The sequence below is a fragment of the Gymnodraco acuticeps genome, unplaced genomic scaffold, assembly GCF_902827175.1.
Source record: "Gymnodraco acuticeps unplaced genomic scaffold, fGymAcu1.1, whole genome shotgun sequence".
Lineage (NCBI taxonomy): Eukaryota > Metazoa > Chordata > Actinopteri > Perciformes > Bathydraconidae > Gymnodraco > Gymnodraco acuticeps.
Genome location: NW_022990705.1, coordinates 1 through 114053, shown reverse-complemented (window position 1 = coordinate 114053; position 114053 = coordinate 1). Strand labels below are relative to the sequence as shown.

Genomic DNA, 114053 nt, shown 5'->3' with positions numbered 1-114053 from the left:
AATCATTTTCTGTTGACTATATGCAACAGGGATTTATTCATTTTTATTTAATAATCATTGGGGATATCTCCATAAGAAACACATTTATTTTGATGCATTTTTATTTTTGACCCAGGAAAATGTGTATCTATTAGGGATGTAACGATACCAAAAACTCACGGTATAATAATATCGCGATAACAAGTCCACGGTACGGTATTATCGCGATATTGAAAAAAGAAAAGAAAATAATTTTTTTTAAATTTTTAAATTAATTAATTTTTTACTTGAAAAAATGTTCTTTATTAAATAATACATCTGATTTTGAACAGGCATTTTTGTAGGGATAGTTAGTATTTTAAAGTGTCAAAAACAAAGTGACAGTAACAGACTGGAACACATGAGGAGACATGTGTAAATATGTATATATATTTAGTTTAATTAGAGGCGAGGGTGCTTTATTGACAGGATTTTATTATTATTAGTTTAAATGCAGTTTTTTAACTAAGGCACTAATCTGCTTCCATATAAAGGAAATAACATTTAAGTGCAAAGCAAATACAAATCTGATAGGTGATATTTTTCAGCACAAATGATGGGCTACAGTCTTTAAGAGATACATGGTTCTATGAATATTAAATATATATTTAAAGATAAGATGCCAGGTTAAAACCTTTATGGATAATGTACAGCAGGGGTTTCCAAACTACGGCCCGCAGACCTTTTTGAATCGGCCTTCAGCAAATTAAAAAAGTATAATGACTTAAGTATAATAAACTTCTGCTTGTGTTATATTGTACTTCTTAAATATATATGTTCAAATATATTAGGCAGTAGTCATGTGTTAATAAGAGCCCAATTTTCTAATAAATTCAGTCAATTAGATTTGTTAGATCATGTTTTCAACTTTAAGTTGAAAAAACCCCCCCCCAATAACACATGTCCACAACAAGCTTGAAAATCTACCCTCATATTTTCTTCCAGACCTTCGTATATCTTTCTGTATGTAGCCCTCGGTGAAAAAAGTTTGGACACCCCTGATGTACAGGGTTTAAGGAATATTAGGGTTGAATACAGATTAAATAAATATGAATACAGTGTCATAAGAATACTTGATAAATCCTGAATGTCCTCTTCCAGTATGAGAGTAACATGATAACAAAGGTATCAACTGTAGCTGTGAACATGACAGGATGTGTGATGACCCTAGAAGAGCATCAGGACTGTTTGAGGCAGATGATAGCTATGTGATTAACATGATGATTCAGCCTCTATGGAGAGAGACATCAAGCATGCTCATTTCTGACGTGGAGCTAATCTGAAGTAAACATTGAATACTGCTTTCTATTCCTCCACCTTGTGACTGTGTAACTCCCTCTCTTGGATATCAGCATGTGAAGGACACTGTTCAGGAACTAGTTGATGCTCTGTATGTGATGACTACTTCCATTCTGAAGAGGATCACAGATACATGGATCCTGAGGTTGAAGCTCAAGCCGGGGACCAGGGAGATTTTTCCTAAGAAATATTATGTAAATATATCTGCTTCAGATTTGCCGAGGCCCAGGAAGCGTCTGACGGAGCTCATGCTGAAGACGGCCATGGAGACCCCGGGAGAAAAGGAGCATGAGAGGCGGGAAAAGGCCTCCCGCGTCTGGGGCCTTCGCTTCTACCGGAGCCCAGTGGAAATCCTGGCCGACCCTGAACGCAGCAGCAGGATGGCTGGCATCCGGTTGGCGGTCAACAATCTGGAGGTAAACCGTTTCAAAAAGGAAAATGGTGCAGGAGTAAGTCCTAAAACCAGGAAATGAGTCAGTCTTTACCAAGTGTCTAAATGAGTCATGTGACCTTGCTGTAGTTCCTTTATAGCCCAACATTAGCCACCTTTAGCTTAGCGGTGGTGATGTGAAGTCATGTGACCGTGCTGTAGTTCCTTTATAGCCCAACATTAGCCACCTTTAGCTTAGTGGTGGAGACGTGAAGTCATGTGACTGTGCTGTAGTTCCTTTATAGCTCAACATTAGCCGTCTTTAACTTAGCGGTGGTGACGTGAAGTCATGTGACCGTGCTGTAGTTCCTTTATAGCCCAACATTAGCCACCTTTAGCTTAGCGGTGGAGACGTGAAGTCATGTGACCGTGCTGTAGTTCCTTTATTGCCTAATGTAAGCTTTTTACATAAAAAAGTCATAAAGTGGTGTTAATACAACACAGTCTCACGGCATTTCGTGTTATAGTCAAGAAATTAATTTAATCTATTGATTCGTGTTCACCAACACGATTTCGCCATTTTTTCCGTGTCACACAGAATGATTTTAAAAGCAATGTAAATAATAACAAATTAGAAGGAAAAACTGATTTGAAAAAATACAGATTTCAGTATTCTGACATAGAACGATTTTAGAAGCAATGTATTTCTATTGGTCAGTGGCGAGCCGTGACTTTTATACCTAGGCCCTCTGACCCCCCTTCCCTCGAAAAAAAGAAGAGATATTACGTCTCAACGTATACTTCAGCGGAATATCAAAACAGCGGCCCGGGGTGCAAAACGCATCAATGACAGCGACCCTCTACCACACAAAACAACACCATTTATATAAACACCTATCATGACAGGGCACCCACAGCCAAGTAACAATTACAAATGAATGAAGTCGGCACGGCGGCCCACATTGAAAATGACTTAGGCCTACCTTTGATGATCAAATCACTGAAACACAAAGTCCATCCTCCTGTCCTTTTGGATGAAGCACTTGATGGCGGGTCATGCAGCTGATCCTTTGCCACTCCAGTTTATCATTGTAACTCAATCTTGAAAATGACTCGGTTAATAATTTCACAACGATGTCATCACTATCACTGAAGTGAGCCATCATGAACAAACGTATGCTAATCATAAATCTATCGATCATAAATCTATCGATTACATTTATGATTCGAAAATAATAAAAGTAGGGTAGACATGTGGATATTATCCGGCTGAACAAAACGTGCATTTATCTAACAGGTTCGTTTTCCACAGACCTTATTTCGAGTTATCTTCCAAAACCCTATGGAGAAATCCCGTTGCTTTCTGTCGAGGGAATCCGAGCGCAGCTTACTTCCGGGTTTTAGGATGCGTCACTGCACCACTTGCATAGACCTCACAGCGGGCGGAACTTGTCATAAAGTCCGCGAAAATAAAGCCCACCCATTTAGAGGGAAGATATGATTGGTCAATTGTACTGTCATTTGACATTACTCTCTCGTTGAGTTACTATAGCTGGCCCTCTGTGAATGTAGAGAGGGACCAACAAGCTCTCTCGTCTTCACATAACTCACAGAGACGGCTAAAGGAGCTTCTTTAATTTAACGAATTATTAATGGGTTTTCTCCGGAAGTTTTTCCTTGTACGATGTGAGGATCTAAGGACAGAGGATCTAAGGACAGAGGGTCTAAGGACAGAGAGTCTAAGGACAGAGGGTGTCGTATTGTCATACTGATATTATGTACACACTGTGAAGTCCACTGAGACAAATCTAACATTTGTGATATTGGGCTATATAAATAAACATTGATTGATTGATTGATTTAACCCTTCACATTCAAACAGAAACTGAACAGGCAGATTCGAAGGATTTATTTCTTTGGAAATGTTATTTCAAATAATTTCAAATAATTTCCAATTAAATCAAGTTATTTTTGTAAAACTAATGAAAAATGTGACAACAACAAAATATAAAAAAAAATATTTAAAAAAAAATGTTGTTTTTTTAATGTTTTCAAATATTATTTTTTGGAATATCTTAGGCCCTCACAGAGGGCCTGGAGGGCCCTGACGGCTCGCCACTGCTATTGGTAGTATGTTTCGTGCCTGCACCAAATAATAACAAATTTGTATTCTGAGGCTCTGAGCCCCATTTATTTTCCTCGTGGACGGCAAAAAAACTCCGACATTATACAATTTAAAATAAAAGGGTTAGGATAAGATATTGAGTAAGAAAATGTTTTTATGAACCACACAGCTTTTGGTATTCCAAGACCTGACCGGACATAAATACGTGGTGTAGGCACAAAACATACTACCAATAGAAATACATTGCTTTTAAAATCGTAAAAAATGCGAGAATCGTGTTGTTGAACACGAATCAATAGATTAAATACATTTCGTGACTATAACACGAAATGCATTGAGACTGGGTTGGTTAATATGTGGAGATTATCCTGCTAAACTAAACGTGTAAGTATTATAAATATTAAATGGTAAAACACATTGGATTTTTGTGGAGGGAACCAGGGAGATGCTGCGTTCAGGGTCCACAACAGAAATACCACATCCCTGCAGCTCTGTATGGTCCTGGTTAAAGATAGTAAAAGTGGTTTCTATGAGCAGGGATCAGGCGAGGAAGCCCGGGCGGTGTTGACCGGAGAGATGGAGGATGTGAGCTGTGGACTGATTATCAGCAGCATCGGATATAAGAGCCTCTCCATCGACCCCTCGGTGCCGTTTGACTCCCACAGAGCCATCGTGCCCAACAACATGGGCCGGATTCAAGAAGCTCCAGGTACTCAGGCCTTGTTCAGACTGCCTTAATCCATGTTTTAGCATTTTCTGATAGTTTTTTCTGAATTTGGACAGTAAAAAACACATTAACTGCAGATTTTGCAAATATATGGTGCTTTAAAATGCATTTTGTCTTAATTCAGACACTCAAATCGGATTTCTTTGAACACAGAAACTAGTTTTTTAGCCTACTTTTGTCATTTTATTTAGCTTTTGTAATGACTCATTTTTAAGACGTAACAATAATGATGCTACGAAGAAACTAAAAATAAAATGCATAAAAATAATTCTTTATGAATTATTTTTCATTTTTTATGGGTATTTTTGCCTGTAGAGACACTTAGTGGTATAAATGAAATGGTGTGATTGTAGTGTTCCACAGACATGAAGTGAAAAATAAATGTCCTTTATCTTTCTTTCTAGGTCTCTACTGTAGTGGCTGGCTGAAAACAGGCCCCACTGGTGTGATAGCGACCACTTTGAACAATAGTTTTGACACGGTTCGATCCATGCTGGAGGACATGGACTCTGGAACGTTGAACACATCGGCTGCGAAGCCGGGATCACAAAGCATCAACGCTCTGCTGGAAAACAGAGGTTCCTGCTGTCCCTTTAATTAATTTACACTGTGCTTCGATTAAAGTGGCCCTATTCTCCTCATTTTCAGGAGAAAAAATGAGAGAATCTGATGGATAAAGTCAGATGTTATGCACTTAAGGACATTTTAGTCCTTAAAGGTCTTACTCTGTGTGTTTGGGCTACACACTATATACTGATATTTAGAAATAAAAAAATGTGCTATATGCCTTAAAACATAATTTAAGATCTAATTCGATTCCGAGGCTCAGGGTCAATTTAGTAAATGCATGTTACTGACTCTGATTTCGTGTCCTGCAGGAGTGAAACCAGTGACTTTCTCCGAGTGGGAGAAGATTGACAGTGAGGAAGTTCGGAGGGGGGCGGCGATCGGGAAACCCCGAGAAAAACTGCTGACTGTGGAGGAAATGCTACAGGTGGCTGGAAAATAACCTGAAGACGACAACATTTCATACCGTCCTGTCTGGGATCAATGACAGAAATTACATTAAATGATACGTAATAAAAGCTATTAGGTACTGCAGTTTACCCGTTAAAGCTTTTAGTTTTCGTTCAACTTCCAATCAATCCAAAGCACTGAAAAACTAAGTTTCCTGACGTGCCAACATTAAAGACAATTCTCTATTAGATGCTATACATAATGAACTCCACTCTAATATAATGTATGTATTTTAAAACGGGAAACTTCATTATTTGTCAACCCCAAATGTATAATTGGTTCGGTATTGAGTGAGAGTTACCGTTCACATGTTTATTTCAGGGTATCTTTGCTCTCAAGAGCCCCTATTATGCTTTTTGTTGCTTACATAATACTGGACTCATTTCAAAAACTGTTTCCCCAATAGACATGGGACACTGTTCAGGAAAAATACTGAAGTTTCTCTTTAGAAGAGCAATGACTGCTTGGGGACCAAATTATATTTTGCAAGTGTTTGCACTGAAACAGATATTTTATAAATAAATCATGATTTATATCCTTCCCGTCTTGAAGGAGCATTTCTTCCCGTTGCATTTTAAATATTTAGGTCTACGGACATTTTGTAAAAGAAAACCCTAAATACAGATTCTATAAGTTCCTTCCACTGGTCTAAAAGATGACATGTTATTGAACAAAAAGAATCCAAGTTTGACTAATGGATTAAAAAAACTGATGTTTTACCAGCAGTTCTATCACATTTGAATATTAAGGACATTTTAAAGCAGAAATACAATAATAATAGTATAAGATACTCTAAAAATAAAGTTTTGATATTTGGAAAAGAAAACCGATTTATTAATGAAAGTTTTATTTTATGGCAAAGATAAAAGCTCGATAATCGGCGTCTCGTTGACCCCGTCGTGGCGAACGTTATCCGTCTCGTTGACCTAGTCGTGGCGAACGCTATCCGTCCCGTTGATCCCGTCGTGGCGAACGTTATCCGTCCCGTTGATCCCGTCGTTATCCGTCCCGTTGACCCCGTCGTGGCGAACGTTATCCGTCCCGTTGATCCCGTCGTGGCGAACGTTTTCCGTCCCGTTGACCAAGTCGTGGCGAACGTTATCCGTCCCGTTGACCAAGTCGTGGCGAACGTTATCCGTCCCGTTGACCAAGTCGTTTCCAACGTTATCCGTCTCGTTGACCCAGTCGTGGCGAACGTTATCCGTCTCGTTGATCCCGTCGTGGCGAACGTTATTCGTCTCGTTGATCCCGTCGTGGCGAACGTTATCCGTCTCGTTGATCCCGTCGTGGCGAACGTTATCCGTCTGGTTGACCCAGTCGTGGCGAACGTTATCCGTCTCGTTGACCCCGTCGTGGCGAACGTTATCCGTCTCGTTGATTCCGTCGTGGCGAACGTTATCCGTCTCGTTGATTCCGTCGTGGCGAACGTTATCCGTCTCGTTGATCCCGTCGTGGCGAACGTTATCCGTCTCGTTGATCCCGTAGTGGCGAACGTTATCCGTCTCGTTGACCCAGTCTTGCTGAACGTTATCCGTCTCGTTGACCCAGTCGTGGCGAACGTTATCCGTCTCGTTGATCCCGTCGTGGCGAACGTTATCCGTCTCGTTGATCCCGTCGTGACGAACGTTATCCGTCTCGTTGATCCCGTCGTGGCGAACGTTATCCGTCTCGTTGATCCCGTGGTGGTGAACGTTATCCGTCTCGTTGAACCCGTCGTGGCGAACGTTATCCGTCTCGTTGATCCCGTCGTGGCGAACGTTATCCGTCTCGTTGATCCCGTCGTGGCGAACGTTATTCGTCTCGTTGATCCCGTCGTGGCGAACGTTATCCGTCTCGTTGATCCCGTCGTGGCGAACGTTATCCGTCTGGTTGACCCAGTCGTGGCGAACGTTATCCGTCTCGTTGACCCCGTCGTGGCGAACGTTATCCGTCTCGTTGATTCCGTCGTGGCGAACGTTATCCGTCTCGTTGATTCCGTCGTGGCGAACGTTATCCGTCTCATTGATCCCGTCGTGGCGAACGTTATCCGTCTCGTTGATCCCGTAGTGGCGAACGTTATCCGTCTCGTTGACCCAGTCTTGCTGAACGTTATCCGTCTCGTTGACCCAGTCGTGGCGAACGTTATCCGTCTCGTTGATCCCGTCGTGACGAACGTTATCCGTCTCGTTGATCCCGTCGTGACGAACGTTATCCGTCTCGTTGATCCCGTCGTGACGAACGTTATCCGTCTCGTTGATCCCGTCGTGGCGAACGTTATCCGTCTCGTTGATCCCGTCGTGGTGAACGTTATCCGTCTCGTTGAACCCGTCGTGGCGAACGTTATCCGTCTCGTTGATCCCATCGTGGCGAACGTTATCCGTCTCGTTGATCCCGTCGTGGCGAACGTTATCCGTCTCATTCATCCCGTCGTGGCAAACGTTATCCATCTCGTTGATCCAGTCGTGGACCACTTTCTGGTGACGTGACGCCTCAGCTTCCACTTCGTTGGTCTCCAGTTGAACTGAAACAAATACCTTTCATTAAAAACTTTATAGAAATGTAATTAATTTTTGCTTCAAGACTCTGATCCTGTATTTTTTTTTTTATGAAAAAAGGCCATTTCATCGTGACGTCTGTAGTCAACAGATTATAAAAGACTACAATTACCACGGCACCTTCCTCTAAAAGTCTAAAGTGACAGAGATGGGCAACCTTTTTTGAACCGCTCAATTACCCTTTAAGTTATCAAGTTATACAAGCCTTAACAAAACAGCTTTTGGTAATCTGTTGTAGTTTAATTTTAAATAAATCATTTTGAAAATGTTTTTAAAGTTACTAAAACTGTGAGGTAAATTAAGTTAGGTGGCAATATTTCCCCTTTATACTTGTACTCTATTACAATTGTTTTTAAAATGGCAAAGTACCTCAAAAGTGTTTTTAATATAGCATCTGTTGACTTTATCTTATCCCATGAAGATCAGTAAAAGAGAAAATACATGACTCACCATGGCCAGCGTCTCGCTCCAACATGGACTCCATCGACTGGAAAAGTTGAAAGGCTTTCTTTAAGGAGATCTCATTGGGAGACAGATCTGTAGGACACAGTACAATTAAAGGTTAGTGTCAGACAGAGAGAAGAAACACTGCATACAATCAAATGTTTCAACTCTCAGTCTCCTCTGCAGCTTATATTCACCAGCTGGAAAACCAGAGACTGGACACGAAACATGCTGTTAAATCAAACATTATTCCTTCATCTTCAACACAATTATCAAACAGGTAAATACCTCTGGCCAGACAAACAGTCAGCACACAGACGAGCATCCAAACAGCTGCCATCTCTGCAGTTTTCCAAGAGAGTGTTGCCTGAGCACCAGGCAGCTTTAAAGGAGGGAAACCTCCAGCAGCTGCTACTGATCAGCACTGATTGTATCTGCACAGAGGAAAACACCATTTATCTGAGATTAAACTCTGAGAATGAGGAGTTTTTCATGGAGCTTGTTGTGCATTTATGATTAGTAGAGACCATCATTTTAAATTCACATTAAATATTCATATATTGTTTTTTTACTTTTCTCCCTTTTACAGACATGCCAACTTTATATCAATCCCACCCATTACAAATCGTATATATTATATTTAAACATGTCTGCATGATTAAGGCCAAACCTTTCTAGACATACATATATATATAATATATATACAATCTGACACTATTTAAAAACTCTGAAAAAGCTCCATAAAAACTTCCTTCCTCTTCAGAAAAGAAAAAATGCAATACAAAATAAAATAAAATTAACAACTCTCTCCTGTAATACTTTATTCTGATTGGTCGATTTGAAAAGTCGTCAGCAGGATATGGTTATTTTAGAAATGTAAGTTTCTATCTGGCAAATACAGATTGAAAATAAATGCAGAAAATAAACTTTCTATTTTGAGTGACAGGTTTAGAAGATTGTGAAACCCTGAATTGGGTATACCAAGTTTATATTCCTGATTTTTCTTTTGAGGCTAAATTGTTATTAGAGTCCACCTTTTTACCATCTTGTTATAGTCCAGCACATAGAAGTGCATACGGACTTCAGACTAACCTGCAATAAAGCCTGCATTTGGAAGGAGGGCAAGGTTTTCTAATGAACATTTCTCAAAATATTGCACGTTTAATCTTCTCCCTTTTACTGACATGACCAATGTCTGCTAATCCTATGTAGTATGAGAGTTTTTAAAAGACTGTTCTAGTCCAGCTGAGCTTTTATTGGACTGTTAAGGGAAGATGTATGCATGATAAGAGCCAAGCATTGCAATACAAACATTGGATTGACACACTGTTATTTAAGAAATGTATACACGTTTTATTATATTGCTAAGATAACGTCTCAGATATCAAGCTCTCCAAGGCAGTCGAAATATACGAGATGAATCTATGCAGTATTGAATATCTCCTCGCTCATCGTCCCGTTGAACTTTTACTTTTCCTCGTCCCATTGAATTTTCCTCGTCGCTCATCGTCCCGTTCAACAACTGCTCGTTGCTCATCGTCCCGTTCAACTTTTCCTCGTCGCTCATCGTCCCGTTCAACATCTGGTCGTCTACTTTATGGGTATCCAGGAGTACTGAAAAAACATTTGCGTCATAAATGATGGACGTCAAGATAATACATGATGTTCTCTAGACTGAAATCACAGCATGAATTCTGTAATAGTTCCTCAAGGGCTTGGTTACTTCATAAATCCTGTTTTTGTAAAAAAATGAGCGATGTTGGAAGTGAATTCAGAAACCAAACATTGCTGCATTAACTTATAAGACATGCAAGTGGTTTGTTTTAGCTCGTATACACACGATTAGCTTGACATTGCTGTGTTTCAAATGAATCATACATATCACAGATTTCAGATCTTTTACACCACTTTTATGCGACACATACTGTTGTCTTTTTGGCCTTTAGAGCTCACCTTTGTGCTCATGCTGGACGCCCCCCGTCGTGCCGTTGTTCTGCTGGACGCCCCCCGTCGTGCCGTTGTTCTGCTGGACGCCCCCCGTCGTGCCGTTGTCTCTGGGAACCAGGTTCTGCTGGACGCCCCGCGTCGTGCCGTTGTTCTGCTGGACGCCCCGCGTCGTGCCGTTGTTCTGCTGGACGCCCCCCGTCGTGCCGTTGTTCTGCTGGACGCCCCCCGTCGTGCCGTTGTTCTGCTGGACGCCCCCCGTCGTGCCGTTGTTCTGCTGGACGCCCCCCGTCGTGCCGTTGTTCTGCTGGACGCCCCCCGTCGTGCCGTGGTTCTGCTGGACGCCCCCCGTCGTGCCGTTGTTCTGCTGGACGCCCCCCGTCGTGCCGGTGTCTCTGGGAACCAGGTTCTGCTGGACGCCCCGCGTCGTGCCGTTGTTCTGCTGGACGCCCCCCGTCGTGCCGTTGTTCTGCTGGACGCCCCCCGTCGTGCCGTTGTTCTGCTGGACGCCCCCCGTCGTGCCGTTGTTCTGCTGGACGCCCCCCGTCGTGCCGTTGTTCTGCTGGACGCCCCCCGTCGTGCCGTTGTCCATGGGAACCAGGTTCTGCTGGACACCCCCAGTCGTTGCTTCGCCCCAAATGACAAACCGGTTCTGGACGTCCCCAGTCGTGGAGTCTACCCCAATGACGACCCATTTTTGGACGTCCCCCTCCTTGGCCACTCCCCTAACGACGATCCGGTTTCTGGACAGCCTCTGCTGTCGGGTTCGCTAATGACGATCAGGTTCTGGACGCCCCCCGTCTTGGCTTTGTCCTTAATGATGACCAAGTTCTGGACGCTCCCCGCCGTGGCGTTTCCCCTAATGACGACCCGGTTCTGGACGTCCTCAGTTGTGGAGTCGCCTCCTATGATGACCCATTTTAGGTCACGCCCCGCAGTGGAATTTCCCCTAATGACGACCCGGTTCTGGACGCCCCCCTCCGTGCCGTTGTCCCTTGTTACGACCTGGTTCTGGACATTTGTTGTCTCGTTGACGCTCTGGGGCTTTTGTTCAGGATTCTGGTGACCAGACGCATCAGCTTCCACGTCATTGGTTTCCAGTTGTACTGAAAGAAAGAAGGATTGATTAACGAAATAAGAACCAAAATAAATCACGTGATGTTATACATCGACTGAAATCACAACGTGAATTGTTCTGTAGTTTTCTTTTAATTCTTGCTTTTTCTAATGTGGCATTTGTTCGATTGAAGACCGTTTTTAAGATCAATTCTCAAAGTTGTTCAATTTGGCACGACATTTCTCAAACGCATGGCATCAACATGCACAATATATCATGGGATGGCCATCAAATACAAAAATCTTCCCAATTTCAAGTCTTTAAAACCAGTTTAAAGCATTATCACCCCATAGTGTTCCTCAAGGGCTGGGTGTCTTAACTTGGTATAAGACATACAGATATCATAATGTTTTAAACCCTTTTCTACACGGTTTAAATATCTTGAGTTCATCTCATTTCCTAGCTTTCAGATCATTTTCACCACTTTAATGCGGCACATACTGTTGACCTTTTAGTCTTTAGGGCTCACCTTCTCGAGCATCTTGGTCTAACATGGACTCCATCGACTGGAAAGGTGCAAAGGCTTTCTTTAAGGAGATCTCATTGGGAGACAGATCTGTAGGACACAGTATAATTAAAGGTTAGTGTCAGACAGAGAGAAGAAACACTGCATACAATCAAATGTTTTCAACTCTCAGTCTCCTCTGCAGCTTATATTCACCAGCTGGAAAACCAGAGACTGTGGACAGGAAACATGCTGTTAAATCAAACATTATTCCTTCATCTTTAACACAATTATCAAACAGGTAAATACCTCTGGCCAGACAAACAGTCAGCACACAGATGTAGTGATGTTACGTATTGCGCCGAGGCTTCGGAGCGTGTGTCGAGTAATCCCCGAAGCTTTTTGTGAAGCATGTATCGAGGCTTGTATCGTTTTGGGCCAGTGACGACATCGATGACAAACGAAGCCTCGCTGCCTGTCGATACCACGTGACTGCTTCAGGAAGCGATTCAGATCGGTTGAACCGTTGAACCACAACGCTCATAATACCAATGGATGTATAATAAGAACCATATTACCCCTCCTGTACCCGGGTCCGGTGACACGATGGAATCAAGAGAGCTCAGACCCTCACCCATATAGAGGTCGGAACATGTCATAAGTATAAATAGATACAAGCATAAATAAATGTAGGAAAAAAAACATGAATTAATAAATACAGGAATAAATATGTTACAGTATTTTCAGGGAGATTCAACGTGTGTGCTGTGGCTCAGCTGGAAAGCAGTTGACTCACGATCGCAGGGTCTCTGGTTCAACGACTCGTCAATACGTCTTTTTTGTTGTTTATAAAAGCTACAGCTAAATGAGATAATGTAGTTAATAAATGTATTCTTTGATATGGTTTAGCCTTTCTCAGGCTACAACATGGTTACGTTTATGAATATTATTAAGGAATACAAATCCCTATTTGTAATGTTTACCAGCCTCCTTAGGCTTCTCAATCACAATCATTCAACTGGAATAAAAACAATATTGTTAACATGAAAATATGATTTAATGTTCGTTGTTTAGAGTTATTCTAAGGCTTTACTCATTGGGAACTCGGTATGAGAGAGCACACTGTTGAGATGTCCAATCTGCCTGTTTTACACACTTTGACCAACAGGGGGTTTGTGTTCAAATGAAGCCCATGATGAAGCCTCATGAGATGAACCCTTTTGCGAACCAATTGGCTGGAAGGCTGGAAAGCTTCAAAGCTTCATAAGGCTTCATCTCGCCATCACTACACAGACGTACATCCAAACAGCTGCCATCTCTGCAGTTTTCCAAGAGAGTGTTGCCTGAGTACCAGGCAGCTTTAAAGGAGGGAAACCTCCAGCTGCTACTGATCAGCACTAATTGTCTCTCTGCACAGAGGAAAACACCATTTATCTGAGATTAAACTCTGGGAATGAGGAGTTTTTCATGGAGCTTGTTGTGCATTTATGATTAGTAGAGACCATCATTTTAAATTCACATTATGTTCAAATCAATAAAATAATATTGCATTTGAGAGGGTATAGCAACTACAACAAATAACAAGACCTCCCCCTGAAAATCAAAGATCTGTATTAACATTTTATATTGTTGCCTAAAAACAATTTCACACAAGGTAAGAACTCTGAAAAAGTTATAGTAAATATCCAAAATATCCCTCCTCTTCAGAAAACAAAAAATGCAATTACAACATTTTACAACCCCCTTCCCTAAACACATATTTTGTAGAAGAGAAGAAAACAGGGTTATTTTAAAGCCTTCTTCCTGTCATGCCTCACCTAAAATACCTGATTGCTCATGAAACTTGCATTTTTAAGACGTAACTGTGAGGAAAACTTCTGTACAGTAATATTGAGGTGAAATGATGGAGACTGGATCGTCGTTAGCCAAAACACTGAGAGTTTATTAAAGAGTACGAAAATACAGCCGGAGAGATTACATGGTTTCACACTGTCCGTGCAGCCACCAAGCCATCTCTGAAGACAAAGCCAGAAACACAGGACCTTACATGAGAAAGGGAGGGGCCTTAGAAACGCGGGCTTTCCTTTAATGAATGCCAGATGTCGGGACAAAAGGCCTGTTTGTCTCACAAGTAGAGAGAAAAGGAAACCCTCCCCCACAGGAAGAGCAGAGAAGCTTCTTGACCTGTGACCTCAATTTACAGAGAGGATCATATGACTTTAACGAAAAGCATGTTTGCAATAAGACAGATTCTCAGAAAAGCTGAGAAAATCTATTCAATCAAGATCGGATTAAAATATTCTCTCACAGTCCATTCTTTTTATCAATTTATGATAACCAATTAACATTAGTCTACGAATATTTCAGACAATACTTAAATCAATAAGCATCTTCAGAATTGGGTGGACTCACATACATCAATTATCAAAAGTAAACAAGATTGAACACATTCCAATCACCATGATTGAATACAGTCAATCATAATAGAAAAATCATCTCTCTTCAGTGTTTGGCATCATTTGTCAAAAAGCACAATAATAAACACACATGAAATACAAAAATATAATAACAAAATATATGTTTCAAAAATAAGATCTTTTATCATTTATCACTCAGTTAATCTCATTCATTAAACACAAATTCTAAATCAGTTTACATCTCAAAGATTTAGGATTATATTAGGATTATAAGAAATCCAATTGAGGTATAAAATCAGAATCATGAGAGATCCAGCTAAGATTCCCAGTTAAGGTATAAATTCACAGTGATGAATCGATCAATCTGTAATCTGTAACGTTACAGTGTCCTCAATCTTTAACATTAATTACGTTTACTTCATTACGTTTTATTCAAGAGTAAGGCACTTAGTAGTACATATATTTCATTCAAATACATTTGTTCAAAATCTGAAAAGGAAGAATCAGACATTTTATTGTATAACAACCTGAAAGGAAAAATCAGACATTTGTTCTTTAATTCAGAGTATCAACTGTAATCAATATCAAAACATCTGTTCTTTATTCAGAGTATCAACTGTAATCAATTTGTCAATCGCTGAATGGAGGTACCCATGGTACAGAAACCGCGATGGAGACCCAGGGATCTGGGAGCTCAGCGTCATACATCAACATTGTGTCATCTACAGTTGAATACCCCACTAGCCTCTGTGGGGCCTGGAGGGCAGTCTTGGCAACCCTTTGTATGGCTAATTTAACTACAGTGATCAAACAGATCACTAGGATTAGCACAACCAAGATAAACACTGAAACAGTAACAACAAATTTAACCAACCCCGCTCCCCAGGATCCAAAGGTTCCACTTAAATCCCCAAATGTAAACCCATGAGTTTCATGCAATTCGTTTATTCCCCTAGCAGTATCATGAGCCATATCCATAACTTCAGGTGTAGCATCAGAAATGAAAGAACAGCACTCAGTTCCAATCACAGGGAAAATCGGCCAGGACAGAATCCCCATTTGACACCGATTCCCCAGGTTATCATAAAAAAAATACCACAGATGTAAATAGAGATACCCAAAAAAATTGCATCTGCTCAGTTTCACAGGTAATTTATGATACCGTCAATCACAGAGTCTGGTAAGGCAATGTCCAAATATAGATTTGAAATTACACTTACCAGTTCTGAAGATCTTTTGGTATCCTGTTCGTGACGCAAATCTGTGAGGAAAACTTCTGTACAGCAATATTGAGGTGAAATTATGGAGACTGGATCGTCGTTAGCCAAAACACTGAGAGTTTATTAAAGAGTACGAAAATACAGCCGGAGAGATTACATGGTTTCACATTGTCCGTGCAGCCACCAAGCCATCTCTAAAGACAAAGCCAGAAACACAGGACCTTACATGAGAAAGGGAGGGGCCTTAGAAACGCGGGCTTTCCTTTAATGAATGCCAGATGTCGGGACAAAAGGCCTGTTTGTCTCACAAGTAGAGATAAAAGGAAACCCTCCCCCACAGGAAGAGCAGAGAAGCTTCTTGACCTGTGACCTCAACTTACAGAGAGGATCATATGACTTTAACGAAAAGCATGTTTGCAATAAGGCAGATTCTCAGAAAAGCTGAGAAATTCTATACAATCAAGATCGGATTAAAATATTCTCTCACAGTAACAATAATGATGCTACGAAGAAACTAAAAATAAAATGCATAAAAATAATTCTTTATGAATTATTTTTCATTTTTTATGGGTATTTTTGCCTGTAGAGACACTTAGTGGTATAAATGAAATGGTGTGATTGTAGTGTTCCACAGGCATGAAGTGAAAAATAAATGTCCTTTATCTTTCTTTCTAGGTCTCTACTGTAGTGGCTGGCTGATAACAGACCCCACTGGTGTGATCGCGACCACTTTGAACAATAGTTTTGACACGGTTCGATCCGTGCTGGAGGACATGGACTCTGGAACGTTGAACACATCGGCTGCGAAGCCGGGATCACAAAGCATCAACGCTCTGCTGGAAAACAGAGGTTCCTGCTGTCCCTTTAATTAATTTACACTGTGCTTCGATTAAAGTGGCCCTAATCTCCTCATTTTCAGGTGTTTATCGGTATGTAGTTTCTCTTCTTTAAAGAGTCCTCTCCTGCTGATGTTCAGGTGTTTATCAGTATGTAGTTTCTCTTCTTTAAAGAGTCCTCTCCTGCTGATGTTCAGGTGTTTATCAGTATGTAGTTTCTCTTCTTTAAAGAGTCCTCTCCTGCTGATGTTCAGGTGTATATCAGTATGTAGTGTCTCTACTTTAAAGAGTCCTCTCCTGCTGATGTTCAGGTGTATATCAGTATGTAGTGTCTCTACTTTAAAGAGTCCTCTCCCGCTGATGTTCAGGTGTATATCAGTATGTAGTGTCTCTACTTTAAAGAGTCCTCTCCTGCTGATGTTCAGGTGTATATCAGTAGTGTCTCTACTTTAAAGAGTCCTCTCCTGCTGATGTTCAGGTGTATAGAGCTGTCCTGCCCCTTAGCCTAACACGTACAATGTGTTGGAGCTCTAGCCAATAGGAGCGTGAGTGTTTCGTAGTGATGTGACTATGTTCTGGAAGTAAACAAAGGAGTCCAATGTTTTTGGGAACCAGGAACATAGCATGTATTTATCCCATAGGGCAAAAATGAGAGAATCTGATGGATAAAGTCAGATGTTATGCACTTAAGGACATTTTAGTCCTTAAAGGTCTTACTCTGTGTGTTTGGGCTACACACTATATACTGATATTTAGAAATAAATAAATATGCTATATGCCTTAAAACACAATTTAAGATCTAATTCGATTCCGAGGCTCAGGGTTAATTTAGTAAATGCATGTTACTGACTCTGATTTCGTGTCCTGCAGGAGTGAAACCAGTGACTTTCTCCGAGTGGGAGACAATTGACAGTGAGGAAGTTCGGAGGGGGGCGGCGATCGGGAAACCCCGAGAAACTGCTGACTGTGGAGGAAATGCTACAGGTGGCTGGAAAATAACCTGAAGATGACAACATTTCATATCGTCCTGTCTGGGATCAATGACAGAAATGACATTAAATGATACGTAATAAAAGCTATTAGGTACTGCAGTTTACCCGTTAAAGCTTTTAGTTTTCGTTCAACTTCCAATCAATCCAAAGCACTGAAAAACTAAGTTTCCTGACATGCCAACATTAAAGACAATTCTCTATTAGATGCTATACATAATGAACTCCACTCTAATATAATGTATGTATTTTAAAACGGGAAACTTCATTATTTGTCAACCCCAAATGTATAATTGGTTCGGTATTGAGTGAGAGTTACCGTTCACATGTTTATTTCAGGGTATCTTTGCTCTCAAGAGCCCCTATTATGCTTTTTGTTGCTTAGATAATACTGGACTCATTTCAAAAACTGTTTCCCCAATAGACATGGGACACTGTTCAGGAAAAATACTGAAGTTTCTCTTTAGAAGAGTAATGACTGCTTGGCGACCAAATTATATTTTGCAAGTGTTTGCACTGAAACAGATATTTTATAAATAAATCATGATTTATATCCTTCCCGTCTTGAAGGAGCATTTCTTCCCATTGCATTTTAAATATTTAGGTCTACGGACATTTTGTAAAAGAAAACCCTAAATACAGATTCTATAAGTTCCTTCCACTGGTCTAAAAGATGACATGTTATTGAACAAAAAGAATCCAAGTTTGACTAATGGATTAAAAAAACTGATGTTTTACCAGCAGTTCTATCACATTTGAATATTAAGGACATTTTAAAGCAGAAATACACTAATAATAGTATAAGATACTCTAAAAATAAAGTTTTGATATTTGGCAAAGAAAACCGATTTATTAATGAAAGTTTTATTTTATGGCAAAGATAAAAGCTCGATAATCGGCGTCTCGTTGACCCCGTCGTGGCGAACGTTATCCGTCTCGTTGACCTAGTCGTGGCGAACGCTATCCGTCCCGTTGATCCCGTCGTGGCGAACGTTATCCGTCCCGTTGATCCCGTCGTGGCGAACGTTATCCGTCCCGTTGACCCCGTCGTGGCGAACGTTATCCGTCCCGTTGATCCCGTCGTGGCGAACGTTTTCCGTCCCGTTGACCAAGTCGTGGCGAACGTTATCCGTCCCGTTGACCAAGTCGTGGCGAACGTTATCCGTCCCGTTGACCAAGTCTTTTCCAATGTTATCCGTCTCGTTGACCCTGTCGTTTCGAACGTTATCCGTCTCGTTGACCCAGTCGTGGCGAACGTTATCCGTCTCGTTGACCCAGTCGTGGCGAACGTTATCCGTCTCGTTGATCCCGTCGTGGCGAACGTTATTCGTCTCGTTGATCCCGTCGTGGCGAACGTTATCCGTCTCGTTGATCCCGTCGTGGCGAACGTTATCCGTCTGGTTGACCCAGTCGTGGCGAACGTTATCCGTCTCGTTGACCCAGTCGTGGCGAACGTTATCCGTCTCGTTGATTCCGTCGTGGCGAACGTTATCCGTCTCGTTGATTCTGTCGTGGCGAACGTTATCCGTCTCGTTGATCCCGTCGTGGCGAACGTTATCCGTCTCGTTGATCCCGTAGTGGCGAACGTTATCCGTCTCGTTGACCCAGTCTTGCTGAACGTTATCCGTCTCGTTGACCCAGTCGTGGCGAACGTTATCAGTCTCGTTGATCCCGTCGTGACGAACGTTATCCGTCTCGTTGATCCCGTCGTGACGAACGTTATCCGTCTCGTTGATCCCGTTGTGGCGAACGTTATCCGTCTCGTTGATCCCGTCGTGGTGAACGTTATCCGTCTCGTTGAACCCGTCGTGGCGAACGTTATCCGTCTCGTTGATCCCATCGTGGCGAACGTTATCCGTCTCGTTGATCCCGTCGTGGCGAACGTTATCCGTCTCATTCATCCCGTCGTGGCGAACGTTATCCATCTCGTTGATCCAGTCGTGGACCACTTTCTGGTGACGTGACGCCTCAGCTTCCACTTCGTTGGTCTCCAGTTGAACTGAAACAAATACCTTTCATTAAAAACTTTATAGAAATGTAATTAATTTTTGCTTCAAGACTCTGATCCTGTATTTTTTTTTTTTATGAAAAAAGGCCATTTCATCGTGACGTCTGTAGTCAACAGATTATAAAAGACTACAATTACCACGGCACCTTCCTCTAAAAGTCTAAAGTGACAGAGATGGGCAACCTTTTTTGAACCGCTCAATTACCCTTTAAGTTATCAAGTTATACAAGCCTTAACAAAACAGTTTTTGGTAATCTGTTGTAGTTTAATTTTAAATAAATCATTTTGAAAATGTTTTTAAAGTTACTAAAACTGTGAGGTAAATTAAGTTAGGTGGCAATATTTCCCCTTTATACCTGTACTCTATTACAATTGTTTTTAAAATGGCAAAGTACCTCAAAAGTGTTTTTAATATAGCATCTGTTGACTTTATCTTATCCCATGAAGATCAGTAAAAGAGAAAATACATGACTCACCATGGCCAGCGTCTCGCTCCAACATGGACTCCATCGACTGGAAAAGTTGAAAGGCTTTCTTTAAGGAGATCTCATTGGGAGACAGATCTGTAGGACACAGTACAATTAAAGGTTAGTGTCAGACAGAGAGAAGAAACACTGCATACAATCAAATGTTTCAACTCTCAGTCTCCTCTGCAGCTTCTCCTCACCAGCTGGAAAACCAGAGACTGTGGACACGAAACATGCTGTTAAATCAAACATTATTCCTTCATCTTCAACTCTGAGAATGAGGAGTTTTTCATGGAGCTTGTTGTGCATTTATGATTAGTAGAGACCATCATTTTAAATTCACATTAAATATTCATATATTGTTTTTTTACTTTTCTCCCTTTTACAGACATGCCAACTTTATATCAATCCCACCCATTACAAATCGTATATATTATATTTAAACATGTCTGCATGATTAGGGCCAAACCTTTCTAGACATACATATATATAATATATATATATACAATCTGACACTATGTAAAAACTCTGAAAAAGCTCCATAAAAACTTCCTTCCTCTTCAGAAAAGAAAAAATGCAATACAAAATAAAATAAAATTAACAACTCTCTCCTGTAATACTTTATTCTGATTGGTCGATTCGAAAAGTTCAGAGGTTGTTTATACCTGTTAACACACTGCTGTAAACCACAACATGCCCATTTGCTTATTCCTTGCAACATTGTTTTAAATAAAATGTGCAAAAATATAATTTATAGTGCACAGGATAAACATTTAAAGTGCTGTAAAGCAGAAGTACTTCAAATAAAACAGTTTTTCCATCAGTAAAAGAATATGTGGGGATTGTCCACAGTACTGAATGTATGTAAGTTGCTTTGGATAAAAGCGTCTAACAAATGACATGTAACGTAATAAAGCAATTTTCAATCGTGCCGATTTCTAGTTGTAGGGGTTTTTCTCCACTAATTGGATCTGTTTTCTTTGTAGAAACCAGGCAGCTGGATATGGTTATAAAAACAAGGCAAATACAGAACATTTCCTAAAGCTGTAGAGACAGGTTTAAATGATTGTGCATCCTTGATAGGAAAACCATGTTTTTATTCTCGAGTCTTTGTTAATTTTTATTGCAATAGTTGTACATTATTTATGTCAAAGTAGACGGCATATTCCTCTTATTGGATGTGATTTTAAGTAGAAAACCTGCAGGAGGATATGGTTATTTCTAAGATGTGAGATTTATCTCTGCAAAATACAGACGAGAATATTTCTGAAGAACTACTTAAAACTTTGTATATTATACGTTTCTCAAAATAAGAAACTTTAAAATAAACATTGTTAAAATCCCTTTAAATGAGGAAAACATTTTTGAATTAACTCTCAAAATAAGAATCTTTAAAATAACATTAAACTCAATAAAAAAAAACTGTTTTTAAAATGCTACTTGGACCAATACAGGAATGGGAAGAAGCACACCTTCGATTCACAAACTATGAGACTTCAGAAAACATTCGAAGGTCCTCGCAAATGTGTCGTCATGTTTGGCAAATTTATGTTATTAATAAAACATTTTTTAACGGTGCCGATTTCAGTCGTCAGCAGGATATGGTTATTTTAGAAATTTAAGTTTCTATCTGGCAAATACAGATTGAAAATAAATGCAGAAAAGAAACTTTCTATTTTGAGTGACAGGTTTAGAAGATTGTGAAACCCTGAATTGGGTATACCAAGTTTATATTCTTGACTTTTCTTTTGAGGCTAAATTGTTATTATAGACCACCTTTTTACCAGCTTGTTATAGTCCAGCACATAGAAGTGCATAGGGACTTCAGACTAACCTGCAATAAAGCCTGCATTTTGAAGGAGGGCAAGGTTTTCTAATGAACATTTCTCAAAATATTGCACGTTTAATCTTCTCCCTTTTACTGACATGACCAATGTCTGCTAATCCTATGTAGTATGAGAGTTTTTTAAAGACTGTTCTAGTCCAGATGAGCTTTTATTGGACTGTTAAGGGAAGATGTATGCATGATAAGAGCCAAGCATTGCAATACAAACATTGGATTGACACGCTGTTATTTAAGAAATGTATACACGTTTTATTATATTGCTAAGATAACGTCTCCGATATCAAGCTCTCCAAGGCAGTCGAAATATACGAGATGAATCTATGCAGTATTGAATATCTCCTCGCTCATCGTCCCGTTGAACTTTTACTTTTCCTCGTCCCATTGAACTTTTCCTCGTCGCTCATCGTCCCGTTCAACAACTGCTCATCGCACCGTTCAACTTTTCCTCATCGCTCATCGTCCCGTTCAACATCTGGTCGTCTACTTCATGGGTATCCAGGAGTACTGAAAAAACATTTGCGTCATAAATGATGGACGTCAAGATAATACATGATGTTCTCTAGACTGAAATCACAGCATGAATTCTGTAATAGTTCCTCAAGGGCTTGGTTACTTAATAAATCCTGTTTTTGTAAAAAAATGAGCGATTTTGGAAGTGAATTCAGCAACCAAACATTGCTGCATTAACTTATAAGACATGCAAGTGGTTTGTTTTAGCTCGTATACACACGATTAGCTTGACATTGCTGTGTTTCAAATGAATCATACATATCACAGATTTCAGATCTTTTACACCACTTTTATGCGACACATACTGTTGTCTTTTTGGCCTTTAGAGCTCACCTTTGTGCTCATGCTGGACGCCCCCCGTCGTGCCGTTGTTCTGCTGGACGCCCCCCGTCGTGCCGTTGTTCTGCTGGACGCTCCCCGTCGTGCCGTTGTTCTGCTGGATGCCCCCCGTCGTGCCGTTGTCTCTGGGAACCAGGTTCTGCTGGACGCCCCGCGTTTTGCCGTTGTTCTGCTGGACGCCCCCCGTCGTGCCGTTGTTCTGCTGGACGCCCCCCGTCGTGCCGTTGTTCTGCTGGACGCCCCCCGTCGTGCCGTTGTTCTGCTGGACGCCCCCCCGTCGTGCCGTTGTTCTGCTGGACGCCCCCCGTCGTGCCGTTGTTCTGCTGGACGCCCCCCGTCGTGCCGTTGTCCATGGGAACAAGGTTCTGCTGGACGCCCCCCGTCGTGCCGTTGTTCTGCTGGACGCCCCCCGTCGTGCCGTTGTTCTGCTGGACGCCCCCCGTCGTGCCATTGTCCATGGGAACTAGGTTTTGCTGGACACCCCCAGTCGTTGCTTCGCCCCAAATGACAAACCGGTTCTGGACGTCCCCAGTCGTGGAGTCTACCCCAATGACGACCCATTTTTGGACGTCCCCCTCCTTGGCCACTCCCCTAACGACGACCCGGTTCTGGACAGCCTCTGCTGTGGCGGGTTCGCTAATGACGATCAGGTTCTGGACGCCCCCCGTCTTGGCTTTGTCCTTAATGATGACCAAGTTCTGGACGCCCCCCGCCGTGGCGTTTCCCCTAATGACGACCCGGTTCTGGACGTCCTCAGTTGTGGAGTCACCTCCTATGATGACCCATTTTAGGTCATGCCCCGCAGTGGAATTTCCCCTAATGACGACCCGGTTCTGGACGTCCCCCTCCGTGCCGTTGTCCCTCGTTACGACCTGGTTCTGGACATTTGTTGTCTCGTTGACGCTCTGGGGCTTTTGTTCAGGATTCTGGTGACCAGACGCATCAGCTTCCACGTCATTGGTTTCCAGTTGTACTGAAAGAAAGAAGGATTGATTAACAAAATAAGAACCAAAATAAATCACATGATGTTATACGTCGACTGAAATCACAACGTGAATTGGATCGTCGTTAGCCAAAACACTGAGAGTTTATTAAAGAGTACGAAAATACAGCCGGAGAGATTACATGGTTTCACATTGTCCGTGCAGCCACCAAGCCATCTCTGAAGACAAAGCCAGAAACACAGGACCTTACATGAGAAAGGGAGGGGCCTTAGAAACGCGGGCTTTCCTTTAATGAATGCCAGATGTCGGGACAAAAGGCCTGTTTGTCTCACAAGTAGAGAGAAAAGGAAACCCTCCCCCACAGGAAGAGCAGAGAAGCTTCTTGACCTGTGACCTCAACTTACAGAGAGGATCATATGACTTTAACGAAAAGCATGTTTGCAATAAGACAGATTCTCAGAAAAACTGAGAAACTCTATTCAATCAAGATCGGATTAAAATATTCTCTCACAGTCCATTCTTTTTATCAATTTATGATAACCAATTAACATTAGTCTAAGAATATTTCAGACAATACTTAAATCAATAAGCATCTTCAGAATTGGGTGGACTCACATACATCAATTATCAAAAGTAAACAAGATTGCACACATTCCAATCACCATGATTGAATACAGTCAATCATAATAGAAAAATCATCTCTCTTCAGTGTTTGGCATCATTTGTCAAAAAGCACAATAATAAACACACATGAAATACAAAAATATAATAACAAAATATATGTTTCAAAAATAAGATATTTTATCATTTATCACTCAGTTAATCTCATTCATTAAACACAAATTCTAAATCAGTTTACATCTCAAAGATTTAGGATTATATTAGGATTATAAGAAATCCAATTGAGGTATAAAATCAGAATCATGAGAGATCCAGCTAAGATTCCCAGTTAAGGTATAAATTCACAGTGATGAATCGATCAATCTGTAATCTGTAACGTTACAGTGTCCTCAATCTTTAACATTAATTACGTTTACTTCATTACGTTTTATTCAAGAGTAAGGCACTTAGTAGTACATATATTTCATTCAAATATATTTGTTCAAAATCTGAAAAGGAAGAATCAGACATTTTATTGTATAACAACCTGAAAGGAAAAATCTGACATTTGTTCTTTAATTCAGAGTATCAACTGTAATCAATATCAAAACATCTGTTCTTTATTCAGAGTATCAACTGTAATCAATTTGTCAATCGCTGAATGGAGGTACCCATGGTACAGAAACCGCGATGGAGACCCAGGGATCTGGGAGCTCAGCGTCATACATCAACATTGTGTCATCTACAGTTGAATACCCCACTAGCCTCTGTGGGGCCTGGAGGGCAGTCTTGGCAACCCTTTGTATGGCTAATTTAACTACAGTGATCAAACAGATCACTAGGATTAGCACAACCAAGATAAACACTGAAACAGTAACAACAAATTTAATCAACCCCGCTCCCCAGGATCCAAAGGTTCCACTTAAATCCCCAAATGTAAACCCATGAGTTTTATGCAATTCGTTTATTCCCCTAGCAGTATCATGAGCCATATCCATAACTTCAGGTGTAGCATCACTAATGAAAGAACAGCACTCAGTTCCAATCACAGGGAAAATCGGCCAGGACGGAATCCCCATTTGACACCGATTCCCCAGGTTATCATAAAAAAAATACCACAGATGTAAATAGAGATACCCAAAAAAATTGCATCTGCTCGGTTTCACAGGTAATTTATGATTCCGTCAATCACAGAGTCTGGTAAGGCAATGTCCAAATATAGATTTGAAATTACACTTACCAGTTCTGAAGATCTTTTGGTATCCTGTTCGTGACGCAAATCTGTGAGGAAAACTTCTGTACAGCAATATTGAGGTGAAATTATGGAGACTGGATCGTCGTTAGCCAAAACACTGAGAGTTTATTAAAGAGTACGAAAATACAGCCGGAGAGATTACATGGTTTCACATTGTCCGTGCAGCCACCAAGCCATCTCTAAAGACAAAGCCAGAAACACAGGACCTTACATGAGAAAGGGAGGGGCCTTAGAAACGCGGGCTTTCCTTTAATGAATGCCAGATGTCGGGACAAAAGGCCTGTTTGTCTCACAAGTAGAGAGAAAAGGAAACCCTCCCCCACAGGAAGAGCAGAGAAGCTTCTTGACCTGTGACCTCAACTTACAGAGAGGATCATATGACTTTAACGAAAAGCATGTTTGCAATAAGGCAGATTCTCAGAAAAGCTGAGAAATTCTATACAATCAAGATCGGATTAAAATATTCTCTCACAGTAACAATAATGATGCTACGAAGAAACTAAAAATAAAATGCATAAAAATAATTCTTTATGAATTATAAAAATAATTCTTTATGAATTATTTTTCATTTTTTATGGGTATTTTTGCCTGTAGAGACACTTAGTGGTATAAATGAAATGGTGTGATTGTAGTGTTCCACAGGCATGAAGTGAATAATAAATGTCCTTTATCTTTCTTTCTAGGTCTCTACTGTAGTGGCTGGCTGATAACAGACCCCACTGGTGTGATCGCGACCACTTTGAACAATAGTTTTGACACGGTTCGATCCGTGCTGGAGGACATGGACTCTGGAACGTTGAACACATCGGCTGCGAAGCCGGGATCACAAAGCATCAACGCTCTGCTGGAAAACAGAGGTTCCTGCTGTCCCTTTAATTAATTTACACTGTGCTTCGATTAAAGTGGCCCTATTCTCCTCATTTTCAGGTGTTTATCGGTATGTAGTTTCTCTTCTTTAAAGAGTCCTCTCCTGCTGATGTTCAGGTGTTTATCAGTATGTAGTTTCTCTTCTTTAAAGAGTCCTCTCCTGCTGATGTTCAGGTGTATATCATTATGTAGTGTCTCTACTTTAAAGAGTCCTCTCCTGCTGATGTTCAGGTGTATATCAGTATGTAGTGTCTCTACTTTAAAGAGTCCTCTCCCGCTGATGTTCAGGTGTATATCAGTATGTAATGTCTCTAAAGAGTCCTCTCCCGCTGATGTTCAGGTGTATATCAGTATGTCGTGTCTCTACTTTAAAGAGTCCTCTCCTGCTGATGTTCAGGTGTATATCAGTAGTGTCTCTACTTTAAAGAGTCCTCTCCTGCTGATGTTCAGGTGTATAGAGCTGTCCTGCCCCTTAGCCTAACACGTACAATGTGTTGGAGCTCTAGCCAATAGGAGCGTGAGTGTTTCGTAGTGATGTGACTATGTTCTGGAAGTAAACAAAGGAGTCCAATGTTTTTGGGAACCAGGAACATAGCATGTATTTATCCCATAGGGCAAAAATGAGAGAATCTGATGGATAAAGTCAGATGTTATGCACTTAAGGACATTTTAGTCCTTAAAGGTCTTACTCTGTGTGTTTGGGCTACACACTATATACTGATATTTAGAAATAAATAAATATGCTATATGCCTTAAAACACAATTTAAGATCTAATTCGATTCCGAGGCTCAGGGTTAATTTAGTAAATGCATGTTACTGACTCTGATTTCGTGTCCTGCAGGAGTGAAACCAGTGACTTTCTCCGAGTGGGAGACAATTGACAGTGAGGAAGTTCGGAGGGGGGCGGCGATCGGGAAACCCCGAGAAACTGCTGACTGTGGAGGAAATGCTACAGGTGGCTGGAAAATAACCTGAAGACGACAACATTTCATACCGTCCTGTCTGGGATCAATGACAGAAATTACATTAAATGATACGTAATAAAAGCTATTAGGTACTGCAGTTTACCCGTTAAAGCTTTTAGTTTTCGTTCAACTTCCAATCAATCCAAAGCACTGAAAAACTAAGTTTCCTGACGTGCCAACATTAAAGACAATTCTCTATTAGATGCTATACATAATGAACTCCACTCTAATATAATGTATGTATTTTAAAACGGGAAACTTCATTATTTGTCAACCCCAAATGTATAATTGGTTCGGTATTGAGTGAGAGTTACCGTTCACATGTTTATTTCAGGGTATCTTTGCTCTGAAGAGCCCCTATTATGCTTTTTGTTGCTTACATAATACTGGACTCATTTCAAAAACTGTTTCCCCAATAGACATGGGACACTGTTCAGGAAAAATACTGAAGTTTCTCTTTAGAAGAGTAATGACTGCTTGGGGACCAAATTATATTTTGCAAGTGTTTGCACTGAAACAGATATTTTATAAATAAATCATGATTTATATCCTTCCCGTCTTGAAGGAGCATTTCTTCCCGTTGCATTTTAAATATTTAGGTCTACGGACATTTTGTAAAAGAAAACCCTAAATACAGATTCTATAAGTTCCTTCCACTGGTCTAAAAGATGACATGTTATTGAACAAAAAGAATCCAAGTTTGACTAATGGATTAAAAAAACTGATGTTTTACCAGCAGTTCTATCACATTTGAATATTAAGGACATTTTAAAGCAGAAATACACTAATAATAGTATAAGACACTCTAAAAATAAAGTTTTGATATTTGGCAAAGAAAACAGATTTATTAATGAAAGTTTTATTTTATGGCAAAGATAAAAGCTCGATAATCGCCGTCTCGTTGACCCCGTCGTGGCGAACGTTATCCGTCTCGTTGACCCAGTCGTGGCGAACGTTATCCGTCTCGTTGACCCAGTCGTGGCGAACGTTATCCGTCTCGTTGATCCCGTCGTGGCGAACGTTATTCGTCTCGTTGATCCCGTCGTGGCGAACGTTATCCGTCTCGTTGATCCCGTCGTGGCGAACGTTATCCGTCTCGTTGATTCCGTCGTGGCGAACGTTATCCATCTCGTTGATCCAGTCGTGGACCACTTTCTGGTGAAGTGACGCCTCAGCTTCAACTTCGTTGGTCTCCAGTTGAACTGAAACAAATACCTTTCATTAAAAACTTTACAGAAATGCAATGAATTTTTGCTTCAAGACTCTGATCCTGTATTTTTTTTTTTTTATGAAAAAAGGCCATTTCATCGTGACGTCTGTAGTCAACAGATTATAAAAGACCACAATTACCACGGCACCTTCCTCTAAAAGTCTAAAGTGACAGAGATGGGCAACCTTTTTTGAACCGCTCAATTACCCTTTAAGTTATCAAGTTATACAAGCCTTAACAAAACAGTTTTTGGTAATCTGTTGTAGTTTAATTTTAAATAAATCATTTTGAAAATGTTTTTAAAGTTACTAAAACTGTGAGGTAAATTAAGCTAGGTGGCAATATTTCCCCTTTATACCTGTACTCTATTACAATTGTTTTTAAAATGGCAAAGTATCTCAAAAGTGTTTTTAATATAGCATCCGTTGACTTTATCTTATCCCATGAAGATCAGTAAAAGAGAAAAGACATGACTCACCTTGGCCAGCGTCTCGCTCCAACATGGACTCCATCGACTGGAAAAGTTGAAAGGCTTTCTTTAAGGAGATCTCATTGGGAGACAGATCTGTAGGACACAGTACAATTAAAGGTTAGTGTCAGACAGAGAGAAGAATCACTGCATACAATAAAATGTTTCAACTCTCAGTCTCCTCTGCAGCTTATATTCACCAGCTGGAAAACCAGAGACTGTGGACAGGAAACATGCTGTTAAATCAAACATTATTCCTTCATCTTCAACACAATTATCAAACAGGTAAATACCTCTGGCCAGACAAACAGTCAGCACACAGACGAGCATCCAAACAGCTGCCATCTCTGCAGTTTTCCAAGAGAGTGTTGCCTGAGCACCAGCCAGCTTTAAAGGAGGGAAACCTCCAGCAGCTGCTACTGATCAGCACTGATTGTCTCTCTGCACAGAGGAAAACACCATTTATCTGAGATTAAACTCTGAGAATGAGGAGTTTTTCATGGAGCTTATTGTGCATTAATGATTAGTAGAGACCATCATTTTAAATTCACATTAAATATTCATATATTGTTTTTTTACTTTTCTCCCTTTTACAGACATGCCAACTTTATATCAATCCCACCCATTACAAATCGTATATATTATATTTAAACATGTCTGCATGATTAGGGCCAAACCTTTCTAGACATACATATATATTATATATGAATATATACACATATATATACACAATCTGACACTATGTAAAAACTCTGAAAAAGCTCCATAAAAACTTCCTTCCTCTTCAGAAAAGAAAAAATGCAATACAAAATAAAATAAAATTAACAACTCTCTCCTGTAATACTTTATTCTGATTGGTCGATTTGAAAAGTTCAGAGGTTGTTAATACCTGTTAACACACTGCTGTAAAACACAACATGCCCATTTGCTTATTCCTTGCAACATTGTTTTAAATAAAATGTGCAAAAATATAATTTATAGTGCACAGGATAAACATTTAAAGTGCTGTAAAGCAGAAGTACTTCAAATAAAACAGTTTTTCCATCAGTAAAATAATATGTGGGGATTGTCCACAGTACTGAATGTATGTAAGTTGCTTTGGATAAAAGCGTCTAACAAATGACATGTAACGTAATAAAGCAATTTTCAATCGTGCTGATTTCCAGTTGTAGGGGTTTTTCTCCACTAATTGGATCTGTTTTCTTTGTAGAAACCAGGCAGCTGGATATGGTTATAAAAACAAGGCAAATACAGAACATTTCCTAAAGCTGTAGAGACAGGTTTAAATGATTGTGCATCCTTGATGGGAAAACCATATTTTTATTCTCGAGTCTTTGTTAATTTTTATTGCAATAGTTGTACATTATTTATGTCAAAGTAGACGGCATATTCCACTTATTGGATGTGATTTTAAGTAGAAAACCTGCAGGAGGATATGGTTATTTCTAAGATGTGAGATTTATCTCTGGAAAATACAGACGAGAATATTTCTGAACAACTACTTAAAACTTTGTATATTATACGTTTCTCAAAATTAGAATCTTTAAAATAACATTAAACTTAATAAAAAACTGTTTTTAAAATGCTACTTGGACCAATACAGGAATGGGAAGAAACACACCTTCGATTTACAAACTATGAGACTTCAGAAAACATTCAAAGGTCCTCGCAAATGTGTCGTCATGTTTGGCAAATTTATGTTATTAATAAAGCATTTTTTAACGGTGCCGATTTCAGTCGTCAGCAGGATATGGTTATTTTAGAAATGTAAGTTTCTATCTGGCAAATACAGATTGAAAATAAATGCAGAAAAGAAACTTTCTATTTTGAGTGACAGGTTTAGAAGATTGTGAAACCCTGAATTGGGTATACCAAGTTTATATTCCTGATTTTTCTTTTGAGGCTAAATTGTTATTAGAGTCCACCTTTTTACCATCTTGTTATAGTCCAGCACATAGAAGTGCATACGGACTTCAGACTAACCTGCAATAAAGCCTGCATTTGGAAGGAGGGCAAGGTTTTCTAATGAACATTTCTCAAAATATTGCACGTTTAATCTTCTCCCTTTTACTGACATGACCAATGTCTGCTAATCCTATGTAGTATGAGAGTTTTTTAAAAGACTGTTCTCGTCCAGATGAGCTTTTATTGGACTGTTAAGGGAAGATGTATGCATGATTAGAGCCAAGCATTGCAATACAAACATTGGATTGACACGCTGTTATTTAAGAAATGTATACACGTTTTATTATATTGCTAAGATAACGTCTCCGATATCAAGCTCTCCAAGGCAGTCGAAATATACGAGATTAATCTATGCAGTATTGAATATCTCCTCGCTCATCGTCCCGTTGAACTTTTACTTTTCATCGTCCCATTGAACTTTTCCTCGTCGCTCATCGTCCCGTTCAACTTTTCCTCGTCCCGTTCAACATCTGGTCGTCTACTTCATGGGTATTCAGGAGTAATGAAAAAACATTTGCGTCATAAATGATGGACGTCAAGATAATACATGATGTTCTCTAGACTGAAATCACAGCATGAATTCTGTAATAGTTCCTCAAGGGCTTGGTTACTTCATAAATCCTGTTTTTGTAAAAAAATGAGCGATGTTGGAAGTGAATTCAGAAACCAAACATTGATGTATTAACTTATAAGACATGCAAGTGGTTTGTTTTAGATCGTATACACACGATTAGCTTGACATTGCTGTGTTTCAAATGAATCATACATATCACAGATTTCAGATCTTTTACACCACTTTTATGCGACACATACTGTTGTCTTTTTGGCCTTTAGAGCTCACCTTTGTGCTCATAATGGACGCCCCCCGTCGTGCTGTTGTTCTGCTGGACGCCCCCCGTTGTGCCGTTGTTCTGCTGGACGCCCCCCGTCGTGCCGTTGTCTCTGGGAACCAGGTTCTGCTGGACGCCCCCCGTCGTGCCGTTGTTCTGCTGGACGCCCCCCTTCGTGCCGGTGTTCTGCTGAAAGCCCCCCTTCGTGCCGTTGTCTCTGCGAACCAGGTTCTGCTGGACGCCCCCCGTCGTGCCGTTGTTCTGCTGGACACCCCCCGTCGTGCCGTTGTTCGGCTGGACGCCCCCCGTCGTGCCGTTGTTCGGCTGGACGCCCCCCGTCGTGCCGTTGTTCTGCTGGACGCCCCCCGTCGTGCCGTTGTCCATGGGAACAAGGTTCTGCTGGACGCCCCCTTTCGTGCCGTTGTTCTGCTGGACGCCCCCCGTCGTGCCGTTGTTCTGCTGGACGCCCCCCGTCGTGCCGTTGTCTCTGGGAACCAGGTTCTGCTGGACGCCCCCCGTCGTGCCGTTGTTCTGCTGGACGCCCCCCGTCGTGCCGTTGTTCTGCTGGACGCCCCCCGTCGTGCCGTTGTCCATGGGAACAAGGTTCTGCTGGACGCCCCCCGTCGTGCCGTTGTTCTGCTGGACGCCCCCCCGTCGTGCCGTTTGTTCTGCTGGACGCCCCCCGTCGTGCCGTTGTTCTGCTGGACGCCCCCCGTCGTGCCGTTGTTCTGCTGGACGCCCCCCGTCGTGCCGTTGTTCTGCTGGACTCCCCCCGTCGTACCGTTGTTCTGCTGGACTCCCCCCGTCGTACCGTTGTTCTGCTGAAAGCCCCCCTTCGTGCCTTTGTCTCTGGGAACCAGGTTCTGCTGGACACCCCCAGTCGTTGCTTCGCCCCAAGTGACAAACCGGTTCTGGAGGTCCCCAGTCGTGGAGTCTACCCAAATGACGACCCTTTTTTGGACGTCCCCCTCCTTGGCCACTCCCCTAACGACGACCCGTTTCTGGACAGCCTCTGCTGTGGCGGTTTCGCTAATGACGATCAGGTTCTGGACGCCCCCCGTCTTGGCTTTGTCCTTAATGATGACCAAGTTCTGGACGCTCCCCGCCGTGGCGTTTCCCCTAATGACGACCCGGTTCTGGACGTCCTCAGTTATGGAGTCGCCTCCTATGATGACCCATTTTAGGTCATGACCCGCAGTGGAATTTCCCCTAATGACGACCCGGTTCTGGACGCCCCCCTCCGTGCCGTTGTCCCTCGTTACGACCTGGTTCTGGACATTTGTTGTCTCGTTGACGCTCTGGGGCTTTTGTTCAGGATTCTGGTGACCAGACGCATCAGCTTCCACGTCATTGGTTTCCAGTTGTACTGAAAGAAAGAAGGATAGATTAACAAAATAAGAACCAAAATAAATCACGTGATGTTATACGTCGACTGAAATCACAGCGTGAATTGTTCTGTAGTTTTCTTTTAATTCTTGCTTTTTTTAATGTGGCATTTGTTCGATTGAAGACCGTTTTTAAGATCAATTCTCAAAGTTGTTCAATTTGGCACGACATTTCTCAAACGGATGGCATCAACATGCACAATACATCATGGGATGGCCATCAAATACAAAAATCTTCCCAATTTCAAGTCTTTAAAACCAGTTTAAAGCATTATCACCCCATAGTGTTCCTCAAGGGCTGGGTGTCTTAACTTGGTATAAGACATACAGATATCATAATGTTTTAAACCCTTTACTACACGGTTTAAATATCTTGAGTTCATCTCATTTCCTAGTTTTCAGATCACCACTTTCATGCGGCACATACTGTTGACCTTTTAGTCTTTAGGGCTCACCTTCTCTAGCGTCTCGCTCCAACATGGACTCCATCGACTGGAAAAGTTGAAAGGCTTTCTTTAAGGAGATCTCATTGGGAGACAGATCTGTAGGACACAGTATAATTAAAGGTTAGTGTCAGACAGAGAGAAGAAACACTGCATACAATCAAATGTTTTCAACTCTCAGTCTCCTCTGCAGCTTATATTCACCAGCTGGAAAACCAGAGACTGTGGACAGGAAACATGCTATTAAATCAAACATTATTCCTTCATCTTCAACACAATTATCAAACAGGTAAATACCTCTGGCCAGACAAACAGTCAGCACACAGACGAGCATCCAAACAGCTGCCATCTCTGCAGTTTTCCAAGAGAGTGTTGCCTGAGCACCAGCCAGCTTTAAAGGAGGGAAACCTCCAGCAGCTGCTACTGATCAGCACTGATTGTCTCTCTGCACAGAGGAAAACACCATTTATCTGAGATTAAACTCTGAGAATGAGGAGTTTTTCATGGAGCTTGTTGTGCATTTATGATTAGTAGAGACCATCATTTTAAATTCACATTAAATATTCATAAATTGTTTTTTTACTTTTCTCCCTTTTACAGACATGCCAACTTTATATCAATCCCACCCATTACAAATCGTATATATTATATTTAAACATGTCTGCATGATTAGGGCCAAACCTTTCTAGACATACATATATATATATATAATATATATATATATATATATACAATCTGACACTATGTAAAAACTCTGAAAAAGCTCCATAAAAACATCCTTCCTCTTCAGAAAAGAAAAAATGCAATACAAAATAAAATAAAATTAACAACTCCCTCCTGTAATACTTTACAGTCGATTCGAAAAGTTCAGAGGTTGTTTATACCTGTTAAAACACTGCTGTAAAACACAACATGCCCATTTGCTTATTCCTTGCAACATTTTTTAAAATAAAATGTGCAAAAATGTAACTTATAGTGCACAGGATAAACATTTAAAGTGCTGTAAAGCAGAAGTACTTTAAAGAAAACAGTTTTTCCATCAGTAAAATAATATGTGGGGATTGTCCACAGTACTGAATGTATGTAAGTTGCTTTGGATAAAAGCGTCTAACAAATGACATGTAACTTAATAAAGCAAATTTTGAAATGTGCCGATTTACAGTTGTAGGGGTTTTTCTCCACTAATTGGATCCGTTTTCTTTGTAGAAACCAGGCAGCTGGATATGGTTATAAAAACAAGGCAAATACAGAACATTTCCTAAAGCTGTAGAGACAGGTTTAAATGATTGTGCATCCTTGATGGGAAAACCATGTTTTTATTCTCGAGTCTTTGTTAATTTTTATTGCAATAGTTGTACATTATTTATGTCAAAGTAGACGGCATATTCCACTTATTGGATGTGATTTTAAGTAGAAAACCTGCAGGAGGATATGGTTATTTCTAAGATATGAGATTTATCTCTGCAAAATACAGACGAGAATATTTCTGAAGAACTACTTAAAACTTTGTATATTATAAGTTTCTCAAAATAAGAATCTTTAAAATAACATTAAACTTAATAAAAAACTTTTTTTAAAATGCTACTTGGACCAATACAGGAATGGGAAGAATCACACCTTCGATTTACAAACTATGAGACTTCAGAAGACATTCAAAGGTCCTCGCAAATGTGTCGTCATGTTTGGAACATTTGTTATTAATAAAGCATTTTTTAACGGTACCGATTTCAGTCGTCAGCAGGATATGGTTATTTTAGAAATGTACGTTTCTATCTGGCAAATACAGATTGAAAATAAATGCAGAAAATAAACTTTCTATTTTGAGTGACAGGTTTAGAAGATTGTGAAACCCTGAATTGGGTATACCAAGTTTATATTCTTGACTTTTCTTTTGAGGCTAAATTGTTATTAGAGTCCACCTTTTTACCATCTTGTTATAGTCCAGCACATAGAAGTGCATATGGACTTCAGACTAACCTGCAATAAAGCCTGCATTTGGAAGGAGGGCAAGGTTTTCTAATGAACATTTCTCAAAATATTGCACGTTTAATCTTCTCCCTTTTACTGACATGACCAATGTCTGCTAATCCTATGTAGTATGAGAGTTTTTTAAAGACTGTTCTCGTCCAGATGAGCTTTTTTTGGACTGTTAAGGGAAGATGTATGCATGATAAGAGCCAAGCATTGCAATACAAACATTGGATTGACACGCTGTTATTTAAGAAATGTATACACGTTTTATTATATTGCTAAGATAACGTCTCCGATATCAAGCTCTCCAAGGCAGTCGAAATATACGAGATGAATCTATGCAGTATTGAATATCTCCTCGCTCATCGTCCCGTTGAACTTTTACTTTTCCTCGTCCCATTGAACTTTTCCTCGTCGCTCATCGTCCCGTTCAACTTTTCCTCGTCGCTCATCGTCCCGTTCAACTTTTCCTCGTCGCTCATCGTCCCGTTCAACATCTGGTCGTCTACTTTATGGGTATCCAGGAGTACTGAAAAAATATTTGCGTCATAAATGATGGACGTCAAGATAATACATGATGTTCTCTAGACTGAAATCACAGCATGAATTCTGTAATAGTTCCTCAAGGGCTTGGTTACTTAATAAATCCTGTTTTTGTAAAAAAATGAGCGATGTTGGAAGTGAATTCAGCAACCAAACATTGATGTATTAACTTATAAGACATGCAAGTGGTTTGTTTTAGCTCGTATACACAAGATTAGCTTGACATTGCTGTGTTTCAAATGAATCATACATATCACAGATTTCAGATCTTTTACACCACTTTTATGCGACACATACTGTTGTCTTTTTGGCCTTTAGAGCTCACCTTTGTGCTCATGCTGGACGCACCCCGTCGTGCCGTTTTTCTGCTGGACGCCCCCCGTCGTGCCGTTGTTCTGCTGGATGTCCCCCCGTCGTGCCGTTGTTCTGCTGGACGCCCCCCGTCGTGCCGTTGTTCTGCTGGACGCCCCCCGTCGTGCCGTTGTTCTGCTGGACGACCCCCGTCGTGCCGTTGTTCTGCTGGACGACCCCCGTCGTGCCGTTGTCTCTGGGAACCAGGTTCTGCTGGACGCCCCCCGTCGTGCCGTTGTTCTGCTGGACGCCCCCCGTCGTGCCGTTGTTCTGCTGGACGCCCCCCGTCGTGCCGCTGTTCTGCTGGCCGCCCCCCGTCGTGCCGTTGTTCTGCTGGACGCCCCCCGTCGTGCCGTTGTTCTGCTGGACGCCCCCCGTCGTGCCGTTGTTCTGCTGGACTTCCCCCGGCGTGCCGTTGTTCTGCTGGACGCCCCCCGGCGTGCCGTTGTTCTGCTGGACGCGCCCCGTCGTGCCATTGTCCATGGGAACCAGGTTCTGCTGGACACCCCCAGTCGTTGCTTCGCCCCAAATGACAAACCGGTTCTGGACGTCCCCAGTCGTGGAGTCTACCCCAATGACGACCCATTTTTGGACGTCCCCCTCCTTGGCCACTCCCCTAACGACGATCCGGTTCTGGACAGCCTCTGCTGTGGCGGGTTCGCTAATGACGATCAGGTTCTGGACGCCCCCCGTCTTGGCTTTGTCCTTAATGATGACCAAGTTCTGGACGCCCCCCGCCGTGGCGTTTCCCCTAATGACGACCCGGTTCTGGACGTCCTCAGTTGTGGAGTCGCCTCCTATGATGACCCATTTTAGGTCATGACCCGCAGTGGAATTTCCCCTAATGACGACCCGGTTCTGGACTCCCCCCTCCGTGCCGTTGTCCCTTGTTACGACCTGGTTCTGGACATTTGTTGTCTCGTTGACGCTCTGGGGCTTTTGTTCAGGATTCTGGTGACCAGACGCATCAGCTTCCACATCATTGGTTTCCAGTTGTACTGAAAGAAAGAAGGATTGATTAACAAAATAAGAACCAAAATAAATCACGTGACGTTATACGTCGACTGAAATCACAGCGTGAATTGTTCTGTAGTTTTCTTTTAATTCTTGCTTTTTTTAATGTGGCATTTAATAATATTGGGAGGGATGAAACCCTCTGTAATCGTCACACATGCAGAGCACACAGTGAAATGTGTTCTCTGCTTTTAACCCTTCCTAGCACCAGGAGTCTAGTACTAGGAGCAGTGGGCAGCAATTGCACAGCGCCCGGGGAGCAATGGGAGTAAGGGGGGGGGAAGGGGGTTTTCCGGTGCCTTGCTCAAGGGCACCCCGGCAGGAGGTGAACTAGGACCTCTCCAAGTATCAGTCCACACTCCATCTTAGATCTGGTTAGGGACTTGAACCGGCGACCCTACGGCTCACAGTCCAATCCCATACTGACTGAGCCACTGCCAGATTGAGGACCGTTTTTAAGATCATTTCTCAAAGTTATTCAATTTGGCACGACATTTCTCAAACGCATGGCATCAACATGCACACTACATCATGGGATGGCCATCAAATACAAAAATCTTCCCAATTTCAAGTTTTTAAAACCAGTTTAAAGCATTATCACCCCATAGTGTTCCTCAAGGGCTGGGTGTCAACTTGGTATAAGACATACAGATATCATAATGTTTTAAACCCTTTTCTACACGGTTTAAATATCTTTAGTTCATCTTATATTTCCCAGCTTTCAGATCATTTTCACCACTTTAACACTGTTGACCTTTTAGTCTTTAGGGCTCACCTTCTCGAGCATCTTGGTCCAACATGGACTCCATCGACTGGAAAGGTGCAAAGGCTTTCTTTAAGGAGATCTCATTGGCAGACAGATCTGTAGGACACAGTATAATTAAAGGTTAGCATCAGACAGAGAGAAGAAACGCTGCATAAAATCAAATGTTTTCAACTCTCAGTCTCCTCTGCAGCTTATATTCACCAGCTGGAAAACCAGAGACTGTGGACAGGAAACATGCTGTTAAATCAAACATTACTCCATCTTCAACACAATTATCAAACAGGTAAATACCTCTGGCCAGACAAACAGTCAGCATACAGACGAGCATCCAAACAGCTGCCATCTCTGCAGTTTTCCAATAGAGTGTTGCCTGAGCACCAGGCAGCTTTAAAGGAGGGAAACCTCCAGCAGCTGCTACTGATCAGCACTGATTGTCTCTCTGCACAGAGGAAAACACCATTTATCTGAGATTAAACTCTGGGAATGAGGAGTTTTTCATGGAGCTTGTTGTGCATTTATGATTAGTAGAGACCATCGTTTTAAATTCACATTAAATATTCATATAATGTTTTTTTTTACTTTTCTCCCTTTTACAGACATGCCAACTTTATATCAATCCCACCCATTACAAATCGTATATATTATATTTAAATATGTCTTTAGTGATGGCGAGATTAAGCCTTATGAAGCTTTGAAGCTTTCCAGCCAATTGGTTCGCAAAAGGCTTCATCTCATGAGGCTTCATCATGGGCTTCATTTGAACACAAACCCCCCTGTTGGTCAAAGTGTGTAAAACAGGCAGATTGGACATCTCAACAGTGTGCTCTATCTCATACCGAGTTCCCAATGAGTAAAGCCTTAGAATAACTCTAAACAACGAACATTAAATCATATTTTCATGTTAACAATATTGTATTTATTCCAGTTTAATGATTGTGATTGAAAAGCCTAAGGATGCTGGTAAACATTGCAAAGAGGGATTTGTATTCCTTAATAATATTCATAAACGTAACCATGTTGTAGCCTGAGAAAGGCTAAACCATATCAAAGAATACATTTATTAACTACATTATCTAATTTAGTTGTAGCTTTTATAAACAACAAAAAATACGTATTGTTCAGTCTTTGAACCAGGGACCCTGCGGTCATGAGTCAACTGTTTTCCAGCTGAGCCACAGCACACACACTAAAGCTCCCTGAAAACACTGCAAGATATGTATTCCTGTATTTATTCATGTTTTTATTGATTTTTTTATTCCTACATTTATTTATGCTTGTATCTATTTATACTTATGACATGTTCCGACCTCTATATAAGTGAGGGTCTGAGCTCTCTTGATTCCATCGTGTCACCGGACCCGGGTACAGGAGGGGTAATATGGTTGTTGTTATACATCCATGGGTATTATGAGCGTTGTGGTTCAACGGTTCAACCGATCTGAATGGCTTCCTGAAGCAGTCACGTGGTATCGACAGGCAGCGAGGCTTCGTTTGTCATCGATGACGTCACTGGCCCAAAACGATACAAGCCTCGATACAAGGTTCACAAAAAGCTTCGGGGATTACTCGACACACGCTCCGAAGCCTCGGCGCAATACGTAACATCATTACATGTCTGCATGATTAGCGCCAAACCTTTCTAGACATACACATACAGTGGTGCAAAAAAGTATTTAGTCAGCCACCAATTATGCAAGTTCTCCAACTTAAAAAGTTGAGAGAGGCCTGTAATTTTCATCCTAGGTACACCTTAACTATGAGAGACAGAATGAGGAAAAAAATCCAGAAAATCACATTGTCTGATTTTTAAAGAATTTATTTGCACATTATGGTGGAAAAATTTGGTCAATAACAAAAGTTAATCTCAATACTTTGTTATATACCCTTTGATGGCAATGACAGAGGTCAAACATTTTCTGTAAGTCTTCACAAGGTTTTCACACACTGTTGCTGGTATTTTGGCCCATTCCTCCATGCAGATCTCCTCTAGAGCAGTGATGTTTTGGGGCTGTCGCTGGGCAACATGGACTTTCAACTCCCTCCAAAGATTTTCTATGGGGTTGAGATCTGGAGACTGGCTAGGCCACTCCAGGACCTTGAAATGCTTCTTATGAAGCCACTCCTTCGTTGCCTGGACGTTGTGTTTGGGATCATTGTCATGCTGAAAGACCCAGCCACATCTCATCTTCAATGCCCTTGCTGATGGAAGGAGGTTGTCACTCAAAATCTCACGATACATGGCCCCATTCATTCTTTCCTTTACACGGATCAGTGGTCCTGGTCCCTTTGCATAAAAACAGCCCCAAAGCATGATGTTTCCACCCCCATGTTTCACAGTAGGTGTTCTTTGGATGCAACTCAGCATTCTTTCTCCTCCAAACACGTCTAGTTGAGTTTTTACCAAAAAGTTCTATTTTGGTTTCATCTGACCATATGACATTCTCCCAATCCTCTTCTGGATCATCTAAATGCTCTCTAGCAAACTTCAGACGGGCCTGGACATGTACTGGCTTAAGCAGGGGGACACGTCTGGCACTGTAGGATTTGCGTAGTGTGTTACTGATGGTAGCCTTTGTTACTTTGGTCCCAGCTCTCTGCAGGTCATTGACTAGGTCCCCCCGTGTGGTTCTGGGATTTTTGCTCACCGTTCTTGTGAGGGGGGTGTATTCTACCCAATATGGGTTTCCACTTACCAAATATTTGTCACGTGGGGGGGTGTCCGTCAACCAAATACGGGGTCCCACTTTTCGCGTATATGTATTGATGTACTTATGGGGGGGGGGGGGGGTGTCCGTCAACCCACATCTCAGGGGAGGCGCTCTCCGTGGTGCTGAACCCAGGCCACTTGCAGATATACCTATGGGGATTGTGGCGATGTCCCACATCTCAATATGGAAGCCCACTTGTAGATCCCACATCTCAATATCGATACCCACTTGCCTGGGGGCCCCACAAGTCAATATGAGAGCCCACTTCAGGGCTCCCACATCTCAATATGGAAGCCCACTTGCAGTAATACCTATGGGGATTGGGGCGATGTCCCACATCTCAATATGGAAGCCCACTTGTAGATCCCACATCTCAGGGGAGGCACTCTCCGTGGTGCTGAACCCCGGCCACTTGCAGATATACCTATGGGGATTGTGGCGAAGTCCCACATCTCAATATGGAAGCCCACGTGTAGATCCCACATCTCAATATGGAAGCCCACTTGCAGATATACCTATGGGGATTGGGGTGATGTCCCACATCTCAATATGGAAGCCCACTTCTTAATATTATTAATAATTCCAAAATAAAAATATTAGTTTTTATAACTATTACATATGCAGTAATGGGCCCCCATATTGACTTGTGGACAGTTAGTGTCCACATATAAAAATGAATTCAAGGGAACTTAAGATTGAGTGCCAAGGGTGAGAGTCGAACCCCGCTCTACCACACCAAGGACACAAGGAGCGACTCCCATTCCATTGCCCCACAAGTGGCGCTGAAGCTTATTGAACAAAAGTATTATATATAGACTCCACTATAAAGTAAAAATACATTTCTCTATCGTTTTGGCGATCAAATTTAACAAAAAAACACATCAAATCACATCTACAAATCAATACGAAGCTAATGAAACAACTCTCAGACTACTAGCGTGTTTACAAGTTTGAAAACGTAGCAATGGCTTTTCACATCACACCATTGTGTGATATATGATTAATATGATGAAATGAATGTGTATAATGTTCTTAAATGTTCCCAATGATTGTTCTTATAATGTTTCTTAAATGTTTTTGTATAAATGTATTTGTTCTGCTATATAATATGGAGAGTCTGACAGGAGTTTCGAACCCGGGTCTCCCGTAGCAAGGGGCGACACCCGGTCGCCTAAAGCTTATAGCTGTATAGTCTATTATAAAAATTCTGAACGGCACATTTACCTGTGTTTTCCACCATCAAAATGTACAAACGACACATCAAATCAAATCTACAGATGAAGAAAAAAACCTGAAGTATATATATCTCTCTATAGTCCCAATATATTTGAACTATCTGAACTCTATCTATGGAGCTAATTTCCTGCCATAATTCCACAAACAAACTAAACAGGTTTTACAAATGCCTCATGATTCACTAACAAACACAATGTGGTTTGCAAATACAAAACACCATCTACAAACTAATGCATTTAGTTTTGCAAAGAAAAAACGTATCTATCAAACAAACACATAACATTTTTCTAATAAATCATGTTTCAGAGACAAATTCAGCATAGGTTTTACAAGTACACAACTTTTTTTTACAACTACAACACTTTTTTTTACAAGTACAAAACTTGTTTTTACAACTACAAAACGTTTTCTTCTCACGGCGGAATATTACTGCCAAAAGTCACGTGACTTTTGGCAGTAATATTCCGCCGTGGCTGGCACATGCTCCACGGCAGCAGGGGGCGCTACTGAGTCCATTGGGGAAGGCGGGAGCCTCCCGCCGGGAGGTTGAGCAGAGCATGGAACAGCCCTTGCCAGCCTGATGACAGTGGTGATTCTAGCGATCCAGCAATCTGGGTCAGTGTTTGAACAAGGTGAATTTAGCGATCACAACGAAAACAGCCAAGACACATATTGAGCCCAGAAAATGAATGTTATTAAGGCTGTACATATAATAAGCCTTTGTCTAAAATGGACAACATTGTAACTAAGGAGATTTAAACCACACAGCGATTCTGCACTCTTCATTTTCTTTCCTGCTATATTCAAAAGGAAGTACTTTACTGTGTACTTTGTGAGTAATCCTCTGTCAGAGTCCCTTCCGTAGGCTATAATGCATGTTTTATGCTATCTTTGATGAATGATAAAAAGACAATTTTACCATAAGTTCTTAATGATATTGAGACTGCTGGACTCAGTATTCTTATATCTACTATCACAATACATTGAAGTACTTCTAGTGTGTGTGTTTTTTTTAAAAATCCTCTGTCAAAGTCACTTCCTGAGAACCTAATCAAGCCACTTCTGCTAAGTTTGATGAGGGAAAAACAATTTGTTTTGCCATTAATTCTTCGTGAGATTGACACTGTTGGACTCAGTACTAGTCCCACAAGTACTATGAAGTACTTTTACTGTGTACTTTTTGAGTAATCCTCTGTCAATGTCCCCTCCTGACTCCTGAGTACAATAATGCATGTTTCTCTGCTATTTTGAATAAGCGTTAAAACACCTTTCTTATGAGACTGATATTGTTGGACAGAGTACTTTAAGAGGATGGTACATGGCAGACATGATATCAGCAATACTTCCAGTCAGTACTCTGGCAGCAGCATGTTTACCCCTTGGAAAGTCTTTAGAGTCTGGCCTGGATATAGCTGGTCACAAATATCCTTCAGCAAAGTGACAAACCCTTGTGACTCTTGTTGGCCTCTTATGGGGCTGCTGTCTTTTAAATAGGATTATTTTTCTGCTCCTAGTTCATTCCTCTCAGATTCTTCCATCAGTCCCAGTCATTGCATGTCTGTCAATAGAGCTTCGAAAAATGTGTCCAATTCAACAAAATGTTTTTGTGAAGGTGAGAGCTAAATTATAGATTGTTTGATTGTGTAATTACAAGGTGAGAGAAAATCAATCCATATCCTATTAAACTTATTTTATTTACTTTTCCATGTTGTACATATACTTACTTGTATTACATGTTGAACCACATGCTGGATATCTTCACCAGCCTCAAGGAAATAAAATACATGGATTCATAATTAAAATGTTTTAGAAACATTTATAATTTAATAATGTTGTGTGCAAACATTTAAAATTGAAATATAAAATGAAAAATAAGTTTACTTTTGAAATGATTTCTCACAAAAACCTTTCTAAATTATAGTAAATTATTAAAAAAGGTTTCGTCAATATACGTTTTACTGCCTAAAATAGTTGAAATTGAACGTAAACTATATCAAACACCACATCCATGGCAATTAACCCACTTTTGCCCGCTATTTAAATTGACTTTGGTTGAAGTTGATAACAATATTGATATTATATATATCATATAATTGATGCAGTCTTTTTGAACACTTTTAAAAATACTGCAAATGAATAATATTTGTAATGTTCTGCACAGATAGTAGCTTAACTTGAATTTGAAAACATGTGGCAACTTTATTAATACAGCAGTTGAAAATATTTGTGGAAAAAAAAAATTCTTCATGGGCTTCAATGGCTCTCTAGATAAAGGGCGTTTTATGGTTGTTCAGAGGTTGTTTATACCTGTTAACACACTGCTGTAAAACACAACAAGCCCATTTGCTTATTCCTTGCAACATTGTTTTAAATAAAATGTGCAAAAATATAACTTATAGTGCACAGGATAAACATTTAAAGTGCTGTAAAGCAGAAGTACTTCAAATAAAACAGTTTTTCCATCAGTAAAAGAATATGTGGGGATTGTCCACAGTACTGAATGTATGTAAGTTGCTTTGGATAAAAGCGTCTAACAAATGACATGTAACGTAATAAAGCAATTTTCAATCGTGCCGATTTCCAGTTGTAGGGGTTTAACTCCACTAATTGGATCCGTTTTCTTTGTAGAAACCAGGCAGCTGGATATGGTTATAAAAACAAGGCAAATACAGAACATTTCCTAAAGCTATAGAGACAGGTTTAAATGATTGTGCATCCTTGATGGGAAAACCATGTTTTTATTCTCGAGTCTTTGTTAATTTTTATTGCAATAGTTGTACATTATTTATGTTAAAGTAGACGGCATATTCCTCTTATTGGATGTGATTTTAAGTAGAAAACCTGCAGGAGGATATGGTTATTTCTAAGATGTGAGATTTATCTCTGCAAAATACAGACGAGAATATTTCTGAAGAACTACTTAAAACTTTGTATATTATACGTTTCTCAAAATAAGAAACTTCAAAATAAACATTGTTAAAATCCCTTTAAATGAGAAAAACATTTTTGAATTAACTCTCAAAATAAGAATCTTTAAAATAACATTAAACTTAATAAAAAACTGTTTTTAAAATGCTACTTGGACCAATACAGGAATGGGAAGAATCACACCTTCGATTTACAAACTATGAGACTTCAGAAAACATTCAAAGGTCCTCGCAAATGTGTCGTCATGTTTGGCACATTTGTTATTAATAAAGCATTTTTTAACGGTGCAGATTTCAGTCGTCAGCAGGATATGGTTATTTTAGAAATGTACGTTTCTCCATCCATCCATCCATCTTCTCCCGCTTATCCGTGGTCGGGTCGCGGGGGTAGCAGTTCCAGCAGAGAGCCCCAAACTTTCTTTTCCCTGGCGACATCAACCAGCTCTGACTGGGGGATCCCAAGGCGCTCCCAGGCCAGCGAAGAGATATAATCCCTCCACCTGGTCCTAGGTCTACCCCTTGGTCTCTTCCCAGCTGGACGTGCCTGGAACACCTCCCTAGGGAGGCGCCCAGGTGGCATCCTAACTAGGTGCCCGAACCACCTCAACTGGCTCCTTTCAACGCGAAGGAGGAGCGGCTCAACTCCGAGTCCCTCCCTGATGACCGAACTTCTCACCTTATCCCTAAGGGAGACACCAGCCACCCTGCGGAGAAAACCCATCTCGGCCACTTGTATCCGCGATCTCGTTCTTTCGGTCATGACCCATCCTTCATGACCATAGGTGAGGGTAGGAACGAAAATGGCCCGGAAGACCGAGAGCTTTGCCTTCTGGCTCAGCTCCCTTTTCGTCACAACGGTGCGGTAAAGCGACTGCAGTACCGCTCCCGCTGCTCCGATTCTCCGGCCCATCTCACGCTCCATTGTTCCCTCACTCGAGAACAAGACCCCGAGATACTTGAACTCCTTCACTTGGGGGTAAGGACTCATTCCCTACCTGGAGTGGACAGTCCATCGGTTTCCTGCTGAGAACCATGGCCTCAGATTTGGAGGTGCTGATCCTCATCCCAGCCGCTTCACACTCGGTTGCGAACCGATCCAGTGAGTGCTGAAGGTCGCAGACCGATGAAGCCATTAGAACCACATCATCTGCAAAAAGCAGTGGTGCAATCCTTAGTCCACCGAACTGCAGACCCCCTCCCCCATGACTACGCCTCGAAATCCGATCCATGTATATTACAAACAGGATTGGTGACAAAGCGCAGCCCTGGTGGAGGCCAACCCTCACCGGAAATGGGTCCTACTTACTGCCGAGGACCCGGACACAGCTCTCGCTTTGGGAGTACAGAGATTGGATGGCCCTGAGTAGAGACCCCTCACCCCATACTCCCGCAGCACCTCCCACAGTAACTCCCTGGGAACTCGGTCATACGCCTTCTCCAAGTCTACAAAACACATGTAGACCGGATAAGCGTACTCCCAGGCCCCCTCCAGGATCCTTGCGAGAGTAAAAAGCTGATCCGTCGTTCCACGACCAGGACGGAATCCGCATTGTTCCTCCTCAATCTGAGGTTCGACAATCGGCCTGACCCTCCTTTCGAGTACCTTAGAGTAAACTTTCCCGGGGAGGCTGAGTAGTGTGATGCCTCTGTAATTGGCACACACCCTCTGATCCCCCTTTTTAAAAAGGGGAACCACCACCCCGGTCTGCCACTCCTTCGGACTTCCACGCAACGTTGATGAGACGTGTCAACCATGACAGTCCCTCAACACCCAGAGCCTTCAGCATTTCCGGGCGGATCTCATTGACCCCCGGGGCTTTGCCACTGTGGAGTTGTTTGACGACCTCAGTGACCTCCCCCCGGGAGATTGGTGTTGATCCCCCGTCATACTCCAGCTCTGCCTCTAACATAGAGGGCGGAGTTGTCGGGTTCAGGAGTTCCTCAAAGTGTTCCTTCCAACGCCCTAACACTCCATCAGTTGAGGTCAACAACGTCCCATCCTTACTGTACACAGCTTGGATGGTTCCCTGCTTCCCCCTCCTGAGGTGTCGGACAGTTTTCCAGAACAACTTTGGTGCCGCCCGAAAGTCCTTCTCCATGTCTTCTCCGAACTTCTCCCACACCCGCTGCTTTGCCTCGGCCACGGATGAGGCTGCTGCCCTTCGGGCCTGTCGGTACCTTGCAACTGCCTCGGGAGTCCTCCGGGATAACAAATCCCTGAAGGCCTCCTTCTTCAGTCGGACGGCTTCCCTGACCACCGGTGTCCACCAGGAGGTTCGAGGGTTACCGCCCCTTGAGGCACCTTGAGACCACAGCTCCCCGCCGCGGCTTCGGCAATAGAGGCTTTGAACACCGACCACTCTGGTTCAATGTCCCCAACCTCCACAGGAATGCCCGAAAAGCTCCGCCGGAGGTGTGAGTTGAAGGCCTCCTGAACTTGGGCCTCCTCCGGACGTTCCCAGTTCACCCGAACTACACGTTTGGGCTTACCAGGTCTATCCAGAGGCTTCCCCCGCCACTCGACCCAACTCACCACCAGATGGTGATCAGTTGACAACTCCGCCCCTCTCTTTACCCGAGTGTCCAAAACATACGGCCTCAGGTCCGATGATACGATAACGAAATCGATCATGGACCTTCTGCCTAGGGTGCTCTGGTACCACGTACACTTATGAGCATCCTTATGTTCGAACATGGTGTTTGTTATGGCCAATCCATGACTAGCACAGAAGTCCAGTAACAAACCACCACTCCGGTTCAGATCAGGGGGGCCGTTCCTCCCAATCACGCCCCTCCAAGTGTCTCCATCATTGCCCACATGTGCGTTGAAGTCTCCCAGCAAGATTAAAGAGTCCCCTTCAGGAGCCCCATACAGGACTCTTTCCAGGGTCTCCAAGAAGGCCGTATACTCTGAACTGCTGTTGGGTGCATAAGCACACACAACAGTCAGAGTTTTCCCCCCCATAACCCGCAGGCGTAGGGAGGCGACCCTCTCGTCCACTGGGGTAAACTCCAACAACGAAGCACCTAACCGGGGACTTGTGAGTATCTCCACACCCGCCCGGCGCCTCACACCTTGAGCAACTCCGGAGAAGAATAGAGTCCAACCCCTATCCAGAAGTAAGGTTCCAGAGCCGACGCTGTGCGTAGAGGTGAGCCCAACCAGATCCAACTGGTAACGCTCCACCTCCCGCACAAGCTCCGGCTCCTTCCCCCCCAGAGAGGTGACGTTCCACGTCCCCAAAGCCAGCTTCTGTCGCCCGGGTCTGGTCCGTCGAGAACCTCCGCTTTCACTGCCACCCTTCTGGCAGCGCACCCGACCCCATCAATGTTTCCCGTAGGTGGTGGGCCCGCGGGACGGAGAAGTGGAGGTGTTGCCCACGTTGCCTTTTCGGGCTGGGCCCGGCCGGGCTCCGTGGCAAGCCCGGCCACCAGACGCTCGCCGACGAGTCCTCCTTCTGGGCCTGGCTCCAGAAGGGGACCCCGGGCTTCCTCCGGGCCGGGTATCCTCACTTCTTGTGTCGTCTTTCATGAGGTCTTTTGAACCAATCTTAGTCTGGCCCCTTGCCTGAGACCAATTTGCCATGGGAAACCCTACCAGGAACACAAGGTTCCAGACAACACAGCCCCCAGGTTCATCAGGGCACACAAACCTCTCTACCACGGTAAGGTGCTGGTTCTTCAAAGAGGTACGTTTCTATCTGGCAAATACAGATTGAAAATAAATGCAGAAAATAAACTTTCTATTTTGAGTGACAGGTTTAGAAGATTGTGAAACCCTGAATTGGGTATACCAAGTTTATATTCTTGACTTTTCTTTTGAAGCTAAATTGTTATTAGAGTCCACCTTTTTACCATCTTGTTATAGTCCAGCACATAGAAGTGCATACGGACTTCAGACTAACCTGCAATAAAGCCTGCATTTGGAAGGAGGGCAAGGTTTTCTAATGAACATTTCTCAAAATATTGCACGTTTAATCTTCTCCCTTTTACTGACATGACCAATGTCTGCTAATCCTATGTAGTATGAGAGTTTTTTAAAAGACTGTTCTCGTCCAGATGAGCTTTTATTGGACTGTTAAGGGAAGATGTATGCATGATAAGAGCCAAGCATTGCAATACAAACATTGGATTGACACGCTGTTATTTAAGAAATGTATACACGTTTTATTATATTGCTAAGATAACGTCTCCGATATCAAGCTCTCCAAGGCAGTCGAAATATACGAGATGAATCTATGCAGTATTGAATATCTCCTCGCTCATCGTCCCGTTGAACTTTTACTTTTCATCGTCCCATTGAACTTTTCCTCGTCGCTCATCGTCCCGTTCAACTTTTCCTCGTCCCGTTCAACATCTGGTCGTCTACTTCATGGGTATCCAGGAGTACTGAAAAAACATTTGCGTCATAAATTATGGACGTCAAGATAATACATGATGTTCTCTAGACTGAAATCACAGCATGAATTCTGTAATAGTTCCTCAAGGGCTTGGTTACTTCATAAATCCTGTTTTTGTAAAAAAATGAGCGATGTTGGAAGTGAATTCAGAAACCAAACATTGATGTATTAACTTATAAGACATGCAAGTGGTTTGTTTTAGCTCGTATACACACGATTAGCTTGACATTGCTGTGTTTCAAATGAATCATACATATCACAGATTTCAGATCTTTTACACCACTTTTATGCGACACATACTGTTGTCTTTTTGGCCTTTAGAGCTCACCTTTGTGCTCATAATGGACGCCCCCCGTCGTGCCGTTGTTCTGCTGGACGCCCCCCGTCGTGCCGTTGTTCTGCTGGACGCCCCCCGTCGTGCCGTTGTTCTGCTGGACGCCCCCCGTCGTGCCGTTGTTCTGCTGAAAGCCCCCCTTCGTGCCGTTGTCTCTGGGAACCAGGTTCTGCTGGACGCCCCCCGTCGTGCCGTTGTTCTGCTGGACGCCCCCCCGTCGTGCCGTTGTTCTGCTGGACGCCCCCCGTCGTGCCGTTGTTCGGCTGGACGCCCCCCGTCGTGCCGTTGTTCGGCTGGACGCCCCCCGTCGTGCCGTTGTCTCTGGGAACCAGGTTCTGCTGGACGCCCCCCTTCGTGCCGTTGTTCTGCTGGACGCCCCCCGTCGTGCCGTTGTTCTGCTGGACGCCCCCCGTCGTGCCGTTGTTCTGCTGGACGCCCCCCGTCGTGCCGTTGTCCATGGGAACAAGGTTCTGCTGGACGCCCCCTTTCGTGCCGTTGTTCTGCTGGACGCCCCCCGTCGTGCCGTTGTTCTGCTGGACGCCCCCCGTCGTACCGTTGTTCTGCTGGACTCCCCCCGTCGTGCCGTTGTTCTGCTGAAAGCCCCCCTTCGTGCCTTTGTCTCTGGGAACCAGGTTCTGCTGGACACCCCCAGTCGTTGCTTCGCCCCAAGTGACAAACCGGTTCTGGAGGTCCCCAGTCGTGGAGTCTACCCAAATGACGACCCTTTTTTGGACGTCCCCCTCCTTGGCCACTCCCCTAACGACGACCCGGTTCTGGACAGCCTCTGCTGTGGCGGTTTCGCTATTGACGATCAGGTTCTGGACGCCCCCCGTCTTGGCTTTGTCCTTAATGATGACCAAGTTCTGGACGCTCCCCGCCGTGGCGTTTCCCCTAATGACGACCCGGTTCTGGACGTCCTCAGTTGTGGAGTCGCCTCCTATGATGACCCATTTTAGGTCACGCCCCGCAGTGGAATTTCCCCTAATGACGACCCGGTTCTGGACGCCCCCCTCCGTGCCGTTGTCCCTCGTTACGACCTGGTTCTGGACATTTGTTGTCTCGTTGACGCTCTCGGGCTTTTGTTCAGGATTCTGGTGACCAGACGCATCAGCTTCCACGGCATTGGTTTCCAGTTGTACTGAAAGAAAGAAGGATTGATTAACAAAATAAGAACCAAAATAAATCACATGATGTTATACGTCGACTGAAATCACAGCGTGAATTGTTCTGTAGTTTTCTTTTAATTCTTGCTTTTTTTAATGTGGCATTTGTTCGATTGAAGACCGTTTTTAAGATCAATTCTCAAAGTTATTCAATTTGGCACGACATTTCTCAAACGCATGGCATCAACATGCACACTACATCATGGGATGGCCATCAAATACAAAAATCTTCCCAATTTCAAGTCTTTAAAACCAGTTTAAAGCATTATCACCCCATAGTGTTCCTCAAGGGCTGGGTGTCAACTTGGTATAAGACATACAGATATCATAATGTTTTAAACCCTTTTCTACACGGTTTAAATATCTTTAGTTCATCTTATATTTCCCAGCTTTCAGATCATTTTCACCACTTTAACACTGTTGACCTTTTAGTCTTTAGGGCTCACCTTCTCGAGCATCTTGGTCCAACATGGACTCCATCGACTGGAAAGGTGCAAAGGCTTTCTTTAAGGAGATCTCATTGGCAGACAGATCTGTAGGACACAGTATAATTAAAGGTTAGCGTCAGACAGAGAGAATAAACGCTGCATAAAATCAAATGTTTTTAACTCTCAGTCTCCTCTGCAGCTTATATTCACCAGCTGGAAAACCAGAGACTGTGGACAGGAAACATGCTGTTAAATCAAACATTACTCCTTCATCTTCAACACAATTATCAAACAGGTAAATACCTCTGGCCAGACAAACAGTCAGCACACAGACGAGCATCCAAACAGCTGCCATCTCTGCAGTTTTCCAATAGAGTGTTGCCTGAGCACCAGGCAGCTTTAAAGGAGGGAAACCTCCAGCAGCTGCTACTGATCAGCACTGATTGTCTCTCTGCACAGAGGAAAACACCATTTATCTGAGATTAAACTCTGAGAATGAGGAGTTTTTCATGGAGCTTGTTGTGCATTTATGGTTAGTAGAGACCATCATTTTAAATTCACATTAAATATTCATATATTGTTTTTTTACTTTTCTCCCTTTTACAGACATGCCAACTTTATATCAATCCCACCCATTACAAATCGTATATATTATATTTAAATATGTCTTTAGTGATGGTGAGATGAAGCCTTATGAAGCTTTGAAGCTTTCCAGCCAATTGGTTCGCAAAAGGCTTCATCTCATGAGGCTTCATCATGGGCTTCATTTGAACACAAACCCCCCTGTTGGTCAAAGTGTGTAAAACAGGCAGATTGGACATCTCAACAGTGTGCTCTATCTCATACCGAGTTCCCAATGAGTAAAGCCTTAGAATAACTCTAAACAACGAACATTAAATCATATTTTCATGTTAACAATATTGTATTTATTCCAGTTTAATGATTGTGATTGAAAAGCCTAAGGAGGCTGGTAAACATTGCAAAGAGGGATTTGTATTCCTTAATAATATTCATAAACGTAACCATGTTGTAGCCTGAGAAAGGCTAAACCATATCAAAGAATACATTTATTAACTACATTATCTAATTTAGTTGTAGCTTTTATAAACAACAAAAAATACGTATTGTTCAGTCTTTGAACCAGGGACCCTGCGGTCATGAGTCAACTGTTTTCCAGCTGAGCCACAGCACACACACTAAAGCTCCCTGAAAACACTGCAAGATATGTATTCCTGTATTTATTCATGTTTTTATTGATTTTTTTATTCCTACATTTATTTATGCTTGTATCTATTTATACTTATGACATGTTCCGACCTCTATATAAGTGAGGGTCTGAGCTCTCTTGATTCCATCGTGTCACCGGACCCGGGTACAGGAGGGGTAATATGGTTGTTGTTATACATCCATGGGTATTATGAGCGTTGTGGTTCAACGGTTCAACCGATCTGAATGGCTTCCTGAAGCAGTCACGTGGTATCGACAGGCAGCGAGGCTTCGTTTGTCATCGATGACGTCACTGGCCCAAAACGATACAAGCCTCGATACAAGGTTCACAAAAAGCTTCGGGGATTACTCGACACACGCTCCGAAGCCTCGGCGCAATACGTAACATCATTACATGTCTGCATGATTAGCGCCAAACCTTTCTAGACATACACATACAGTGGTGCAAAAAAGTATTTAGTCAGCCACCAATTATGCAAGTTCTCCAACTTAAAAAGTTGAGAGAGGCCTGTAATTTTCATCCTAGGTACACCTTAACTATGAGAGACAGAATGAGGAAAAAAATCCAGAAAATCACATTGTCTGATTTTTAAAGAATTTATTTGCACATTATGGTGGAAAATAAGTATTTGGTCAATAACAAAAGTTAATCTCAATACTTTGTTATATACCCTTTGATGGCAATGACAGAGGTCAAACATTTTCTGTAAGTCTTCACAAGGTTTTCACACACTGTTGCTGGTATTTTGGCCCATTCCTCCATGCAGATCTCCTCTAGAGCAGTGATGTTTTGGGGCTGTCGCTGGGCAACATGGACTTTCAACTCCCTCCAAAGATGTTCTATGGGGTTGAGATCTGGAGACTGGCTAGGCCACTCCAGGACCTTGAAATGCTTCTTATGAAGCCACTCCTTCGTTGCCTGGACGTTGTGTTTGGGATCATTGTCATGCTGAAAGACCCAGCCACATCTCATCTTCAATGCCCTTGCTGATGGAAGGAGATTGTCACTCAAAATCTCACGATACATGGCCCCATTCATTCTTTCCTTTACACGGATCAGTCGTCCTGGTCCCTTTGCAGAAAAACAGCCCCAAAGCATGATGTTTCCATCCCCATGTTTCACAGTAGGTGTTCTTTGGATGCAACTCAGCATTCTTTCTCCTCCAAACACGTCTAGTTGAGGTTTTACCAAAAAGTTCTATTTTGGTTTCATCTGACCATATGACATTCTCCCAATCCTCTTCTGGATCATCTAAATGCTCTCTAGCAAACTTCAGACGGGCCTGGACATGTACTGGCTTAAGCAGGGGGACACGTCTGGCACTGTAGGATTTGCGTAGTGTGTTAATGATGGTAGCCTTTGTTACTTTGGTCCCAGCTCTCTGCAGGTCATTGACTAGGTCCCCCCGTGTGGTTCTGGGATTTTTGCTCACCGTTCTTGTGAGGGGGGTGTATTCAACCCAATATGGGGTCCCACTTACCAAATATTTGTCACGTGGGGGGGTGTCCGTCAACCAAATACGGGGTCCCACTTTTCGCGTATATGTATTGATGTACTTATGGGGGGGGGGGGGGGGGGGGGGGTGTCCGTCAACCCACATCTCAGGGGAGGCGCTCTCCGTGGTGCTGAACCCAGGCCACTTCCAGATATACCTATGGGGATTGTGGCGATGTCCCACATCTCAATATGGAAGCCCACTTGTAGATCCCACATCTCAATATCGATACCCACTTGCCTGGGGGTCCCACAAGTCAATATGAGAGCCCACTTCAGGGCTCCCACATCTCAATATGGAAGCCCACTTGCAGTAATACCTATGGGGATTGGGGCGATGTCCCACATCTCAATATGGAAGCCCACTTGTAGATCCCACATCTCAGGGGAGGCACTCTCCGTGGTGCTGAACCCCGGCCACTTGCAGATATACCTATGGGGATTGTGGCGAAGTCCCACATCTCAATATGGAAGCCCACGTGTAGATCCCACATCTCAATATGGAAGCCCACTTGCAGATATACCTATGGGGATTGGGGTGATGTCCCACATCTCAATATGGAAGCCCACTTCTTAATATTATTAATAATTCCAAAATAAAAATATTAGTTTTATTATTAAAATTAACTATTAAATATGCAGTAATGGGCCCCCATATTGACTTGTGGACAGTTAGTGTCCACATATAAAAATGAATTCAAGGGAACTTAAGATTGAGTGCCAAGGGTGAGAGTCGAACCCCGCTCTACCACACCAAGGACACAAGGAGCGACTCCCATTCCATTGCCCCACAAGTGGCGCTGAAGCTTATTGAACAAAAGTATTATATATAGACTCCACTATAAAGTAAAAAGACATTTCTCTATCGTTTTGGCGATCAAATTTAACAGAAAAACACATCAAATCACATCTACAAATCAATACGAAGCTAATGAAACAACTCTCAGACTACTAGCGTGTTTACAAGTTTGAAAACGTAGCAATGGCTTTTCACATCACACCATTGTGTGATATATGATTAATATGATGAAATGAATGTGTATAATGTTCTTAAATGTTCCCAATGATTGTTCTTATAATGTTTCTTAAATGTTTTTGTATAAATGTATTTGTTCTGCTATATAATATGGAGAGTCTGACAGGAGTTTCGAACCCGGGTCTCCCGTAGCAAGGGGCGACACCCGGTCGCCTAAAGCTTATAGCTGTATAGTCTATTATAAACATTCTGAACGGCACATTTACCTGTGTTTTCCACCATCAAAATGTACAAACGACACATCAAATCAAATCTACAGATGAAGAAAAAAACCTGAAGTATATATATATATCTCTCTATAGTCCAAATATATTTGAACTATCTGAACTCTATCTATGGAGCTAATTTCCTGCCATAATTCCACAAAAAAACTAAACAGGTTTTACAAATGCCTCATGATTCACTAACAAACACAATGTGGTTTGCAAATACAAAACACCATCTACAAACTAATGCATTTAGTTTGGCAAAGAAAAAACGTATCTATCAAACAAACACATAACATTTTTCTAATAAATCATGTTTCAGAGACAAATTCAGCATAGGTTTTACAAGTACACAACTTTTTTTTACAACTACAACACTTTTTTTTACAAGTACAAAACTTGTTTTTACAACTACAAAACGTTTTCTTCTCACGGCGGAATATTACTGCCAAAAGTCACGTGACTTTTGGCAGTAATATTCCGCCGTGGCTGGCACATGCTCCACGGCAGCAGGGGGCGCTACTGAGTCCATTGGGGAAGGCGGGAGCCTCCCGCCGGGAGGTTGAGCAGAGCATGGAACAGCCCTTGCCAGCCTGATGACAGTGGTGATTCTAGCGATCCAGCAATCTGGGTCAGTGTTTGAACAAGGTGAATTTAGCGATCACAACGAAAACAGCCAAGACACATATTGAGCCCAGAAAATGAATGTTATTAAGGCTGTACATATAATAAGCCTTTGTCTAAAATGGACAACATTGTAACTAAGGAGATTTAAACCACACAGCGATTCTGCACTCTTCATTTTCTTTCCTGCTATATTCAAAAGGAAGTACTTTACTGTGTACTTTGTGAGTAATCCTCTGTCAGAGTCCCTTCCGTAGGCTATAATGCATGTTTTATGCTATCTTTGATGAATGATAAAAAGACAATTTTACCATAAGTTCTTAATGATATTGAGACTGCTGGACTCAGTATTCTTATATCTACTATCACAATACATTGTGCTTCTAGTACTTCTAGTGTGTGTGTTTTTTTTAAAAATCCTCTGTCAAAGTCCCTTCCTGAGAACCTAATCAAGCCACTTCTGCTAAGTTTGATGAGGGAAAAACAATTTTTGTTGCCATTAGTTCTTCGTGAGATTGACACTGTTGGACTCAGTACTAGTCCCACAAGTACTATGAAGTACTTTTACTGTGTACTTTTTGAGTAATCCTCTGTCAATGTCCCCTCCTGACTCCTGAGTACAATAATGCATGTTTCTCTGCTATTTTGAACAAGCGTTAAAACACCTTTCTTATGAGACTGATATTGTTAGACAGAGTACTTTAAGAGGATGGTACATGGTAGACATGATATCAGCAATACTTCCAGTCAGTACTCTGGCAGCAGCATGTTTACCCCTTGGAAAGTCTTTAGAGTCTGGCCTGGATATAGCTGGTCACAAATATCCTTCAGCAAAGTGACAAACCCTTGTGACTCTTGTTGGCCTCTTATGGGGCTGCTGTCTTTTAAATAGGATTATTTTTCTGCTCCTAGTTCATTCCTCTCAGATTCTTCCATCAGTCCCAGTCATTGCATGTCTGTCAATAGAGCTTCGAAAAATGTGTCCAATTCAACAAAATGTTTTTGTGAAGGTGAGAGCTAAATTATAGATTGTTTGATTGTGTAATTACAAGGTGAGAGAAAATAAATCTATATCCTATTAAACTTATTTTATTTACTTTTCCATGTTGTACATATACTTACTTGTATTACATGTTGAACCACATGCTGGATATCTTCACCAGCCTCAAGGAAATACAATACATGGATTCATAATTAAAATGTTTTAGAAACATTTATAATTTAATAATGTTGTGTGCAAACATTTAAAATTGATATATAAAAGGAAAAATAAGTTTACTTTTGAAATGATTTCTCACAAAAACCTTTCTAAATGATAGTAAATTATTAAAAAAGGTTTCGTCAATATACATTTTACTGCCTAAAATAGTTGAAATTGAACGTAAACTATATCAAACACCACATCCATGGCAATTAACCCACTTTTGCCCGCTATTTAAATTGACTTTGGTTGAAGTTGATAACAATATTGATATTATATATATCATATAATTGATGCAGTCTTTTTGAACACTTTTAAAAATACTGCAAATGAATAATATTTGTAATGTTCTGCACAGATAGTGGCTTAACGTGAATTTGAAAACATGTGGCAACTTTATTAATACAGCAGTTGAAAAGATTTGTGGAAAGAAAAAATTCTTCATGGGCTTCAATGGCTCTCTAGATAAAGGGCGTTTTAATGTTTGCTTCTTATCCTCAGATAGTGGTTTGTTTAAATAGCTAGTGACATTTTAATACATATTGCAAAAAAGGGCTCCAAAAAATGCATATACATATATAACCTGGCCGGCTTAACCCGTCTGTATTTCTTCAAGCACCACAAGATTCATAGTTTATAAAGTACAATTCTGGGCCATTGATTGTGTTATTTCTCCAAACACATACAGTATAAATGCCTGTTATGAAGCCTTAAAATGGTGCAGGACTTTACATTGGGTTATACTTAAAGAAAGGGCTATTCAGTTAAGAGAAGAGCAACAAGGAAAGAAAATTGTTATAATGGGTGATGTAAGATTAATGACAGACATAATATGAGGTCCTTGGCACTCAGACTCTAGAGGGGTCATGTTCAATCAATCAATCAATCAATGTTTATTTATATAGCCCAATATCACAAATGTTACATTTGTCTCAGTGGACTTTACAGTTTGTACAAAATATCAGTATGACAATACGACACCCTCTGTCCTTAGACCCTCACATCGTACAAGGAAAAACTTCCGAAGAAAACCCACAGTTTAAAGGGAAAAATGGGAGAAACCTCAGGGAGAGCAACAGAGGAGGGATCCCTCTCCCAGGACGGACAGACGTGCAATATATGCCGTGTGTAAATTGAAAAGATAATACATTTGCAACATAGGTAGTCCAAATGTTTGGAAATGCATGTGTGTATAATAGGAAGATGAATCCACAAGGATATCCATCCAGGACCTATGATCCAGGACCACAGCCACGACTCGCGATCCAGGGCTCGCGATCCAGGACAGAGGAGCGCAGGATCATCCATGACTCCGGATCCCGGCGTATATAGACACCAAAAAGAAAGACATTTGGGGAAGCTGGGTTAATCGGAACATGAGAGTACACAAGTATAGACAGAGAGAAGGAAGAAGTAAGATGTCCCCCGACAAACTAAGCCTATATCAGCAAAACTAGGGGCTGAATCTAATCTATGTTGTGATCATGGGGCATCACCCTTACAGCATCAGGACAATATCATATGGAGTCAGACACTGGATCGCTAGAAACACCGCTGTCATCAGGCTGGCAAGGGCTGTTCCATGCTCTGCTCAACCTCCCGGCGGGAGGCTCCCGCCTTCCCCAATGGACTCAGTAGCGCCCCCTGCTGCCGTGGAGCATGTGCCAGCCACAGAAAGAAGAAGAAAACGTTTTGTAGTTGTAAAAACAAGTTTTGTATTTGTAAAAAAAGTGTTGTAGTTGTAAAAAAAAGTTGTGTACTTGTAAAACCTATGCTGAATTTGTCTCTGAAACATGATTTATTAGAAAAATGTTATGTGTTTGTTTGATAGATATGTTTTTTCTTTGCACAACTAAATGCATTAGTTTGGAGATGGTGTTTTGTATTTGCAAACCACATTGTGTTTGTTAGTGAATCATGAGGCATTTGTAAAACCTGTTTAGTTTGTTTGTGGAGTTATGGCAGGAAATTAACTCCATATCTATCTGAACTCAACATAATAAGTTCACACCGCCGAGTCTGGTCTCCCCGACCTCCCGCATGAAGAGGCGAATCTTATCACACTGCGACACCCTGTCGCTTAAAGCTCATAGAGGATAAGTCTATTATATAGTAGAGTAACTAAACGTTTCCCAGTCTTTTTCACCATCAAAATGAACAAACTACACATCGAATCACATCTGCAGACCAAGACGAAGCCAATGGAAGTAGTCCCAGACTCCTAGCACGTGTACATCGAGACGAGAGATCTCTCTCCCCCGCTCTCTCCGTTTCTCAACAGTGACGTCACTTTCAGCTTCACTTTAACAACGTGGTAAAAGTAACAATTTCAATGAGCAAAATAAATAAATAATTTCATTATTATAATAGAATATACTACAGATCCATCCTCCATCTCTTAATTCAACATAATTCATTCACACTGCCGAGGCTGGTTTCGAACACGGGTCGCTTGAAGCTTATAGCTGTATAGACTATTATAAACATTCCGAACGGCACATTTCCCTGTGTTTTCCACCATCAAAATTGACAAACGATGCCTCAAATGACATCTACAGATCAAGACGAAGCGAATGGAAGTACTTCCAGACTCCTAGAACCCCGAGCTCCTGCATGAAGGGGCGAATCTTATCACACTGCGACACCGTGTCGATTAAAGCTCATAGAGGATAAGTCTATTATATAGTAGAGTAACGATCTTTTTCACCATCAAAATGAACAAACTACACATCGAATCACATCTGCAGACCAAGACGAAGCCAATGGAAGTACTCACAGACTTCTAGTGTGCGAGAATGGCTGTGATGCGCTGTTTTCATCGCAGGAAAATGCTGTTATAGACAGGGCTGCACATAACTGGTGCGCAGGTGCGCATGCGCACCTCCGCCAAAAAAAAGAGCACCGGGTCATTTGAAACAAAGCGCATTTGCGTACCAACATTGAGAGAGGGAGAGAGGGAGAGAGAGAAGGGAAAAGAGAAAAGAGAAAATAGAGGATAGATGAGAGAGAGAGAAGAGAGAGAGAGAAAGATATTTGCGAGTTGCATATGAACCATGATATGAACTCAGGGCCGGCCCGTAGCGCTGGCTAGATGTTCGCCTAGGGCGCCAGACCTGGGGAGGTGCTGCGCTGGCAGCTCTGGGAGGGAAAACAACATTTTTACCGTTGGGGCTCATCCTAATTTTCGGCCTTGATGTAACAATATTCATAATTAAGTAAATGTAACACCCTTTTCACCCCGGTTACACGTTTCATTTGCCCTGTACGATGGGCGCTGTAAGTGATGAAAATGGGGGATGTTGGCTTATCTGGCGCCCGCAGCTCACAGCCAAAGTGCGAGGGAGAGAGGGAGGGTGCACCGGTACCAGCGCTGTTGTTATTAGAATCTGGTGCCGTGCTAGCTGCTCTAACGGATATAAGAAGAAGATGTTTCTACAATGATGTGGAGGGAGAGTCCTCTCCAGTCAGACTGAGAGGCTGATAACTACAGCTCAGTGAGGTAAAGGACTCTGAGTGTTTAGATAGTTCACTTTAGTCTAAGTTCAAACGGTTTGGTCACAATTTATGTAAACACATATTTCCAAGGCACTCCTTTATAATTATTGGGATAAACAGGTTTGAAATCATTCCAATGTATATACTATAGGACAGTAACCAAACATATCCTTTAAAACTGGAGATAAAAAAAAATGCATAAATAAATGTTAAGGTAAAATAAGATATGAATGAACAACACAAATAAAATAAGTTACATTCATTTGTTATTGGCTATGGTAGGTTATTGGTTATGTTCACATACTTATTTGATTACATCTACTTGTCTAAGATGACAACAGAGACTTTCGACCCAAAACTAGCTGTTGACTTGTGGATGCAAGCAGCTAATCGCAGACTCAACCAGAGAGAAAGTATAGGCCTACATCATCAGCTACCATGTCTGACAGAGAGGAGAACAGTGAGGAGAACAGTCAGGAGGGTAGTGATGACAGCTTGTAGGATTACTGGTCGTGCTAATGTTGTCTTGTGTTCACCTCTGCATGTGTGTTCTGTGTTCACCTCAGTGTGTGTGTTTAGTGCCGTGTGTCTGGCAAATAAAGTCCAGACCCCCTCAAAAGTTACAGTTTATTTCACTTTAAGGATGAGCACTAAGCAACATCTCCAGGTGCTCCTTTGAGAACCAGGGCAAAAAAGTGATGTGCACCCCTTGGTTATAGAGATTTCTCAGTATATCTCCGGGACATTTCCATGGCTTTTCCACCATCAAAATTAACACACGATGCATTAAATAACATCTACAGATCAATACGAAGCGAATGAAAGTACTCCCAGAGTAGCGTGTGAAAAGGTTTGGGAAAAGCGTGTGCAAAGTCTCAAAAACGGATCAATGGTTAGCATTTTCAATGGAAATATACATTGAAATAGCTCCCGTTAGCTTAGCAACTAGCGGTTAGCATAATATTAGCATTTCACACATTCACTGTTCACCCTGACATAATTTATAATGTAACCCATTATCCCTCTCTTAATTCAACACAATTGTTTTATATTTAATAATTCCATAATAAATAAACCTATAAACCTATAATACTAACTATAATATAATCAACTTCATATATGGAGAGTCTGAGAAGAGTTTCGAACCGGGTCTCCCACATCAAGGAGCAACGCTTATATCACTGCTACTGCACTGCTTAGGATCTGACAGGCTTGTGGTGGAGGAGGGGAAGAAAATGAAATGGCTCTTAGTACTGTACACGGAACAAAGGAAGGTCTGACAGCTTTGAGCTTGGCCTCGTTGGACTCGTGTCGATGAGGACATGCAGATTAATCTCAATGCTGATCAATTCAGATAGGGACAAATATATTATAATTAGGGCCGGGACTTTAACGCGTTAATTAAGATTAATTAATTACACAAAAATTAACGCGTTAAAAAAAATTATCGCATTTTAATCGCACTTATTTTTGCACCGCGGAACGTTTCTCACTGGATGAGTTTCAGGCGTACCGATTATACTGGACCACCAACTAACGTTCATGACTTCAGACAACAACAAACCACAGTGAACAACAGTGGGAAATGTTGTTTTAAAAAACGGACGGATGGAAGCGTCGATAAGAGCACGGTTGTGTGCAAATTATGCAAAAAGGAATTCGCATATCACCGCAGCACATCAAGCCTCAAGTATCACCTCAATGCAAAACATATAGCAGCTAGCGTGGAAGCTAGCGTGGACGTTAGCCTCTTTTATCGCGTTCACACCAAAAAGAGCCGGTACTAAAATTAGTTCATGAGAACCTTTTTACCCCCTTTTCAGTCCCTGCTAGAGAGCAGAGAGCTGCTAGAGAGCAGGGACTTTCGTACGGCTCTCTTGTGAGAAAATAGCTATATGTCTGATTGGCTGGGCGGATTGCAAACCACGCCCCGTAAAACTCCCAAAAAGTTTTGTGAATTTTATTATCCTCGCATTAGCATTATTAGCATTAGCCCAGCGCAGAAACGCAGAGAGACTAATTTATGGCAACACAAAATAAAACATGGGAGCGGTGGAGATGAGGAGGTGTCGGCGTTCTGGCGATTTACTCGGAAGGCTGCTGGGACTCCCAGCAGCTTCTACTGAAGCCAGTCCAGAGCCAGTCCCCAACTCCGGGGACTTCCGGCCGGGGACTTTGGGAGGCAGTATACGCCGTGAAGTGGTTTGCGGCCTGCCAGTAAACCCAAAGCAGAAGAAGAAGAAGTGACGTCAGCGGCTTCATTTGCCTAATCCACCCCCAGGTTCAAAGAGTTCTCATGAACTAAGTTCACATGAACCTTTGTGGGAAAATTACTGCGGTGTGAATGCGCCTAATGGTATACTAAAATCCATGTGAAAAAAAATTGCTTCTCACTGTTCTCAGGTCAAATATTTATATGTGATTAAAAATGCGATTAATTTCGATTAATTAATTACAAAGCCTCTAATTAATTAGATTCATTTTTTTAATCGAGTCCCGGCCCTAATTATAATATAATAGTTAAATAATTAGTTTTTTTGCTCATTAAAGAGCCTGTGACACGAGTTTCCCCCATCATCCAAACCCATCAATTTGAGTAAATATTGTCCCCTTGAAAACCGTTACTGAACTGATTTTGGATATTTGTACTTTGATAACCATTAATCTGCCCTTCAATGTTGACCATTTTCTGGATCTTCTCGGGGATTCTTCAAGTCCCGCCAAATGACGTGTGACGTCATTGCGGGCACAGCACTCCAGCTGCACCGTTCAGGATCCCAGCATCTGCATGTCAACGCACGATGGCGCACACAGCAGAAAGCTCAGACAGCGATGACAGTTTAATTTTGAACATTTCTGAGAGCTCATATGAGGCTGAAGGATCGGTTTATGTTGTATCTGTTAGAAGTTTAGGAATTAGGTGCGTCAATATGGGCGATCATACGGTCATGTTGCCAGTGGTGGAATGGGACTAAAAATCATCCCGGGACTCTCGACCGGCCCACTTCGGTACCGCTAGTAAATTGTCAACGGGGGGAGTGGGGGATGTCAGGGGCGGCGGGTGCTGTAGATAGTAAATGTAAATATGTAAATATTTGTGTCACTGCATCCTCGTAAATTACAATTATAATGCAATGTCTGTGTCTTTGACATTAGCGCTGCCAGCCACCTGTGCCCTGTACTACGAAGCCAGTTCAACAGACCCTGGATATGTTTGAGTAACAAACAAACTAACAACAACAAACTAACAAACGAGATCTCACTAAGCGGTCCTACGACGCTGGTTATCAACTCGGTAAATCAAGCCAGGGTTTCTCTCACCAGCTGAGAGCGCGTTCACGTCTAAGACACGAGTGGATCTGACTTTAATTACATTTGTCTCGAGTGTTTCATCAACATAATGTGTTGCTTAAAATAATACTTCTGCATACAGTATGTGACACTGTAAGTGTTGCACGGCCAGATACGGCTGGAGAAGCTGACTGAGATAAGGAAATATATGATATATTATGATATTATATGATCGATGATCTGATTGATGATGTAATATGAATGATAAGTGCGACACGTCGGCGTCTTCTCTGCATACGGCAGTTTAAACTGTATTTCTTTTATCCTGTAATATGACTTGAGAGATTTAAACTCCGCACACTGAGTTGATCTCTTTTCTATAGACGCCGGAGGCGGGCAGCGTCAGGTAAAAAAAGTTATTTAGCCTTCCCAAACCTGAGCCTCACGCGCCGCCTATGGGGGATGTGCTAGCGACTTATCCGACCGGCCCACTTCGGTACCGGCCCATCGGGATTCGTCCCGATGGCCAGTCCGCCACTGCACCCAGCCCACGTAAACTGTCAACGGGGGAGCCTCGCTGCGGGGAAACGGTGGACCTAGTGTCCCGATCGGAGTGGGAATAATAATAATAATAATCCGTGCATTCTATCCATTATTTTCCCCAACATTGTGGTGAAAAAAACCACACGTTTAATCCATGTTGGTGTATTACAACTACAAAAAGCATCGGTTTGTTTTCTCATCAGGAAATGCAGACCGGCACAAACAAACGATTTTTAATCATCATTCTCACGATCATTTAATCTATCATATGTTTGCCGAATTGACATGAAAGCACTAATAAATAGTAGTTTCATCCACTTGAGTTTACAACTACAAAAATAATTGATTTGTTTTTATATCACATCCTACGGGAGGAAATTCAGTAGCTCTCACTACCGATTTTTAATCCTAATGTAATCATCATCTTCACCACGATCATTTATGTTTATGTTCGCCGAATTGACATGAAAGCACTGACAAATATGAATATACTGTAGTCAACTTCATTACAACGTTATTAACGTGCCTAAACTCAGTAATTCACCATTTCTACGCATGACAACACACTTTGTCCGTGTTTGGCTCTCTCGCCGCACAGTGAAGCGTTCCCGCATTGACGTCACTTCCGGCTTCCCCCAAAACTTCTAAATGAGTCGAAGGAATTTCCCCGCGATGTTCGAAATTATTTATATTTAACGGAACGGTATCGCTTTTTCTTTTTTAAACTGACGGTTCGAGATTACTAGTAGCCCAATATTTCATTGCACAACAGTTGTTGGGATGCTGTCACAGGCTCTTTAAGTAATCAATAACTGAATTTGATATATAGAGTAGGTTATCATACTTAAAATCCAACATTTAGATTTGACTAAATAAAAAGAAAAAACCAATAGTCTCTTAATTAAAAAATTGAGAGCCCAAGGGAGATTCGAACCCGGGTCTTAAGTGCCGCTTAAAGTTTACTGAGAAAAAAGTCTGTTATATATATACATATTTCTCAGTATGTATATCAACGGGACATTTGCCTGTCTTTTCCGCCATCAAAATGTACAAACGACACATCAAATCACATCTACAGACCAAGACGAAGCGAATGGAAGTACTCCCAGACTCCTAGCGTGTGAAAAACTTGTGCAAAGTATCCGCAAACGGAGCAGTGGCTGTGATGCTAGCTTTGCGGCTAGTGGTTAGCATTTTCAATGGAAATATACATCGAAACATCGTTTCAGTAAAAAACAAGGTCCCAGTTGGGGGACACACGACACATCAAATCACATCTACACATCAAGCCGAAGCGGTCGGACCTTCCTTTGTGCCGTAAAGGGCACCGTACAGCATGAAAACGTGACCTCTGACCTCGGTTTTGACCTTGTCGAACGTCGCAGGGGCCCCACATTTTCCAAGCGGGTTCCACACACGTTAAGCAACACACTCTCAAAGTCTCGGAGCGCCACGCACCTTTTTTCAATTTTTTTCATGTTCTACCCCTCCACCACAAGCCTGTCAGACCCTTAGCTTATGAGAGGATTTTGTGATAAAGTTTGACATTTAATTGAATAAACATTTCTGGGTGGGTTAGGGTTCCCAGATTCCTGATCTGGGCCCTATTTAGAAGACCCTGAATAAAAAATTAAGACCACATATTAGGTTGACGGACACCCCTCCCCCGTAAGTATAAGTACACAGCAAGTGAATACTCATGTTACTGTGCAATATGTGAAAAGTGGGACCCCATATTGGGTTGATGGACACCCCCCCATTAAGTATAAGTACACAGCAAGTGAATACATGTGTTACTGTGTAATATGTGGAAAGTGGGTCCCCATATTGGGTTGACGGACACCCCCCCCCCATAAGTACAAGTACACAGTAAATGAATACTCATGTTACTGAGCAATATGTGAAAAGTGGGACCCCATATTGGGTTGATGGACACCCCCCCCATTAAGTATAAGTACACAGCAAGTGAATACATGTGTTACTGTGTAATATGTGGAAAGTGGGACACCATATTGGGTTGACGGACACCCCCCCATAAGTACAAGTACACAGTAAGTGCATATTCGTGTTACTGTTTAATATATGGAAAGTGGGACCCCATATTGCCTTTGGGCCACCCCACCCATGCAGTATAAGTACACACTAGTGAGAAGAGTGCCATCTATTGTCCAATGCATGCATACACACTCATATGCTGTTTGTGTACTCATTTAGACTGGCAAGTGACGGTAAAAAGCCAAGACGGTCCCTTCTCCTTACCTATTGCAGATTCAGTCTTCCCAGCCTGGTGTAGGTCTACAATTTAGTTTCTGGTGTCCTTTGACAGCTCTTTGGTCTTGGCTATAGTGGAGTTTGGAGTGTGACTGTTTGAGGTTGTGGACAGGTGTCTTTTATACTGATAACGAGTTCAAACAGGTGCCATTAATACAGTTAACAAGTGGAGGACAGAGGAGGCTCTTAAAGAAGAAGTTACAGGTCTGTGAGAGCCAGAAATCTTGTTTGTTTGTAGGTGACCAAATACTTATTTTACCGAGGAATTTACCAATTAATTCATTAAAAATCCTACAATGTGATTTCCTGGATTTTTTTTCTCTCATTTTGTCTCTCATAGTTGAAGTGTACCTAGGATGAAAATTACCGGCCTCTCATCTTTTTAAGTGGGAGAACTTGCACAATTGGTGGCTGACTAAATACTTGTTTGCCCCACTGTATATATATGAATATATATATATAATATATATATACAATCTTACACTATGTAAAAACTCTGAAAAAGCTCCATAAAAACATCCTTCCTCTTCAGAAAAGAAAAAATGCAATACAAAATAAAATAAAATGAACAACTCCCTCCTGTAATGCTTTATTCTGATTGGTCGATTCGAAAAGTTCAGAGGTTGTTTACACCTGTTAACACACTGCTGTAAAACACAACATTTGCTTATTCCTTGCAATTTTTTTTAAAATAAAATGTGCAAAAATATTACTTATAGTGCACAGGATAAACATTTAAAGTGCTGTAAAGCAGAAGTACTTCGAATAAAACAGTTTTTCCATCAGTAAAATAATATGTGGGGATTGTCCACAGTTGCTTTGGATAAAAGCGTCTAACAAATGACATGTAACGTAATAAAGCAATTTTCAATCATGCCGATTTCCAGTTGTCGGGGTTTTTCTCCACTAATTGGATCCATTTTCTTTGTAGAAACCAGGCAGCTGGATATGGTTATAAAAACAAGGCAAATACAGAACATTTCCTAAAGCTGTAGAGAGTCTTTGTTAATTTTTATTGCAATAGTTGTACAATGTCAAAGTAGACGGCATATTCCACTTATTGGATGTGATTTTAAGTAGAAAACCTGCAGGAGGATATGGTTATTTCTAAGATGTGAGATTTATCTCTGCAAAATACAGACGAGAATATTTCTGAAGAACTACTTAAAACTTTGTATATTATACGTTTCTCAAAATAAGAAACTTTAAAATAAACATTGTTAAAATCCCTTTAAATGAGAAAAACATTTTTGAATTAACTCTCAAAATAAGAATCTTTAAAATAACATTAAACTTAATAAAAAACTTTTTTTTTAAATGCTACTTGGACCAATACAGGAATTGGAAGAAGCACACCTTCGATTTACAAACTATGAGACTTCAGAAAACATTCAAAGGACCTCGCAAATGTGTCGTCATGTTTGGCACATTTGTTATTAATAAAGCATTTTTTAACGGTGCCGATTTCAGTCGTCAGCAGGATATGGTTATTTTAGAAATGTACGTTTCTATCTGGCAAATACAGATAGAAAATAAATGCAGAAAATAAACTTTCTATTTTGAGTGACAGGTTTAGAAGATTGTGAAACCCTGAATTGGGTATACCAAGTTTATATTCTTGATTTTTCTTTTGAGGCTAAATTGTTATTAGAGTCCACCTTTTTACCATCTTGTTATAGTCCAGCACATAGAAGTGCATATGGACTTCAGACTAACCTGCAATAAAGCCTGCATTTGGAAGGAGGGCAAGGTTTTCTAATGAACATTTCTCAAAATATTGCACGTTTAATCTTCTCCCTTTTACTGACATGACCAATGTCTGCTAATCCTATGTAGTATGAGAGTTTTTAAAAGACTGTTCTAGTCCAGATGAGCTTTTATTGGACTGTTAAGGGAAGATGTATGCATGATAAGAGCCAAGCATTGCAATACAAACATTGGATTGACACGCTGTTATTTAAGAAATGTATAGACGTTTTATTATATTGCTAAGATAACGTCTCCGATATCAAGCTCTCCAAGGCAGTCGAAATATACGAGATGAATCTATGCAGTATTGAATATCTCCTCGCTCATCGTCCCGTTGAACTTTTACTTTTCATCGTCCCATTGAACTTTTCCTCGTCGCTCATCGTCCCGTTCAACAACTGCTCATCGCTCATCGTCCCGTTGAACTTTTACTTTTCATCGTCCCATTGAACTTTTCCTCGTCGCTCATCGTCCCGTTCAACTTTTCCTCGTCGCTCATCGTCCCGTTCAACTTTTCCTCGTTCCGTTCAACATCTAGTCGTCTACTTTATGGGTATCCAGGAGTACTGAAAAAACATTTGCGTCATAAATGATGGACGTCAAGATAATACATGATGTTCTCTAGACTGAAATCACAGCATGAATTCTGTAATAGTTCCTCAAGGGCTTGGTTACTTCATAAATCCTGTTTTTGTAAAAAAATGAGCGATGTTGGAAGTGAATTCAGCAACCAAACATTGATGCATTAACTTATAAGACATGCAAGTGGTTTGTTTTAGCTCGTATACACACGATTAGCTTGACATTGCTGTGTTTCAAATGAATCATACATATCACAGATTTCAGATCTTTTACACCACTTTTATGCGACACATACTGTTGTCTTTTTGGCTTTTAGAGCTCACCTTTGTGCTCATGCTGGACGCCCCCCGTCGTGCCGTTGTTCTGCTGGACGCCCCCCGTCGTGCCGTTGTTCTGCTGGACGCCCCCCGTCGTGCCGTTGTTCTGCTGGACGCCCCCCGTCGTGCCGTTGTTCTGCTGGACGCCCCCCGTCGTGCCGTTGTTCTGCTGAAATCCCCCCTTCGTGCCGTTGTCTCTGGGAACCAGGTTCTGCTGGACGCCCCCCGTCGTGCCGTTGTTCTGCTGGACGCCCCCCGTCGTGCCGTTGTTCTGCTGGACGCCCCCCGTCGTGCCGTTGTTCGGCTGGACGCCCCCCGTCGTGCCGTTGTTCGGCTGGACGCCCCCCGTCGTGCCGTTGTTCGGCTGGACGCCCCCCGTCGTGCCGTTGTCCATGGGAACAAGGTTCTGCTGGACGCCCCCCGTCGTGCCGTTGTTCTGCTGGACGCCCCCCGTCGTGCCGTTTTTCTGCTGGACGCCCCCCGTCGTGCCGTTTTTCTGCTGGACGCCCCCCGTCGTGCCGTTTTTTCTGCTGGACGCCCCCCGTCGTGCCGTTTTTCTGCTGGACGCCCCCCGTCGTGCCGTTTTTCTGCTGGACGCCCCCCGTCGTGCCGTTGTTCTGCTGGACGCCCCCCGTCGTGCCATTGTCCATGGGAACCAGGTTCTGCTGGACACCCCCCGTCGTTGCTTCGCCCCAAATGACGACCCGGTTCTGGACGCCCCCCGTCGTGCCGTTGTCCCTCGTTACGACCTGGTTCTGGACATTTGTTGTCTCGTTGACGCTCTGGGGCTTTTGTTCAGGATTCTGGTGACCAGACGCATCAGCTTCCACGTCATTGGTTTCCAGTTGTACTGAAAGAAAGAAGGATTGATTAACAAAATAAGAACCAAAATAAATCACGTGATGTTATACGTCGACTGAAATCACAACGTGAATTGTTCTGTAGTTTTCTTTTAATTCTTGCTTTTTTTTAATGTGACATTTAATAATATTGGGAGGGATGAAACCCTCTGTAATCGTCACACATGCAGAGCACACAGTGAAATGTGTTCTCTGCTTTTAACCCTTCCTAGCACCAGGAGTCTAGTACTAGGAGCAGTGGGCAGCCATTGCACAGCGCCCGGGGAGCAATGGGAGTGAGGGGGGGGAAGGTGGTTTTCCGGTGCCTTGCTCAAGGGCACCCCGGCAGGAAGTGAACTAGGACCTCTCCAAGCATCAGTCCACACTTCATTTTTAAGTCTGGTCAGGGACTTGAACCGGCAACCCTACGCCTCACAGTCCAATCCCCAACTGACTGAGCCACTGCCGGATTGAGGACCGTTTTTAAGATCAATTCTCAAAGTTATTCAATTTGGCACAACATTTCTCAAACGCTTGGCATCAACATGCACAATATATCATGGGATGGCCATCAAATACAAAAATCTTCCCAATTTCAAGTTTTTAACACCAGTTTAAAGCATTATCACCCCATAGTGTTCCTCAAGGGCTGGGTGTCAACTTGGTATAAGACATACAGATATCATAATGTTTTAAACCCTTTTATACACGGTTTAAATATCTTGAGTTCATCTCATATTTCCCAGCTTTCAGATCATTTTCACCACTTTAACACTGTTGACCTTTTAGTCTTTAGGGCTCACCTTCTCGAGCATCTTGGTCCAACATGGACTCCATCGACTGGAAAGGTGCAAAGGCTTTCTTTAAGGAGATCTCATTGGGGGACAGATCTGTAGGACACAGTATAATTAAAGGTCAGTGTCAGACAGAGAGAAGAAACACTGCATACAATCAAATCTTTTCAACTCTCAGTCTCCTCTGCAGCTTATATTCACCAGCTGGAAAACCAGAGACTGTGGACAGGAAACATGCTGTTATATCAAACATTATTCCTTCATCTTCAACACAATTATCAAACAGGTAAATACCTCTGGCCAGACAAACAGTCAGCACACAGACGAGCATCCAAACAGCTGCCATCTCTGCAGTTTTCCAAGAGAGTGTTGCCTGAGCACCAGGCAGCTTTAAAGGAGGGAAACCTCCAGCAGCTGCTACTGATCAGCACTGATTGTCTCTCTGCACAGAGGAAAACACCATTTATCTGAGATTAAACTCTGAGAATGAGGAGTTTTTCATGAAGCTTGTTGTGCATTTATGATTAGTAGAGACCATCATTTTAAATTCACATTAAATATTCATATATTGTTTTTTTACTTTTCTCCCTTTTACAGACATGCCAACTTTATATCAATCCCACCCATTACAAATCGTATATATTATATTTAAACATGTCTGCATGATTAGGGCCAAACCTTTCTAGACATACATATATATATGAATATATATATAATATATATATACAATCTGACACTATGTAAACACTCTGAAAAAGCTCCATAAAAACTTCATTCCTCTTCAGAAAAGAAAAAATGCAATACAAAATAAAATAAAATTAACAACTCTCTCCTGTAATACTTTATTCTGATTGGTCGATTCGAAAAGTTCAGAGGTTGTTTATACCTGTTAACACACTGCTGTAAAACACAACATGCCCATTTGCTTATTCCTTGCAACATTTTTTAAAATAAAATGTGCAAAAATGTAACTTATAGTGCACAGGATAAACATTTAAAGTGCTGTAAAGCAGAAGTACTTCAAATAAAACAGTTTTTCCATCAGTAAAAGAATATGTGGGGATTGTCCACAGTACTGAATGTATGTAAGTTGCTTTGGATAAAAGCGTCTAACAAATGACATGTAACGTAATAAAGCAATTTTCAATCGTGCCGATTTCCAGTTGTAGGGGTTTTTCTCCACTAATTGGATCTGTTTTCTTTGTAGAAACCAGGCAGCTGGATATGGTTATAAAAACAAGGCAAATACAGAACATTTCCTAAAGCTGTAGAGACAGGTTTAAATGATTGTGCATCCTTGATGGGAAAACCATGTTTTTATTCTCGAGTCTTTGTTAATTTTTATTGCAATAGTTGTACATTATTTATGTCAAAGTAGACGGCATATTCCACTTATTGGATGTGATTTTAAGTAGAAAACCTGCAGGAGGATATGGTTATTTCTAAGATGTGAGATTTATCTCTGCAAAATACAGACGAGAATATTTCTGAAGAACTACTTAAAACTTTGTATATTATACGTTTCTCAAAATAAGAAACATTAAAATAATCATTGTTAAAATCCCTTTAAATGAGAAAAACATTTTTGAATTAACTCTCAAAATAAGAATCTTTAAAATAACATTAAACTTAATAAAAAACTGTTTTTAAAATGCTACTTGGACCAATACAGGAATGGGAAGAATCACACCTTCGATTTACAAACTATGAGACTTCAGAAAACATTCAAAGGTCCTCGCAAATGTGTCGTCATGTTTGGCACATTTGTTATTAATAAAGCATTTTTTAACGGTGCCGATTTCAGTCGTCAGCAGAATATGTTTTTTTTTAGAAATGTAAGTTTCTATCTGGCAAATACAGATTGAAAATAAATGCAGAAAATAAACTTTCTATTTTGAGTGACAGGTTTAGAAGATTGTGAAACCCTGAATTGGGTATACCAAGTTTATATTCTTGACTTTTCTTTTGAGGCTAAATTGTTATTAGAGTCCACCTTTTTACCATCTTGTTATAGTCCAGCACATAGAAGTGCATACGGACTTCAGACTAACCTGCAATAAAGCCTGCATTTGGAAGGAGGGCAAGGTTTTCTAATGAACATTTCTCAAAATATTGCACGTTTAATCTTCTCCCTTTTACTGACATGACCAATGTCTGCTAATCCTATGTAGTATGAGAGTTTTTAAAAGACTGTTCTCGTCCAGATGAGCTTTTATTGGACTGTTAAGGGAAGATGTATGCATGATAAGAGCCAAGCATTGCAATACAAACATTGGATTGACACACTGTTATTTAAGAAATGTATAGACGTTTTATTATATTGCTAAGATAACGTCTCCGATATCAAGCTCTCCAAGGCAGTCGAAATATACGAGATGAATCTATGCAGTATTGAATATCTCCTCGCTCATCGTCCCGTTGAACTTTTACTTTTCATCGTCCCATTGAACTTTTCCTCGTCGCTCATCGTCCTGTTCAACTTTTCCTCGTCCCGTTCAACATCTGGTCGTCTACTTCATGGGTATCCAGGAGTACTGAAAAAACATTTGCGTCATAAATGATGGATGTCAAGATAATACATGATGTTCTCTAGACTGAAATCACAGCATGAATTCTGTAATAGTTCCTCAAGGGCTTGGTTACTTAATAAATCCTGTTTTTGTAAAAAAATGAGCGATGTTGGAAGTGAATTCAGCAACCAAACATTGATGCATTAACTTATAAGACATGAAAGTGGTTTGTTTTAGCTCGTATACACACGATTAGCTTGACATTGCTGTGTTTCAAATGAATCATACATATCACAGATTTCAGATCTTTTACACCACTTTTATGCGACACATACTGTTGTCTTTTTGGCCTTTAGAGCTCACCTTTGTGCTCATGCTGGACGCCCCCCGTCGTGCCGTTGTTCTGCTGGACGCCCCCCCGTCGTGCCGTTGTTCTGCTGGACGCCCCCCGTCGTGCCGTTGCTCTGCTGGACGCCCCCCGTCGTGCCGTTGTTCTGCTGAAAGCCCCCCTTTGTGCCGTTGTCTCTGGGAACCAGGTTCTGCTGGACGCCCCCCGTCGTGCCGTTGTTCTGCTGGACGCCCCCCTTCGTGCCGTTGTCTCTGGGAACCAGGTTCTGCTGGACGCCCCCCGTCGTGCCATTGTTCTGCTGGACGCCTCCCTTCGTGCCGTTGTTCTGCTGGACGCCCCCCTTCGTGCCGTTGTTCTGCTGGACGCCCCCCTTCGTGCCGTTGTTCTGCTGGACGCCCCCCGTCGTGCCGTTGTTCTGCTGGACGCCCCCCGTCGTGCCGTTGTCCATGGGAACAAGGTTCTGCTGGACGCCCCCCGTCGTGCCGTTGTTCTGCTGGACGCCCCCCGTCGTGCCGTTGTTCTGCTGGACGCCCCCCGTCGTGCCGTTGTTCTGCTGGACGCCCCCCGTCGTGCCGTTGTTCTGCTGGACGCCCCCCGTCGTGCCGTTGTTCTGCTGGACGCCCCCCGTCGTGCCGTTGTTCTGCTGGACGCCCCCCGTCGTGCCGTTGTTCTGCTGGACGCCCCCCGTCGTGCCGTTGTTCTGCTGGACGCCCCCCGTCGTGCCGTTATTCTGCTGGACGCCTCCCGTCGTGCCGTTGTTCTGCTGGACGCCCCCCGTCGTGCCATTGTCCATGGGAACCAGGTTCTGCTGGACACCCCCCGTCGTTGCTTCGCCCCAAATGACAAACCGGTTCTGGACGTCCCCAGTCGTGGAGTCTACCCCAATGACGACCCATTTTTGGACGTCCCCCTCCTTGGCCACTCCCCTAATGACGAGCCGGTTCTGGACAGCCTCTGCTGTGGCGGGTTCGCTAATGACTATCAGGTTCTGGACGCCCCCCGTCTTGGCTTTGTCCTTAATGATGACCAAGTTCTGGACGCCCCCCGCCGTGGCGTTTCCCCTAATGACGACCCGGTTCTGGAGGTCCTCAGTTGTGGAGTCGCCTCCTATGATGACCCATTTTAGGTCATGCCCCGCAGTGGAATTTCCCCTAATGACGACCCGGTTCTGGACGCCCCCCTCCGTGCCGTTGTCCCTCGTTACGACCTGGTTCTGGACATTTGTTGTCTCGTTGACGCTCTGGGGCTTTTGTTCAGGATTCTGGTGACCAGACGCATCAGCTTCCACGTCATTAGTTTCCAGTTGTACTGAAAGAAAGAAGGATTGATTAACGAAATAAGAACCAAAATAAATCACGTGATGTTATACGTCGACTGAAATCACAACGTGAATTGTGCTGTAGTTTTCTTTTAATTCTTGCTTTTTTTTAATGTGGCATTTAATAATATTGGGAGGGATGAAACCCTCTGTAATCGTCACACATGCAGAGCACAGTGAAATGTGTTCTCTGCTTTTAACCCTTCCTAGCACCAGGAGTCTAGTACTAGGAGCAGTGGGCAGCCATTGCACAGCGCCCGGGGAGCAATGGGAGTGAGGGGGGGAAGGGGGTTTTCCGGTGCCTTGCTCAAGGGCACCCCGGCAGGAAGTGAACTAGGACCTCTCCAAGCATCAGTCCACACTTCATTTTTAAGTCTGGTCAGGGACTTGAACCGGCAACCCTACGCCTCACAGTCCAATCCCCTACTGACTGAGCCACTGCCGGATTGAGGACCGTTTTTAAGATCAATTCTCAAAGTTATTCAATTTGGCACAACATTTCTCAAACGCTTGGCATCAACATGCACAATATATCATGGGATGGCCATCAAATACAAAAATCTTCCCAATTTCAAGTTTTAAAAACCAGTTTAAAGCATTATCACCCCATAGTGTTCCTCAAGGGCTGGGTGTCAACTTGGTATAAGACATACAGATATCATAATGTTTTAAACCCTTTTATACACGGTTTAAATATCTTGAGTTCATCTCATATTTCCCAGCTTTCAGATCATTTTCACCACTTTAACACTGTTGACCTTTTAGCCATTAGGGCTCACCTTCTCGAGCATCTTGGTCCAACATGGACTCCATCGACTGGAAAAGTTGAATGGCTTTCTTTAAGGAGATCTCATTGGGAGACAGATCTGTAGGACACAGTATAATTAAAGGTCAGTGTCAGACAGAGAGAAGAAACACTGCATACAATCAAATCTTTTCAACTCTCAGTCTCCTCTGCAGCTTGAAAACCAGAGACTGTGGACAGGAAACATGCTGTTATATCAAACATTATTCCTTCATCTTCAACACAATTATCAAACAGGTAAATACCTCTGGCCAGACAAACAGTCAGCACACAGACGAGCATCCAAACAGCTGCCATCTCTGCAGTTTTCCAAGAGAGTGTTGCCTGAGCACCAGGCAGCTTTAAATGAGGGAAACCTCCAGCAGCTGCTACTGATCAGCACTGATTGTCTCTCTGCACAGAGGAAAACACCATTTATCTGAGATTAAACTCTGAGAATGAGGAGTTTTTCATGGAGCTTATTGTGCATTTATGATTAGTAGAGACCATCATTTTAAATTCACATTAAATATTCATATATTGTTTTTTTACTTTTCTCCCTTTTACAGACATGCCAACTTTATATCAATCCCACCCATTACAAATCGTATATATTATATTTAAACATGTCTGCATGATTAGGGCAAAACCTTTCTAGACATACATATATATATGAATATATATATAATATATATATACAATCTGACACTATGTAAACACTCTGAAAAAGCTCCATAAAAACTTCATTCCTCTTCAGAAAAGAAAAAATGCAATACAAAATAAAATAAAATTAACAACTCTCTCCTGTAATACTTTATTCTGATTGGTCGATTCGAAAAGTTCAGAGGTTGTTTATACCTGTTAACACACTGCTGTAAAACACAACATGCCCATTTGCTTATTCCTTGCAACATTTTTTAAAATAAAATGTGCAAAAATATAACTTATAGTGCACAGGATAAACATTTAAAGTGCTGTAAAGCAGAAGTACTTCAAATAAAACAGTTTTTCCATCAGTAAAAGAATATGTGGGGATTGTCCACAGTACTGAATGTATGTAAGTTGCTTTGGATAAAAGCGTCTAACAAATGACATGTAACGTAATAAAGCAATTTTCAATCGTGCCGATTTCCAGTTGTAGGGGTTTTTCTCCACTAATTGGATCTGTTTTCTTTGTAGAAACCAGGCAGCTGGATATGGTTATAAAAACAAGGCAAATACAGAACATTTCCTAAAGCTGTAGAGACAGGTTTAAATGATTGTGCATCCTTGATGGGAAAACCATGTTTTTATTCTCGAGTCTTTGTTAATTTTTATTGCAATAGTTGTACATTATTTATGTCAAAGTAGACGGCATATTCCACTTATTGGATGTGATTTTAAGTAGAAAACCTGCAGGAGGATATGGTTATTTCTAAGATGTGAGATTTATCTCTGCAAAATACAGACGAGAATATTTCTGAAGAACTACTTAAAACTTTGTATATTATACGTTTCTCAAAATAAGAAACTTCAAAATAAACATTGTTAAAATCCCTTTAAATGAGAAAAACATTTTTGAATTAACTCTCAAAATAAGAATCTTTAAAATAACATTAAACTTAATAAAAAACTGTTTTTAAAATGCTACTTGGACCAATACAGGAATGGGAAGAATCACACCTTCGATTTACAAACTATGAGACTTCAGAAAACATTCAAAGGTCCTCGCAAATGTGTCGTCATGTTTGGCACATTTGTTATTAATAAAGCATTTTTTAACGGTGCCGATTTCAGTCGTCAGCAGAATATGGTTTTTTTTAGAAATGTAAGTTTCTATCTGGCAAATACAGATTGAAAATAAATCCAGAAAATAAACTTTCTATTTTGAGTGACAGGTTTAGAAGATTGTGAAACCCTGAATTGGGTATACCAAGTTTATATTCTTGACTTTTCTTTTGAGGCTAAATTGTTATTAGAGTCCACCTTTTTACCATCTTGTTATAGTCCAGCACATAGAAGTGCATATGGACTTCAGACTAACCTGCAATAAAGCCTGCATTTGGAAGGAGGGCAAGGTTTTCTAATGAACATTTCTCAAAATATTGCACGTTTAATCTTCTCCCTTTTACTGACATGACCAATGTCTGCTAATCCTATGTAGTATGAGAGTTTTTAAAAGACTGTTCTAGTCCAGATGAGCTTTTATTGGACTGTTAAGGGAAGATGTATGCATGATAAGAGCCAAGCATTGCAATACAAACATTGGATTGACACGCTGTTATTTAAGAAATGTATAGACGTTTTATTATATTGCTAAGATAACATCTCCGATATCAAGCTCTCCAAGGCAGTCGAAATATACGAGATTAATCTATGCAGTATTGAATATCTCCTCGCTCATCGTCCCGTTGAACTTTTACTTTTCATCGTCCCATTGAACTTTTCCTCGTCGCGTTCAACTTTTCCTCGTCCCGTTCAACATCTGGTCGTCTACTTCATGGGTATCCAGGAGCACTGAAAAAACATTTGCGTCATAAATGATGGACGTCAAGATAATACATGATGTTCTCTAGACTGAAATCACAGCATGAATTCTGTAATAGTTCCTCAAGGGCTTGGTTACTTAATAAATCCTGTTTTTGTAAAAAAATGATCGATGTTGGAAGTGAATTCAGCAACCAAACATTGATGCATTAATTTATAAGACATGCAAGTGGTTTGTTTTAGCTCGTATACACACGATTAGCTTGACATTGCTGTGTTTCAAATGAATCATACATATCACAGATTTCAGATCTTTTACACCACTTTTATGCGACACATACTGTTGTCTTTTTGGCCTTTAGAGCTCACCTTTGTGCTCATGCTGGACGCCCCCCGTCGTGCCGTTGTTCTGCTGGACGCCCCCCGTCGTGCCGTTGTTCTGCTGGACGCCCCCCGTCGTGCCGTTGTTCTGCTGGACGCCCCCCTTCGTGCCGTTGTTCTGCTGGACGCCCCCCTTCGTGCCGTTGTCTCTGGGAACCAGGTTCTGCTGGACGCCCCCCGTCGTGCCGTTGTTCTGCTGGACGCCCCCCCGTCGTGCCGTTGTTCTGCTGGACGCCCCCCCGTCGTGCCGTTGTTCTGCTGGACGCCCCCCTTCGTGCCGTTGTCTCTGGGAACCAGGTTCTGCTGGACGCCCCCCGTCGTGCCGTTGTTCTGCTGGACGCCCCCCGTCGTGCCGTTGTTCTGCTGGACGCCCCCCGTCGTGCCGTTGTTCTGCTGGACGCCCCCGTCGTGCCGTTGTTCTGCTGGACGCCCCCCGTCGTGCCGTTGTTCTGCTGGACGCCCCCCGTCGTGCCGTTGTTCTGCTGGACGCCCCCCGTCATGCCGTTGTTCTGCTGGACGCCCCCCGTCGTGCCGTTGTCCATGGGAACCAGGTTCTGCTGGACACCCCCCGTCGTTGCTTCGCCCCAAATGACAAACCGGTTCTGGACGTCCCCAGTCGTGGAGTCTACCCCAATGACGACCCATTTTTGGACGTCCCCCTCCTTGGCCACTCCCCTAATGACGAGCCGGTTCTGGACAGCCTCTGCTGTGGCGGGTTCGCTAATGACTATCAGGTTCTGGACGCCCCCCGTCTTGGCTTTGTCCTTAATGATGACCAAGTTCTGGACGCCCCCCGCCGTGGCGTTTCCCCTAATGACGACCCGGTTCTGGACGTCCTCAGTTGTGGAGTCGCCTCCTATGATGACCCATTTTAGGTCATGCCCCGCAGTGGAATTTCCCCTAATGACGACCCGGTTCTGGACGCCCCCCTCCGTGCCGTTGTCCCTCGTTACGACCTGGTTCTGGACATTTGTTGTCTCGTTGACGCTCTGGGGCTTTTGTTCAGGATTCTGGTGACCAGACGCATCAGCTTCCACGTCATTGGTTTCCAGTTGTACTGAAAGAAAGAAGGATTGATTAACGAAATAAGAACCAAAATAAATGACGTGATGTTATACGTCGACTGAAATCACAACGTGAATTGTGCTGTAGTTTTCTTTTAATTCTTGCTTTTTTTTAATGTGGCATTTAATAATATTGGGAGGGATGAAACCCTCTGTAATCGTCACACATGCAGAGCACAGTGAAATGTGTTCTCTGCTTTTAACCCTTCCTAGCACCAGGAGTCTAGTACTAGGAGCAGTGGGCAGCCATTGCACAGCGCCCAGGGAGCAATGGGAGTGAGGGGGGGGGGGAAGGGGGTTTTCCGGTGCCTTGCTCAAGGGCACCCCGGCAGGAAGTGAACTAGGACCTCTCCAAGCATCAGTCCACACTTCATTTTTAAGTCTGGTCAGGGACTTGAACCGGCAACCCTACGCCTCACAGTCCAATCCCCTACTGACTGAGCCACTGCCGGATTGAGGACCGTTTTTAAGATCAATTCTCAAAGTTATTCAATTTGGCACAACATTTCTCAAACGCATGGCATCAACATGCACAATATATCATGGGATGGCCATCAAATACAAAAATCTTCCCAATTTCAAGCTTTTAAAACCAGTTTAAAGCATTATCACCCCATAGTGTTCCTCAAGGGCTGGGTGTCAACTTGGTATAAGACATACAGATATCATAATGTTTTAAACCCTTTTATACACGGTTTAAATATCTTGAGTTCATCTCATATTTCCCAGCTTTCAGATCATTTTCACCACTTTAACACTGTTGACCTTTTAGCCATTAGGGCTCACCTTCTCGAGCATCTTGGTCCAACATAGACTCCATCGACTGGAAAAGTTGAATGGCTTTCTTTAAGGAGATCTCATTCGGAGACAGATCTGTAGGACACAGTATAATTAAAGGTCAGTGTCAGACAGAGAGAAGAAACACTGCATACAATCAAATCTTTTCAACTCTCAGTCTCCTCTGCAGCTTATATTCACCAGCTGGAAAACCAGAGACTGTGGACAGGAAACATGCTGTTATATCAAACATTATTCCTTCATCTTCAACACAATTATCAAACAGGTAAATACCTCTGGCCAGACAAACAGTCAGCACACAGACGAGCATCCAAACAGCTGCCATCTCTGCAGTTTTCCAAGAGAGTGTTGCCTGAGCACCAGGCCGCTTTAAAGGAGGGAAACCTCCAGCAGCTGCTACTGATCAGCACTGATTGTCTCTCTGCACAGAGGAAAACACCATTTATCTGAGATTAAACTCTGAGAATGAGGAGTTTTTCATGGAGCTTGTTGTGCATTTATGATTAGTAGAGACCATCATTTTAAATTCACATGAAATATTCATATATTGTTTTTTTACTTTTCTCCCTTTTACAGACATGCCAACTTTATATCAATCCCACCCATTACAAATCGTATATATTATATTTAAACATGTCTGCATGATTAGGGCCAAACCTTTCTAGACATACATATATATATGAATATATATATAATATACATATACAATCTGACACTATGTAAACACTCTGAAAAAGCTCCATAAAAACTTCATTCCTCTTCAGAAAAGAAAAAATGCAATACAAAATAAAATAAAATTAACAACTCTCTCCTGTAATACTTTATTCTGATTGGTCGATTCGAAAAGTTCAGAGGTTGTTTATACCTGTTAACACACTGCTGTAAAACACAACATGCCCATTTGCTTATTCCTTGCAACATTTTTTAAAATAAAATGTGCAAAAATATAACTTATAGTGCACAGGATAAACATTTAAAGTGCTGTAAAGCAGAAGTACTTCAAATAAAACAGTTTTTCCATCAGTAAAAGAATATGTGGGGATTGTCCACAGTACTGAATGTATGTAAGTTGCTTTGGATAAAAGCGTCTAACAAATGACATGTAACGTAATAAAGCAATTTTCAATCGTGCCGATTTCCAGTTGTAGGGGTTTTTCTCCACTAATTGGATCTGTTTTCTTTGTAGAAACCAGGCAGCTGGATATGGTTATAAAAACAAGGCAAATACAGAACATTTCCTAAAGCTGCAGAGACAGGTTTAAATGATTGTGCATCCTTGATGGGAAAACCATGTTTTTATTCTCGAGTGTTTGTTAATTTTTATTGCAATAGTTGTACATTATTTATGTCAAAGTAGACGGCATATTCCACTTATTGGATGTGATTTTAAGTAGAAAACCTGCAGGAGGATATGGTTATTTCTAAGATGTGAGATTTATCTCTGCAAAATACAGACGAGAATATTTCTGAAGAACTACTTAAAACTTGTATATTATACGTTTCTCAAAATAAGAAACTTCAAAATAAACATTGTTAAAATCCCTTTAAATGAGAAAAACATTTTTGAATTAACTCTCAAAATAAGAATCTTTAAAATAACATTAAACTTAATAAAAAACTGTTTTTAAAATGCTACTTGGACCAATACAGGAATGGGAAGAATCACACCTTCGATTTACAAACTATGAGACTTCAGAAAACATTCAAAGGTCCTCGCAAATGTGTCGTCATGTTTGGCACATTTGTTATTAATAAAGCATTTTTTAACGGTGCCGATTTCAGTCGTCAGCAGAATATGTTTTTTTTAGAAATGTAAGTTTCTATCGGGCAAATACAGATTGAAAATAAATGCAGAAAATAAACTTTCTATTTTGAGTGACAGGTTTAGAAGATTGTGAAACCCTGAATTGGGTATACCAAGTTTATATTCTTGACTTTTCTTTTGAGGCTAAATTTTTATTATAGACCACCTTTTTACCATCTTGTTATAGTCCAGCACATAGAAGTGCATACGGACTTCAGACTAACCTGCAATAAAGCCTGCATTTGGAAGGAGGGCAAGGTTTTCTAATGAACATTTCTCAAAATATTGCACGTTTAATCTTCTCTCTTTTACTGACATGACCAATGTCTGCTAATCCTATGTAGTATGAGAGTTTTTAAAAGACTGTTCTAGTCCAGATGAGCTTTTATTGGACTGTTAAGGGAAGATGTATGCATGATAAGAGCCAAGCATTGCAATACAAACATTGGATTGACACGCTGTTATTTAAGAAATGTATAGACGTTTTATTATATTGCTAAGATAACGTCTCCGATATCAAGCTCTCCAAGGCAGTCGAAATATACGAGATGAATCTATGCAGTATTGAATATCTCCTCGCTCATCGTCCCGTTGAACTTTTACTTTTCATCGTCCCATTGAACTTTTCCTCGTCGCTCATCGTCCCGTTCAACTTTTCCTCGTCCCGTTCAACATCTGGTCGTCTACTTCATGGGTATCCAGGAGTACTGAAAAAACATTTGCGTCATAAATGATGGACGTCAAGATAATACATGATGTTCTCTAGACTGAAATCACAGCATGAATTCTGTAATAGTTCCTCAAGGGCTTGGTTACTTCATAAATCCTGTTTTTGTAAAAAAATGAGCGATGTTGGAAGTGAATTCAGCAACCAAACATTGATGCATTAACTTATAAGACATGAAAGTGGTTTGTTTTAGCTCGTATACACACGATTAGCTTGACATTGCTGTGTTTCAAATGAATCATACATATCACAGATTTCAGATCTTTTACACCACTTTTATGCGACACATACTGTTGTCTTTTTGGCCTTTAGAGCTCACCTTTGTGCTCATGCTGGACGCCCCCCGTCGTGCCGTTGTTCTGCTGGACGCCCCCCGTCGTGCCGTTGTTCTGCTGGACGCCCCCCGTCGTGCCGTTGTTCTGCTGGACGCCCCCCGTCGTGCCGTTGTTCTGCTGAAAGCCCCCCTTCGTGCCGTTGTTCTGCTGAAAGCCCCCCTTCGTGCCGTTGTTCTGCTGGACGCCCCCCGTCGTGCCGTTGTTCTGCTGGACGCCCCCCGTCGTGCCGTTGTTCTGCTGGACGCCCCCCGTCGTGCCGTTGTCTCTGGGAACCAGGTTCTGCTGGACGCCCCCCCGTCGTGCCGTTGTTCTGCTGGACGCCCCCCGTCGTGCCGTTGTTCTGCTGGACGCCCCCCGTCGTGCCGTTGTTCTGCTGGACGCCCCCCGTCGTGCCGTCGTGCCGTTGTCTCTGGGAACCAGGTTCTGCTGGACGCCCCCCGTCGCGCCGTTGTTCTGCTGGACGCCCCCCTTCGTGCCGTTGTTCTGCTGAAATCCCCCCTTCGTGCCGTTGTCTCTGGGAACCAGGTTCTGCTGGACGCCCCCCGTCGTGCCGTTGTTCTGCTGGACGCCCCCCGTCGTGCCGTTGTTCTGCTGGACGCCCCCCGTCGTGCCGTTGTTCTGCTGGACGCCCCCCGTCGTGCCGTTGTTCTGCTGGACGCCCCCCGTCGTGCCGTTGTTCTGCTGGACGCCCCCCGTCGTGCCGTTGTTCTGCTGGACGCCCCCCGTCGTGCCGTTGTCCATGGGAACCAGGTTCTGCTGGACACCCCCCGTCGTTGCTTCGCCCCAAATGACAAACCGGTTCTGGACGTCCCCAGTCGTGGAGTCTACCCCAATGACGACCCATTTTTGGACGTCCCCCTCCTTGGCCACTCCCCTAACGACGATCCGGTTCTGGACAGCCTCTGCTGTGGCGGGTTCGCTAATGACGATCAGGTTCTGGACGCCCCCCGTCTTGGATTTGTCCTTAATGATGACCAAGTTCTGGACGCCCCCCGCCGTGGCGTTTCCCCTAATGACGACCCGGTTCTGGACGTCCTCAGTTGTGGAGTCGCCTCCTATGATGACCCATTTTAGGTCATGACCCGCAGTGGAATTTCCCCTAATGACGACCCGGTTCTGGACTCCCCCCTCCGTGCCGTTGTCCCTCGTTACGACCTGGTTCTGGACATTTGTTGTCTCGTTGACGCTCTGGGGCTTTTGTTCAGGATTCTGGTGACCAGACGCATCAGCTTCCACGTCATTGGTTTCCAGTTGTACTGAAAGAAAGAAGGATTGATTAACAAAATAAGAACCAACATAAATCACGTGACGTTATACGTCGACTGAAATCACAGCGTGAATTGTTCTGTAGTTTTCTTTTAATTCTTGCTTTTTTTAATGTGGCATTTAATAATATTGGGAGGGATGAAACCCTCTGTAATGGTCACACATGCAGAGCACACAGTGAAATGTGTTCTCTGCTTTTAACCCTTCCTAGCACCAGGAGTCTAGTACTAGGAGCAGTGGGCAGCTATTGCACAGCGCCCGGGGAGCAATGGGAGTAAGGGGGGGGAAGGGGGTTTTCCGGTGCCTTGCTCAAGGGCACCCTGGCAGGAGGTGAACTAGGACCTCTCCAAGTATCAGTCCACACTCCATCTTTAGATCTGGTTAGGGACTTGAACCGGCGACCCTACGGCTCACAGTCCAATCCCCTACTGACTGAGCCACTGCCGGATTGAGGACCGTTTTTAAGATCAATTCTCAAAGTTATTCAATTTGGCACGACATTTCTCAAACGCATGGCATCAACATGCACACTACATCATGGGATGGCCATCAAATACAAAAATCTTCCCAATTTCAAGTTTTAAAACCAGTTTAAAGCATTATCACCCCATAGTGTTCCTCAAGGGCTGGGTGTCAACTTGGTATAAGACATACAGATATCATAATGTTTTAAACCCTTTTCTACACGGTTTAAATATCTTTAGTTCATCTTATATTTCCCAGCTTTCAGATCATTTTCACCACTTTAACACTGTTGACCTTTTAGTCTTTAGGGCTCACCTTCTCGAGCATCTTGGTCCAACATGGACTCCATCGACTGGAAAGGTGCAAAGGCTTTCTTTAAGGAGATCTCATTGGCAGACAGATCTGTAGGACACAGTATAATTAAAGGTTAGCGTCAGACAGAGAGAAGAACCGCTGCATAAAATCAAATGTTTTCAACTCTCAGTCTCCTCTGCAGCTTATATTCACCAGCTGGAAAACCAGAGACTGTGGACAGGAAACATGCTGTTAAATCAAATATTACTCCTTCATCTTCAACACAATTATCAAACAGGTAAATACCTCTGGCCAGACAAACAGTCAGCACACAGACGAGCATCCAAACAGCTGCCATCTCTGCAGTTTTCCAATAGAGTGTTGCCTGAGCACCAGGCAGCTTTAAAGGAGGGAAACCTCCAGCAGCTGCTACTGATCAGCACTGATTGTCTCTCTGCACAGAGGAAAACACCATTTATCTGAGATTAAACTCTGGGAATGAGGAGTTTTTCATGGAGCTTGTTGTGCATTTATGATTAGTAGAGACCATCATTTTAAATTCACATTAAATATTCATATAATGTTTTTTTTACTTTTCTCCCTTTTACAGACATGCCAACTTTATATCAATCCCACCCATTACAAATCGTATCTATTATATTTAAATATGTCTTTAGTGATGGCGAGATGAAGCCTTATGAAGCTTTGAAGCTTTCCAGCCAATTGGTTCGCAAAAGGCTTCATCTCATGAGGCTTCATCATGGGCTTCATTTGAACACAAACCCCCCTGTTGGTCAAAGTGTGTAAAACAGGCAGATTGGACATCTCAACAGTGTGCTCTATCTCATACCGAGTTCCCAATGAGTAAAGCCTTAGAATAACTCTAAACAACGAACATTAAATCATATTTTCATGTTAAAAATATTGTATTTATTCCAGTTTAATGATTGTGATTGAAAAGCCTAAGGATGCTGGTAAACATTGCAAAGAGGGATTTGTATTCCTTAATAATATTCATAAACGTAACCATGTTGTAGCCTGAGAAAGGCTAAACCATATCAAAGAATACATTTATTAACTACATTATCTAATTTAGTTGTAGCTTTTATAAACAACAAAAAAGACGTATTGTTCAGTCTTTGAACCAGGGACCCTGCGGTCATGAGTCAACTGTTTTCCAGCTGAGCCACAGCACACACACTAAAGCTCCCTGAAAACACTGCAAGATATGTATTCCTGTATTTATTCATGTTTTTATTGATGTTTTTATTCCTACATTTATTTATGCTTGTATCTATTTATACTTATGACATGTTCCGACCTCTATATAAGTGAGGGTCTGAGCTCTCTTGATTCCATCGTGTCACCGGACCCGGGTACAGGAGGGGTAATATGGTTGTTGTTATACATCCATGGGTATTATGAGCGTTGTGGTTCAACGGTTCAACCGATCTGAATGGCTTCCTGAAGCAGTCACGTGGTATCGACAGGCAGCGAGGCTTCGTTTGTCATCGATGACGTCACTGGCCCAAAACGATACAAGCCTCGATACAAGGTTCACAAAAAGCTTCGGGGATTACTCGACACACGCTCCGAAGCCTCGGCGCAATACGTAACATCATTACATGTCTGCATGATTAGCGCCAAACCTTTCTAGACATACACATACAGTGGTGCAAAAAAGTATTTAGTCAGCCACCAATTGTGCAAGTTCTCCCACTTAAAAAGATGAGAGAGGCCTGTAATTTTCATCCTAGGTACACCTTAACTATGAGAGACAGAATGAGGAAAAAAATCCAGAAAATCACATTGTCTGATTTTTAAAGAATTTATTAGCACATTATGGTGGAAAATAAGTATTTGGTCAATAACAAAAGTTCATCTCAATACTTTGTTATATACCCTTTGATGGCAATGACAGAGGTCAAACATTTTCTGTAAGTCTTCACAAGGTTTTCACACACTGTTGCTGGTATTTTGGCCCATTCCTCCATACAGATCTCCTCTAGAGCAGTGATGTTTTGGGGCTGTCGCTGGGCAACATGGACTTTCAACTCCCTCCAAATATTTTCTATGGGGTTGAGATCTGGAGACTGGCTAGGCCACTCCAGGACCTTGAAATGCTTCTTATGAAGCCACTCCTTCGTTGCCTGGACGTTGTGTTTGGGATCATTGTCATGCTGAAAGACCCAGCCACATCTCATCTTCAATGCCCTTGCTGATGGAAGGAGGTTGTCACTCAAAATCTCACGATACATGGCCCCATTCATTCTTTCCTTTACACGGATCAGTCGTCCTGGTCCCTTTGCATAAAAACAGCCCCAAAGCATGATGTTTCCACCCCCATGTTTCACAGTAGGTGTTCTTTGGATGCAACTCAGCATTATTTATCCTCAAAACACGTCTAGTTGAGTTTTTACCAAAAAGTTCTATTTTGGTTTCATCTGACCATATGACATTCTCCCAATCCTCTTCTGGATCATCTAAATGCTCTCTAGCAAACTTCAGATGGGCCTGGACATGTACTGGCTTAAGCAGGGGGACACGTCTGGCACTGTAGAATTTGCGTAGTGTGTTACTGATGGTAGCCTTTGTTACTTTGGTCCCAGCTCTCTGCAGGTCATTGACTAGGTCCCCCCGTGTGGTTCTGGGATTTTTGCTCACCGTTCTTGTGAGGGGGGTGTATTCAACCCAATATGGGTTCTCACTTACCAAATATTTGTCACGTGGGGGGGGGTGTCCGTCAACCAAATACGGGGTCCCACTTTTCGCGTATATGTATTGATGTACTTATGGGGGGGGGGGGGGGGGGGGGGGGTGTCCGTCAACCCACATCTCAGGGGAGGCGCTCTCCGTGGTGCTGAACCCAGGCCACTTGCAGATATACCTATGGGGATTGTGGCGATGTCCCACATCTCAATATGGAAGTCCACTTGTAGATCCCACATCTCAATATGGATACCCACTTGCCTGGGGGTCCCACAAGTCAATATGAGAGCCCACTTCAGGGCTCCCACATCTCAATATGGAAGCCCACTTGCAGTAATACCTATGGGGATTGGGGCGATGTCCCACATCTCAATATGGAAGCCCACTTGTAGATCCCACATCTCAATATGGAAGCCCACTTGCAGATATACCTATGGGGATTGGGGTGATGTCCCACATCTCAATATGGAAGCCCACTTCTCAATATTATTAATAATTCCAAAATAATAACATTAGTTTTTATAACTATTAAATATGCAGTAATGGGCCCCCATATTGACTTGTGGACAGTTAGTGTCCACATATAAAAATGAATTCAAGGGAACTTAAGATTGAGTGCCAAGGGTGAGAGTCGAACCCCGCTCTACCACACCAAGGACACAAGGAGCGACTCCCATTCCATTGCCCCACAAGTGGCGCTGAAGCTTATTGAACAAAAGTATTATATATAGACTCCACTATAAAGTAAAAAGACATTTCTCTATCGTTTTGGCGATCAAATTTAACAAAAAAACACATCAAATCACATCTACAAATCAATACGAAGCTAATGAAACAACTCTCAGACTACTAGCGTGTTTACAAGTTTGAAAACGTAGCAATGGCTTTTCACATCACACCATTGTGTGATATATGATTAATATGATGAAATGAATGTGTATAATGTTCTTAAATGTTCCCAATGATTGTTCTTATAATGTTTCTTAAATGTTTTTGTATAAATGTATTTGTTCTGCTATATAATATGGAGAGTCTGACAGGAGTTTCGAACCCGGGTCTCCCGTAGCAAGGGGCGACACCCGGTCGCCTAAAGCTTATAGCTGTATAGTCTATTATAAACATTCTGAACGGCACATTTACCAATCAAAAAAAATTATCAAAATGTACAAACGACACATCAAATCAAATCTACAGATGAAGAAAAAAACCTGAAGTATATATATATATCTCTCTATAGTCCCAATATATTTGAACTATCTGAACTCTATCTATGGAGCTAATTTCCTGCCATAATTCCACAAACAAACTAAACAGGTTTTACAAATGCCTCATGATTCACTAACAAACACAATGTGGTTTGCAAATACAAAACACCATCTACAAACTAATGCATTTAGTTTGGCAAAGAAAAAACGTATCTATCAAACAAACACATAACATTTTTCTAATAAATCATGTTTCAGAGACAAATTCAGCATAGGTTTTACAAGTACACAACTTTTTTTTACAACTACAACACTTTTTTTTACAAGTACAAAACTTGTTTTTACAACTACAAAACGTTTTCTTCTCACGGCGGAATATTACTGCCAAAAGTCACGTGACTTTTGGCAGTAATATTCCGCCGTGGCTGGCACATGCTCCACGGCAGCAGGGGGTGCTACTGAGTCCATTGGGGAAGGCGGGAGCCTCCCGCCGGGAGGTTGAGCAGAGCATGGAACAGCCCTTGCCAGCCTGATGACAGTGGTGATTCTAGCGATCCAGCAATCTGGGTCAGTGTTTGAACAAGGTGAATTTAGCGATCACAACGAAAACAGCCAAGACACATATTGAGCCCAGAAAATGAATGTTATTAAGGCTGTACATATAATAAGCCTTTGTCTAAAATGGACAACATTGTAACTAAGGAGATTTAAACCACACAGCGATTCTGCACTCTTCATTTTCGTTCCTGCTATATTCAAAAGGAAGTACTTTACTGTGTACTTTGTGAGTAATCCTCTGTCAGAGTCCCTTCCGTAGGCTATAATGCATGTTTTATGCTATCTTTGATGAATGATAAAAAGACAATTTTACCATAAGTTCTTAATGATATTGAGACTGCTGGACTCAGTATTCTTATATCTACTATCACAATACATTGAAGTACTTCTAGTGTGTGTGTTTTTTTTTTAAATCCTCTGTCAAAGTCCCTTCCTGAGAACCTAATCAAGCCACTTCTGCTAAGTTTGATGAGGGAAAAACAATTTGTTTTGCCATTAGTTCTTCGTGAGATTGATACTGTTGGACTCAGTACTAGTCCCACAAGTACTATGAAGTACTTTTACTGTGTACTTTTTGAGTAATCCTCTGTCAATGTCCCCTCCTGACTCCTGAGTACAATAATGCATGTTTCTCTGCTATTTTGAATAAGCGTTAAAACACCTTTCTTATGAGACTGATATTGTTGGACAGAGTACTTTAAGAGGACGGTACATGGTAGACATGATATCAGCAATACTTCCAGTCAGTACTCTGGCAGCAGCATGTTTACCCCTTGGAAAGTCTTTAGAGTCTGGCCTGGATATAGCTGGTCACAAATATCCTTCAGCAAAGGGACAAACCCTTGTGACTCTTGTTGGCCTCTTATGGGGCTGCTGTCTTTTAAATAGGATTATTTTTCTGCTCCTAGTTCATTCCTCTCAGATTCTTCCATCAGTCCCAGTCATTGCATGTCTGTCAATAGAGCTTCGAAAAATGTGTCCAATTCAACAAAATGTTTTTGTGAAGGTGAGAGCTAAATTATAGATTGTTTGATTGTGTAATTACAAGGTGAGAGAAAATAAATCCATATCCTATTAAACTTATTTTATTTACTTTTCCATGTTGTACATATACTTACTTGTATTACATGTTGAACCACATGCTGGATATCTTCACCAGCCTCAAGGAAATACAATACATGGATTCATAATTAAAATGTTTTAGAAACATTTATAATTTAATAATGTTGTGTGCAAACATTTAAAATTGAAATATAAAAGGAAAAATAAGTTTACTTTTGAAATGATTTCTCACAAAAACCTTTCTAAATTATAGTAAATTATTAAAAAAGGTTTCGTCAATATACGTTTTACTGCCTAAAATAGTTGAAATTGAACGTAAACTATATCAAACACCACATCCATGGCAATTAACCCACTTTTGCCCGCTATTTAAATTGACTTTGGTTGAAGTTGATAACAATATTGATATTATATATATCATATAATTGATGCAGTCTTTTTGAACACTTTTAAAAATACTGCAAATGAATAATATTTGTAATGTTCTGCACAGATAGTGGCTTAACTTGAATTTGAAAACATGTGGCAACTTTATTAATACAGCAGTTGAAAAGATTTGTGGAAAGAAAAAATTCTTCATGGGCTTCAATGGCTCTCTAGATAAAGGGCGTTTTAATGTTTGCTTCTTATCCTCAGATAGTGGTTTGTTTAAATAGCTAGTGACATTTGAATACATATTGCAAAAAAAGGGCTCCAAAAAATGCATATACATATATAACCTGGCCGGCTTAACCCGTCTGTATTTCTTCAAGCACCACAAGATTCATAGTTTATAAAGTACAATTCTGGGCCATTGATTGTGTTATTTCTCCAAACACATACAGTATATGTAAATGCCTGTTATGAAGCCTTAAAATGGTGCAGGACTTTACATTGGGTTATACTTAAAGACAGGGCTATTCAGTTAAGAGAAGAGCAACAAGGAAAGAAAATTGTTATAATGGGTGATGTAAGATTAATGACAGACATAATATGAGGTCCTTGGCACTCAGACTCTAGAGGGGTCATGTTCAATCAATCAATCAATCAATGTTTATTTATATAGCTCAATATCACGAATGTTACATTTGTCTCAGTGGACTTTACAGTTTGTACAAAATATCAGTATGACAATACGACACCCTCTGTCCTTAGACCCTCACATCGTACAAGGAAACACTTCCGAAGAAAACCCACAGTTTAAAGGGAAAAATGGGAGAAACCTCAGGGAGAGCAACAGAGGAGGGATCCCTCTCCCAGGACGGACAGACGTGCAATATATGCCGTGTGTAAATTGAAAAGATAATACATTTGCAACATAGGTAGTCCAAATGTTTGGAAATGCATGTGTGTATAATAGGAAGATGAATCCACAAGGATATCCATCCAGGACCTATGATCCAGGACCACAGCCACAACTCAAGATCCAGGGCTCGCGATCCAGGACAGAGGAGCGCAGGATCATCCATGACTCCGGATCCCGGCGTATATAGACACCAAAAAGAAATACATTTGGGGAAGCTGGGTTAATCGGAACATGAGAGTACACAAGTATAGACAGAGAGAAGGAAGAAGTAAGATGTCCCCCGACAAACTAAGCCTATATCAGCAAAACTAGGGGCTGAATCTAATCTATGTTGTGATCATGGGGCATCACCCTTACAGCATCAGGACAATATCATATGGAGTCAGACACTGGATCGCTAGAAACACCGCTGTCATCAGGCTGGCAAGGGCTGTTCCATGCTCTGCTCAACCTCCCGGCGGGAGGCTCCCGCCTTCCCCAATGGACTCAGTAGCGCCCCCTGCTGCCGTGGAGCATGTGCCAAACACAGAAAGAAGAAGAAAACGTTTTGTAGTTGTAAAAACAAGTTTTGTATTTGTAAAAAAAGTGTTGTAGTTGTAAAAAAAAGTTGTGTACTTGTAAAACCTATGCTGAATTTGTCTCTGAAACATGATTTATTAGAAAAATGTTATGTGTTTGTTTGATAGATATGTTTTTTCTTTGCACAACTAAATGCATTAGTTTGTAGATGGTGTTTTGTATTTGCAAACCACATTGTGTTTGTTAGTGAATCATGAGGCATTTGTAAAACCTGTTTAGTTTGTTTGTGGAGTTATGGCAGGAAATTAACTCCATATCTATCTGAACTCAACATAATAAGTTCACACCGCCGAGTCTGGTCTCCCCGACCTCCCGCATGAAGGGGCGAATCTTATCACACTGCGACACCCTGTCGCTTAAAGCTCATAGAGGATAAGTCTATTATATAGTAGAGTAACTAAACGTTTCCCAGTCTTTTTCACCATCAAAATGAACAAACTACACATCGAATCACATCTGCAGACCAAGACGAAGCCAATGGAAGTAGTCCCAGACTCCTAGCACGTGTACATCGAGACGAGAGATCTCTCTCCCCCGCTCTCTCCGTTCTCAACAGTGACGTCACTTTCAGCTTCACTTTAACAACGTGGTAAAAGTAACAATTTCAATGAGCAAAATAAATAAATAATTTCATTATTATAATAGAATATACTACAGATCCATCCTCCATCTCTTAATTCAACATAATTCATTCACACTGCCGAGGCTGGTTTCGAACACGGGTCGCTTGAAGCTTATAGCTGTATAGACTATTATAAACATTCCGAACGGCACATTTCCCTGTGTTTTCCACCATCAAAATTGACAAACGATGCCTCAAATGACATCTACAGATCAAGACGAAGCGAATGGAAGTACTTCCAGACTCCTAGAACCCCGAGCTCCTGCATGAAGGGGCGAATCTTATCACACTGCGACACCGTGTCGATTAAAGCTCATAGAGGATAAGTCTATTATATAGTAGAGTAACGATCTTTTTCACCATCAAAATGAACAAACTACACATCGAATCACATCTGCAGACCAAGACGAAGCCAATGGAAGTACTCACAGACTTCTAGTGTGCGAGAATGGCTGTGATGCGCTGTTTTTCATCGCAGGAAAATGCTGTTATAGACAGGGCTGCACATAACTGGTGCGCAGGTGCGCATGCGCACCTCCGCCAAAAAAAAGAGCACCGGGTCATTTGAAACAAAGCGCATTTGCGTACCAACATTGAGAGAGGGAGAGAGGGAGAGAGAGAAGGGAAAAGAGAAAAGAGAAAATAGAGGATAGATGAGAGAGAGAGAAGAGAGAGAGAGAAAGATATTTGCGAGTTGCATATGAACCATGATATGAACTCAGGGCCGGCCCGTAGCGCTGGCTAGATGTTCGCCTAGGGCGCCAGACCTGGGGAGGTGCTGCGCTGGCAGCTCTGGGAGGGAAAACAACATTTTTACCGTTGGGGCTCATCCTAATTTTCGGCCTTGATGTAACAATATTCATAATTAAGTAAATGTAACACCCTTTTCACCCCCGGTTACACGTTTCATTTGCCCTGTACGATGGGCGCTGTAAGTGATGAAAATGGGGGATGTTGGCTTATCTGGCGCCCGCAGCTCACAGCCAAAGTGCGAGGGAGAGAGGGAGGGTGCACCGGTACCAGCGCTGTTGTTATTAGAATCTGGTGCCGTGCTAGCTGCTCTAACGGATATAAGAAGAAGATGTTTCTACAATGATGTGGAGGGAGAGTCCTCTCCAGTCAGACTGAGAGGCTGATAACTACAGCTCAGTGAGGTAAAGGACTCTGAGTGTTTAGATAGTTCACTTTAGTCTAAGTTCAAACGGTTTGGTCACAATTTATGTAAACACATATTTCCAAGGCACTCCTTTATAATTATTGGGATAAACAGGTTTGAAATCATTCCAATGTATATACTATAGGACAGTAACCAAAAATATCCTTTAAAACTGGAGATAAAAAAAAATGCATAAATAAATGTTAAGGTAAAATAAGATATGAATGAACAACACAAATAAAATAAGTTACATTCATTTGTTATTGGCTATGGTAGGTTATTGGTTATGTTCACATACTTATTTGATTACATCTACTTGTCTAAGATGACAACAGAGACTTTCGACCCAAAACTAGCTGTTGACTTGTGGATGCAAGCAGCTAATCGCAGACTCAACCAGAGAGAAAGTAAGTAGGCCTACATCATCAGCTACCATGTCTGACAGAGAGGAGAACAGTGAGGAGAACAGTCAGGAGGGTAGTGATGACAGCTTGTAGGATTACTGGTCGTGCTAATGTTGTCTTGTGTTCACCTCTGCATGTGTGTTCTGTGTTCACCTCAGTGTGTGTGTTTAGTGCCGTGTGTCTGGCAAATAAAGTCCAGACCCCCTCAAAAGTTACAGTTTATTTCACTTTAAGGATGAGCACTAAGCAACATCTCCAGGTGCTCCTTTGAGAACCAGGGCAAAAAAGTGATGTGCACCCCTTGGTTATAGAGATTTCTCAGTATATCTCCGGGACATTTCCATGGCTTTTCCACCATCAAAATTAACACACGATGCATTAAATAACATCTACAGATCAATACGAAGCGAATGAAAGTACTCCCAGAGTAGCGTGTGAAAAGGTTTGGGAAAAGCGTGTGCAAAGTCTCAAAAACGGATCAATGGTTAGCATTTTCAATGGAAATATACATTGAAATAGCTCCCGTTAGCTTAGCAACTAGCGGTTAGCATAATATTAGCATTTCACACATTCACTGTTCACCCTGACATAATTTATAATGTAACCCATTATCCCTCTCTTAATTCAACACAATTGTTTTATATTTAATAATTCCATAATAAATAAACCTATAAACCTATAATACTAACTATAATATAATCAACTTCATATATGGAGAGTCTGAGAAGAGTTTCGAACCGGGTCTCCCACATCAAGGAGCAACGCTTATATCACTGCTACTGCACTGCTTAGGATCTGACAGGCTTGTGGTGGAGGAGGGGAAGAAAATGAAATGGCTCTTAGTACTGTACACGGAACAAAGGAAGGTCTGACAGCTTTGAGCTTGGCCTCGTTGGACTCGTGTCGATGAGGACATGCAGATTAATCTCAATGCTGATCAATTCAGATAGGGACAAATATATTATAATTAGGGCCGGGACTTTAACGCGTTAATTAAGATTAATTAATTACACAAAAATTAACGCGTTAAAAAAAATTAACGCATTTTAATCGCACTTATTTTTGCACCGCGGAACGTTTCTCACTGGATGAGTTTCAGGCGTACCGATTATACTGGACCACCAACTAACGTTCATGACTTCAGACAACAACAAACCACAGTGAACAACAGTGGGAAATGTTGTTTTAAAAAACGGACGGATGGAAGCGTCGATAAGAGCACGGTTGTGTGCAAATTATGCAAAAAGGAATTCGCATATCACCGCAGCACATCAAGCCTCAAGTATCACCTCAATGCAAAACATATAGCAGCTAGCGTGGAAGCTAGCGTGGACGTTAGCCTCTTTTATCGCGTTCACACCAAAAAGAGCCGGTACTAAAATTAGTTCATGAGAACCTTTTTACCCCCTTTTCAGTCCCTGCTAGAGAGCAGAGAGCTGCTAGAGAGCAGGGACTTTCGTACGGCTCTCTTGTGAGAAAATAGCTATATGTCTGATTGGCTGGGCGGATTGCAAACCACGCCCCGTAAAACTCCCAAAAAGTTTTGTGAATTTTATTATCCTCGCATTAGCATTATTAGCATTAGCCCAGCGCAGAAACGCAGAGAGACTAATTTATGGCAACACAAAATAAAACATGGGAGCGGTGGAGATGAGGAGGTGTCGGCGTTCTGGCGATTTACTCGGAAGGCTGCTGGGACTCCCAGCAGCTTCTACTGAAGCCAGTCCAGAGCCAGTCCCCAAACTCCGGGGACTTCCGGCCGGGGACTTTTGGGAGGCAGTATACGCCGTGAAGTGGTTTGCGGCCTGCCAGTAAACCCAAAGCAGAAGAAGAAGAAGTGACGTCAGCGGCTTCATTTGCCTAATCCACCCCCAGGTTCAAAGAGTTCTCATGAACTAAGTTCACATGAACCTTTGTGGGAAAATTACTGCGGGTGTGAATGCGCCTAATGGTATACTAAAATCCATGTGAAAAAAATTGCTTCTCACTGTTCTCAGGTCAAATATTTATATGTGATTAAAAATGCGATTAATTTCGATTAATTAATTACAAAGCCTCTAATTAATTAGATTAATTTTTTTAATCGAGTCCCGGCCCTAATTATAATATAATAGTTAAATAATTAGTTTTTTTGCTCATTAAAGAGCCTGTGACACGAGTTTCCCCCATCATCCAAACCCATCAATTTGAGTAAATATTGTCCCCTTGAAAACCGTTACTGAACTGATTTTGGATATTTGTACTTTGATAACCATTAATCTGCCCTTCAATGTTGACCATTTTCTGGATCTTCTCGGGGATTCTTCAAGTCCCGCCAAATGACGTGTGACGTCATTGCGGACACAGCACTCCAGCTGCACCGTTCAGGATCCAGCATCTGCATGTCAACGCACGATGGCGCACACAGCAGAAAGCTCAGACAGCGATGACAGTTTAATTTTGAACTTTCTGAGAGCTCATATGAGGCTGAAGGATCGGTTTATGTTGTATCTGTTAGAAGTTTAGGAATTAGGTGCGTCAATATGGGCGATCATACGGTCATGTTGCCAGTGGTGGAATGGGACTAAAAATCATCCCGGGACTCTCGACCGGCCCACTTCGGTACCGCTAGTAAATTGTCAACGGGGGGAGTGGGGGATGTCAGGGGCGGCGGGTGCTGTAGATAGTAAATGTAAATATGTAAATATTTGTGTCACTGCATCCTCGTAAATTACAAATATAATGCAATGTCTGTGTCTTTGACATTAGCGCTGCCAGCCACCTGTGCCCTGCTACTACGAAGCCAGTTCAACAGACCCTGGATATGTTTGAGTAACAAACAAACTAACAACAACAAACTAACAAACGAGATCTCACTAAGCGGTCCTACGACGCTGGTTATCAACTCGGTAAATCAAGCCAGGGTTTCTCTCATCCAGCTGAGAGCGCGTTCACGTCTAAGACACGAGTGGATCTGACTTTAATTACATTTGTCTCGAGTGTTTCATCAACATAATGTGTTGCTTAAAATAATACTTCTGCATACAGTATGTGACACTGTGAGTGTTGCACGGCCAGATACGGCTGGAGAAGCTGACTGAGATAAGGAAATATATGATATATTATGATATTATATGATCGATGATCTGATTGATGATGTAATATGAATGATAAGTGCGACACGTCGGCGTCTTCTCTGCATACGGCAGTTTAAACTGTATTTCTTTTATCCTGTAATATGACTTGAGAGATTTAAACTCCGCACACTGAGTTGATCTCTTTTCTATAGACGCCGGAGGCGGGCAGCGTCAGGTAAAAAAGTTATTTAGCCTTCCCAAACCTGAGCCTCACGCGCCGCCTATGGGGGATGTGCTAGCGACTTATCCGACCGGCCCACTTCGGTACCGGCCCATCGGGATTCGTCCCGATGGCCAGTCCGCCACTGCACCCAGCCCACGTAAACTGTCAACGGGGGAGCCTCGCTGCGGGGGAAACGGTGTGACCTAGTGTCCCGATCGGAGTGGGAATAATAATAATAATAATCCGTGCATTCTATCCATTATTTTCCCCAACATTGTGGTGAAAAAAACCACACGTTTAATCCATGTTGGTGTATTACAACTACAAAAGCATCGGTTTGTTTTCTCATCAGGAAATGCAGACCGGCACAACAAACGATTTTTAATCATCATTCTCACGATCATTTAATGTATCATATGTTTGCCGAATTGACATGAAAGCACTAATAAATAGTAGTTTCATCCACTTGAGTTTACAACTACAAAAATAATCGATTTGTTTTTATATCACATCCTACGGGAGGAAATTCAGTAGCTCTCACTACCGATTTTTAATCCTAATGTAATCATCATCTTCAACCACGATCATTTATGTTTATGTTCGCCGAATTGACATGAAAGCACTGACAAATATGAATATACTGTAGTCAACTTCATTACAACGTTATTAACGTGCCTAAACTCAGTAATTCACCATTTCTACGCATGACAACACACTTTGTCCGTGTTTGGCTCTCTCGCCGCACAGTGAAGCGTTCCCGCATTGACGTCACTTCCGGCTTCCCCCAAAACTTCTAAATGAGTCGAAGGAATTTCCCCGCGATGTTCGAAATTATTTATATTTAACGGAACGGTATCGCTTTTCTTTTTTAAACTGACGGTTCGAGATTACTAGTAGCCCAATATTTCATTGCACAACAGTTGTTGGGATGCTGTCACAGGCTCTTTAAGTAATCAATAACTGAATTTGATATATAGAGTAGGTTATCATACTTAAAATCCAACATTTAGATTTGACTAAATAAAAAGAAAAAAACCAATAGTCTCTTAATTAAAAAATTGAGAGCCCAAGGGAGATTCGAACCCGGGTCTTAAGTGCCGCTTAAAGTTTACTGAGAAAAAAGTCTGTTATATATATACATATTTCTCAGTATGTATATCAACGGGACATTTGCCTGTCTTTTTCCGCCATCAAAATGTACAAACGACACATCAAATCACATCTACAGACCAAGACGAAGCGAATGGAAGTACTCCCAGACTCCTAGCGTGTGAAAAACTTGTGCAAAGTATCCGCAAACGGAGCAGTGGCTGTGATGCTAGCTTTGCGGCTAGTGGTTAGCATTTTCAATGGAAATATACATCGAAACATCGTTTCAGTAAAAAAACAAGGTCCCAGTTGGGGGACACACGACACATCAAATCACATCTACACATCAAGCCGAAGCGGTCGGACCTTCCTTTGTGCCGTAAAGGGCACCGTACAGCATGAAAACGTGACCTCTGACCTCGGTTTTGACCTTGTCGAACGTCGCAGGGGCCCCACATTTTCCAAGCGGGTTCCACCACACGTTAAGCAACACACTCTCAAAGTCTCGGAGCGCCACGCACCTTTTTTCAATTTGTTTCATGTTCTACCCCTCCACCACAAGCCTGTCAGACCCTTAGCTTATGAGAGGATTTTGTGATAAAGTTTGACATTTAATTGAATAAACATTTCTGGGTGGGTTAGGGTTCCCAGATTCCTGATCTGGGCCCTATTTAGAAGACCCTGAATAAAAAATTAAGACCACATATTAGGTTGACGGACACCCCTCCCCCGTAAGTATAAGTACACAGCAAGTGAATACTCATGTTACTGTGCAATATGTGAAAAGTGGGACCCCATATTGGGTTGATGGACACCCCCCCATTAAGTATAAGTACACAGCAAGTGAATACATGTGTTACTGTGTAATATGTGGAAAGTGGGTCCCCATATTGGGTTGACGGACACCCCCCCCCCATAAGTACAAGTACACAGTAAGTGAATACTCATGTTACTGAGCAATATGTGAAAAGTGGGACCCCATATTGGGTTGATGGACACCCCCCCCATTAAGTATAAGTACACAGCAAGTGAATACATGTGTTACTGTGTAATATGTGGAAAGTGGGACACCATATTGGGTTGACGGACACCCCCCCATAAGTACAAGTACACAGTAAGTGCATATTCGTGTTACTGTTTAATATATGGAAAGTGGGACCCCATATTGCCTTTGGGCCACCCCACCCATGCAGTATAAGTACACACTAGTGAGAAGAGTGCCATCTATTGTCCAATGCATGCATACACACTCATATGCTGTTTGTGTACTCATTTAGACTGGCAAGTGACGGTAAAAAGCCAAGGCGGTCCCTTCTCCTTACCTATTGCAGATTCAGTCTTCCCAGCCTGGTGTAGGTCTACAATTTGGTTCCTGGTGTCCTTTGACAGCTCTTTGGTCTTGGCTATAGTGGAGTTTGGAGTGTGACTGTTTGAGGTTGTGGACAGGTGTCTTTTATACTGATAACGAGTTCAAACAGGTGCCATTAATACAGTTAACAAGTGGAGGACAGAGGAGGCTCTTAAAGAAGAAGTTACAGGTCTGTGAGAGCCAGAAATCTTGTTTGTTTGTAGGTGACCAAATACTTATTTTACCGAGGAATTTACCAATTAATTCATTAAAATCCTACAATGTGATTTCCTGGATTTTTTTTCTCTCATTTTGTCTTCTCATAGTTGAAGTGTACCTAGGATGAAAATTACCGGCCTCTCTCATCTTTTTAAGTGGGAGAACTTGCACAATTGGTGGCTGACTAAATACTTGTTTGCCCCACTGTATATATATGAATATATATATAATATATATATACAATCTTACACTATGTAAAAACTCTGAAAAAGCTCCATAAAAACATCCTTCCTCTTCAGAAAAGAAAAAATGCAATACAAAATTAAATAAAATTAACAACTCCCTCCTGTAATGCTTTATTCTGATTGGTCGATTCGAAAAGTTCAGAGGTTGTTTACACCTGTTAACACACTGCTGTAAAACACAACATTTGCTTATTCCTTGCAATTTTTTTTAAAATAAAATGTGCAAAAATATTACTTATAGTGCACAGGATAAACATTTAAAGTGCTGTATAAAGCAGAAGTACTTCGAATAAACAGTTTTTCCATCAGTAAAATAATATGTGGGGATTGTCCACAGTTGCTTTGGATAAAAGCGTCTAACAAATGACATGTAACGTAATAAAGCAATTTTCAATCATGCCGATTTTCCAGTTGTCGGGGTTTTTCTCCACTAATTGGATCCGTTTTCTTTGTAGAAACCAGGCAGCTGGATATGGTTATAAAAACAAGGCAAATACAGAACATTTCCTAAAGCTGTAGAGAGTCTTTGTTAATTTTTATTGCAATAGTTGTACAATGTCAAAGTAGACGGCATATTCCACTTATTGGATGTGATTTTAAGTAGAAAACCTGCAGGAGGATATGGTTATTTCTAAGATGTGAGATTTATCTCTGCAAAATACAGACGAGAATATTTCTGAAGAACTACTTAAAACTTTGTATATTATACGTTTCTCAAAATAAGAAACTTCTAAAATAAACATTGTTAAAATCCCTTTAAATGAGAAAAACATTTTTGAATTAACTCTCAAAATAAGAATCTTTAAAATAACATTAAACTTAATAAAAAACTTTTTTTAAAATGCTACTTGGACCAATACAGGAATTGGAAGAAGCACACCTTCGATTTAAAAAATATGAGACTTCAGAAAACATTCAAAGGACCTCGCAAATGTGTCGTCATGTTTGGCACATTTGTTATTAATAAAGCATTTTTTAACGGTGCCGATTTCAGTCGTCAGCAGGATATGGTTATTTTAGAAATGTACGTTTCTATCTGGCAAATACAGATAGAAAATAAATGCAGAAAATAAACTTTCTATTTTGAGTGACAGGTTTAGAAGACTGTGAAACCCTGAATTGGGTATACCAAGTTTATATTCTTGATTTTTCTTTTGAGGCTAAATTGTTATTAGAGTCCACCTTTTTACCATCTTGTTATAGTCCAGCACATAGAAGTGCATATGGACTTCAGACTAACCTGCAATAAAGCCTGCATTTGGAAGGAGGGCAAGGTTTTCTAATGAACATTTCTCAAAATATTGCACGTTTAATCTTCTCCCTTTTACTGACATGACCAATGTCTGCTAATCCTATGTAGTATGAGAGTTTTTTAAAAGACTGTTCTAGTCCAGATGAGCTTTTATTGGACTGTTAAGGGAAGATGTATGCATGATAAGAGCCAAGCATTGCAATACAAACATTGGATTGACACGCTGTTATTTAAGAAATGTATAGACGTTTTATTATATTGCTAAGATAACGTCTCCGATATCAAGCTCTCCAAGGCAGTCGAAATATACGAGATGAATCTATGCAGTATTGAATATCTCCTCGCTCATCGTCCCGTTGAACTTTTACTTTTCATCGTCCCATTGAACTTTTCCTCGTCGCTCATCGTCCCGTTCAACAACTGCTCATCGCTCATCGTCCCGTTGAAACTTTTACTTTTCATCGTCCCATTGAACTTTTCCTCGTCGCTCATCGTCCCGTTCAACTTTTCCTCGTCGCTCATCGTCCCGTTCAACTTTTCCTCGTCCCGTTCAACATCTAGTCGTCTACTTTATGGGTATCCAGGAGTACTGAAAAAACATTTGCGTCATAAATGATGGACGTCAAGATAATACATGATGTTCTCTAGACTGAAATCACAGCATGAATTCTGTAATAGTTCCTCAAGGGCTTGGTTACTTCATAAATCCTGTTTTTGTAAAAAAATGAGCGATGTTGGAAGTGAATTCAGCAACCAAACATTGATGCATTAACTTATAAGACATGCAAGTGGTTTGTTTTAGCTCGTATACACACGATTAGCTTGACATTGCTGTGTTTCAAATGAATCATACATATCACAGATTTCAGATCTTTTACACCACTTTTATGCGACACATACTGTTGTCTTTTTGGCCTTTAGAGCTCACCTTTGTGCTCATGCTGGACGCCCCCCGTCGTGCCGTTGTTCTGCTGGACGCCCCCCGTCGTGCCGTTGTTCTGCTGGGACGCCCCCCGTCGTGCCGTTGTTTCTGCTGGACGCCCCCGTCGTGCCGTTGTTTCTGCTGAAATCCCCCCTTCGTGCCGTTGTTCTGCTGAAAATCCCCCCTTCGTGCCGTTGTCTCTGGGAACCAGGTTCTGCTGGACGCCCCCCGTCGTGCCGTTGTTCTGCTGGACGCCCCCGTCGTGCCATTGTTCTGCTGGGACGCCCCCCCGTCGTGCCATTGTTCTGCTGGACGCACCCCGTCGTGCCGTTGTTCGGCTGGACGCCCCCCGTCGTGCCGTTGTTCGGCTGGACGCCCCCCGTCGTGCCGTTGTCCATGGGAACAAGGTTTCTGCTGAAGCCCCCCGTCGTGCCCGTTGTCCATGGGAACCAAAGGTTCTGCTGACGCCCCCCGTCGTGCCGTTGTTCTGCTGGACGCCCCCCGTCGTGCCGTTTTTCTGCTGGACGCCCCCCGTCGTGCCGTGTTCTGCTGGACGCCCCCCGTCGTGCCGTTGTTTCTGCTTGGACGCCCCCCCGTCGTGCCATTGTCCATGGGAACCAGGTTCTGCTGGACACCCCCCGCGTTGCTTCGCCCCAAATGACGACCCGGTTCTGGACGCCCCCCCGTCGTGCCGTTGTCCCTCGTTACGACCTGGTTCTGCGACATTTGTTGTCTCGTTGACGCTCTGGGCTTTTGTTCAGGATTCTGGTGACCAGACGCATCAGCTTCCACGTCATTGGTTTTCCAGTTGTACTGAAAGAAAGAAGGATTGATTAACAAAATAAGAAACCAAAATAACTCACGTGATGTTATACGTCGACTGAAATCACAACGTGGAATTGTTCTGTAGTTTTCTTTTAATTCTTGCTTTTTTTAATGTGACATTTAATAATATTGGGAGGGATGAAACCCTCTGTAATCGTCACACATGCAGAGCACAGTGAAATGTGTTCTCTGCTTTTAACCCTTCCTAGCACCAGGAGTCTAGTACTAGGAGCAGTGGGCAGCCATTGCACAGCGCCCGGGGAGCAATGGGAGTGAGGGGGGGGAAGGGGGTTTTCCGGTGCCTTGCTCAAGGGCACCCCGGCAGGAAGTGAACTAGGACCTCTCCAAGAATCAGTCCACACTTCATTTTTAAGTCTGGTCAGGGACTTGAACCGGCAACCCTACGCCTCACAGTCCAATCCCCAAACTGACTGAGCCACTGCCGGATTGAGGGACCGTTTTTAAGATCAATTCTCAAAGTTATTCAATTTGGCACACATTTCTCAAACGCTTGGCATCAACATGCACAATATATCATGGGATGGCCATCAAATACAAAAATCTTCCCAATTTCAAGTTTTTAACACCAGTTTAAAGCATTATCACCCCATAGTGTTCCTCAAGGGCTGGGTGTCAACTTGGTATAAGACATACAGATATCATAATGTTTTAAACCCTTTTATACACGGTTTAAATATCTTGAGTTCATCTCATATTTCCCAGCTTTCAGATCATTTTCAACCACTTTAACACTGTTGACCTTTTAGTCTTTAGGGCTCACCTTCTCGAGCATCTTGGTCCAACATGGACTCCATCGACTGGAAAAGTTGAATGGCTTTCTTTAAGGAGATCTCATTGGGGGACAGATCTGTAGGAACACAGTATAATTAAAGGTCAGTGTCAGACAGAGAGAAGAAACAGCTGCATACAATCAAATCTTTTCAACTCTCAGTCTCCTCTGCAGCTTATATTCACCAGCTGGAAAACCAGAGACTGTGGACAGGAAACATGCTGTTATATCAAACATTATTCCTTCATCTTCAACACAATTATCAACAGGTAAATACCTCTCGCAGACAAACAGTCAGCACACAGACGAGCATCCAAACAGCTGCCATCTCTGCAGTTTTCCAAGAGAGTGTTGCCTGAGCACCAGCAGCTTTTAAAGGAGGGAAACCTCCAGCAGCTGCTACTGATCAGCACTGATTGTCCTCTCTGCACAGAGGGAAAACACATTTATCTGAGATTAAACTCTGAGAATGAGGAGTTTTTCATGAAGCTTGTTGGTGCATTTATGATTAGTAGAGACCATCATTTTAAATTCCACATTAAATATTCATATATTGTTTTTTTACTTTTCCTCCCTTTTACAGACATGCCAACTTTATATCAATCCCACCCATTACAAATCGTATATTATTATATTTAAACATGTCTGCATGATTAGGGCCAAACCTTCTAGACATACATATATATATGAATATATATATAATATATATATACAATCTGACACTATGTAAACACTCTGAAAAAAGCTCCATAAAAACTTCATTCCTCTTCAGAAAAGAAAAAAATGCAATACAAATAAAATAAAATTAACAACTCTCTCCTGTAATACTTTATTCTGATTGGTCGATTCGAAAAGTTCAGAGGTTGTTTATACCTGTTAACCACACTGCTGTTAAACACAACATGCCCATTTGCTTATTCCTTGCAACATTTTTTTAAAATAAAATGTGCAAAAATGTAACTTATATGCACAGGATAAACATTTAAAGTGCTGTAAAGCAGAAGTACTTCAAATAAAACAGTTTTTCCATCAGTAAAAGAATATGTGGGGATTGTCCACAGTACTGAATGTATTTAAGTTGCTTTGGATAAAAGCGTCTAACAAATGACATGTAACGTAATAAAGCAATTTTCAATCGTGCTCGATTTCCAGTTGTAGGGGTTTTTCTCCACTAATTGGATCTGTTTTCTTTGTAGAAAACCAGGCAGCTGGATATGGTTATAAAAACAAGGCAAATACAGAACATTTCCTAAAGCTGTAGAGACAGGTTTAAATGATTGTGCATCCTTGATGGGAAAACCATGTTTTTATTCTCGAGTCTTTGTTAATTTTTATTGCAATAGTTGTACATTATTTATGTCAAAGTAGACGGCATATTCCACTTATTGGATGTGATTTTAAGTAGAAAACCTGCAGGAGGATATGGTTATTTCTAAGATGTGAGATTTATCTCTGCAAAATACAGACGAGAATATTTCTGAAGAACTACTTAAAACTTTGTATATTATACGTTTCTCAAAATAAGAAACTTCAAAATAATCATTGTTAAAATCCCTTTAAATGAGAAAAACATTTTTGAATTAACTCTCAAATAAGAATCTTTAAAATAACATTAAACTTAATAAAAAACTGTTTTTTAAAATGCTACTTGGACCAATACAGGAATGGGAAGAATCACACCTTCGATTTACAAACTATGAGACTTCAGAAAACATTCAAAGGTCCTCGCAAATGTGTCATCATGTTTGGCACATTTGTTATTAATAAAGCATTTTTTAACGGTGCCGATTTCAGTCGTCAGCAGAATATGGTTTTTTTAGAAATGTAAGTTTCTATCTGGCAAATACAGATTGAAAATAAATGCAGAAAATAAACTTTCTATTTTGAGTGACAGGTTTAGAAGATTGTGAAACCCTGAATTGGGTATACCAAGTTTATATTCTTGACTTTTCTTTTGAGGCTAAATTGTTATTAGAGTCCACCTTTTTACCATCTTGTTATAGTCCAGCACATAGAAGTGCATACGGACTTCAGACTAACCTGCAATAAAGCCTGCATTTGGAAGGAGGGCAAGGTTTTCTAATGAACATTTCTCAAAATATTGCACGTTAATCTTCTCCCTTTTACTGACATGACCAATGTCTGCTAATCCTATGTAGTATGAGAGTTTTTAAAAGACTGTTCTAGTCCAGATGAGCTTTTATTGGACTGTTAAGGGAAGATGTATGCATGATAAGAGCCAAGCATTGCAATACAAACATTGGATTGACACAGCTGTTATTTAAGAAATGTATAGACGTTTTATTATATTGCTAAGATAACGTCTCCGATATCAAGCTCTCCAAGGCAGTCGAAATATACGAGATGAATCTATGCAGTATTGAATATCTCCTCGCTCATCGTCCCGTTGAACTTTTACTTTTCATCGTCCCATTGAACTTTTCCTCGTCGCGTTCAACTTTTCCTCGTCCCGTTCAACATCTGGTCGTCTACTTCATGGGTATCCAGGAGTACTGAAAAAACATTGGCGTCATAAATGATGGACGTCAAGATAATACATGATGTTCTCTAGACTGAAATCACAGCATGATTCTGTAATAGTTCCTCAAGGGCTTGGTTACTTCATAAATCCTGTTTTTGTAAAAAAATGAGCGATGTTGGAAGTGAATTCAGCAACCAAACATTGATGCATTAACTTATAAGACATGAAAGTGGTTTGTTTTAGCTCGTATACACACGATTAGCTTGACATTGCTGTGTTTCAAATGAATCATACATATCACAGATCTCAGATCTTTTACACCACTTTTATGCGACACATACTGTTGTCTTTTTGGCCTTTAGAGCTCACCTTTGTGCTCATGCTGGACGCCCCGTCGTGCCGTTGTTCTGCTGGACGCCCCCCGTCGTGCCGTTGTTCTGCTGGACGCCCCCCGTCGTGCCGTTGTTCTGCTGGACGCCCCCCTTCGTGCCGTGTTCTGCTGAAGCCCCCTTCGTGCCGTTGTCTCTGGGAACCAGGTTCTGCTGGACGCCCCCCTTCGTGCCGTTGTCTCTGGGAACCAGGTTCTGCTGGACGCCCCCCGTCGTGCCGTTGTTCTGCTTGGGACGCCCTCCTTCGTGGCCGTTGTTCTGCTGAAATCCCCCCTTCGTGCCGTTGTCTCTGGGAACCAGGTTCTGCTGGACGCCCCCCGTCGTGCCGTTGTTCCTGCCTGGACGCCCCCCGTCGTGCCGTTGTCCATGGGAACAAGGTTCTGCCTGGACGCCCCCCGTCGTGCCGTTGTTCTGCTGGACGCCCTCCGCTGTGCCGTGTTCTGCTGGACGCCCCCCGTCGTGCCGTGTTCTGCTGGAACCCGCCCCCCGTCGTGCCGTTGTTCTGCTGACGCCCCCCGTCGTGCCGTTGTTCTGCTGGACGCCCCCCGTCGTGCCGTGTTCTGCTGGACGCCCCCCGTCGTGCCGTTGTTCTGCTGGACGCCCCCCGTCGTGCCATTGTCCATGGGAACCAGGTTCTGCTGGACACCCCCCGTCGTTGCTTTCGCCCCAAATGACAAACCGGTTCTGGACGTCCCCAGTCGTGGAGTCTACCCCAATGCACGACCCATTTTTGGACGTCCCCCTCCTTGGCCACTCCCCTAATGACGAGCCGGTTCTGGACAGCCTCTGCTGTGGCGGGTTCGCTAATGACTATCAGGTTCTGGACGCCCCCCGTCTTGGCTTTGTCCTTAATGATGACCAAGTTCTGGACGCCCCCCCGCCGTGGCGTTTCCCCTAATGACGACCCGGTTCTGGACGTCCTCAGTTGTGGAGTCGCCTCCTATGATGACCCATTTTAGGTCATGCCCCGCAGTGGAATTTCCCCTAATGACGATCCGGTTCTGGACGCCCCCCTCCGTGCCGTTGTCCCTCGTTACGACCTGGTTCTGGACATTTTGTTGTCTCGTTGACGCTCTGGGGCTTTTGTTCAGGATTCTGGTGACCAGACGCATCAGCTTCCACGTCATTGGTTTCCAGTTGTACTGAAAGAAAGAAGGATTGATTAACGAAATAAGAACCAAAATAAATCACGTGATGTTATACGTCGACTGAAATCACAACGTGAATTGTGCTGTAGTTTTCTTTAATTCTTGCTTTTTTTTAATGTGGCATTTAATAATATTGGGAGGGATGAAACCCTCTGTAATCGTCACACATGCAGAGCACAGTGAAATGTGTTCTCTGCTTTTAACCCTTCCTAGCACCAGGAGTCTAGTACCTAGGAGCAGTGGGCAGCCATTGCACAGCGCCCGGGGAGCAATGGGAGTGAGGGGGGGGGAAGGGGGTTTTTCCGGTGCCTTGCTCAAGGGCACCCCGGCAGGAAGTGAACTAGGACCTCTCCAAGCATCAGTCCACACTTCATTTTTAAGTCTGGTCAGGGACTTGAACCGGCAACCCTACGCCTCACAGTCCAATCCCCTACTGACTGAGCCACTGCCGGATTGAGGACCGTTTTTAAGATCAATTCTCAAAGTTATTCAATTTGGCACAACATTTCTCAAACGCATGGCATCAACATGCACAATATATCATGGGATGGCCATCAAATACAAAAACCTTCCCAATTTCAAGCTTTTAAAACCAGTTTAAAGCATTATCACCCCATAGTGTTCCTCAAGGGCTGGGTGTCAACTTGGTATAAGACATACAGATATCATAATGTTTTAAACCCTTTTATACACGGTTTAAATATCTTGAGTTCAATCTCATATTTCCCAGCTTTCAGATCATTTTCACCACTTTAACACTGTTGACCTTTTAGCCATTAGGGCTCACCTTCTCGAGCATCTTGGTCCAACATGGACTCCATCGACTGGAAAAGTTGAATGGCTTTCTTTAAGGAGATCTCATTGGGAGACAGATCTGTAGGACACAGTATAATTAAAGGTCAGTGTCAGACAGAGAGAAGAAACACTGCATACAATCAAATCTTTTCAACTCTCAGTCTCCTCTGCAGCTTATATTCACCAGCTGAAAACCAGAGACTGTGGACAGGAAACATGCTGTTATATCAAACATTATTCCTTCATCTTCAACACAATTATCAAACAGGTAAATACCTCTGGCCAGACAAACAGTCAGCACACAGACGAGCATCCAAACAGCTGCCATCTCTGCAGTTTTCCAAGAGAGTGTTGCCTGAGCACCAGGCCGCTTATAAAGGAGGGAAACCTCCAGCAGCTGCTACTGATCAGCACTGATTGTCTCTCTGCACAGAGGAAAACACCATTTATCTGAGATTAAACTCTGAGAATGAGGAGTATTTCTCATGGAGCTTGTTGTGCATTTATGATTAGTAGAGACCATCATTTTAAATTCACATTATAATATTCATATATTGTTTTTTTACTTTTCTCCCTTTTACAGACATGCCAACTTTATATCAATCCCACCCATTACAAATCGTATATATTATATTTTAAACATGTCTGCCATGATTAGGGCCAAACCTTTCTAGACATACATATATATATGAATATATATATATATATATAACAATCTGACACTATGTAAACACTCTGAAAAAGCTCCATAAAAACTTCATTCCTCTTCAGAAAAGAAAAAATGCAATACAAAATAAAATAAAATTAACAACTCTCTCCTGTAATACTTTATTCTGATTGGTCGATTCGAAAAGTTCAGAGGTTGTTTTATACCTGTTAACACACTGCTGTAAAACACAAACATGCCCAATTTGCTTATTCTCCTTGCAACATTTTTTAAAATAAAATGTGCAAAAATGTAACTTATAGTGCACAGGATAAACATTTAAAGTGGCTGTAAAGCAGAAGTACTTCAATTAAAACAGTTTTTCCATCAGTAAAAGAATATGTGGGGATTGTCCACAGTACTGAATGTATGTAAGTTGCTTTGGATAAAAGCGTCTAAACAAATGACATGTAACGTAATAAAGCAATTTCATAATCGTGCCGATTTCCAGTTGTAGGGGTTTTTCTCCACTAATTGGATCTGTTTTCTTTGTAGAAACCAGGGCAGCTGGATATGGTTATAAAAACAAGGCAAATACAGAACATTTCCTAAAGCTGAGAGACAGGTTTTAAATGATTGTGCATCCTTGATGGGAAAACCATGTTTTTATTCTCGAGTCTTTGTTAATTTTTATTGCAATAGGTTGTACCTTATTTATGTCAAAGTAGACGGCATATTCCACTTATTGGATGTGATTTTAAGTAAGAAAACCTGCAGGAGGATATGGTTATTTCTAAGATGTGAGATTTATCTCTGCAAAATACAGACGAGAATATTTCTGAAGAACTACTTAAACTTTGTATATTATACGTTTCTCAAAATAAGAACATTCAAAATAATCATTGTTTAAAATCCCTTTAAATGAGAAAAACATTTTTGAATTAACTCTCAAAATAAGAATCTTTTAAAAATAACATTAAACTTAATAAAAAAACTGTTTTTAAATGCTACTTGACCAATACAGGAATGGGAAGAATCAACCCTTCGATTTACAAACTATGAGACTTCAGAAAACATTTCAAAGGTCCTCGCAAATGTGTCTTCATGTTTGGCACATTTGTTATTAATAAAGCATTTTTTAACGGTTTGCCGATTTCAGTCGTCAGCAGAATATGGTTTTTTTTAGAAATGTAAGTTTCTATCTGGCAAATACAGATTGAAAATAATGCAGAAAATAAACTTTCTATTTTGAGTGACAGGTTAGAAGATTGTGAAACCCTGAATTGGGTATACCAAGTTTATTCTTGACTTTTCTTTTGAGGCTAAATTGTTATTAGAGTCCACCTTTTTACCATCTTGTTATAGTCCAGCACATAGAAGTGCATACGGACTTCAGACTAACCTGCAATAAAGCCTGCATTTGGAAGGAGGGCAAGGTTTCTAATGAACATTTCTCAAAATATTGCACGTTTAATCTCTCTCCCTTTTACTGACATGACCAATGTCTGCTAATCCTATGTAGTATGAGAGTTTTTAAAAGCTGTTCTCGTCCAGATGAGCTTTTATTGGACTGTTAAGGGAAGATGTATGCATGATAAGAGCCAAGCATTGCAATACAAACATTGATTGACACGCTGTTATTTGAAATGTATACACGTTTTATTATATTGCTAAGATAACGTCTCCGATATCAAGCTCTCCAAGGCAGTCGAAATATACGAGATGAATCTATGCAGTATTGAATATCTCCTCGCTCATCGTCCCGTTGAACTTTTACTTTTCATCGTCCCATTGAACTTTTCCTCGTCGCGTTCAACTTTTCCTCGTCCCGTTCAACATCTGGTCGTCTACTTCATGGGTATCCAGGAGTACTGAAAAAACATTTGCGTCATAAATGATGGACGTCAAGATAATACATGATGTTCTCTAGACTGAAATCACAGCATGAATTCTGTAATAGTTCCTCAAGGGCTTGGTTACTTAATAAATCCTGTTTTTGTAAAAAATGAGCGATGTGGAAGTGAATTCAGCAACCAAACATTGATGCATTAACTTATAGACATGAAAGTGGTTTGTTTTAGCTCGTATACACACGATTAGCTTGACATTGCTGTGTTTCAAATGAATCATACATATCACAGATCTCAGATCTTTTACACCACTTTTATGCGACACATACTGTTGTCTTTTTGGCCTTTAGAGCTCACCTTTGTGCTCATGCTGGACGCCCCCGTCGTGCCGTTGTTCTGCTGGACGCCGCCCTCGTGCCGTTGTTCTGCTGGACGCCCCCCGTCGTGCCGTTGTTCTGCTGGACGCCCCCCGTCGTGCCGTTGTTCTGCTGAAGCCCCCCTTCGTGCCGTTGTCTCTGGGAACCAGGTTCTGCTGGACGCCCCCGTCGTGCCGTTGTTCGCTGGACGCCCTCCTTCGTGCCGTTGTTCTGCTGAAATCCCCCCTTCGTGCCGTTTTCTCTGGAACCAGGTTCTGCTGGACGCCCCCCGTCGTGCCGTTGTTCTGCTGGACGCCCCCCGTCGTGCCGTTGTCCATGGGAACAAGGTTCTGCTGGACGCCCCCCGTCGTGCCGTTGTTTGCTTGGACGCCCTCCGTCGTGCGTTTGTTCTGCTGGACGCCCCCCGTCGTGCCGTTGTTCTGCTGGAACGCCCCCCGTCGTGCCGTTGTTCTGCTGGACGCCCCCCGTCGTGCCGTTGTTCTGCTGGACGCCCCCGTCGTGCCATTGTCCATGGGAACCAGGTTCTGCTGGACACCCCCCCGTCGTTGCTTCGCCCCAAATGACAAACCGGTTCTGGACGTCCCCAGTCGTGGAGTCTACCCCAATCACGACCCATTTTTGGACGTCCCCCTCCTTGGCCACTCCCCTAATGACAGGTTCTGGACAGCCCTGCTGTGGCGGGTTCGCTAATGACTATCAGGTTCTGGACGCCCCCCGTCTTGGCTTTGTCCTTAATGATGACCAAGTTCTGGACGCCCCCCGCCGTGGCGTTTCCCCATAATGACACCCGGTTCTGGACGTCCAGTTGTGGAGTCGCCTCCTATGATGACCCATTTTAGGTCATGCCCCGCAGTGGAATTTCCCCTAATGACGATCCGGTTCTGGACGCCCCCCTCCGTGCCGTTGTCCCTCGTTACGACCTGGTTCTGGACATTTGTTGTCTCGTTGACGCTCTGGGGCTTTGTTGTTCAGGATTCTGGTGACCAGACGCATCAGCTTCCACGTCATTGGTTTCAGTTGTACTGAAAGAAAGAAGGATTGATTAACGAAATAAGAACCAAAATAAATCACGTGATGTTATACGTCGACTGAACAAATCACAACGTGATTGTTCTGTAGTTTTCTTTTAATTCTTGCTT

The 114053-nt window shown here is 42.0% G+C and overlaps 9 protein-coding genes and 2 long non-coding RNA genes across 11 annotated transcripts in view; 1 reads left to right on the top strand and 10 right to left on the bottom strand.

Moving 5' to 3' along the window:
* fdxr (ferredoxin reductase) overlaps positions 1-6094 on the top strand; it is a 28256-nt gene extending 22162 nt beyond the window's left edge. Inside the window, exons 10-13 of the mRNA XM_034231591.1 lie at positions 1531-1733; positions 4350-4521; positions 4944-5117; positions 5418-6094. Of these exons, the coding sequence (XP_034087482.1) occupies positions 1531-1733; positions 4350-4521; positions 4944-5117; positions 5418-5548 (680 nt within the window). The 3' untranslated portion in view covers positions 5549-6094. The remainder of the gene's footprint in view (positions 1-1530; positions 1734-4349; positions 4522-4943; positions 5118-5417) is intronic.
* A 388-nt stretch (positions 6095-6482) lies between these two features.
* Positions 6483-8949, bottom strand: LOC117556286 (GRIP and coiled-coil domain-containing protein PFC0235w-like). The gene is made up of 4 exons (XM_034231590.1): positions 8823-8949; positions 8541-8627; positions 7545-8056; positions 6483-6827 (listed from the first exon to the last, which is right to left on the bottom strand). Exons 1-4 carry the CDS (start codon positions 8872-8874, stop codon positions 6483-6485), a joined length of 996 nt encoding a protein of 331 aa, XP_034087481.1. The 5' UTR covers positions 8875-8949.
* A 789-nt stretch (positions 8950-9738) lies between these two features.
* LOC117556285 (hyphally regulated cell wall protein 3-like) lies at positions 9739-11070 on the bottom strand. Its single transcript, XM_034231589.1, has 3 exons — positions 10488-11070; positions 10006-10148; positions 9739-9795 (listed from the first exon to the last, which is right to left on the bottom strand). The coding sequence occupies exons 1-3, from the start codon at positions 11068-11070 to the stop codon at positions 9739-9741; spliced, it is 783 nt and encodes a 260-aa protein (XP_034087480.1).
* Positions 11071-31778: 20708 nt separating this feature from the next.
* On the bottom strand, positions 31779-34056 carry LOC117556284 (hyphally regulated cell wall protein 3-like). The gene is made up of 4 exons (XM_034231587.1): positions 33904-34056; positions 33619-33705; positions 32408-33144; positions 31779-32342 (listed from the first exon to the last, which is right to left on the bottom strand). The coding sequence occupies exons 1-4, from the start codon at positions 33953-33955 to the stop codon at positions 31779-31781; spliced, it is 1440 nt and encodes a 479-aa protein (XP_034087478.1). The 5' UTR covers positions 33956-34056.
* Positions 34057-35820: 1764 nt separating this feature from the next.
* Positions 35821-38648, bottom strand: LOC117556283 (mucin-19-like). Its single transcript, XM_034231586.1, has 5 exons — positions 38543-38648; positions 38261-38347; positions 36641-37469; positions 36446-36576; positions 35821-36106 (listed from the first exon to the last, which is right to left on the bottom strand). Exons 1-5 carry the CDS (start codon positions 38592-38594, stop codon positions 35940-35942), a joined length of 1266 nt encoding a protein of 421 aa, XP_034087477.1. The 5' UTR covers positions 38595-38648; the 3' UTR covers positions 35821-35939.
* Positions 38649-49265: 10617 nt separating this feature from the next.
* Positions 49266-51865, bottom strand: LOC117556288. The gene is made up of 5 exons (XM_034231592.1): positions 51751-51865; positions 51466-51552; positions 50486-50994; positions 49851-50019; positions 49266-49511 (listed from the first exon to the last, which is right to left on the bottom strand). Exons 1-5 carry the CDS (start codon positions 51800-51802, stop codon positions 49453-49455), a joined length of 876 nt encoding a protein of 291 aa, XP_034087483.1. The 5' UTR covers positions 51803-51865; the 3' UTR covers positions 49266-49452.
* A 16002-nt stretch (positions 51866-67867) lies between these two features.
* LOC117556282 (uncharacterized transmembrane protein DDB_G0289901-like) lies at positions 67868-71547 on the bottom strand. Its single transcript, XM_034231585.1, has 5 exons — positions 71412-71547; positions 71127-71213; positions 70021-70334; positions 69491-69950; positions 67868-69270 (listed from the first exon to the last, which is right to left on the bottom strand). Exons 1-5 carry the CDS (start codon positions 71461-71463, stop codon positions 69257-69259), a joined length of 927 nt encoding a protein of 308 aa, XP_034087476.1. The 5' UTR covers positions 71464-71547; the 3' UTR covers positions 67868-69256.
* An 870-nt stretch (positions 71548-72417) lies between these two features.
* On the bottom strand, positions 72418-74046 carry LOC117556290. The gene is made up of 2 exons (XR_004570526.1): positions 73991-74046; positions 72418-73651 (listed from the first exon to the last, which is right to left on the bottom strand). It is a non-coding gene; the product is annotated as an uncharacterized LOC117556290 (long non-coding RNA).
* A 3893-nt stretch (positions 74047-77939) lies between these two features.
* Positions 77940-81180, bottom strand: LOC117556281. The gene is made up of 5 exons (XM_034231584.1): positions 81061-81180; positions 80776-80862; positions 79368-79982; positions 78914-79315; positions 77940-78574 (listed from the first exon to the last, which is right to left on the bottom strand). The coding sequence occupies exons 1-5, from the start codon at positions 81110-81112 to the stop codon at positions 78516-78518; spliced, it is 1215 nt and encodes a 404-aa protein (XP_034087475.1). The 5' UTR covers positions 81113-81180; the 3' UTR covers positions 77940-78515.
* A 1872-nt stretch (positions 81181-83052) lies between these two features.
* LOC117556280 (ribosome-binding protein 1-like) lies at positions 83053-86115 on the bottom strand. The gene is made up of 4 exons (XM_034231583.1): positions 85985-86115; positions 85700-85786; positions 83638-84909; positions 83053-83298 (listed from the first exon to the last, which is right to left on the bottom strand). Exons 1-4 carry the CDS (start codon positions 86034-86036, stop codon positions 83240-83242), a joined length of 1470 nt encoding a protein of 489 aa, XP_034087474.1. The 5' UTR covers positions 86037-86115; the 3' UTR covers positions 83053-83239.
* Positions 86116-102826: 16711 nt separating this feature from the next.
* Positions 102827-103695, bottom strand: LOC117556289. The gene is made up of 2 exons (XR_004570525.1): positions 103619-103695; positions 102827-103279 (listed from the first exon to the last, which is right to left on the bottom strand). It is a non-coding gene; the product is annotated as an uncharacterized LOC117556289 (long non-coding RNA).
* Between the last annotated feature and the right edge of the window lie 10358 nt (positions 103696-114053).

Bases quoted from the DNA above. Each gene is read 5' to 3' on its own strand.
- LOC117556280 (XM_034231583.1), bottom strand. From the start codon at position 86,036: ATGGCAGCTGTTTGGATGCTCGTCTGTGTGCTGACTGTTTGTCTGGCC. The intron at 84,910-85,699 runs GTGAGCCCTAAA...TCTTTCTTTCAG, and splicing joins GGACCAAGATGCTCGAGAAG to TACAACTGGAAACCAATGAC. The intron at 83,299-83,637 runs GTGAGCTCTAAA...ATGTTTTTTCAG, and splicing joins CGTCCAGCATGAGCACAAAG to TACTCCTGGATACCCATGAA.
- LOC117556282 (XM_034231585.1), bottom strand. From the start codon at position 71,463: ATGGCAGCTGTTTGGATGCTCGTCTGTGTGCTGACTGTTTGTCTGGCC. The intron at 71,214-71,411 runs GTATTTACCTGT...TGTGTCCTACAG, and splicing joins GACTGTTTGTCTGGCCAGAG to ATCTGTCCCCCAATGAGATC. The intron at 69,951-70,020 runs GTCCAGCAGAAA...GGCGTCCAGCAG, and splicing joins AAAACGGCACGACGGGGGGC to AAAAACGGCACGACGGGGGG.
- LOC117556288 (XM_034231592.1), bottom strand. From the start codon at position 51,802: ATGGCAGCTGTTTGGATGCTCGTCTGTGTGCTGACTGTTTGTCTGGCC. The intron at 51,553-51,750 runs GTATTTACCTGT...TGTGTCCTACAG, and splicing joins GACTGTTTGTCTGGCCAGAG to ATCTGTCTGCCAATGAGATC. The intron at 50,995-51,465 runs GTGAGCCCTAAA...TCTTTCTTTCAG, and splicing joins GGACCAAGATGCTCGAGAAG to TACAACTGGAAACCAATGCC.
- LOC117556286 (XM_034231590.1), bottom strand. From the start codon at position 8,874: ATGGCAGCTGTTTGGATGCTCGTCTGTGTGCTGACTGTTTGTCTGGCC. The intron at 8,628-8,822 runs GTATTTACCTGT...TGTGTCCTACAG, and splicing joins GACTGTTTGTCTGGCCAGAG to ATCTGTCTCCCAATGAGATC. The intron at 8,057-8,540 runs GTGAGTCATGTA...TATTTGTTTCAG, and splicing joins GGAGCGAGACGCTGGCCATG to TTCAACTGGAGACCAACGAA.
- LOC117556285 (XM_034231589.1), bottom strand. From the start codon at position 11,070: ATGGACAACGGCACGACGGGGGGCGTCCAGCAGAACAACGGCACGACG. The intron at 10,149-10,487 runs GTGAGCTCTAAA...ATGTTTTTTCAG, and splicing joins CGTCCAGCATGAGCACAAAG to TACTCCTGGATACCCATAAA. The intron at 9,796-10,005 runs GTAAAAGTTCAA...TTCCCTTAACAG, and splicing joins ATTCAATGGGACGAGGAAAA to TCCAATAAAAGCTCAGCTGG.
- LOC117556281 (XM_034231584.1), bottom strand. From the start codon at position 81,112: ATGGCAGCTGTTTGGATGCTCGTCTGTGTGCTGACTGTTTGTCTGGCC. The intron at 79,983-80,775 runs GTGAGCCCTAAT...TCTTTCTTTCAG, and splicing joins GGACCAAGATGCTCGAGAAG to TACAACTGGAAACCAATGAC. The intron at 78,575-78,913 runs GTGAGCTCTAAA...ATGTTTTTTCAG, and splicing joins CGTCCAGCATGAGCACAAAG to TGCTCCTGGATACCCATGAA.
- LOC117556283 (XM_034231586.1), bottom strand. From the start codon at position 38,594: ATGGCAGCTGTTTGGATGCTCGTCTGTATGCTGACTGTTTGTCTGGCC. The intron at 37,470-38,260 runs GTGAGCCCTAAA...TCTTTCTTTCAG, and splicing joins GGACCAAGATGCTCGAGAAG to TACAACTGGAAACCAATGAT. The intron at 36,577-36,640 runs GCAGAACAACGG...GGCGTCCAGCAG, and splicing joins GGCACGACGGGGGTCGTCCA to AACAACGGCACGACGGGGGG.
- LOC117556284 (XM_034231587.1), bottom strand. From the start codon at position 33,955: ATGGCAGCTGTTTGGATGCTCGTCTGTGTGCTGACTGTTTGTCTGGCC. The intron at 33,706-33,903 runs GTATTTACCTGT...TGTGTCCTACAG, and splicing joins GACTGTTTGTCTGGCCAGAG to ATCTGTCTCCCAATGAGATC. The intron at 33,145-33,618 runs GTGAGCCCTAAA...TCTTTCTTTCAG, and splicing joins GGAGCGAGACGCTAGAGAAG to TACAACTGGAAACCAATGAC.